At 36.9% G+C, this 135,000-nt stretch overlaps 8 protein-coding genes across 11 annotated transcripts in view; 1 reads left to right on the top strand and 7 right to left on the bottom strand.

Moving 5' to 3' along the window:
• Nucleotides 1-8,761, bottom strand: part of LOC130246496 (acyl-protein thioesterase 2-like) — a 14,477-nt gene extending 5,716 nt beyond the window's left edge. Inside the window, exons 1-8 of one of the 2 annotated variants that reach the window (XM_056479478.1) lie at nucleotides 8,714-8,761; nucleotides 6,107-6,200; nucleotides 4,174-4,205; nucleotides 4,019-4,084; nucleotides 3,870-3,917; nucleotides 2,506-2,576; nucleotides 1,098-1,171; nucleotides 910-1,011 (exon numbers count right to left, since the gene is read on the bottom strand). In XM_056479478.1, coding sequence (XP_056335453.1) covers nucleotides 910-1,011; nucleotides 1,098-1,171; nucleotides 2,506-2,576; nucleotides 3,870-3,917; nucleotides 4,019-4,084; nucleotides 4,174-4,205; nucleotides 6,107-6,184 — 471 coding nt within the window. In that variant the 5' untranslated portion in view covers nucleotides 6,185-6,200; nucleotides 8,714-8,761. Of the gene's footprint in view, nucleotides 1-909; nucleotides 1,012-1,097; nucleotides 1,172-2,505; nucleotides 2,577-3,869; nucleotides 3,918-4,018; nucleotides 4,085-4,173; nucleotides 4,206-6,106; nucleotides 6,201-6,313; nucleotides 6,550-8,713 lie in introns of those variants that run through there. The other variant, XM_056479477.1, reaches the window with a different exon arrangement.
• Nucleotides 8,762-11,592: 2,831 nt separating this feature from the next.
• Nucleotides 11,593-19,065, bottom strand: pithd1 (PITH (C-terminal proteasome-interacting domain of thioredoxin-like) domain containing 1). Its single transcript, XM_056479488.1, has 6 exons — nucleotides 18,716-19,065; nucleotides 16,991-17,034; nucleotides 16,751-16,828; nucleotides 14,576-14,680; nucleotides 14,383-14,491; nucleotides 11,593-11,896 (listed from the first exon to the last, which is right to left on the bottom strand). The coding sequence occupies exons 1-6, from the start codon at nucleotides 18,908-18,910 to the stop codon at nucleotides 11,795-11,797; spliced, it is 633 nt and encodes a 210-aa protein (XP_056335463.1). The 5' UTR covers nucleotides 18,911-19,065; the 3' UTR covers nucleotides 11,593-11,794.
• Nucleotides 19,066-23,859: 4,794 nt separating this feature from the next.
• Nucleotides 23,860-45,218, bottom strand: eloa (elongin A). Its single transcript, XM_056479440.1, has 12 exons — nucleotides 45,064-45,218; nucleotides 39,634-39,690; nucleotides 39,400-39,515; nucleotides 37,212-37,669; nucleotides 35,314-35,597; nucleotides 35,110-35,221; nucleotides 32,892-33,044; nucleotides 31,350-31,447; nucleotides 29,887-30,067; nucleotides 29,305-29,431; nucleotides 28,002-28,153; nucleotides 23,860-24,452 (listed from the first exon to the last, which is right to left on the bottom strand). Exons 1-12 carry the CDS (start codon nucleotides 45,133-45,135, stop codon nucleotides 24,391-24,393), a joined length of 1,872 nt encoding a protein of 623 aa, XP_056335415.1. The 5' UTR covers nucleotides 45,136-45,218; the 3' UTR covers nucleotides 23,860-24,390.
• Nucleotides 45,219-45,951: 733 nt separating this feature from the next.
• On the top strand, nucleotides 45,952-75,375 carry klhl43 (kelch-like family member 43). Of its 3 annotated transcripts, none has more exons than XM_056479434.1 (7): nucleotides 45,952-46,097; nucleotides 60,055-60,184; nucleotides 62,061-62,488; nucleotides 67,021-67,367; nucleotides 69,662-69,961; nucleotides 72,066-72,241; nucleotides 74,148-75,375. In XM_056479434.1, the coding sequence occupies exons 3-7, from the start codon at nucleotides 62,074-62,076 to the stop codon at nucleotides 74,905-74,907; spliced, it is 1,998 nt and encodes a 665-aa protein (XP_056335409.1). In that variant the 5' UTR covers nucleotides 45,952-46,097; nucleotides 60,055-60,184; nucleotides 62,061-62,073; the 3' UTR covers nucleotides 74,908-75,375. The 3 variants fall into 3 exon arrangements, with proteins under 3 accessions (XP_056335409.1, XP_056335411.1, XP_056335412.1); XM_056479436.1 differs by having other exon boundaries at nucleotides 62,058-62,488; XM_056479437.1 differs by having other exon boundaries at nucleotides 60,055-60,197.
• Nucleotides 75,376-79,357: 3,982 nt separating this feature from the next.
• On the bottom strand, nucleotides 79,358-85,439 carry rpl11 (ribosomal protein L11). The gene is made up of 6 exons (XM_056479493.1): nucleotides 85,363-85,439; nucleotides 83,889-84,039; nucleotides 83,131-83,237; nucleotides 81,078-81,209; nucleotides 79,957-80,067; nucleotides 79,358-79,443 (listed from the first exon to the last, which is right to left on the bottom strand). The coding sequence occupies exons 1-6, from the start codon at nucleotides 85,366-85,368 to the stop codon at nucleotides 79,414-79,416; spliced, it is 537 nt and encodes a 178-aa protein (XP_056335468.1). The 5' UTR covers nucleotides 85,369-85,439; the 3' UTR covers nucleotides 79,358-79,413.
• A 4,776-nt stretch (nucleotides 85,440-90,215) lies between these two features.
• On the bottom strand, nucleotides 90,216-100,874 carry LOC130246478 (cyclic GMP-AMP synthase). Its single transcript, XM_056479454.1, has 7 exons — nucleotides 100,520-100,874; nucleotides 99,127-99,208; nucleotides 96,898-97,127; nucleotides 96,060-96,288; nucleotides 93,747-94,010; nucleotides 93,556-93,655; nucleotides 90,216-90,821 (listed from the first exon to the last, which is right to left on the bottom strand). Exons 2-7 carry the CDS (start codon nucleotides 99,146-99,148, stop codon nucleotides 90,293-90,295), a joined length of 1,374 nt encoding a protein of 457 aa, XP_056335429.1. The 5' UTR covers nucleotides 99,149-99,208; nucleotides 100,520-100,874; the 3' UTR covers nucleotides 90,216-90,292.
• A 2,451-nt stretch (nucleotides 100,875-103,325) lies between these two features.
• On the bottom strand, nucleotides 103,326-113,896 carry LOC130246477 (elongation factor 1-alpha-like). The gene is made up of 8 exons (XM_056479453.1): nucleotides 113,792-113,896; nucleotides 112,948-113,103; nucleotides 109,960-110,139; nucleotides 109,589-109,885; nucleotides 108,180-108,330; nucleotides 105,497-105,753; nucleotides 104,048-104,282; nucleotides 103,326-103,645 (listed from the first exon to the last, which is right to left on the bottom strand). Exons 2-8 carry the CDS (start codon nucleotides 113,089-113,091, stop codon nucleotides 103,521-103,523), a joined length of 1,389 nt encoding a protein of 462 aa, XP_056335428.1. The 5' UTR covers nucleotides 113,092-113,103; nucleotides 113,792-113,896; the 3' UTR covers nucleotides 103,326-103,520.
• A 228-nt stretch (nucleotides 113,897-114,124) lies between these two features.
• Nucleotides 114,125-117,446, bottom strand: LOC130246475 (elongation factor 1-alpha). Its single transcript, XM_056479452.1, has 8 exons — nucleotides 117,338-117,446; nucleotides 116,550-116,706; nucleotides 116,078-116,257; nucleotides 115,693-115,989; nucleotides 115,456-115,606; nucleotides 114,930-115,186; nucleotides 114,617-114,851; nucleotides 114,125-114,540 (listed from the first exon to the last, which is right to left on the bottom strand). Exons 2-8 carry the CDS (start codon nucleotides 116,691-116,693, stop codon nucleotides 114,416-114,418), a joined length of 1,389 nt encoding a protein of 462 aa, XP_056335427.1. The 5' UTR covers nucleotides 116,694-116,706; nucleotides 117,338-117,446; the 3' UTR covers nucleotides 114,125-114,415.
• Between the last annotated feature and the right edge of the window lie 17,554 nt (nucleotides 117,447-135,000).

Below are 135,000 nucleotides of genomic sequence, written 5' to 3'. Positions count from 1 at the left end.
TTCAGGATACTAGTATTCAGCTTAAAGTGACATTTAAAGGTTTAACCAGGCAAGTTAGGTTAACCATCCACAAATGTGAATGAACTGAATGAGCAAAACTGGATTATCGCATTAAAGACGTGCGAAGAAAGCAGCGTTTCCATCCAACGAGTCAAAGCAAACAAAATAGTCACTTCCTGATTAACTGGCACCAAATATCAATAGTAAAAAGTGAATTTACTGCGGTAGGAGAAGCTGCGTTAATCTTTTCTTCATGTAATAAATGACTTGCGCCTCAGAAGGCAATCCTGACACGCAGTGAACCCGCGGTGGCGTTTGAAGGTGTCAGACGCGGAGCACAGACACTCTTGATTCTGGTGGTCATTAATATAATAACACTAATAATTAAACAGTAAGGCGTTTTAGAATGACCAAAACAACAGTTCAGATGTTTTACAGTGTGCTCAGCCTGCTGGTTTCTCCATTTACGTACATTTTCATCATCACATGATGTCTTATAATGAAATCACATGACCTTTTTTAATGCACATACTGAAATTTGTGCAGTAAAAGTGTTTCCGTGTAGTTTATGCGCATCTTTTCTTATGGAATAAAAAGTATCCATATCCAAAATGCGCATTAAAAAGGCGGATGGAAACACAGCTACTGTATAACGGTGGTTTGTTCTGTCGACAATCAAAAATGAATATTACTTGAGGGGGCTAATAATAACATTGATCAAAACTGCTTTTATTCTAGCCGAAATAAAACAAATCAGACTTTCTCCAGAAGAAAAAATATCAGAAATACTGTGAAAATTTCCTTGCTCTGTTAAACATCATTTGGGAAATATTTAAAGCAGAAACTAAAAATCCCAAGAGGTGAATAATTCTGACTTCAACTGTGTGTGTACCGCTGGCAGTCTTGTACCTGTGGGAAAGTCTTATGAAGTGGAAGCCAACAGCTGAGTCCGACGACGCCGGCAAGCTGCTGCTGGGAGGTCAGAGCGGTGTAGATAGACAGAGCTCCACCCTGAAGAGCACAGGACAACACAGCACATCTGTAGCATCAGCACTTTCACTAAAAATACAGGCAGGCGTTCAGGGTCCATCGCTCACCTGAGAGAAGCCACCGAGGACAATACGATTGGATGGTATACCGTTCTTTACCTCGTGATCGATGATGGCTTTTACTGTTGAAGAGAAGGAGAGTAGTGTAGATTTGGTCCCGCTTTATGTTAAGTGGCCTTAACTAACATATACTGACACAGATATGAATAATTTGTTACAGTGTACTTATGGTGTAAATGCATGTTTTTACATTGTACTTATGACTGATTAAATACATGCATGAAAATACATCTGTATGGAAATACATGCATGGAAATACACTGTTGACCATTCCTTACACCTTAACTCACCCTTAAACCTACCCATACCACCCAACCTGACCCTAACCCGACCCGTATCCCACTAAAGAGCACCACAAGTGTTCTTCAATACACTATGAACACATTAAATACATTGTATTTATATTTTGATGCAAGTACATAGTGGTTAAGGCCAGCTAATATAAAGTGGGACCCTATATTTAGTTGCACATAATCAGATTTGAGGATATGATAATATATTCTTGCATGAAGTGTGTGTGTGTGTGTGTGTGTGTGTGTGTACGTGTTTTTGTGGCATATCAGGATACGAATCTGTATAATGACATAGGTATGACACAGGTATTACAAAAAGGAGGTGAAATATGAGGACATTGGTGACGTCCCTATTTCTCAAAAGGCTTATAAATCCCACAGGATGAGTTTAATCAGAGAGTAAAGCTGCACACTGTCTCCTGTGATGGTTGGGTTTAGGGGTAGGGTGGGGTTAGGGCAATACAATATATGGTTTGGACAGTATAAAATGAATGGAAACCTATGTAATGTACCCACTTTTCACAAAAACAAACATGTGTGTGTGTGTGTGTGTGCGCGTGTGTGTGTGTGTGTTTGTGTGTGTGTGTAATTTAAATTATTTTAAAAATATTTCCCAAGTGTTGCTTAATGGACTAAAGATTTTTTCAAACACATTAATAAAGATAATAGTTAATAAATAGTTAATTTCTAACAACTAATTACTTTGTCTTTGCCATGATGACAGCACATATTATTTTACTACATATTTTTCAAGACTGTTTTATTCATCTTAGTGACATTTAAAGGCTTAACTAGGTTAATTAAGAAAGTTAGGGTAATTGGCCAGGTTAATGGACAACAGTGTTTTGTTCTGTGGACAATATTGATGTTAAAATGTTTTGTTTAACACTTTTATAGCTGCGTTTATTCCAGCCAAACTAAATTAATTAACACTTTCTCTGGCAGAAAAATGAGGAAATACTTTGAAAACGTCCCTGGTCAATTGAACTTGGGAAATATTTGAAAAACACTTCAATATTTGACTTCAACTGTATATTACAGTGTTCAGTTGTGGGTCAGTTCTTGTTGTTTGTTGTGCAAAAATCTTTTTTTTTTTTGCTCACTGTTCTCTGCTGCTCTCTTAATCCCTGCTTCATCCTCCGGTGATTCGGGGCTTAAGCCCATCAGATCAAACCTGAAGAGGAGAAAAAAATACATTAAACAATAATAAAAAGGGTAATCCAGGACCTCAAAATTCAACTAGTGAAATAATTTAATTTAAAAATAAAATATACATTATATCTTATAACATTATATTTTATTAACTTAACATTTTGAAAACATGTCGTCTAAGCAATTAACACATGACTACTATATTATTAGTTTTTGTTATATAATTATATTATAAGGTCAGAAGTTTGGTTTTGTAGTTTTTTTTTAAAGTTACAAAACACTAATATTATAAAAAATATTACAATTTCAAGAGTTCACACTTAGATATTGCTTGATATTAATAGCAGGTTTGTCTGGGGAGAGAATCCTGAGCTCAGAGATAATTGAGGCCGGGGCTCCTGCCAGGTCAATGAGTATGTAAGGAGGTACGAGATCAGGTAGTTCTCGGGAGCTACCCCTGGTAAAGGAGGAGGGGGGGGGGGTTCTTCAAAAACGAAGATAAGGGAGTAAGGAGCGATATGGGTTATTTATTATGAGTTTGGAATAATCAGATTGGTTTACTAAGGATTGTGGATGAGAGAACAGCCGCGATCAATCATATCACATGCTCCTCTCGAAATTAGTTTGTGAAACTTCACTTAAAATGGTTGTGTTGTGTTTGAAAACAATTTAAATATTTGTTAATTTCTTTGACGCAAAGCTGAATTAATGTCACATGATCCATCAGAAATCATTCTAATATCACGAGTCATTTTCATATCAATGATGAAAATCGTGCTGCTTCATTGTATTGTTGACATGCTTCTTCAAGATACTTTGATGAACAGAAAAAAGTCCCCCAACATTTTAAGATATATATTATATATATATATATATATATATATTTTTTTTTTTTTTACTTTTAATTAAAATGATGCTTCCATGCTGAGAAGCATAGTCATTTCTCAATTTTACTGCCTTGAATACAGTATCTTGAATACTGTAATATTAAATAACATTTTGAACGACATGACAAAATTTTCATTGCACTTTTTACATTTCTTTATTCTTTACTTAGTTTGCTGCTCTTTTGCTTCAATGAAAAGTAAAATATCTAAGCCACATGACCGATATCACATATGTAGATTAGCTGACCATTAAAAGAGTAAAACATGAATCATTTTACATGAGCCGACATTTTCTTTTTTAGTAAATTCCTCAACTTAAATTTCTTTTTTATTCAATTTCTTTTCTCAATTCCAGGTTTACATGACACATTCATAATCTCCATTGTATTTTTACAAATGCAATATTATCTGCAGCAAAATCTTCTTACCATGACGGCATGGTCATCTTCAAGTTGAGCGTTACAGGGATTCTGGGCCTAAAGTTAAAAATGGCATTAAATTGCAAACTAACAATATTTCTGCAGTGCTTAATAATCAACAATCTAAAATGTTGATGAGTTCACAGGCTGTCACTTACGCATGTGGGCAGATGTATTTGATGTACGGCAGTCGAATCGATGTCATGGCATCAGCCCAGCCGTGTCTATAATAAGCACCATGACAGAGTTATTTCCACAGCAGGTCGGGGGCATTAAAAGATCCCGCAACCTGCAGGTAATGAACAGAGCTTACCCTGTATCGCCCAAGCCATGAAGGAAGATAACCTGCAACAGAAACAAGAAACATGATGTGAAACCAATATCATCACAAAGCCTAAAAGAGGCCCAATTTCCTGTGTCTCATGCTGACTCTGGGTTATATTATATGAGGATAGCATCTCAATAGCGCACATGAGCTTTCGGTTCAGTCTGTACTATCAAAGTCTAAGTTTATATATAACCGCTCATGTCCTTAAAAAAAACCCTAAAATAATATTAATGAGAATCTAAATTATGCAACATAATTAGTGGTAAAAACAGGGAAAATTTTAGATATAAAAACAGAAGTTATAGCTACAGTAAATAAGAACAAATATTTGATATTTTATACACATACACACTTTTTATATATATATATATATATATATATATATATATATATATATATATATATATATATATATATATATATATATATATATATATATATATATAAATAAAACTGTTCTGCCTAGTTCTTGAATCTGAATGGCTGATGTTCAGCACATCATATCCAAACCCATACAGCCTCTTCATCACCCTTGTGTATTACTCCACCCACATGCAGCGACAAACAGAGGACACTACAGTTTGACAAATATTGCTGCTGTTGGACAACATAATGTATATATTAGGCTTTTTTAGTTGAGAATGTAGTTGTTTAGATTGCAACTATGCAGTTTATTTTCAAGGACAGTGCCTATTTTAAAATATTTGTAATTCCAGAGATTCAGTGCCAAAGAAAGTGATGGTTGACGATCCGCCACAAGATGGTGACAGAGACCGCATAATAAGTCATTAGAAGAAGAAAAACCTAGTGTTTTCTCAACGCTAGTTTCAAACTACAGCTGAATAAATCATTACAAATCAGGTAAGGGGCACTCCAAGTCGATCTCTCTCTTTTGTAGTGCTGTATGTATACAGCTGTTCTGACGTCAGCTGCAGATTTGAATGAATGGCGGAAGAAAGTAGTTCCTAATACAAAAGGAGTTTGAGACTCTCCGTGTTTGATTGTCTTTTTTTTTATACACGATTATGGCATCGAACTGTAGTGTAAGCGCAATATCCCACGAGTAGCAGTGAGATATGGCTGTATATCGTCACTGAAGGGGACACTAAGGCACTCGGCCTGCGGCCTTGAGCTAGCGCATGCCTCCAACCAGTGCCGATATACAGCCATATTGAACAGTTACGCGTGTGATATTGCTTACATATATATTATATATAATAATTATATTTTTATCTATTTTCTATAGATATATTCTCCATATTTAAAGTTTTTTATATTATAAAAATCCAAAATAAAAGTTTATTTTGACATAATATGCGTGTGTGTTATATATACTTATTATGTATATGTGATACATACAAATACATAGAAACAAAACAATTTTGTTCAATAGATATGTATATATACACATCAACATTTTCTCAAATATATGCATGCCAGTGTGTATTTATATATACATAAATAATATACACAGCACACACACTGTCAAAGCAAACTTTTATTTTGGATGCGATTCATTTTTCCCCAGCACTAATAAACAAACTAGGCAAACATACACACAGTGTGTGTTTAAAATAAATAAATACATTTTATTTATGCGTGTTTGGGTATAAGTGTTAAGCATCAAAACAATTACAGCGTCATTTTTCTCCCATTAAAATGTCAGTGTAACAATATATTGAACATTTATTTGATAGACTACTAAATAGTCAATTTCAAGAATGAACGAATGGCATGAAGTAAACGTTATGACCTTGGACCTTTCAATAGTGTAAACCTGGACTTTCAAAAAGGGTCCAGAAGTCTTATTGGTTTGAAATGACACAAATTGTGGGTGAACAAGTCCTGGCCTTGTGTAAAGCTAATGAATCACTTGGACGTCTTCGGATTTGAGTTAATGATTGGAAGGTTTTCTCACCACAGCCGTCTCCTTCTCCGTCCCAGGCACCGTCACGGCTTCAGCGAGCAGGGGTACAGACATGTTGTTGCCACACATACAATGTGAGGAGATGCTTTTAGGAAAATACACACACAAAAGAAGAAGCAACTACTTTCAATTATTACAACACGTTTTAACAAATTACAAAGGCCCAGGCAAGAAGAATTGGATGTTAAAGATACGAACCAGCGATTTTAGAAAGAAACTGTCAGCAGGCTGCAGAATGATTAACAAAAGTTGGTTTAATTTCCACTCATTTCAACTAAGCAATCCATGCCCAACTAAACCTAAAAGTGCACCGGCAGAGCATCTAGATGTGGAAAAGCAATGTAGAAAGGTACAATTAAAGGGATAGTTCACTTAAAAATGAAAAATTCTGTCATTGTTTACTCCCGCTTCACTTGTGTCCAACCATTATGAGTTCTTTCTTCTATTAAACACAAAAGTAGATATTTTGAAGAATGTTGAAACCTGTAACCATCGACTTTCATACTATATCTTATTTTGTGTTGACAAGAATAAAGAAACTCAGAAACTACTTGAGGGAGAGTAAACAGTGAGTAAATTTGTATTTTTGTGTGAACTAACCCTTTAATGACAGGCTGGTTTAGCCTACTGGATAAGCGCTGATGCTTATGGTAATCATACGGTGCGAGCTTCATTTTCCTCTCATGGCTTTGGGGATCACAAGTTTGTACTCGCAGACGTCTGCTTGAGACCAATTCCCAGAAAACCGTTTCTAATGAAGCCTAAATGAAAACCACGGGTCCCTGTTTTCCAGGAACCACATGACAGCACTGAGAAATCAAATCTTGACAGCTGTGGGAGGCAAAACACTCCACTTTAATGGCTTCATCCGTGCCTGAGTGGCCTGAGCGACCATGTCACAAGGGGTAGTTCACTCAAAAATGAAATTTTACACTATATTTATTCACCCTAGTAGAGTAGCCGAGTAGACATAAACCTTTATGAGATATGAGACACAAGAAAGTATTCTGAAAAAACTGAAAGCCTCTAACCATTGACTTCTATAGTAGGAAAAACAAATACAATGGAAGTCAATGGTTACAGATTTCCAGCGCTCATCAAAATATCTACGTTTGCGTTTAGCAGAAGAAAGAAACTCAAACAGTTTTGAAATAAGTCATAACTTAAAAATTATTAGTGAAAAATTCATTCATTTTCTTTTCGACTTAGTCCCTTTATTAATTGCCACAGCGGAGTGAACCGCCAACTATTCCAGCATATGTTTTATGCAGCGGATGTCCTTCGAGCCACAACTCAACACCGGGAAACATTAGTAAAATAATTAAAATAAAACTTTAAATGATTACTGAAAAAAGCTGAAAACCTGTAACCATTGACTTCTATAGAAGTCAAATACAATGACAAATACAATGAAAGTCAATGGTTACAGATTTCCAGCGTTCATCAACATATCTACTTTTGTGTTTAGCAGAGGAAAGAAACTCAAACATATCTAGAATAATTAAATTATTACTAAAATTATTAAATTAAAACTTTAAATTATTACTGAAGAAAAAAAGCTGAAAACCTGTAACCATTGACTTCTATAGTAGGAAAAACAAATACAATGGAAGTCAATGGTTACAGATTTCCAGCGTTCATCAACATATATACGTTTGTGTTTAGCAGAGGAAAGAAACTCAAACAGATTTAGAATAATTAAATTATTACTGAAATTATTAAATTAAAACTAAATTATTACTGAAAAAAACAGAAAACCTGTAACCATTGACTTCTAATGTAGCGAACACAAATACTATGGAAATCAATGGTTACAGGTTTCTATCATTCGTCAAAACATCTACATTTGTGTTCAGCAGAAGAAACTCAAATAAAGGTTTGGAATAAGTAAAGGGAGAATAAATGATGCGAGAATTTTCATATTTGAGTGAACTAACCCTTTAAACAAAACTTCAATACACTCCATCTCTCATGTCTATGAATTGTGTTAGTTTACCTGCTATAACATTATTAAACATCACCAAATGCTACTGACATCTACACGAAATAACAGAAAAATCACCTTTTTTTCTCCATTTAATGCACCATTAGGAGTAGTTTTGATGAAACAGTGAATTACTGATGCATGCTAACAAGTGACTACTAATAATCTCTAATGCGTCAGTAAAATAATCCTTCACATGAGCCCTCGATCATACATTCATACAGAAAAGGAAGGAAGGGACAGGCTGAGAAAACAATAGATTAACGGCCGAAGCTTTGCTCAATATTTCCCCTCATTCAGTCATAATCAAGGACAGAATAGGTGTATAATAAATCCTCTAGGTCGTTTCATTAATACTCGAGCGACATGTTAGGCAGCTTAATCCCGTTTCGCCTGTATTATTGTCACAATGAATACACAGCCTCATAGATGGAGCCATCAGAATCTCTCTACCCCCGCGTTTAATCCCACTACTGCGCTGCTCGAAGACAAGCTTTCGCCTGTAGAGGCATCGATATAGCCATGGTCAGGGGGTAAACTAAAAATTTAGGGTTCAAGCATTTACAATAAGCAGAATTAAACAGCGGCCCACTGCTGCAAATTTATCGACTCACCGCTTGCTATCCCAGGTCACAACGGAACTTCCGCTCCTTCAGCAGGAGGCGGAGACTTGCGTCGTGAGGTCATCGCGATCGTTCAACCGCGTGAGCTTGAATGTTGAAAACGCATTGAAAGTAACTGCTTTAGATGTTTTAGGTAGAAATGTGTACTTGTTTTTAAAGAGCAAGGCTTTAAATGCTGTAAATGCTAAATAAATGCTTTCTGAATGGCAAGCGGAAGTAACACGATATATTCCTGTAAACGGTAAGCTCAGTTATTTTTAGTAATAATTCTTCATATGTTCAATACTGAAATATTTTGGACACCGTGATACATTTCACTTCCCATGACTGATGGATAGAATGTTTAAAATAACAACAAATACAAAACACTGAAGAAAGTTAGTATTATTTAAGGTTTATTTATGGTATTATTATTATTTTGTACTGTTTTGTTTATGATATGCTGCTTGAATATAATGTTCTACATGTTGAACAACAGAAGATGAAAATGCTTGTTTGTTATTTGAAGGTTAAATATAAATCTGCTTCCGTAATGAATTAAAAATGTATATGTTCAAATTAAAAGCATTAATTTCAAATTAAAATTATTAGTTATAATTATATTACATAATTGCTGTTTTTCAATGTGTGATCAAAAAAGAAAAAAGAAATTTCTGCTTTTTTTAAATAGTTGTAATAAAGACATTAACTGATACTGTAGCTTTAAATGTGTACCATATTCTTCCAAACATCAGAACAGATAGTTATTATAAAGTAAGTTATTATAAGGATTTGTGAGATTGAGAACATTTTTTGGGTTGTTTTTGTACAAACTGTGTAAATCCATCAATATTATACTCATTAAAATGAATAGTTCACCCAGAACAGGACATTCTGTCTTCATTTATCACCCTTCACTCATCACAAACCTGTAGAAGTTTATTTTTCTGTTGAAAACAAATTAAGTTATTTAGAAAATTCGAAAACCTGTAACCATTGACTTCCACAGGATTTGTTTTTTTCCAGTTTTATTATTACTTTAATAATAAAAACAAAATACTATGGAAGTCAAATTGTTACTGATTTCTAACATTCTTCAAAAAATGTTTGTGTTCATTTATTTTCCTTCAGCTTAGTCCCTTTATTCATCAGGGGTCACCACAGCGGAATGAACCACCAACTTATCCAGCATATGTTTTACACAGTGGATGCCCTTCCAGCTGCGACCTAGTACTGGGAAACACCCATACACACTCATACACTACGGCAAATTTAGTTTATTCAATTCCCCTACAGCGCATGTGATTGGACTGTGGGGGAAACGGGAGCACCCGGAGGAAACCCACGCCAACACGGGGAGAACATGCAAACTCCACACAGAAATGCCAAATGACCCAGCCGGAACTCAAACTAGTGACCTTCTTGCTGTGAGGCGACAGTGCTAACCACTGAGCCACCGTGTCACCCTGTCTGTGTTCAACTGAAAATAAAAGGACACACTAGTGGATGAGTAAATTAGGAGTAAATTCGCAATGACTCAAAGCAGTGCCGTAAGAATTTAAATTGATGGCTACGATTCATTTATATGACAGATATAATAAAAATCGAAACTTTTCGTTTGCATTTTTTTTACGTTTTGCATTCATATGCTGCGTCCCAAATCGCATATTCATTCAGTTTGTTTTCAGCCTAGTCCCTTTATTAATCTGGGGTCGCCACAGCGGAATGAACCGCCAACTTATCCGACATATGCTTTACGCAGCGGATGCCCTTCCAGCTGCAACCCATCACTGGGAAACCTCCATACACACTCATTCACACTCATACACTACGGACAATTTTAGCTTACCCAATTCACCTGTACCACATATCTTTGGACTTGTGGGGGAAACCGGAGCACCCGGAGGAACCCACACGAACACGGGGAGAACACAATTCGCGTACTATCCATCCTAAATAGTGTTCGAAAAAAGAATTAGTATGTCCCAAACCATAGTATGCTGAAGAGTATGCCAAAGGTTCACGGATGGTTTACTAGTTCCGGTAAAAACTCCAAGTGTAGAAGCATCCATACTCCAACCGCTAATATTGTCTACAATGCATTGCCCATTGGACGTAAATGTGATTAAAACTACAAACTCAGGTAAAAAAAAAAAAAAGTGTAAACAAACTACAAACATGCTGGACAAACAAGACCAACCGTCAAGTAGAGAGGCTTAGATTTCATCTGCATCAAAAATGTGAACTTATATCAAGATATGTTTGGGCATTAAATTCTGAACGCATGATTATCCGAAGTCCTTAGGAGATTTCTCTGCATGAAAAAAAAAACCTCACAAATTATGAGAAAAACTTCGCAGATTATCCTGCTGCTGCTTCTCTAATAAGGTAGTAGGGAAATAAATATGAAAGAAATGTGGATGATGTGTCGAGATGATTGACAGGGGACGCAACTAAGCAACATAACGATCTGTTAAAGAGGAAGTAGTAGGTCCCAAAGAGTGCATACTCTTCTGTTACACACTCAAATGTATACTTTTCCTTTACAAAAAAGTACATACTTTTAGGGCTTAGCATAGGTATGTGAATTGGGACGCAGCAATAGGCTCCTGCATTCGGCCATTGTTGTTTTGTCACGTCTACAGCCTGAACACATAATATGTATGAACATCACCTTTAAAAAAAATCATGCTTTTGTAGTGCATCTTTTTGACAATAAATATTGTTCTAAACCTGCATTTTGAATCCTGTTTTCAAGTTTTCAAGCCCCAAATTGCATTGCTATGTCATCAAATGTCATTTAAACACTCCCGAAGACGAAACTTTTCAGAAGAATAACAATATTTCCATCAGATTTAGAGATATTCATATACAGACTTCTTGCACATCTATTATTAGCTGAAGAATAGTTTATTTGATGAGAAGCATACATGAAGTAACGATGCTTCATGTTAATTGGCACTTTAGCAGGATTGCAGATAAACAAACCCTCGTAATTCAATCCACATCAGTCCATCATCTCACTGTTATCAAAACCCAAGCACACCTTTACAGCTTCACACAGCACGCACGGGCCTCTGCCTCCTCCTTCTGTCATGATATAAATTGTGTCTGAGGTGTAATGCTCTCCACTTTGTGATCTGCTGGGTTTGCTGCTGCTTCATAGTTGCAGATTGTCACCTCGTGCCTGTGAGCCTGAAGAAGAGATGAAGAGTGAATGATTATTTGATCCTACTTTCCTTTCAAAGTTTAAATCTTTCTAGAAACAGGAACGTGAGTATTAGAGCTGTGGTAACAAGACATTCTGGAAATCGATTTAAGATCTCTTTGCTCTCTTAAACGGATTCTGAGCTTGGTTTTAAACAACAGACAGCGCTCTAGGCTAGTTTTTAATCAGCAGATGGCGCTCTAGGCTACTTTTTACCAGCAGATGGTGCTCTAGGCTAGTTTTTAATCAGCAGATGGCGCTCTAGGCTACTTTTTACCAGCAGATGGTGCTCTAGGCTAGTGTTTATCAGCAGACGGTGCTCTAGACTAGTTTTGGCCAGCAGATGGTGCTCTAGACTAGTTTTTACCAGCAGATGGCGCTCTAGGCTAGTTTTGAACAGCAGAAGCCTCTCTAGGCTAGTTTTTACCAGCAGATGTGCGCTCTAGGCTAGTGTTTATCAGCAGACGGTGCTCTAGACTAGTTTTGGCCAGCAGATGGTGCTCTAGACTAGTTTTTACCAGCAGATGGCGCTCTAGGCTAGTTTTGAACAGCAGATGGCGCTCTAGGCTAGTTTTGAACTGCAGAAGCCTCTCTAGGCTAGTTTTGAAGAGCAGACGGCGCTCTAGGCTAGTTTTGAACAGCAGAAGCCTCTCTAGGCTAGTTTTGAAGAGCAGACGGCGCTCTAGGCTAGTTTTGAACAGCAGAAGCCTCTCTAGGCTAGTTTTGAAGAGCAGACGGTGCTCTAGGCTAGTTTTGAACAGCAGAAGCCTCTCTAGGCTAGTTTTGAACAGCAGATGTATCTAGGCTAGTTTTGAACAGCAGATGTATCTAGGCTAGTTTTGAACAGCAGATGCCAATCTAGGCTAGTTTTGAACAGCAGACGGCGCTCTAGGCTAGTTTTGAACAGCAGAAGCCTCTCTAGGCTAGTTTTGAACAGCAGATGCCTCTAGGCTAGTTTTGAACAGCAGACGCCTCTCTAGGCTAGTTTTGAACAGCAGATGCATCTAGGCTAGTTTTGAACAGCAGATGCATCTAGGCTAGTTTTGAACAGCAGAAGCCCCTCTAGGCTAGTTTTGACCAGCAGACGCCAATCTAGGCTAGTTTTGAACAGCAGACGGCGCTCTAGGCTAGTTTTGAACAGCAGAAGCCTCTCTAGGCTAGTTTTGAACAGCAGAAGCCTCTCTAGGCTAGTTTTGAACAGCAGAAGCCTCTCTAGGCTAGTTTTGAACAGCAGACGCCTCTCTAGGCTAGTTTTGAACAGCAGACGCCTCTCTAGGCTAGTTTTGAACAGCAGACGCCTCTAGGCTAGTTTTGACCAGCAGATGGTGCTCTAGGCTAGTTTTGACCAGCAGATGGTGCTCTAGGCTATTTTTGACCAGCAGATGGTGCTCTAGGCTAGTTTTGACCAGCAGATGGTGCTCTAGGCTAGTTTTGACCAGCAGATGGTGATCTAGGCTAGTTTTGAACAGCAGACGGCGCTCTAGGCTAGTTTTGAACAGCAGACGGCGCTCTAGGCTAGTTTTGAACAGCAGACGGCGCTCTAGGCTAGTTTTGAACAGCAGACGGCGCTCTAGGCTAGTTTTGAACAGCAGACGGCGCTCTAGGCTAGTTTTGAACAGCAGACGGCGCTCTAGGCTAGTTTTGAACAGCAGACGGCGCTCTAGGCTAGTTTTGAACAGCAGACGGCGCTCTAGGCTAGTTTTGAACAGCAGACGGCGCTCTAGGCTAGTTTTGAACAGCAGATGCATCTAGGCTAGTTTTGAACAGCAGACGCCTCACTAGGCTAGTTTTGAACAGCAGATGCATCTAGGCTAGTTTTGAACAGCAGATGCCTCTCTAGGCTAGTTTTGAACAGCAGATGCCTCTCTAGCCTAGTTTTGAACAGCAGATGCCTCTCTAGGCTAGTTTTGAACAGCAGATGCCTCTCTAGGCTAGTTTTGAACAGCAGATGCCTCTCTGGGCTAGTTTTGAACAGCAGATGCCTCTTTGGGCTAGTTTTGAACAGCAGATGCCTCTCTAGGCTAGTTTTGAACAGCAGATGCCTCTCTAGGCTAGTTTTGAACAGCAGATGCCTCTCTCGGCTAGTTTTGAACAGCAGATGCCTCTCTAGGCTAGTTTTGAACAGCAGATGCCTCTCTAGGCTAGTTTTGAACAGCAGATGCCTCTCTAGGCTAGTTTTGAACAGCAGATGGTGCTCTAGGCTAGTTTTGAACAGCAGATGGCACTCTAGGCTAGTTTTGAACAGCAGATGGCACTCTAGGCTACTGTTTAACTGTACACAAATACACAAGGCAGAGCACTTGGGATTATTTTTGTTATAAAATAAATGTGAACACAGCTCACTAGGAATCAATTTCTCAAACAATTTTTAACTACAGCTCTATTGAGCATAATCTTGTCAATATATGGTTCATTTCTATCAGTTAAGGAATAATGATTATAGAAGTGTTGCATTTTTAAATCCGGCACTGACCTGCGTGTACTCTCCTCGCAGGCCAATGTAATACACACGAGTAGATTCTGCTCCAAAATTTCGAGATATGTGAATCGATAAGTGCTCCACATTGGAGAATCTCGCAATCCTGTGCAAAATGTTAGAGGTGGTCAACACAGTGTGCAACAAATAGGATGTACATCCAGCACATCTTAATATTAAAACTGCTTACTTGGTCGGATACTCAAGCTCAGCCCGCGGATCCCTGTTTAGACGAAATGCTTGTTCTGGCTCTCTGCTTGTATCGTCAAACGACATTTGGGGTATGTTCTTAAACCTGCTCAAAAAGCACTCAGTACCAACAACCATTCGTGTAAACTGTAATCGCATATTTAAATGCATTTTTAAATTGTATATTAAATAATTAATTTTTTTTTTTTTTTTCAGTGAAAGCAAACTGGAGTCTTCCAAATAATAATTAAATACATCAAAGTATGTATTTTATATGCTTTTTACATTTTACCTTAATAATAAAAATTGTCCTTCTATTATCGATAAATGTCTATGAAAATAAAAGTCAGAATCCTGAGTTTATATCTTGCATATTTCCAATGCATTTAACATATCAGTTCATATACAGTGGTCGAGAGAGCTTAACGGTCCACATAACACAACGGAAATGTTTCAAGGGGACCCAAAACTATGACGGACCCTGCTGAGATATGGATGTGTTGTTATGTCGTGTAATCAGGATATTAAAGTAAACGAAAAACAACTCACCTTTCAAAGACCACCAATCACTTCACTGAGCATAAGAACACATCCATATCTCAGCATGGTTCGTCATGTTTTTGAGTCTCCTTGAAACATTTCCGTTGTGTTACGTGGATATTTGCAAGTGTTGTGACCAATTCTCAGCACGTTTCTTCAGTTGTTTGTTAGTTGTGGGCAAAGCGAGGCTTCATGAAACACTGAAACAGTCGAAGCAAATGTGTCGAAGCTTCGAAATGTTCCGAAACCTCACTCTACAGTGACACCTAGTGGTCATTTTTTATGTATTGCACTGGAACAGCTTCAGCAAAGAACAATTGAGCAAATTGAGGTATTAAACTCCACTTTGTAGAATGGAACCTTGAAATGATTTAGTGGAGCGGTGAGGGTTCCTGACTACCATGCAGGCATAATGGGTTCGAATCCAGGCTGATACAGCTATTTTGAAATGCTTAATATCAGTTTGAAATGCTCTGCTCTTGTATCGTTTTGTTGGTCATTGGTCTGACATCCGAATAAACACTTTGTGAATAAATATGTCTTGTTTTGGTCATAAAACAGGGCTGTTGATAGATCATATACAGTTGTGGCCAGAAGCTAACAAGAATTATTTATATTATTTATTAAATTTGCCATTGTATTTTATTAACGTCTACCCAAAACCTAAACCTAACCATCACAGTACTGTAAAAATATTAATTATTGTTTTACAATGTTACAAAAATGATGCTAAATTGATGGCGTATCCGGAACTGTATCCTATCTAGAGTACACCATAATACAGTAACATGATTAAAATACATAAAATCATGATTTCGGAGTATTTGTATTCGAACCCAAAATCCATTTGGAGTACAGTAACAACGTGTACACACACGGTCCACAAGGCAATATGAAACGCAAGTTTCTTTTGACCCTGTCAGTGAAATGCAGATTCGCCAGATCTCGAAACGCTTCTGAGCTGACCGATGCTTTGAATCGCTTTAGTCACGTGACCAGGTGTTTCGAAACACTTTAGTCATGTGACCTGGGTGTTTCGGCTGATACTTTGGTGCAGTATTTCGAAACACTTGCGCTTCGGGATCTCGACACAGTGTCGAAACATCAGTTTCACGTTAGCCATCCCTACTGTTTGTTTTGTGACCAATTTACAGCGCGTTTCTTCAGTTGTTTGTGTTGTGTTGTGAGAATTTGCAACACGTGTGCTGTCAAATTGATGAAGATTGTTTCTTTATTTGCTGGTGTTTTTTGTAATTGCATGTGCTTTCTTAATTTTCAGCGCGTTAAGCTCTCTCGGCCACCGTATTTATAGGAATTTTTACATTTTTATGCGCTTGTAACAATTACTAGCTTAACATTTTTAAATTCTTACTTTTTTTTGGGAGTATAAATATTTTTCTATTTTATTTTATTATTCATATAAATATTATCATTATTTTTGGTTATATAAATAAGTTTATAGGCAATAACAAATAACTCTAACATGTGAAAGTAAGACAAACTGCTTCAGTTGAATACTCAAGTCTCTGCAAACACAACACGTATCCACTTGCAGCACTCATTCATGTAAACTGTACTTGCATTATCCAAACGAGAGTCTGCAAAAGGTCTCATTTTACAGTGCGAGCAAACTCACAGTCTGATTTCAGCTGGATGAGACTCATCATCTTCCCCAGAAATGATGATCCCTTTCAGCTTCACGCTACCTGTAAACCTGCAGATACAAGCAGACGCATCTATCAAACATCTAATTCTGTTAGCGAAGCATTTTATATTTGATTTATTATTAACTTACATCGAATATAATTAAAAAACCAACAGCAGTAAAAACATTTCCAACAGAATGAATGAATGCTATTCGATACATAAATCTTACGGTATATTGAACAGAAGCTCCTCGTCAGCATCGCTTTCAACAAACTGAAAATAAAACCGGAGACATGAGTTGGAACAAATCAATCATTGCATGTAATTAAGGGTCTCTGATAGTCTTTTTAAAGACCCTTTGAGGATCTAGTAAAGAAAATATTTATTATTATTTGAAGGGAACAACTCTTAAAATCAAGAAGCATTTCTTAGACAAGCAAAAAATTTTGTGCAATGCTAATAATCTTCTGATGTAGATTAGGTAGTCTTGCCTTAAAATGAGCTAAATAATCTTATGCCAAAATGAACGATTATATTGCTTATCCCAAGCAATATAATCTTGATTTTCATTTTGGCATAAGATTATTTTGCTTATTTTAAGGAAAAACTACCTACTTTTGGCATATTATTTCTTAAAACACGAAAACATCTTTTGCTTGTCTAGAAAATGCTTCTTGTATTAAGATTTTTTATTTATATTTGGACTAAAAACAAGACAAAAAAGGTAAGTAAGAAAAGCATTTTTGCAGTGTACATTGGTAGTGGCTAATGGGGATCTAAGTTAATTGGGCGTTAATGTAAATTGTCTTTATTTGGTTTTGGTATAATTTCTATTTGAGTTTACTGTAAATTGGTTTTCTTATTGATGATTTATTGTAAATTTGTCGTTTTATTAGTTGGACCCCAGGAAGAATAGCCATCGGTAGTGCCTAATGGGGTCTATGGATTAGAGTAAATTGTTATTTTATTTGATTTCGCTATCGTTTCTATTGGTTTAATTTATTTTGTTTGCTTGTTTGTTTAAGGATGATGATTTAATGTAAATGTGTCTCTTTTTTTTGGTGGACCCCAGAAAGCATAATGTTACGTTGGTAGTGGCTAATACTCTTATGTCTTGTTTCTCGTCCAAATATCCAACAATTATTATATCAAGAAGCATTTTCCAGACAACCAATTGTTTTGGTATTGTTTAAGCTTAATGTATTCATTTTGATTATGATTTATTGTAAATTTGTCATTTTATTTGTTGGACCCCAGGAAGAATGGCCACTACTACATTGGTAGCAGCTAATGGGGATCTATGGTTAAGTGTAAATAGCTTTTTTCTTGTTGTTTTTTGGTATAGTTTCAGTTTAATGTAATTGTGTTGGTATTTGTTTTGATGATGCTTTTATGTAAATCTGTCATTTTATTAGTTGGACCCCAGGAAGAATAGCCACTACTACATTGGTAGTGCCTAATGGGGATCTATGGATTATAGTAAATTGTCCTTTTATTTGGTTTTTTTACGGTTTCTATTGTTTTAATGTAATTTTTTTTGGTATTGGTTTTGATAAAGATGATGATTTAATGCAAACTTGTCATTTTATTTGTTGGATCCCAGAAAGAGTAGCCTATACGTTGGTAGTGGGTAAGTTAATACCATTTGTCGTGTTTCTAGTCCAAATATCTAAAAAAATTAATTAATTAAAAAAATAATAATAAATATACATACATACACACACACACACACACACACACACACACACACACACATTATATATATATAAGCATTTTCTATACAAGTAATTGGCTTTGATATTGTTTTAGTTTAATGTCAGTTGTTTTAGTATCGATGATTTAGTGTAAATGTGTCATTTCATTTGTTGGACCCCATAAAGAATAGCTACTACGTTGGTAGTGGCTAATGGGGATCTAAATAAACAATATCTAAGCCAGGTTAGTTAACTAGTACCTTATTCCTGTCGGTGCGTTGATCCCAGGGCTTGAACACCAGTTTACCGTCTCCATCTCTGCTCTCGTTCAGACACTGAAGCTTCTCGATGTCAATGCGTCTGTAAAGCTCATATTCCACTCCTCGCTCCGCGGGCTCGTGCTCGCACTCGCAGCAGCCCTGCCCGTGACCATGCCCGTGACCATGTCCAGACATAGCGTGAACTAGCACTTTCAAAACCGACAAAAAAGTCAGTACACTCGCAACTTTCCTCAACAGAGATTTGTGTTGAACAGCTCCTGCTGCCTCTGCGACATATGCTAAAATCGTACAGGTGCTGGAAGAAGTACACAACACGCGAATACGAAACGTGAAATGTGATTGGACTATAAAGAATCAACGGAACCAATGAGAAGACGTGCTCGGAGTCGCGTTCTTGTGACGCATTCACGCTTCATTGGTAGCTCCCCTAGATATTTAACGTTATTGTTTACTTTATTGTATACATCTATGGGTAGCTCCGTGTTCATGACATTGTTCGGAAAAAATTGGCTCTCCCTAAATAACTCCTTAATTACAAATAAGATAAAATAATTTTCATTTATAATTATTCATCGTACATAACCAGTGAATAGTCTCTTAGTAAACTGTTCTTATTAACTCTTCTATATATAAGCAACACCCAGAGTCTCTAGTTCACTTATTTTGGCGATGCGGTTACTCTGCTTTGCTTTGGAAAGTTTTTTTCCCTCTTTGTTATTGAGAATGTTGATAAAGACTTTTCCTTACTATGGGAAAATGTTTTGATTAGCCTGTTTATTAATCAGGGGTCGCCACAGCGGAATGAACCGCCAACTTATCCAGCATATGTTGCCGCAACCCAACACTGGAACACCCGTACACTCTTGCATTCACACACATACACTACAGCCAATTTAGTTAAATTCACCTATAGCGCATGTGTTTGGACTGTGGGGGAACTCCACACAGAAATGCCAACTGACCCAGATGGGACTCGAACCAGCGACCTTCTTGCTGTGAGGCGACCGTGCTACCCACTGCGCCATGCATAAAATAAAATATATTTCCTAAATCGTCTTATCTTATTAACAAAATTTTATATAAGCCTACATAAATTTACAAACCAAAAACCTTTTTTATATTTTGCTTACTGAAATGCACTATTATTTTGAAACTATTTCTAAACTAAGTCTTACCAAAAAGGCTTTAAAAACAACTGAAATTTCTTTAATGTGTGCTGTGTGTGCATGTAATATATATATATGGTGAATCAGTGGCGCAGTAGGTAGTGCTGTCGCCTCACAGCAAGAAGGTCAGTTGGCGTTTCTGTGTGGAGTTTGCATGTTCTCCCTGCATTCACGTGGGTTTCCTCCGGGTGCTCCGGTTTCCCCCACTGTCCAAAGACATGTGGTACAGGTTAATTGGGTACGCTAAATTGTCCGTAGTTTATGTGTTTGTGAATAAGTGTGAATGTGTTTCCCAGTGATGGGTTGCAGCTGGAAGGGCATCCGCTGCATAAAACAAATGTTGGATGAGTTGGCGGTTCATTCCGCTGTGGCGACCTCAGATTAATAAAGGGACTAAGCTAAAAATGAATATATATATATATATATATATATATATATATATATATATATATATATATATATATATATATATATATATATATATATATATATATAAACCAAGCACACCATTGTTTTTCTTGTGAAATTCCCAGTAAGTTTGATGTGTCACATGACGCTCTTCCTATCCTTCAAAATGGCCATCATGGTCACCACCCATCTCGAATAATTTGCGTCCTCACATGCTAATGTGCCACAAACAGGACGTTAATATCACCAAACCATTCCCATTTTATTAAGGTGTCTCCATATAAATGGGCCACCCTGTATATTTGTGTGTTGTATATATATATATATATATGTGTGTGTGTGTGTGTGTGTGTGTGTGTGTGTATATATAATTCTTTTTTTCATTTTCTTTGTAAGGTACTGTGATCATAAATTCTCACTTTTTTCATAATAAAAAAGTCCTCTTTATTATGTTGTAAACATGTAAACAACAGGATGAAAGCTGTTCTTAACTAGTTGTGTAAAAGTTGCCCTATGTAATTAAATTAGTCCAGTTTTACACTGCAACTGTGGTATTTAAGAGTTCATACCTTACAGACTTGGCATTAGAGGTGGCATAAACAGTTTTAGTCAAAGCCATCCTGCAAAATTTTAATTATTTGTAAAATATTTACTATAGGCGACACAGTGGCGCAGTGGTTAGCACTGTCACCTCACAGCAAGAAGGTCGCTGGTTCGAGCCTCGGCTGGGCCAGTTGGCATTTCCGTGTGGAGTATGCATATTCTCCCCGTGTTGGCGTGGGTTTCCTCTGGGTGCTCCGGTTTTCCCCACAAGTCCAAAGACATGCATTATAGGTGAAATAGGTAAGCTAAATTGTCCGTAGTGTATGTGTGTGAATGAGTGTGTATGGATGTTTCCAGTGATGGGTTGCGGCTGGAAGGACATCCGCTGCGTAAAACATGTGATGGATTAGTTGGCGGTTCATTCCGCTGTGGTGACCCCAGAATAATGAAGGGACTGAGCCGAAAAGAAAATGAATGTATATTTAATATTTAATATAAGTGCCGTTTAATGTAAAGGAGATTGTTTTGGCTTATTTTTAACAACAGTTTTAATAACTAATTTATCTCGTTATTTTACCATGATGACAGTACATAACGTGTCTAGTTATTTTGCAAGATACTAGTGATCAGCTTAACGTTTCATTTAAATAATTTTTTCTTTATTTTATTAGGTAATTAGAAATGAAGCCACATTTTATTAGCCACATTATACAAAAAGCTGGGATGTGGCATAAATGCATTCATGCAGCGATTACAACTGTATACTTTCTGCGGTGCTGCGGTGCATCAGAGTAGGCATAATGCAGTCTGCCTTTTATGCAACATTGCATCTAGTTTTAATTTGAAGCAGGCACAGAGCCACCTTAAACAATGCAAAGGTGGCTGCAAAAGTGACACTGAAGTGTTTTTACACAGACTTTTTGAAGACAAGACACACATAGCAACAGAATATTACAAGTAAATGCTATGATAATGATGAGATTGCAATCTTAAACGGGATTTTGAGCAGGCGAATAGCAGCCGTTTCAATTCAGATGGATTTACATTGCAAAGGTGAGGAAGAAGTGATTCTGAAATTGCATTTAGATATCTTTATGCAGATGGTTTACTGCTCAGAGAGGGTATAAATCTACATACACTGCAGTCATAAACTTCAGCAGGCATAACTTAATCTGGCTTTTGTGGGGTTTTCTACATACACAAATTTGAGTAGCCTTAACTCTGCTGTGTAAATGTATCTTTACATTGCCATTATTCACCTCTAATGCGGTTATAAACCTGTTTGACTTGTTACAATATAATTTATGAGCAAATATAATAGCCTTGGTCATCTTTTACTTACCTTTATGATATGGAATAAAAATATATCATGAAAGTGAAGTGTTTTGTGTTTGACTGATGAACGACATACAGGTTTGGACAACATCATAGATATAAACATTAGATGTCGCCTACCCTCTTGTTGTCTAGTCGAAGGAATGCGTCAATAGAGCCGCCATTTTAGTACAGGGTAGCGCTCCTTTGAAACGAATGCGGGAATCAGCTGCAGTGGAAGACTGTGGCCATCCAGAGCCAGAGATATACACATATATCTATGATCGGAAGTTTTCCCGGAGGTCATTATGCGATTTTTTTTTAATACGAAAATTACAATTTTACCTAACTTTTCTACATTGATGAATAAGTGATCGCACAGGCATTCCTGACAAAAAGCTTGTGTTTGTGTGTATGGAGATGTACTATCCACCCTCCGTTAAATTTGATCTAATCCGTGTCCTGAAACACACCCCCTCTCCTGCTTTCACTTATACTGACGGAGGGAGCGATTCGTTTGTGAATGAATCTCCGTTATGAACGACTCGTTCACTGCCCTGCTGATAAAAAAAAACAGCATAGGCTGGTAAGGTAAGTTTTGATGCTGGTATGCTGGTCTCAATGCTGGTTTTGCTGGTCTCAGTGCTGCTCCTGACCCAGCATTGAGACCAGCAAGACCAACATTTAGACCAGCAAACCAGCATTGAGACCAGCAGGACCAGCAAAACCAGCACTGAGACCAGCATTGGGACCAGCAAAACCAGCATTGAAACCAGCAAAACCAGCATTGAAACCAGCATTGGGACCAGCAAAACCAGCATTGAAACCAGCAAAACCATCATTGGGACCAGCAAAACCAGCATTGAAACAAGCAAGACCAGCATACCAGCATCAAAACATACCTTCCCTGCATATGCTGTTTTTTTCAGCAGGATGAGCAGACAATAATACAAGTTTCTGGCAGCGCAGCATCTCGTTGTCGTATTTCTTTTGCAGTGTTTGCTTATTTTATTTAACAAAACAAGCATAAGCCGAGTATTAAGTGCGAGTTGGTGCTACTTTGCCTTATGGTGAATGCAGTAAGTGACTGTATTGTTACCCTGATGAAAAATCCAGCTAAAACCAGCCTAGGCTGGTTTTAGCTGGTTGACTAGCCTGGTTTTAGAGGGGTTTTAGTTTTAGTTGGATTTAGCTGCTCCTTTTCCAGCCTGACCAGCTAGGACCAGGCTGGAAATGGCTGGAAACCAGCCTGGAAATGGCCAAAACCCCTCTAAAACCAGGCAACCAGCCTAGGCTGGTTTAAGCTGGTTTTTGCAGTAGGGCATGTTACCCGTTTAGCACAAAAGTTCATAACAAAAAAACGTTAAAAAAAAAACTTAAATCTTACATATGAAATGTTCTACCTTTGTACTTTGTTTGCTAGTTACTACACCCGTAGACATCGCTATAGTCCAGCATCTTCACGTAGTAACACTGTCTTGAGTGCGGTTGAATGATGTTTGTCCTGGGAGCACTGTACAAATATGGCTGCACTATTGACACATGCTCAGGGTCTGTATGCGATATCTAGTGTATATATCTATGGGACGACATGAGCTTGGGCAAATAATAATGTCATTTTCATTAAAGGTGAATTAGACTGAATCATAATATTCAACAATCAGGCATAAATGAGAATCAATAACGACACTGTGAGAGCAACACATGGATTTTATTAAAAATGTCCATAGAACACTTCATAAAATCTATTAAAATGACTTGATCTTTCATCATTCAAGGCAAGGTCCAGGGATGCCAGGTCCGAGATTTTGAAATAAATATCGATGGTGCGGGAAGTGTACAGTCCTTGAACTTTTTACATCTCATCTCATTCTCCCTCTCACTGTACCATTAAAATCATACACTCAGTCCAATGACGATGGACAGCGATTACAGTAACCAATTAAATAAACATGTAACAGTGAATCAGGTGGTAATCTGTAGTGTACCGCTAGCTTTCGGCGCCTGTAAGAAGCTTATGACATGCTACGGTGTAACTGATGGATTGCTGAAGCAGATAATCTCATGTGATTTGCGTCCAGTGAGCTGTACTTGAATTAAAAAGCATTAAAACATGACAGGTGAGAGGGAATTGCACATTTCCTATGAAGCATTACAGCAAGAAAGGTTTTCCTCCTCCAGTCCTATCACACACAGATAAAATGTTTAAAAAAAAAATTCCCTTTACCGCCGAGAAAATCTGTTCTTGAATGCTTTGATAGTCTTAGCCATCATCGGGGCAATTTCTGAAAAAGAAAGAGCATAAAAGATCAACATACAAAGACATCCCATTCACCTCCAATGGTTCAACCGTTCAACGTAAGGTTACGCAGAGTATAGACTACACTATATTTTGGTTTTGTTTTGTTATAATAATAAAATTAATTATTCTTTACATTTATATAGCACTTTTCTGGACACTCAAAGCGTTTTAACATACTTCCGGGGGGGAATCTCCTCATCCACCACCAGTGTGCAGCATCCACCTGGATGACGTGACGGCAGCCATGTTGCGCCACACACCAGCTGATTGGTGGAGAGGAGACAGAGCGATGAAGTCAATTATGATATGGTGATATCCCGATGTAGAGAGGTAAGTGGGTAAATTCGGCCAGGACGCTGGGGTTATGCCTTCTCTTTCAAAGGACATCCTGGGATTTTTAACGACCACAGCGTCAGTGTGAACAATTGTTTCAGATGGTCCGGGCTTGGGCTTACGCAGTAAATGAACAGTCATGTGATGCATTTCGATTAGCGTGAGAAAGTAATCAAATCGTTTGTTACATTAACATCCATCCCAGCAAAAGTGAAACAAATGATGATGAAGCGAATTTTGACTGCGGTCAGGCTATCCGCCAGTTAATAAAGAACTGTCATTCTTGCCTCCAAGGTATTTCTGCGGTCGGTCATACACTGCAAATTACGGTAGAGTGCTAAACAGCAATGTACAGCAAGCTGACACTCGCTACATTGAAACCGCTGTCATGGAAAATGAAATGGATGTTCTTGGCTGGTGGAAGATGAACAAACAATACTACCCAAAACATGCTAAATTAGTCAGAACAGTATGCATCCCGGCCTGTAACAGCAGCAGTGAAAGGGTGTTCACTTCAGTGCTGCTCAGCGAGAGCAGGACCGTGCTAAAGCCATTTACAGTGGATTCAATAATGTTCCTCCACAAAAACACAGTCTAATCTTGGTGGGTAACTAAATTATAACTAAATAATAATCAAAACATAAAATCATAATGTAGTCAGAGTATATAGGCTAATGTTGGCATTATTCTTTTATTATTCAGCTTCACTGTCGACTTAATACCAGAATGTGAAGAGAAGTTGCGAAACAAATCCCACAGAGCCTTTATCTTAATTTCGTTATTGCGAAATATCCGTCATAATTTAGAATTTAATTTAATTTGTTAGGAAAGACTTATTTTTATTGGTGTGTTGGCCAATTTAAAGGCTAAGTGTATGTACTTAGGCCTACTTGGAGTGCTGAGATGTTACAGAGGACTTATTTTATTTCTTTGTTCCAACTTCCAAGTGGCCTATAGCCTACGTTTGTTACTGTGCATACACACCGAAAGCGGCGAGAGCGTCCAAGGTCGCTCTGACTGCCCTGGCAACAACGCTGTCTGCCTTCAGCTCCGGCGGCGAGAGCGTCAAAATTCGCTACATTGATCTCGTATTTAAAGGGGCCGTTGCTGCATATCAGTTACATTCCTGCATAAAATGTTTTCCTGCTTGAAAATTTTGCACATTTCTTATCAAATTCATTTAACAATGGAAGATCAAGTTGCATGTGGTGTGTCTTTGCTCCACTTAATTTACATTCACATTTAGTCATTTAGCAGACGCTTTTATCCAAAGCGACTTACAAATGAGGACAAGGAAGCAATTTACACAACTATAAGAGCAGCAGTGAATAAGTGCTGTAGGCAAGACTTTCAGGTATGTAAAGTCTAAGAAGCAAAGCATTAGAAATGTTTTATTTTTTTTTGATAGAGTACAGTTAGTGGTATAGCCAGAGAGGCAGTTAAGATTAGGAAGAAAAGTGGAGACATAATTATCTGAAATATTCTGAAGCAGCAATAGTGTTTTGTACTGTCTCATGATATTCCTGCTTTTTTAAAGATAAATATATAACATTACAACATTAAAGCACATAAGTGACTTGATTTCAACTCTCCTTGATGCTCACACTGGCGAAGACACGCCGCGCTGCTCCTCGCCGCCGGCTTTCATTGAAAATGAATGACTTCCGGCTACTTTGATGCTCTCGCCGCTTTCAGTGTGAACGTACGGTTATAAATAAATTATGTTAAAACATACATGAATGACTCATTCATGAAAAAAAGGGCAAAGAGTTGTGTGCATGTGCACATTTGAATAACGGCTTTTAACGGGCTAGGACTTTTAAAAAGCTGTCAATCAACCTATTTGTCGGGCTTGGGCCTAACTTTTATGGCCCGATTACAGCTCTACATTAAGACCCACAGAGACCTCAGGTTGTGCGCCCTCTGCTGGCCTCACTAACACCACTTCCGGCAGAAACCTAGCTTTCCCATGTAGTCTCCCATCCAGGTATTGCTTGGTTTCAGTGGGTGACCATGTGAGAGTTGCGGAGAGCTAGCTGACTGCAAATGTTGCATGTGCGCTGTCCTTTTGTTAGGACAGATAAAGTTCAGGAGGCAATGTGTAGTGATTCTTGAAGTGTGTGATGTCATTAAGAAGGCTGTTATGTCCCTATGACATCGTACAGTTTGGGGACTGTTGTTTCTGTTTTTGCTGGATACGCGGGTTGGCTGTGTTGGATGTCAATCTTTCGCAACATGGATTGACATTCAATCGTTACGTTGCAGGATGGTGGGGTATTATAAGTGTTGTCACGATACTGGAATTCGATACAAAAATTTTAAAAACGTCCATTTCCCGCTAACATTTGAATGCTGTTGAGCGCGTTCTTAAACAGCGCTGATTTGCCGTTGTGTTCATGTGCTCAACAGAAATGACTGTGATTGGCTGTGAAGGTCATCAGTTCACTGAACTCACCGCTCTTTACTGATACAGATACAGGGACACTGGAGCGTTTTAAAGCTGCGATTCATTAGCAGATCGCTTGTGTCAGCTTATAGACATACCAGCTGATCGACGTGACTTTAAAACGCTCCAGTGTCCAGTAGAATCGTCAGCTGAAAATTATAAGGCAAAGATGTAATTTTCTTTTTTCTGCCAAAAGAAAATTAAATGTGGTTTTATTAGTTCTATTTAATATTTTAAGTTAAGTGATTTCGTAAGACTTTTTTAAATTTTTATTATTTATTCATTCATTTTCCTTCGGCTTAGTCTCTATTTCAAAGGTTGCCACAGCGGAATGAACCGGCAACTATTCCAGCATATGCTTTTTTACACAGCAGATGCCCTTCCAGCTGCAACCCAGTACTGGGAAACACCCACACACATTCATTCACACACACTTATACACCACAGCCAATTTAGTTTATTCAATTCCAATATAGCGCATGTGTTTGGACTGTGGGAGAAACCGGAGCTGGGACTCGAAGCAGCGACCTTCTTGTTTTGAGACCACAGTGTTAACCACTAAGCCACCGTGGCGGCCAACTTTTATATTATAATATATATAATATTATAAATATATATAACATATAATAATATTAAAAATTATATTCTGTCTTTAGCGAAGTGCATCAGGATTGTCGCTTTCACCCGAGAATTCAAACTTGGGTGCATCCCTAATATCAGCACCGGCAGAGCACTACGGTTCTCTCGACTCACTTTTGACTTGTGGTTTGTCTCTGGCGCTGTGTCCTGCAGCACTGCTGGGAGCAGAGGAGCGCGAGGATGACTCTGGGGCAGGACTGCTAAACGAAGACTGACCTCCATCACTGGGTTTGCTCAGAATGCTGTAGTTTGTTGCCGGTCTGATCCTGCAGAAGAAGAATCAACATTTACTCATTTAGCAGACGCTTTTCAAAATCAACAACAAGCTTCATTTTTAAATGCAACCACAAAATTTTAATTGGTAACACTTTACAATAAGGTTGTATTAGTTAATGCATTTACTAACATGAACTAACAATGAACAACACATTTACTACAGTATTTGTTCATGTTAGTTAATGAAAATACGATTGTTCATTGTTAGTACATGTTGACTCACGGTGGATTATCTGTTAAAGGGCCATAAACCCCCCCCCAGGTCAGTATTTAACGTCAATATGACATTAGTGTAAGATCTTGGCTCGATGTTGGATTTTGGTCAATTTCTAACACAACCTAAAATCAACCAAATATCAATGTCATTTCACATCGTTACTGGACATCAAAATAACATTGTCCTTAGACGCTGGCTAGACATTGAATTTTGGTCACCTGACATCACAACCTAAATCTAACCTAATAATAACATCTTATGACATTGTGTGCCTGCTGAGCAATAACTAAATGCACTACAGAATGTTACGTTTACACACATCCACAAATGACATGTAAATGCATCAGCCTTTGACAGTGTAATACTCACTACTCTTGAGTACTTTTGAAAGGGCTACTTTTTACTCATACTTTGAGTAATATTTACAACAGATACTTTTACCCTACTTGCACTACATTTTTAGCCAAGTAATGGTACTTTTACTGAAGTATGATTTTTCAGTACTCTTTCCTCCACTGAATGTGTGCCATGTATTCTATCATTAATAATTTCCTTTTTACCACAATATTACTGTTTCAATATAACCGATATTCACAATATAACTGTTTCAACTCTGTTTATTTACAACTAAATTCCTCTAATTGAACATAGTAATTTTGGGAATGTGTTGTGGGTGCGTTTGCGTTTTTATTGTATTTATTTGTTTTTCAAGATTAATTCTTGCCATTTTTGCCTTTATTTGACTGGACAGTAGGATGACAGGAAATTAAGTAGAAGAGAGAGTGGAAACAGGATTGAGAAAGGTCCACAAGCTGAGATTTGAACTCGGGACACCCTATGTTGGCACACTAGCCATGGTGTTGGTAAATTTTTACATCCCAATGTTGACAAGCATGGCAGAAAATTCATGCTGATTTCACTCACTTTGCAGATGGAGGAGCAGCGCTTGTGCTGAAAGAACCGTCTTTAGTGCCAAACTTCTCCTGTCTGCGGCGCACATCTCGCGGAGGCTTAACGGCAGAGTTGACATACGCCATTTTAACCTGCCGCCCTGGTAAAAGTGAAAAATATCAAACATTTGCACTTGTGAACGGATTAAGGAAAAATTGAATAAGTTATTTCATTTTCCTTCTGCTTAGTTCCTTATTTATTAGGGATCACCACAGTGGAATGAACCACCAACTATTCGGGAATATGTTTTACGCAGTGGATGCCCTTCCAGCTGCAACCCAGTACTGAGAAACACCCAATCACTCATATTCACACACACACTCATACACTACGGCCAATTTAATTCATCCTATTCACCTATAGCGCATGTGTTTGGGGAAATCGGAGACAGTCAACATGGGGAGAACATGCATACTCTACACAGAAATGCCAACTGGCCCAGGTGGGACTCGAACCAGCCACCTTCTTGCTGTGAGGTGACAATGCTAACAACTGAGCCACCGTGCCACCCATGAGTGAAAATTGAATAGATTAATGAGTGCCATCTGCGAGTACCTTTAGGTTTGTTTGCATGGGCAGAGCTGATGTTCATGGTGAGCTTGCGCAGACGTTCCTCCCGCTCTTCATGGAGCCGGAGATACAGCTCCCTCCAGGATTCATACTCTTGTGGAGCTTCATGCTTAAAATCCCGCTGACAGTGTTTCATCCAAAGATCATCCGACTCTTCTGTGAAAGACTGAAGAGAGACGCTTTCAGATGGCAGATTTGTCTAAAACAAGTTCTAAAATGTCCATGCAAAGTTATACATGGAAAAATGTAACAAGTAGCATTTTTCTTTATTATTCCACATTTCAGTGACTTTAGAATTACAAAACTGGTCAAAATCATTGATTTTTTCTTCTTTTTTTGCCAAAAATAACTTGAATATTAAGTGTAAATCATGTTTCCTGAAGATATTCAGTACTTTTTCTACTGTAAATATATCAAAAATGTATTTTTGATTAGTAATATCCATTGCTAAGTGCTTTATTTACTAACTAAAAGGGGACCTATTATGCCAAAAACACTTTTATAAGGGGTTTAAACACAGATGTGTGGCAACAGTGTGAATATAACCAGCTTCTAATGATAAAAATGTATTAATTTAATTTCTTATAATCACACTTGATAAAAACAGTCTGCAGAAACACTTTGATTGACATTCTCCCTTAGTACGTGTCATCAGAGTGGGAAAGCCCCGCCCAGTAGCATTATTTCATAAGCATGGGACGTTACAGGACCCGCCCTCTTTTGAAAATAAGCACAATCAGAAAGTAAACGGATTTTACACTTATGACTGGTTTTGTGGTCCAGGGTAACATGTGGATTTGATGTTCAAGCATTCTTAGCTTTATCAGTGTTAAAACCAGTGTTCCTTAATGTTGTATTTGTTTTGTTCAGGAATCTCTCAGAACAACTACATTTATGTTATTCATTTATTCATTTTTCTTCGACTTAGTCCCTTTTTTATCAGGGGTCGCCACAGTGGAATGAACCGCCAACTATTGCAGCATATGTTTTACACAGCGGATGGCCTTCCAGCTGCAACCCATTACTGGGAAACACCCATACACTATCATTCTCACACACACACTACGGCCAATTTAGTCTATCCTATGCACCTATAGAGCATGTGTTTGGACTGTGGGGGAAACCGGAGCACCCGGAGGAAACCCACCCCAACACGGGGAGAACATGCAAACTCCACATAGAAATGCCAACTGGTCCAACTGGGAATCGAACCAGTGGCCTTCTTGGTGTGAGACGACAGTGCTAACCACTAAGCCACTGTGTCACCCACATTTATGTTAGTTATGATCCATTATATGTATCCTTGCTGAGTAACACTATTAACTCATTTTTTTAAATAAATTAAAAATCTGTCTGAATAGAATACATGAAGAAACATGAGGTTCAGTACAGAGATGAGATTACAGCCATGACGCTTATAATCCGCACATGATTGAGTTGACACACACCTGATTACACTGCTCAATCCGGTAAAGCTGCTCAGGAGTGCATCTCTCCAGAACCGGCATCAGAATTTCATACGGGACTCCGCCCACTTCATCAATCGCTAAGAAAAATAAAATAAAAATCACGCATCATTTTAGCAAAAAAACGGACGATCAATTATGAAAACGCAATCACATCTTGGATTTGATCCATTAAAAACGCATGACAAGTCTTTATGAAATAAAATTCAAGTATAAATAATGCTTTCAAATGCTGTGAAGTTAAAACACTCAATGAAATATATGATAGTAATTCATAGTAAATGCCAGCTATAGTGTTTCTGAACCCAGGAGCAAACTCAGTGATTTGGGGGCCCTAAGCAATTCCAGGGATGGGACCCTAGCATTTTTGAAAAATAAACTGCATGTAAAAAATTCTAATAATAATAATAATAATAATAATAATAATATATATATATATATATATATATATATATATATATATATATATATATATATATATATATATATATATATATATATATATATATATGTATGTATATGTATGTATGCATGTATGTGTATATATATATATATATATATATATATATATATATATATATATATATATATATATATATATATATATATATATATATATATATATAATTATTATTTGAATTTTTTACATGCACTTTATTATATATATCTATATCTGGGCACCCCGATGTACAGTTAATTAGCCATTTTTGTGATTAGATCCGATATGAACAGAATTTCACCAGATGAATTGTATAGATGCATTAGGAAAAATTTCATTGATTCACATAGATTGGTCAGATCAAATCTTTTTCATGCGTTTGCACAAATCATAATAAATTACAAACTTATTTTTATTTTATTTATCATTTTTTTCTTATATTTGTAGTTCTTATATTTTTGTTTTTCTTATATTTGTATATTATATGTGTAATTGTATTTATTGTCATTTCTTTTAAAAATTCTACTTTTTTGAATTAATATTATATGTAAGACACCTAAGGTCTGAGATTAACGCAACTTCGATTCTCTGTATGACCTGTACATGTGGTTGACAATAAAGCTGACTTTCACTTTGATTTATAAATACAACAGAGCAAAAATAAAAGTGAAATAAACAGAGCTTTATGGTTTTGTGGAGTCTAACAGTATTCAGGTACAGAAATTAAACAAACAAAATAACAAGGTCGTCATAGTTTAAATTTAAAAATAATAATATTATATGTGACTATATGTGACTTTGCAATATTGATGCCCTACTACAGTGTATATTATACTATAATACATCAGAGTTTACTGTAGTGAAAACTATTTACCCTATTAACCCTATACAATGCTTGCATAATGTGGCATTCATTAACAACATTATAATATATACACAGTATAATACGCTTTGATTTATAGCATAGTTCAAAAACACAATAAATTACAATAGTATTTTTTTCATGGGGGCAGATAAAGTACAGAACCTTTGAAAAAAATCTTTAGTGTTATCATAAACGAATGAGAAAGAATGAGAAAACTCACAGTCGATGTTGTTCTGCAGGACTCTGATGCACTGCTCATACAGAGACATCATTTTGGGCAAATATGCAGTCTTGGACCCAGAGTACACCACCATTTTAGAGTTCAGCCGTCGCCCTGCGTAGCCACCATCTTCTTCATCATTTGACACTGGAACTGGAGGAGAAAACAAAGTCGATTTTGTACGTGCTGACAGAATAACTGGGATTTATACACTTAAATTTAAAGTTAGGTTTTATTTTGTCCGAATTACGTGTAGTTTTGTTCTTTTGGTCCTGAAAAGAAATTTGGACATTATGTCTTGGTTTGCCTAGAGTTTACAGAGTTTTTTTTAACCTAAAAACACTAAACAAATAAACGCCTGTCTGATATAATGTGATACAGAGCTACACATCCAAAACAATTGCTCAAAAAACACTGTATTAGAGGAATTTTCCAATTTAAAAGAAAAACTTGCATCCTAAATGTATGACTCTGAAACATGTGCTCAGAGTAGTTCACCATTTTAGCATGAAAACTAGCTCCTGAATCAGTGAAACATTAGGAGTGAAGAAGAGGACTCATAAGTCACTAAAAACAAACCACACACTGTCCATACCTGTCAACATTGGGATGTGAAAATAAGGGATATGCCCACCATAACAAGGGATTTTTCCCCCCGAGCACACATCTAACGTTATAATGAAAGCTTTCTATTGCTTTCCTAATTTTTTAATGCTCATTTAGGACGAAATTAGTTGTGTTTGGAAAAAACCCACCAAGATCGACCACTTTAGATATGATTATTATTATTAATGTGTATATGTCTGTTCAAACACGCACTTAAACCCAGACTTTCGCTCCTCTTCAAATCGCATGTACAGAATCCTTTTGGGAAACAGCGTCTATTTATCACTATTGAGTGCGCCAGCTGACTCACCACTATATGACTATCGTGCACCACTATATGACTCTTTTGAGGATTGCATATGAAGTGGAGATGGCACCTATAATGAAAAGGGAATCCCGCTGTTTTTATTTTTATTTTAAAGTGTTTTTATGCCTAAACAAAGCGAAAGCACAGAACAGACTCACATTTAAGAGCAAGGGGCGGCCCCTGGTGGTTCGGCGGTATGGGTTGCGTATAGGGAGGCTCGGCTCTTTAATCTTTATTTGCCACCCTTCAGAGAAAGACTGAAAATACGGGAGAAATACAGGAAAATACTTTTACGGGATGATAGCTGGATAGAACTGTAAAATAAGGGAGAATCCCGGGAAAAACGGGAGGGTTGACAGGTATGACTGTCCTAAAATGGCTGTTTTTAGCAATCTGCCTTGGGAATAAATTATTTTAAAAACATTTGACCACAAAGATTTATTTTTGCCATTTTTGCCTTTATTTGACAGGACATGAAGTTGAAGAAAGAAATGGGTAGGATTGGGAAAGATCCATGAGCCAGGATTCGAACTCGGGACACCCGGATAGCTTCTACACCATTTGTCAGTGCGCTAGCCACTGGGCTATTGCGCGGACAACCACAATGCTAAGGCATTCCTTCATATATAGATGGATGGATGGATGAATAGATGGGTGGGTGGGTGGGTAGATGAATAGATGGGTGGGTGGGCGGGCGAGCGGGTGGGCGGGCAGATAGATAGATAGATAGATAGATAGATAGATAGATAGATAGATAGATAGATAGATAGATAGATAGATAGATAGATAGATAGATATCTAAGCAATATCACACGAGTAGCAGTGCGATATGGCTGTATAATCGGCACTGGTGAGGGGCGTGTGTTGGCACAAGGCCGCAGGCGATATTGCAGAATATTGCACGACTATCATCCAATCAGATTCGAGAACCAGACATAACTGTTGCATATATATATATATATATATATATATATATATATATATATATATATATATGCATAAATATTTAAATTTATATATAATTTGTATCATATAGGTATATATATTTTATATCCAACTAGAAATCACCATTTTCTCAAATATGTGCAGGGATTTGTTTATTTATATATTCATAATAAATATACACAGGACACACGCATATATTGTCAACACAACATTTATTTTGGATGTAACTAATCGATTAATCTTTGCCCAGCACTAGTAATTAGTAATCAATTATTTTTATGAAGTAACTTACCCAACATAGATTAAAAGCTCATTTTATGTAAATACATTCTTAAAATGTGCTAGAACACAAACGCGTACCTTTGCGTCTCTGGGGAGAGAGTGGCGTCAGGTCAATGGAGGGCAGTGGTCTGTAGAAGGGCTGAATGGCTGGCAAAGGGATATCAGGAAGTGTGGGAACCACATCCACAACCTGAGGAAAGATTTTGTAGAAATCAATCCTTCAGCACACTGCATAAAAGCTGGTTCCCCATCACCCGGCCAGACAAACAAGTTGAGCCGTACCTTCTTGCGTTTCTCTGGAACAGCAGGTGTGGTCACTGAGGAAGAGGATGAAGATGGCTTTGAGCGTTTACTGCTGGTCCCGTTGGCTTTGCTGGACTTAGAGGAGGAAGCAGAAGGAAGTGGGGCAGCAGGGGGCTGAGGGGGTCGTTGTGGCTGCTTTTTCTTTTTGGTTGGGGTGGGAGCGTCGTATGTGAGAAAGGATTCGAAAGACATGGTCGGAGCCTCATACGGCTCTTCATCCTCATCCACCGGCTCTGGAACTTCCCTCCTCTCTCTTGATTTTCCTTTAAGGCAAAAGCAAATGCAAATTTAATTTTAATTTTAGGTGGAAAAAAACAACACTTAATTCACGTTTCTATCGATTTTAAAAATATATTTTATATAAATGTTTTTTTTAAACTTTAAAAAAATTTATACATATAAATTATTTCTATTTTTGCATATTCAAGCTTTTTAATGTAATGTTTCTTAAGTATCAAATCCACATATTAAAATGATTTCTGAAGGATCACAAAAATTTATTTATATATATATATATATATATATATATATGCTCATTGAACTGTTCACAATTATTAAGATTTCTTTTAACACAATTCAATTTAACAAAAGTTGAATTCATGCATCACCCATCATGCTGTACAAATAAAATTCAACCAATGAAAGAGTTTCAGTAATCAAAGTGCACAAAATGTGTACAAAATATTTAAATCATAGCTCATTAGTCTGATTCATGGCTTCTAACACTTTTTTAATGCTATGAGAAAAATAAATAGAGCAGTAATGCACTGTACTGAGGAAAAAAAAAGGTTCAAATATTAGAATATTAGTTCAAATATTAGTTCAAATTAATATTAGAGTATTCTAACAAGTGTAGCTTTGGTCAAAATTGCCTTTATTACATATTACATCAACCTAAACAACAAAAAAAGCTAGACAGAACATTATAAAAGATATAAGATGTTAAAAAAGGACCTTGTTAATTTTTTTTCCTAAACAAAAAAAAAGTAAATCTACTCTGTGCCATGATATAAAGAAACACTCTCACTAAAATAGCGTAACAATCCTGTCAAGAATATTTACAACAAGAATGATTTAATGGCACTGTACTGCAAAAACAAAAAAGTTTCAAAAAGTGTAGCTGTGGTCAATATTGCTTTTATCTGAAAAAAAAGAGAAATGCATTAAAGCCACTTACTTTTGTCTTTAATACGCAAACGTCATGTCAACCACAACAACAAAAAAGCTAGAGAGAACATGATATAAGATGGTAAATAAAAGTGTTTATGTAATAGGTTGTGATGAGGAATTTTTAAATAGATTTTTACTAAACAATAAAAAATTTTTAATCTAACTTCTGCCATGATTAAAAAAAAAAAAAAAAACTCCCACAAAAAAAAAGCAAATCCAATTGAGTCAAGCATATTTAGAACAAGAAACACTTAATGTCACTGTACTACAAAAAATATAATTACAGTATATTTAAGCATATTTTTGGCCATAATTAAAGTGTTTATAATATGCAACAAAAAAGCTAGACAGAACACAATAAAAGATTTAAGATGCTAAATAAAAGTGCTTATGCAATAGGTCATAATAAATATTTTATACATTTTTTCCTAAAAAAAAAAAAATAAATAAAAAAAAAAGTAAACTCTCATTTCTGCCATGATTTAAAGAAAAACTCCCACTAAAATATTTTAAATGTTAATGGCACTGTAAATTGTTATAAAAAAAATTATAGTATATTTTATAAGTGTATTTTTTATAAGTGTATTTTTGTTCAAAATTGCTTTTATCTGAAAAAAAAAAAAACGCAACTTCCTTGTGTCTTCAATACACAAATCTCATGTCAACCACAACAACAACAACAAAAAAAATTATCAAAGCATTCTCACCATCACTTCCCCCTTTCTTCTCCCTCTTGCCCTCATGTGAGCTTAAATGCCGATCGTGTTTAGATCTGTGACTTGTCCCACCCTGTTGTTCCCTGTCCGCTCGGTTAGTCCTCTCTTCGCCCCCAGGCCTCTGTTTCCGTCTCTCCTGATCCCGCAGGTCCTGGGAATTGTGCTCTCTGACTGCCTCTTTGTGTGGCTTGCTGTGCCGAATGTCATTTGGTGGAGGACTGGGCTCCGGCTCGTCCTCTGGAGGGCTTTCGTATTCATCAGACTGATACTGCGGAGCGCTGCTGTGTCTGTACTGCGGAGGAGACGGCGAGTAGCCATGCTGGTAGCCTATTTCTTCATGTTGTTCCTCCTCAATAAGCGGAGGTTCCACTGGAGAGCGTTCCCGGACCCGTCTGTGGCCTGCAGACTCACTGATGCGCGAGTGGGAACGTCCATCTTTTACACTTGGTCTTTTGGTGAACATGAAACATATAAGTTTATTCAATCGCTTATGTCAGAGGATAATACAACAAACTGAACATCACACTAGAACTTACAGTTGAAGTCAGAATTATTAGCCCTCCTGAATTATTAGCCCGTGTATATATTTGTCCCCAATTTCAGTTTAACTGAAAGAAGATTTTTTTCCCAACACATTTCTACACATAAGTTTTAATAATTCATTTCTAATGACTAGATATTTTTCAAGACACTAAACTACCTGACAAAAGTCTTGTCGTCAATCCCAGTTGTAAGAGCAACAAATGTTAACTTGACTTCTAGTTGATCATTTGGAAAATTGGCAGAAGGTGGATTTTTCAGATGAATCATCTGTTGAACTACATCCCAATCATCACAAATACTGAAGAAGACCTACTAGAACCCGCATGGAAACCACGCATTTCTCATAGAAATCAGTCAAGTTTGGTGAAGTTAAAATCATGGTTTGGGGTTACATTCAGTATGGGGGCGTGCGAGAGATCTGCAGAGTGGATGGCAACATCAACAGCCTGAGGTATCAAGACATTTGTGCTGCCCATTACATTACAAACCACAGGAGAGGGCAAATTCTTCAGCAGGATAGCGCTCCTTCTCATACTTCAGCCTCCACATCAAAGTTCCTGAAAGCAGAGAAGGTCAAGGTGCTCCAGGATTGGCCAGCCCAGTCACCAGAAATGAACATTATAGTGCATGTCTGGGGTACGATGAAGGAGGAGGCATTGAAGAGGAATCCAAAGAATCTTGATGAACTCTGAGAGTCCTGCATGAACACTTTCTTTGCCATTCCAGATGACTTTATTAATAAGTGATTTGAGTCATTGCAGAGATGTATGGATGCAGTCCTCCAAGCTCATGATGGAGTCAGACACAATATTCATTCTGTTTCCACTGCAGCATGACTTTATATTCTATACTGGACATTATTTCTGTTAAGTGAGAAGACTTTAGTCTAAGCAAAGTCAGACTTGACTGTCCTAATTAAATGATTAAAAATCAAGGCATGATCAGATTTTATTTTGGTAAAATAAGTGTAATCTAGAGGCCTTTGCCTTTCATATAAGCCAGTTCTGATAATAAATGATCAACTAGAAATCAAGTTATTATTTGTTGTTCCTAAAACTTGCATAAGGCGACAAGACTTTTGACAGGTAGTGTAGTTTTCAGCTCAAATTGCAATTAAAAAAATAATATTGACCTTAAAATGTTTGTTTTTTTTTTATTAAAAATATCTTTTATTGTAGCTAAAATAAAACAAACAAGACTTTCTCCAGACGTTTCTTATCTCTGGGCCCCCCGCAACCCGTCAGGATGATAGTTCTGACAACCCCAAGTTCTATAGCACTTTATATAATGTAGATTGTGTCAAAGCTGCTTAACATAGATCAAAAAACGAAAATAAAAATTCATAAAAACATTTCAGATTGTGAAACATTTCAGCAAGTAAAGCAGGCAGGAGAGTAGTGTAAAATACGCTGGTGTACTTCTACGTAAATGAACACAGATTCAGTTTGGTTTAGTATAAATAACACTGTTGAAGTTCAGTTCAGACGTTTCAGTTTTCAAATTTTGCTTTGCCAAAAAATATATGTGAATTTAAGCATCTATTTTACACCCATGTAAAAAAATTCACACTATTCCTATTATCTAAAAATGTAAATTGCAATGGAATGAACTCAAAGTATCACTCTAGAAGGCTAACCTGTCTGCAGATTTCTCTGGCACCAGCTTTTTCCACTTTGCCACAAGGTTCTTCGCTGCCTCACCAGCATATTCATGCTTGCGCAGAGAATTCACAGTCTTACCAATGCCTGTTTCCTGCAAGAATCCAAGAAAAAACAAACATATTCAAAGATGGAGAAGCAGCTGCACTTAACACCCGTTAGACAAAACCCAAGAATAATGGTTTTAAACTTAAGCAATGTTTTGGTCTTACCACCAGAATGTCTACTGTCATAGGAAGCTCCCCCAGCCTCTTCAGAGTTTTCAGAAGCTAGACAGAACAAGATGAAAGGTAGATGATGTTTAATAATAAATATACGTGTAACATACAGTGTAATAGAGGAATTAATTAGAATTTTTTTCATAATAATAAGAATTGAAATCAAAATTCGGCAATGATTTTAAGAACCCTTCAACTAAAATGTAGAGTAACAATCCTGTTAAGCATATTTAGAATAATTAATGGAATTAAAAGATGACCTTTAAAAAAGATCACAGTGCAGCCCCAAATAAGCGGTTATCATTTTTAATATTTATACTTTGCCAAGATACAACATCACCCATTTGTCAGCAAAAAGTTTTAAGTCAAGTAAAATGTAGTCAAATCTTGCACAGGACCACTGACTTTTTAAAATGTATTTATCCTTACAAAGTACAGGTCAGTATGCTGTTTAATGTTCACATAAATCTGCATTATTTCACCAATGTATTCAAAACATTGAAGCTGACATATGCATTTAATATACTTTCTATGTATATAAATGGATATAGTTTCATTGACAATAAGTGGTGGGACATTTTCTCACAACACCCATGTCTAAAGTCAAAATATTTGCGCTTAAAGGCAAGCCTCTGTCTGCATGATTTTTGGCAAATTACAACTCTTATTACCCAAATTGATTATTTACAATGTATTAAACACACATAATGATAAATAATACCAACCAAATCAATGTTTAAAACTGATACAAGGAAAAAGACGATGATACATTAACAAAAGACAACCATACAAACATAATACACAAATTAAGCATAAAAAGTGACTCAATTATCGATTTAAAAGAAAACTGGCATCTAATTATGCAGGATGATATTTACTCATTTCAATGAATGCCATGGTAAACGTCCAAAAACATGGTGTTTTGTTGTACACAAATGCAACAATAGTCCTAAAGTTATTATCTGTAAACGGTCCTATACTCACTTTTAAATGGCAGAATTACCAAAACAGATATCTAAGGCCCCGTTTACACTAACATGTTTTAAAACTGCTTTTTAGAATGAAAATGATCCGCGTCCACACTAGCGTTTCTGAACAACTCTGCTTCTACATTAAAACGGTGAAAACGCACATTACATGACCACACAATGCAGTGTGCTTTGAGCACATAGTCATATGACAGCTGTGCGCGTCGGACTGTTCATCAAGGATCCACTGCTGGATCTAATCTCACTATATTTGTTAAACGTGATATTTAATTCATCTTGTTGTCTATATCTAACGACATATTCCTCGACTTTGGTCTTTTGAATCTATTACTTGTTCTCAGATAACATGTTTTGGCTGAGCACAAAGTTAGGTTGGTATATTCATGAAAGTAACCATGGACATTGCACATCTGACTGACTGCTTGCCTTTATGTATGAACTTATTGTACGTTATACTTTTATAATGGCCATTATTGATTATTAAAACTGGTATTCAATGAAAGAGATGGTATGTTTCGTATTTTCAATGAAAACAAAAGGAGGCAGTAATGTTGTCGGCTCCGTTTTGTTATAAATTTGCATGAAGAATACAGTCATATTATGCAGCTACACGACGCCTCAACATTTTGGGTGTCTATTAAGTTGCTAATATCAAAATGAAAATAGCAGTTCCTTATATCATGTTTTTGTTTTAATGTTAAGATAGTGAAACAGCATGGCCAGAGTGATGTAAATGAGGTTATAAAGTACACTGGTCCCTTTGAAGATTTACCGATGATTCCTCAGGTGTTTGTTTGCCATATCATACTTGCGAAGTCTGAACTTACAAGGAGGGGATGCAGGACTGAACTGTGTGTAGGCTACTTAATATTGAGGAAAAGGCCCCAATCAGACCCGCCTCCATTTTCAGATGTCTCCGTTTTCCCAATCCACACTGAGACACGCCTCTCCAGCGTTTCCAAAATGCTCCGTTTTTGGGGCTCGAAAACTCTGGCGTATTGCGGACGGATGGCGTAACTGTAGCAAAACTTGTGCGTTTTAAAACTAAAACGTTGTAGTGTAAACGAGGCCTAAGTGCAGCTTAAAAACTGTCGACGACACATAAAAAGATGATACATAAACATAACACAGCCATATAAACACAACACACAAATGAAGCATTCAAAAAGTCACTCAATTATAAATAAATTTTAAAAAACTGGCATCTGATTATCCAGGACGATATTTACTCATTTCAATGAATGCCATGGTAAATGTCCAAAAACATGAGGTGCGTCTCAAATCCTATACTTATGCTCTATTTTACGCCATTTTGTGGTATAAATAGTGCAAGTAGTGCGTTCACACTGAAAACTATGATAATAATAAGTGCAATTTAATAGGGTATATGCCGAAGCATGCTAATAGGACTTTGAATTCGCCAGTAATCTGGGTTAAGCGCTTCTGGTCAACTGCATGCCAATGTAAAAATAGGCGCATTTAAGGTCAGTTTTCTTTAAAAATCAGCGATCTCCACTAGCTGAGTGATATCTGATATAAAGTGGGTCTTAGATTGTACAAGAAGCACTGCATTAAGTTACATTTCCCCCACCATGTCTTTATAATATGAGCATTTATTTTACACCATTATATTCAATGGAGCTTCTGCGCTAGCCTGCCAATTCTGACGGGCGCGTGCGAGTAAACGGCTTTTTGTCTCGTTTTACGCTTAAACAACTAAATGAATGCCAAAGTTTATTAAACTGAGTGTATTTTAATTACTTTACAACATCGATGCTGTGAAAGCAACCGTATAAAATGGAAAATATTCACAATAACAGGTCACCGGAAGTTTATCAGTATGGGAAAACACTAGCTCGGCATATACCCTATTACCCGTATGATGCACTCATTCAACCGGTAAAATGTAGTGTGGAATGATGGACACTTCACGCACTCAACAGTCGCAGCTTTGCTCACGTAGCGCAAGGGGCGGAGCTTTCGGGCACTCATCTTGGATTACTTTATGAATTTTGGATTGTGAAAGTAAAATTCTCTTATGAGAGTGATCATACCGCCTCCTGATGATGAATGCGGTTATACTCATGGCAGGAATTATTTGGTAGTTTGGTCATTTGTTTCGCTGATTTGGCAATCGTCAAACGTCATCAGGGAAACGGTTTGAATTTCCATAAAAAACGCATTAGTGTTTCATTTGGGACGACACTACATACACTAAATACATAAACTATGCTGTTGAGTGTGTAAGTGCATAAGTTCATAGTGCCCCATTTGGGACGCAGCTATGGTATTTTGTTGTACACAAATACAACAATAGTGCTAAAAGTTATTAGCTAGCTGTAAACTGTCCAATACATGGTCCAATACTGCCAATTTCTCAAAAAAGAGACACAAATGAGGCATACAAAAAGTCACTCAACTATAAAAAATAATAACAAAAACTGCTATCTGATTATCCAGGACGATATTTACTCATTTCATGGTACAAGTACAGAAACATGGTATTTCAAGAGTTCCCACTTAGAAATGCTTAGCATTTAAAGCAGGTTTGGCATGCTGTCCCGGGAGAGAACCCTGAGCTCAGAGATATTTGAGCCCAGGGCTCCCGCCCGGTCAATAAGCATATCAGGAGATCCGAGATCAGGCAGGTCTCGAGAGCTCCCCCTATAGAAAAGGGAGGAAAAGGAGGAGATGGGGTGGAAGGGGGGATTCTTCCAAAACGAAGATAGAGCAGTAGGAAGAAAATGATCCATTTATAGTAAACTAAGATCACTCTGATTGGATTATTACTGATTACAGATGAGCGGGCAGTCATGCTCAACCATATCATGTGCTCCTCTCGAAATTAGTTTATGAAACTTCACTTTGTTGTAGACAAATATATACACAACAATAGTCTTCAAGTTATTAGCTAACTGTAAACCATCCAAGACTCACTTTTGATGGCAGGATTACTAAAACAAACATTTAAGTGCACTTTAAAAGTGTCGACGATACATAAAAAGATGATGCATAAACAAAACAGCCATATAAACACGACACACAAACGAAGCATACAAAAAGTCTCTCAACTATCGATTAAAAAAATACTGGCATCTGATTATCCAGGACGATATTTACTCATTTCAATGAATGCCATGGTGCATGACATGTTTAAAGTGGCCGTGCCCAACTGCGTCTGGTTTCTCTCAAGGTTTTTTTTTCTTCACTTTCGCCAATTAGTGAAGTTTTTTTTCCCTCTCCGCTGTCGCCACTGGCTTGCATGGTTCGGGATCTGTAGAGCTGCGCATCAATGGATTTGCTCTTCAGTGTTTGGACTCTCAGTAGTGATTATTAAACCACACTGAACTGAGCTGAACTGAACTGAACTTTAACACTAAAAACTGAACTACACTGTTCCAATTTACTATGACCTTTTATGTGAAGCTGCTTTGACACAATCTACATTGTAAGAGTGCTATACAAATAAAGGTGAATTGAATTGAATGTTCAAAACATGGTATTTTGTTGTGCACAAACACAACAATAGTCCTCAAGTTATTAGCTAGCTGTAAACCCTCCAAGACTCACTTTTAATTGCAGGATTAACAAAACAAACATTTAAGTGCACTTTAAGTGCCAGCGATACATAAACAAAACAGCCATTTAAACACAACACACAAATGAAGCATACAAAAAGTCACTCAATTATAAATAAAAACACTGGTATCTGATTATCCAGGACGATATTTACCCATTTAAATGAATGCCATAGTAAATGTCCAAAAACATGGTATTTTATTGTACAAAAACCACAATAATCCTAAAGTTTTAGCTAGCTGTAGACTGTCCAAGACTCACTTTCAATGGCAGAATTACCAAAACAAACACTTAAGAAGTGTCGTCGTGGCCTACAGAGAAACAAGGGGGTGCATCGACCAGAAAGTGTGGGCAGTTTTCAACAACCAGTTGAGCTGCCTATCTAGACAACATTCTGAGGCGTATGGGGGCAGTCAAAAGCTCAATAATGCCCTTTACTTAGCCAGCTCACAAGATTTTGAAACAACCTATTTACTACAAAAAAGAAATCGCATTTTATAGAGTATCATGCACTCACGGCCTGTCTACATCTGTCACTGATATCCCATTAATCGCCGTGTTGTCATTTCTAATAACTGAACACTAGCTTCTCAGAAAGTGCCTGATTTCGCTGGATTCATTGACTGATTTGAGGAGTATTGGATGAAAACTGTACGTTTTAGATTGAGCTAACCAACCGATCAACCATTTCACGGTCTGCTGCGGTTGTAATTGTTATCCGTGGGATTTCTGGAGAGCAAACGGAACACGATTTTCATGCTAACGCTAGACACTAGCATGCGTATAAGACAGCCATCCGTGGCGCGCGGGGCTTGACGCTAATCGCTAGCTTCGTCTAAAAGACTGGATTTGTTACCTTGCGAGGCTCTTGATTGTCTCCGAGCCTTAACTGCAACTTCTCGACTGCTTCCAGTATCTCCTCCGCCATGTTTACAGCTGGTACATGTTGCCCGGAAGCCGCAGCAGCAGCGGTGGGGGCCTGCTGTTGTTTCAGACTACTGCGAACTTCCGTCTCTCCAAATGGAGACTCCGGAAGAACGTCATGTCACTATCATAGTCATCCTGATGAGGCCAACATGATAAATATTGTGTCACTAATAAAGTCAGTGAAATCTACTTCAAAATTATACATAAAACATATCCAACCATCTTAAGAGAAGTGGATCTTTCTGAATCTTGTGTTTTTTTGTGGAATGGACATTGAGACTGTTATGCATTTGTTATTTGATTGTATGTATGTTAAATATTTCTGTTTCAATGTTGAATGTGTATTTAATATACTGAGTGGTCATAAAATTTATATAAAAAAAGAGATGCCATATTTTACATAGATAAAAACGATATAGATAAATATCTATAAGATATATTGTAATTTTGTACAAAAACGGTCACCGATAATTATGAAACCAGTCACAAATCATTTTGAAAATACACACTGAACTTACCCTTATATTCTGAAACAGTGAAGCTAAAATAGTATTTTTTATTATGAGTTTTTTTAACAATATACATAAGAACCACTATTGGAAAACCCATACAGATCTAAATAAGCAAAGCAATGCTTAAACTGGGTGTAATAACTCAGCCTCTTTGTCCAATCAGATTGGAGTGAGGAGGACAGGCTGGATATGGCCAGTGTTTTGTGGGGAGGGCGGATGGCTGTATATGGTGAAGGATCTGTAGGTGGGGTTGGGGACTGCTGGGATTGTGTTGCAGGGCTGTGGTTGGTTTAACTTCTGTTTTAACTTCTGCTGCCAACAGAGCTCTGACAGACAGACAGACAGGGAGACACACGGACAGGTTACAAGTGAAGGAAAACAGAGCGGATCCAAGAACTTCAGAGAAAGCGAATGAGATATTCAGAAAGGACAAATAAGGAGAGCTGAAAAGGTAAAACTATCTGATATTCCCTTTAACGAATGCACAGGACATAATCATGCATCTACATTACATTACAAATGGACATGATTTTTAAATGCATGAATGAGCTTCTCAAACATATGAAATAAAGACAGAAAGAAGAGCTGAATATAAACTTGACTTGCTTAGAAATGCTTTAATCTTTGTGAGCTTTCTTGAAAACTAAACAAAACTAAAACTGAATCTACTTTAAAAGCCTGCATTGGCTTTACAAACACATCAAATATTTGTATTTTTTTAAAGAGCTGAGTTTATGAGCTTGACATGCCAGGATATGCTTTAATTTATGTGAGTTTTATTAAAATGTGACGCTGGAGCACAAAACCAGTCTTATATTGCGCTGATATATGTGGAAATAGCCAGAAATACATTGTACGAGTCAAATTATCCTTTTATTTCAAGCCAAAATCATTCGAGGATTATTTAAACATCATGTTTCACAGACATTTTTAAGCGTCCTTATATATCAAAATGTACTTTTAGATTGGTAATAATCCAACACACTGAAAAAAAATGATTCAAAGATGATTCCTTGGATTTACTCAATTTTTTTTACATTAAGTGGTTGTAAACAGTTTATTTGAGCTGAATTTAAACAAACAAATTAAGTTGAACATTGCTCAATTTAATTTGCTTGTTTAAATTCAACATAAATAAATGGTTTGCAACAGTTTTGCATGCAACACTTTTTTCCGTGCATATAATAAGATAAAAACTTAATTTGAACAACTTTATAGTTGATTTGTCTCAATATTTAGAATTTTCATGAACCCTCAGATTCCAGATCGTCGAATAGTTTTAACTCGGCTAAATATTGTCATATCTAAACAAACCATCCATAAAAAAAACTCATTATTTACTGAAAAAAATCACGTCTGCAAATTTGTTGCAAACAATTTATTTGTAACAAACAATTTAAATTGAGCAATGTTCAACTTAACTTGTTTGTTTAAATTCAGCTCAAATAAATTGTTAACAACCACTTAACTTTAAAAAATCTAGTAAATCCAAGGAATCCTCTTTGAATCATTTTTTTCGGTGTTGGTTTAATGGGTCAGGGTCACAAATATAAACAAAGCAAGATGCATCGACTTTAAATGCATGAATGATCTCAAATGAAGATCAAAAAGAGCTGAATATTAGCTAAGAAATGCTTCAATTTATGTAAGTTTTATTGAAATCTAAAAAAAACTCAGACTCTCAGTATCTCTTAATAAATAAATATAAAGTATTTTTTTAATTGACCCTTATTATTGGTTTTGTGGTCCAGGCTTACAAATAAAAACAACACTGGAATCATCTACTTTTAAATGCATGAATTAGCTTTACAAACATTAAATAATGATCAAAAAGAGCTGAGTATTAGCTAAGAAATGCTTCAATTTATAAGTGTTTTATTGAACGAACAAAACAGTCTTACAATCCCAGACTCTTAGTATCTCTTAAAAAATAAAATAAAATAATTTTAAAAATGTGTTAAAATTGTAAAGAAACTGACCTTTATTAATGGTTTTGTGATGCAGTGGCACAAATATAAACAAAGTAAGTTTTATCTACTTTAAATGCATGAATTAGCTTTGTTTTACACCTAAAATAAAGATAAAATAGCTGAACATGAGCTAAGAAATGCTTCAATGTATGCAAATTTCATTGAAAACTAAACAAAACAATCTCACAATCACAGACTCTCAGTATCTCTTAATAAATGAAAATCAAATAATCACGAAACATGTTAAAGATTTAACCTTAGTATGGGTTTTGTGATGCAGTGGCACAAATATACACAAAACACAAGATGCATCGACTTTAAATGCCTGAATAAGCTTTTTTTTTTAAACAAAGATAAAAAAGAGCTGAAAACTAGCTAAAAAATGCTTTAATTTTAATGTATTTTATTGAAAACTAAACTAAACAATCTCGCAAGACTCTCAGGATCTCTTAATAAATGAAAATCAAATATATATTTTTAAAATGTCAAAACAATGTGCCCTTATTATTGGTTTTGTGGTGCAGGGTCAGAAATATAAACAACACAAGATGCATCGACTTTAAATGCATGAATTAGCTCAAATAAAGATAAAAAAAGAGCTGAATATTAGCTAAGAAATGCTTCAATTTATATGTGTTTATTAAAAACTAAACTAAACAATCTCACAAATCACAGACTCTCAGTATCTCTTAATAAATAAAATCAAATAATCGCGAAACATGTTAAAGATTTAACGTTAGTATGGGTTTTGTGGTCCAGTGGCACAAATATACACAAAACACAAGATCAATCGACTTTAAATGCCTGAATTAGATCAAATAAAGATGAAAAAGGGTTGAAAATGAGCTACGAAAAGCTTCAATGTATGCAAATTTAATTAAAAACTAAACAAAACAATCTCACAATCACAGACTCTCAGTATCTCTTAATAAATAAAATCAAATAATCGCGAAACATGTTAAAGATTTAACGTTAGTATGGGTTTTGTGGTCCAGTGGCACAAATATACACAAAACACAAGTTGCATCGACTTTAAATGCATGAATTAGCTCAAATAAAGATCAAAAGAGCTGAATATTAGCTAAGAAATGCTTCAGTTTATATGTGTTTATTAAAAACTGAACAAAACAATCTCACAATCACAGACTCTCAGTATCTCTTAATAAATCAAATCATTGCAAAACAATGTGCCCTTATCATTGGTTTTGTGATGCAGTGGCACAAATATAAACAACACAAGATGCATCTACTTTAAATGCATGAATTAGCTTTGTTTTACACCTAAAATAAAGATAAAAAGGAGCTGAACATGAGCTATGAAATGCCTCAATGTATGCAAATTTCATTAAAAACTGAACAAAACAATCTCACAATCACAGACTCTCAGTATCTCTTAATAAATGAAAATCAAATAATCGCGAAACATGTTAAAAATGTACCCTTAGTGTTGGTTTTGTGGTCCAGGGTCACAAATATAACCAACACAAGTTGCATCGACTTTAAATGCATGAATTAGCTCAAATAAAGATCAAAAGAGCTGAATATTAGCTAAGAAATGCTTCAATTTATATGTGTTTATTCAAAACTAAACGAAACAATCTCACAGTCACAGACTCTCAGTATCTCTTAATAAATAAAATCATTGCAAAAAATGTGCCCTTATCATTGGTTTTGTGGTCCAGAGTCACAAATATAAACGACACGAGATGCATCTACTTTAAATGCATGAATTAGCTCAAATAAAGATCAAAAAGAGCTGAAAATTAGCTAAGAAAAGCTTCAATGTATGCAAATTTCATTAAAAACTGAACAAAACAATCTCACAATCACAGACTCTCAGTATCTCTTAATAAATAAATAAAATCAATGCAAAAAAATGTGCCCTTATTATTGTTTTGTGGTCCAGACAAATATAAACAACACAAGATCAATCGACTTTAAATGCATGAATTAGCTCAAATAAAGATAAAAAAGAGCTGAAAATCAGCTAAGAAATGTTTCAATGTATGCAAGTTTCATTGAAAACTAAACTAAACAATCTCACAATCACAGACTCTCAGTATCTCCTATCAAAGGCATCCCGTAGTGTGGTGGTCTAAATATAAACAGCCCCCTGTCAGAGTCAGAAACAGAGAATGACACGCGGGTTGCTTCTCACTCTATAAATAACCAGCAAAATGAGGAGCTTGGATGCAAATGCTTCAGTCGAACTTTGCACGACAGGGCAGCAGTGTTTTAGACTGAAGAAAGACAGACGCTCAGGCCTTCAGCTTTCAGCACTGACGTGCGTAACAGCTGCTTCTGTCCCGTCTCCTCTTACCCTCATCCTCTCACTTTAATCTTTCACTTACTTTAAGGAATAGAAGTTACAGGGACAGTTCACCCAAAATGAAAATTTGGTCATGATTTGCTCACAGTCCACTTGTTCAAAACCTTTCATCGCGGTTAGTGAAGAAACCTGGATGTTGAGTTGTATGTACAGATTGTTATAAATATACAGGTTATAAGGTGCTGTGTACAAGTGCGAATGTAGAAAGTATTGCACTGTACATTGATATAAGGTGCTGTGTACAAGTGCGTATGAGAAAGTATTGCACATATTTATTGCACAGTAGGGGGATATTTAACTGTTCATAAGGTAGACAGCCTGAGGAAAGAAACTTTTCCTGTGTCTGGCTGTTTTTGTGCTCGGTGCTCTGAAGCGCCGACCAGACGGTAGCAGTTCGAACAGGTAGTGTGCTGGGTGTGAGGGGTCCAGAGTGATTTTGCGAGCCCTTTTACTCACTCTGGAAGAGTACAGTTCTTGAAGTGTAGGAAGGGTTGTGCCAGTGATTCGTTCAGCAGTCCGGACTATTCACTGTAGTCTACGGAGGGCGGTTTTGGCAGCTGAGCCGAACCAGACGGTGATTGAAGTGCAGAGGATGGATTGGACGACAGCTGAGTAGAACTGTACGAGCAGCTCCTGTGGCAGGTTGAACTTGCTCAGCTGACGAAGGAAGTACAGTCTCTGCTGGGCTTTCTTCACAATAGAGTCTATGTGAATGTCCCACTTCAGATCCTGAGAGATGGTGGTGCCCACCTGAATGACTCTACTGCAGCCACAGTGCTGTTCAAGACAACATGTGCATAAACTACGATGGGAACACATTTACTGAATAAATTCCAGCATCAAAAAAGTCCTGTGATTTTGTTTTAACAGATCATGGGACGACAAAATAGGTTCAATGAGACGTCATTAATGAACAAACCAGCATTTTGAGCACATTGTAAAAAACATCTGAAATGTTTTGGACTTTCTAAAATCCCTCAGCTAAAGCCTGACATCACAGTGGTTCAGTATTATTATTATTAGCTCCAGAACTGTCTGTCCTCTCAAAGACCATCTCGCATCTCCAAAAGCCACCACACATTCATTGCCTTTCATCTTCTGAGGCGCAAGTAATTCATTATAGAAGAAAAAAAGCCCAAAGTGACTTCTCCTATCACAGAAAACTACATTCTTCTTCCTGATATTTGTCGCCAGTTGATCAGGAAGTGATAATTTGGTTCTCTTTAACTCATTGGATGGAGACGCTGCTTTATTCAGCAAAGTTTGATGTGATATTCCAACACAATCTCACGGCAATTCGTAACTTTTTGATTTAGTGGCTAATTCGTATGAATTCGTACGATCTAATTCGTACAATTTAGTACGATTTGCTCATCCCACAATGACGGTTGGGTTTAGGGGCGGGGTTAAGTGCCACGCCTCCTTTTTAAAATCGTACAGTTTCGTATGACAAACTCGTACGAATTAGCCACTAAACTGACAAAACGTAAAATACTTACGTTTTCTCGTGAGATCAGGCTGGATATTCCAATACAATCTCACGGCAATTTGTAACTTTTTGATTTAGTGGCTAATTCGTATGAATTCGTACAATCTAATTCGTACAATTTAGTACGATTTGCTCATCTGCCAATGACGGTTGGGTTTAGGGGTGGGGTTAGGTGCCACGCCTCCATTTTAAAATCGTACAATTTCGTACGACTGGACTCGTATGAAATCATACGAATTAGCCACTAAACTGTCAAAACGTAAAGTACTTACGTTTTCTCGTGAGATCAGGCTGGATATTCCAGTTTTGCGCATAAACCAAATTCACATCTTTGGATGGAAACATAAGCTAATGGCTGCTTTTGTCCAACATTCTTCACACTATCTTGTTTTGTGTTGAACAGAAGAAAGAAATTTTTATTTTTGAGTGAACTATCCCTTTAACTCTCAGCAGTGTTGGGCAAATACACTTATATGGAAATGCATCACCATCTTGCATTACTAAAAAAAAAATTTAATGTTTACTAAGTAACTTTTTAAGGAAAGAAATTTGTCCCATTACTTTTGCATATATTTTTTAATCTGGGCTTGCTTGTTTGCAATTACATAAAAAAAAAATAAACCTTAAATTTTTGACAAATGTAAAGTCCTTTTACACCAAAAGTAAAATGTGAAGTGAGTAAATGTAAGTTCATTTCGGTACAGTTAAACTCAAAACCTTTTCTGGATTTCTAAGAGACGTTCAACACAATTTGAATTTCAGTTTCACTTCTTTATAGGGAATCTGCTTTTGTGCATGCAAGATAAATACGTGCATTTTCTCATTTGAAGGCACAGTTGACCCAAAAATGAAAATGTACTCAACCTTAAGTGTTTATAAAGCCTTTAGTTTCTTTAGTCTGTTTAACACAATAGAAGATATTTTGAAGAATGCTGAAAACCACTGAAAAACTTTCTTAAAAGTATCTTCATTTGTGTTCAACAGAATAAAGAAACTCAAACCGGTTTGTGACATGTGGAGGTTGAGTAAATGATGAGAGAATTGACAGTTTTGGGTGAACTGCCCCTTTAAGTTAAAACCACGGTTCTTGTTTTTACACCTTGTACTTCTGATTTGGTACATGACAGATGACAGTGAATAATCGTGAAAACTATGGCATCACTTTTATAAAAAAGTAACTCAGATATTTTCTTATAATGAAAACGTAATGTGTTCCTTCACTAGTTACTTAAAAGTAATCCGATTACATTAATCGTGTTGCTTGTAATGCATTAACTCAACACGAACTCTCCCCTTTTCCTATTGAGTGTCTATTTGATCCCATGTTAACAGCATCTGATAACAGAGTATCAACATATCACTTTTCATAAACCTGACAGGATCTCTGGTTAGTTTCAAGACATTATCCGGGTCAGATCGTCAAATTAAAATTCACTGAAACTTGACATAATATTGGAAGTTGAGTTTACTCCGCTCTGTGCTGTAAATGTTTAGTGTTTTTGCGTGTATGTGAGTGTGTGTGCATGTCTGGCTCATGCAGGATCAGCAGCTGCTGTGATATAAGAGGCAACAAGAGTCATACTAGTGTTTTACGACTGACGTTATGTTGCAACACTCCTGTTAAAATCATTCAAACACCTGCAGAAAACTGATACATGGTGTCATAAAACCATGGCCAATATTAAATATACTCTAAAAATATGCCTAAATGAGCAGTTTTCTGTATTTTGTGATTCATGTTTGTTATTTATGCTTTTGGATGGCATTATGGGATCACTTTTAACCTTGAGAAGTTTTTAAAAAGAGACTTTTATTGACATTTTTAATAGTTTAAAGTGAAATCTTGTCGGTGTTATTGTTGTATATTACACGACGATATGCCAGTACATTTTCTGCTATTTTACAGACTTATTTGTCTATATATTACACGTCTTATGCATTATATTATTTCAAACGACTAAAATGTTAATAAAAGTCACTTTGTTAAACTGTAGAGTCAACTCAAAAGTCAACAGAGCTAAGTTCAACATCCTATAATGCAATTCATTCATTCATTTTCCTTCAGCTTAGTATCTATTCAGAGGTCGCTACAGCGGAATGAACTGCCAACTATTTCGGCATATGTTTTACGGAGCGGATGCCTACACACTACGGACAAATTAGTTCAGGGGCTTCCAAAATGTTCAGCCTGGGACCCCCAAAATAACACCAGTGACTCGCGACCCCCACATTCCTCGGACGTGGTTATAAATATATCAATGTTGCGTACACAACAATAGGCCCATATAAACAGGAGCATATTGACAACAAAAAAAAGTGCAACAGTCTTACAACCATATCATTTTTATAGTCAATTATTAACTTGTTTAATTTATTATTAACTGTCCTAAACTAATGAGACTGGTGGACACAATATTTTCAGCACAAGTCTTGGTTTAATTTTGGAGATCACACTCAGAGATCATTCTCAATATTCAGTTGTGGCCTGTATTTATTTTTATCGTGTTTAATTGCCATAAAGGTGCCAGAAAGTTTAACCTGGTGCTAGAAAATCAATCTGCTGAAGCTGACGCTATTGCGGTGTTGTTAATCTAATGTAAACACACCAATCCTATGAATGAAAAAATTGAAAGGCTGATGGCTTTTCATTTGCATGTTGTTGCTTTTTTATGCAACTATTAACTAATGTTTTTATCTTCTGTGGGTAAAATATGGTAATTCTAATAGTTTAATAACATTTATTTGACTTTTGGAAATCACCAAGTTACCCACTTTGGGAGCCACTGATTTAGCTTACCCAATTCACCTATAGCGCATGTGTTTAGACTGTGGGGGAAACCGGAGCACCCGGAGGAAACCTACGAACATGCAAACTCCACATAGAAACGCCAACTGACCCAGCCAGGACTCGAACCAGCGACCTTCCTGTTGTGAGGTGACAGTGCTAACCACTAAGCCACCGTGTCGCCCTTAAACAAAATACGGAAACTGTTAATTAACAGATACTCCTAGATAAAACCCAAGCAATATATAACTATAATATTAAAAATATACTGCATATATATAAAATATAATGCATCATTTTAAGATATTGTTAATACCTAATAAAATACACTTTTGAGGATTTCAAATGTTTTCCAATTAGTGCTTAGCGCAGTAAAAAATACGGCTTTATTGATGAATAATAGACCATTTAGAGGGATGTAAACAAAAACAATGGTATTTCCTGATATTTCCCGTTTTACATTTTTAATTTCTATAGCGTCTGAGAATCCAAAAAGAGCCACATATTGATAAATAATGTTATGAGAGCTGTTTTAACATGAAGCTATGATTGAATTGCCTCTTGTTACAGTTATAAAATAGTTTGATATACAGCAGGAAATGTTCATGGGCCAATGACCTGACCACATTGAAATGTTCTATACAGTGACAGGATAAAACGCAGATGTAATGATGAAACTAAGCCCTTTTTTATTAGCATATTAAGCTTATTCCTGAAATGATGATAATTACAGGGCAGCATGGTGGCGCAGTGGGTAGAACACAATCGCCTCACCCCAAGAAGGTCGCTGGTTCGAGCCCAGGTTGGATCAGTTGACATTTCTGTGTGGAGTTTGCATGTTCTCCCCGTGTTCGTGTGGGTTTCCTCTGGGTGCTCCGGTTTCCCCCACAGTCCAAACACATGTGGTATAGATGAAGTGGGTAAGCTAAATTGCCCGTATTGTATGTGTGTGAATGAGTGTGTTTGGATGTGATGGGTTGCAGCTGGAAGGGCATCCGCTGCGTAAAACATATGCTGGATAAGTTGGCGGTTCATTCCACTGTGGCGACCCCAGATTAATAAAGGAACTAAGCCGAAAATAAAATAAATGAATGAATGATGATGATAATTACATTTTCATGAGTCAATTTCATTGGATAATGCTTTTTATTATGTTATGATGGAAACGACACTGTGGTTTATGCCTCCTATTTTGAACACCTGTTCATCTAGTGTGCATCTACAGTATATTTCCCTGGTGAACAAGGTTGTCATGGTAAATGGGTGGAGTTATAACCGTGCGTTTCTGCTTGAATGAAAACAACTGCATCTGATTTCGAAAACACTGATAAACCTTTGTGTCATGGCACAGATTAAGGCTTAATGGTGTGATGGGGGTGAGAGAGAGGCGACAGGAGGGGTCTGATGTCAGCGTGAGGGTAATTTAAGCAGCACAGGCTCTGCCATTCTCTCTATGTGGCTTCAGAATATTTTTAGAAGAAGCATAAGCACACCTGTCCATCACAGTCCAGGCATGCCTGTTTGTTTGTCTTTGAGGGGGATGTTTTGTTCTGGTTTTAATGGGATAATCTGAACTGTGAATCAAGGTTATTCCAGTACACGAAAACTAGAAGCCAAAAGAAACTTCATTAAGTGAAATAAAATGTAAACATTTACATTAGGTAAAACTAAATCAAACTAGTAAGTCACTATAAAAGTGACTGAAACAAAATTAAAGGTCACGCTTTACAATAAGATTAACCATTAGTTGATGTATTTACTAACATGATCTAATAATGAACAATACTTGTACAGCATTTATTAATCATAGTTCAGCATTTACATGCACATTAATGCTTGTTAACATTAATAAATGCACCGTGAGTTAACATGAACTAACAATGAACAACTGTATTTACATTAAGATGAACAAATACTGTAATATGTTTATATTCTGTTGTTTGTTCATGTAAGTAGATGCATAAACTAACAATAACTAATGCAACCTTATTGTAAAGTGCGACCATATTAAAAAAAATCACAATAAATCTATAAACTAAAACAAAAATGAAACTAATAAAAGTCACTGACAAACCAACTGAAATAAATAATAATGAACAAAAAATAATAATAATCATGAATTCATAAAGAGCGACACGGTGGCTCAGCGGTTAGCACTGTGGCCTCACAGCAAGAAGGTTGCTGGTTTGAGTTTGCATGTTCTCTCTGTGTTGGCGTGGGTTTCCTCCGGGTGCTCCGGTTTCCCCCACAGTCCATGTCCAAAGACATGTACAAAGTCCGAAAATATGCGCTATAGGTGAATTGGGTAAACAAAATTGGCCGTAGTGTATGAGTGTGTGTGTGTGTGAATGAGTGTGTATGGGCGTTTCCCAGGACTGGGTTGCGGTTGGAAGGGAATCCGCAGCGTAAAAAAAACATATGCTGGAATAATTGGGGGTTCATTCCGCTGCTGCGACCTCTGAAATAGAAACTAAGTCAAAGGAAAATGAATGAATGTAGGGAATGTAGACTAAATTATGTCATCAGTGGAAAGCAGAAGGACTTTTATCATCTTTGGGAACCATATATAAATATTATGTAAATTGAGTGTTTGTTAATATTTTTTATTATTTTACCAACGTTTATTATTTATGTATTTATATTTATATATATATATATAGCAGATTTCTAATCATAATAGTTTAATATCTCATTTCTAATAACTGATTTATTTTATCTTTGCCATGATGACAGTAAATAATATTTGACTAGATATTTTTCAAGACACTTCTACAGCTTAAAGTGACATTTAAAGGCTTAACTAGGTAAATTAGGTTAACTAGGCAGGTTAGGGTAATTAGGTAATTAAGTTATTGTATAACGATGGTTTGTTCTGTAGACTATCGAAAAAAAATTGCAATAATTTTGACCCTAAAATGGTTTTTAAAAAATTAAAAACTTAAAACTGCTTTCATTCTAGCCGAAATAAAACAAATCAGACTTTCTCCAGAAGAAAAAATATTATCAGACATACTGTGAAAATTTCCTTGCTCTGTTAAACATAATTTGGGAAATATTTAAAACAGAAAAAAATCAAAAGGGGGCTAATAATTCTGACCTGAACTAAATATATATATATATATATATATATATTCACATTTTTTATTTAATTTTTAAAAAAATAATTGTATCATTATTTTTTTTAGTGTTTCAATTTATTATTTCATTATCTATCCATCCATCCACCCATCCATCCATCCATCCACCCATCCATCCATCCATCCATCCATCCATCCATCCATTCATCGATCTATCTATGTATGTATTTTTATTTCATTAAAAATTTTTATGTCATTTGAATGTAAAAAATGGGGAAAAAATACAATAAATATGTTTATTTTTAAAACTCTGCTAAACAACAATTACTAAAACTGAAACTAAATATATAAAACTAAATAAGAATAGAAAATACTAACTAAATCAAAACCATCAAAACATCAATGAAACAAACTTCATTCATTCATTCATTCATTTATTTTCCTTCAGCTTAGTCCCTTATTTATCGGGGGTCATCACAGTGGAATGAACCGCCAACTATTCCAGCATAAGTATTACGCAGCGGATGCCCTTCCTGCTGCAACCCAGTACTGGTAAACACCCATACACTTTCACACTCACACACACTCATACACTATGGCCAATTTAGTTCATCTAATTCACCTATAGCGCATGTGTTTGGACAGTGGGGGAAACCGGAGCACCCAGAAGAAACCCTCGCCAACACAGGGAGAGCATGCAAACTCCACACAGAAATGCCAACTGGCCCAGCCTGGACTCAAACCAGCGACCTTCTTGCTGTGAGGTGACAAATTTTAAATAAACTGAAACTAGCAGCCAATTAAAAAATAGCATCAAAATAAACACTCATTTGAAAACTCTACACTGTAATAACCTTGTTCTGAATTGACACCAACGTGGACTGAGCTGATATTTAAACGTAAAAGGAAATAACAATCTTGCTCATGCATGTGCTGTGGTTTTTAACATGCCATGTGTCTGTGCATGTATATTTAACTTTAACGGGTGGGGATTAATGGTATAAGAATAACCACACACTCTCCACCACAGGACAAATTCTGTAATGAGAGTCGGATATCAAAGCTACTGTACATTAGAGCTATGATTATACTTAGTAACAAAAGTGCATACAGTGTCCGGTCACGCTTTACAATAAGGTTTCATTAGTTAATGTATTTACTAACAAGAACTAAGTATGAAGGGCGACTCAGTGGCAGTTGAGTGCTGTCACCTCACAGCAAGAAGGTTGCTGGTTCGAGCCTCGGCTGGGTCAGTTGAAATTTGTGTGTGGAGTTTGCATGTTGTCCAGCAACGGTTTCCTCCGGGTGCTCCGGTTTCCCCCACAGTCCAAAGACATGCGGTACAGGTGAATTGGGAAGGCTAAATTGTCCGTAGTGTATGAGTGTGAATGAGTGTGTATGGATGTTTCCCAGAGATGGGTTGCAGCTGGAAGGGCATCCGCTGCGTAAAACATATGCTGGATAAGTTGGCGGTTCATTCCACTGTGGCAACCCCAGATTAATAAAGGGACTAAGCCGAAAAGAAAATGAATGAACTAAGTATGAATACTACTTGTACAGCATTTATTAATCATAGTTCAACATTTACTAATGCCTAAATCCAGATTCATGCTTGTGAACATTGGTTAATGCACAGAGAGTTAACATACACTTACAATAACTAGCAATAAACAACTGTATTTTCATTAATGTTAACTATCATAAACAAATACTGTAGTAAATGTATTGTTCATTGTTGGTTGATGTTAGTAAATGCATTAACAACCTTGTTGTAAAGTGTTACCCAGTGTCCCTCTGTTTTCATACAGTAATTATAGCATTATCATACATATAAGCTGTTCATGCATGCATATGAACTGAGAAGCTACATGCAATATTTACATTTTGAAAAGTAGACTATTTAAATAAATAGAAATCTCTTAAAAGTAATGACGTCAAATTACAATGAGCACTCAAACTATAGTTATACATAATTGACTATTTATATATATATAACACAGAGAAGATTTCTTTCAACACATTTCTACAGCTTGAAGTGACATTTAAAGGCTTAACTAGGTATATTAGGTTAACTAGGCAGGTTAGGGTAATTAGGCAAGTTATTGTATAATGATGGTTTGTTCTGTAGACCGGTGTTTCCCAATCCTGTTCCTGAAGGCACACCAACAGTACACATTTTCAACCTCTCTCTAATCAAACACACCTGAATCAACTCATCAGAACATTAGAACAGACCCCGAAACCTGAAGTACTGTAAATGGGTCAGATAAGGGAGCTATCCAAAATATGTACTGTTGGTGTGCCTCCAGGAACAGGGTTGGGAAACACTGATGTAGACTATCGAAAAAATGCTTTAAGGGGCTAATAATATTGACCTTAAAATGGTGTTTAAAAATTAAAAACTGCTTTTATTCTGGCTGAAATAGAACAAACTAGACTTTCTTCAGAAGAAAAAATATTATCAGACATACTGTGAAAATTTCCTTCCTCTGTTAAACATTATTTGGGAAATATTTAAAAAAGAAGAAAAAAAATCAAAGGGGGGCTAATAATTCTGACTTCTGACTTCATTTTAAATGCTCATGTTATTTGTAAACTAATAATAAAGGATATCCTATTTGGGAACTCCCCTATGAGACCACATGCAGCTGTCAATCACCCGTAGCCCCTCCCACTGTGACAGAGTAACATGAGATCAAACCAAGCGCATGATGATTATTGTATGTACTTACTGTATATTTGTTGTGTTTCTTTACAGGCCATCTTTACACCGAAGTGGACCAGTCGACCTCCTGTGCTTTGTCAGATTGCAAGTGTAGTACGTCTGTCTGTCCATCTGATATCTCGGTCAATCAGTACTCTGGTGAATACAGCAAAAGAGCTTGAAAGTGAGTCTGTTAGGTAAAGTCTTTTGTTAACACTTCGGAGACCAATTCTCAGTATAAACTAGTGCATTGTTACCTGTCTATTATTAAGATTTTACACTACTTGATAAAAGTCTTGTCGTCGATCCCAGTTGTAAGAGCAACAAATAATAACTTGACTTCTAGTTTATCATTTAGAAAAGTGGCAGAAGGTCGATTTTTCTGATGAATCATCTGTTGATCTGCATCCCAATCATCACAAATACTGCAGAAGACCTACTGGTAGCCACATGGACCCAAAGATTTCCAGAGAAATCAGTCAAGTTTGGTGAAGGAAAAATCTTGGTTTGGGGTTACATTCAGTATGGGGGCGTGCGAGAGATCTGCAGTGGATGACAACATTAACAGCCTGAGGTATCAAGACATTTGTGCTGCCCATTACATTACAAACCACAACAACAGGATAGCGCTCCTTTTCATACTTCAGCCTCCACATCAAAGCTCCTGAAAGCAAAGAAGGTCAAGGTGCTCCAGGAATTGGCCAGCCCAGTCCCCAGAAATGAATATTATTGAGCATGTCTGGGGTAAGATGAAAATGAATCCAAATAATCTTGATGAACTCTGGGAGTCCTGCAAGAACGCTTTCTTTGCCATTCCAGATGACTTTATTAATAAGTGATTTGAGTCATTGCAGAGATGTATGGATGCAGTCCTCCAAGATCATGATGGAGTCAGACACAATATTCATTCTGTTTCCACTGCACCATGACTTTATATTCTATACAGGACATTATTTCTGTTAAGTGACAAGACTTTTGTCTAAGCAAAGTCAGACCTTACTGTCCTAATTAAACGATTAAAAATCAAGGCATGATCAGATTTTATTGTGGTAAAATAAGCGTAATCTAGAGTCCTTTGCCTTTCATATAAGCCACTTCTGATACCAAATGATCAACTAGAAGTCAAGTTATTATTTGTTGTTCCTAAAACTTGGATAGGCAACAAGACTTTTGTCAGGTAGTGTATAGTACATATTCTGCATTATATTGTTTTACATCTCTAATCATATACCTAAACTCAAATGCTACCTTCATAACTATTAAAAAACAACAAATCAGTGGTTTATTGAGCTAAAACTCTTAGTTAATTTTGTTAGGGAGAATTGTACCTTAAAGGGATAGTTCACCCAAAAGTCATCCTTTACTCACCCTTTAATTGTTTCAATCCTTTTTATTCGTCAGCTGAACACAAAATATATTTGGAAGAAAGCTGTAAACCTGCATCTTCTATAGTATTTGTTTTTCCTACTATGAAAGTCAATGGTTACAGGTTTTCAGCTTTCTTCAAAATATCTTCTTTACTGTTTATCAGAAGAGAGAAACTCAAAAAGGTTTGAAATAATCACTTCAGGATGAGTAAATAGTAAGAATATAAAAAATTTTGGGTGAACAAACCCTTTAACCCTTGTGTGCTGTTGGGGATGTTTTCATCCACCCTGGGGTGATTTTGAGTCTTAATTTGGCCACAACTTTCTCGATGTTTCAGCAAGTAGAATGATTTTTGCTGACAAATCTTATCCTAATCTTGTTTTTGCCTCATTGACTTCCATTATAATGACATTTTTTTAACTGCAAAGCCATGAACAAACTTCTAACTGTACCTCTTCCCAACAGGGAAAACCAGCAACGATCAAGAATGCATGATTATATTATGTCATGATTTTGCAATCAAAACATGTCATTATAATGAAAGTCAACGGGCAAAAACAGCCACCAACAATACACAAGGGTAAAATAATGTGTGACCAAACCTTTAAAAACCACAGTGAATCTGTCAGTTAAAAATGTTAACCTGACCTAATAAAAAGGCATCTAAGCACATGTTATACTCATCTAAGCAGGCTAAACATCACGATGGCTCCCAAAAAGAAGTCTGCACGCCCTAAGAAGTCTATTCCTGAGGTGACAACAGTTGAGGGTGGAGTGCTTGTCCGGGAGCCCAATGTAAAAAAGCTGGAGCTCCCTCTGAATGTGGAGCAGCTGAACCGTCTGAACGGGGTGCCGCTACCCCCACCGGTGATCCGGCCTGGGGAGAAGGGTTTCGGGCTGGGCAGCGAACTCACCAGGCCTCTGCATGGATCTGCTCTGCTGGAGGAGCTGAGCCGCATGAGACAGGAGCGCTTCCTCACTGACATGGAGCTGGCCTGTAAAACCAAAGCATTTGATGTTCACAAACTTGTCATTTCCTCAGTCAGTCAGTATCTCCGAGAAGTCCTGGCCAAAGACCCGGGACTCAAACGACTGGAACTTCCGACCCTCTCGCCTCTTGGTAAGACTTAAGAGATATACACAAAAAAAAGCTGAGTTGTCGTAAACCAATATTGGGGCAAACATAGACAAATCCAATTGTTGACAAATCCAACAAATCCAAATCGAACCAGCAACCCTCTTGCTGTAAGGTGATTGTGCTATCCACTGTGCCACCGTGCCACCCCAGAAACATAATAAATAACAGTATTGTTCATTCATTCATTCATTCATTTGCATCTGCATTCACCCAATATTGGGCTTGGTGATATTTGACCCAACATTGGGTTATGACAACCCAACATTTTTTATAGAGTTTATCCAACAAGCTATTTCTCACTAGGGACCAGTGTTAATTTCCTCAATGAACATAAGGGTGAAAAATGTTCGTTGCCTAAAGCTAGGGACTTAACTGTGGACATCCCGAATCCCAACTTGTGGACCTATCCCTGATCCCATCTTCTTCTTTCTCTAAAAAAATTGATATATATAAACATAAGTCATAAATGAGGCAAAATAACATGTATTTATTCGCGAAGTGTTCATTCAGATAAACTCCTAGTAAGAAAAGCAAATGTCCACTTCACTGTGGGTTCCTCCAAGTCTCCAGGCCAGGGATAGCCAAACATCCTGGTTTGTTTGATTAGGATTGGAGCTAAACTCTGCAGGACACCGGCCCTCCAGGACCAAGTTTGCCCATCCCTGCTCCAGACCCAATGCATTCTGTTTCCGTTTCCCCCATTGCACCTCTGCCTGCAACTCTCACCAAACACGCCTGAACCAACCATTCAGGAGCACCTGAGAATTACAGGTGGGATGCATCATGAAATTTTGCAGGACAAAGAGTCTTATAGTTTCAAACACAACTAAAAAAATGACTGCTCCCTTAAATAGTGCACGAGGGTGATTTTGAATACAGCCCTAGTAAGAGCTTGATTACTGTTCAGGTGTGTTTGATTAGGGTTGGAACCGAACCCTGCAGGACAATGGGAGTGCGCCGCTTGGTGCCCCCTACATTGGAGTGACTAAAGCAAGAGCAACATTTATTCATATAGCACATTTAAGCACAATAAAATTGATCCAAAGCTCTCTGCAAATGTACAAACAGATCTAGGCTATAAAATTACAACTATATCTACACACATGTAATAGCTAAAGAATAAAAAGTGTTTAAGTATAGAATTAAAAATGTCCAGAGAAGGAGCAGATCTCACATGATAGGGGAGACCATATCAGAGTTTGGGACCAACCACAGAAAAAGCCCAATCAGCCCAAAGTAGGTGACCTGAGCACCTAAATGCCCTAGCAGGACAGTATGGCACAAGAAGTTCAGAAATGTAACTTGGTACTGTCGGTTGCCAACCTTTTCATTAATCAACGACGGATCAGACGGGAGGTTTTGGATACCAGAATAGACTTCATTAACATAATAAAGCTGAAAACGTGCGGAGCAGACCTCAGAGCAATCTGAAGTCTCTCCTGGACAAAGTGTCTATATTCTTCACAATCTTTATACAGTTTGCTCTACCCCTAGGTGTCTCGTTTTAACTTCTGACCATCCTTGAATAAGTTTTTAATTTCAGGTGTTCTTGTTATTCTTGGCTCTCAGCCCGCTAGCTAAGGTCTACATAGGCAAATGCTTTCACACCACAGATGTCACTTCATAGAAGCATAGATGTTTACATACATTGTCATGATGGTACTGTAAGATTTGAGAAATCTCAGATATTTTATGCATCCACATGGACAAGGCAAACATCTACATTCACACCTCATGAGCCACAATATGGAAAAAGCCACATTCCCTTATCTTCTCCTACTCTTCCCCCTCACCCAACTCACAGGAAGGTCATATTAAAGTATAAATGTTCTTTATCAAGTGACTTTTTGCATCATGTTTGATATCATTTGAAATGTCTCAGTGCGACTGGTACAATGGTCCCATTCCCTCAGAAATAGACATAATCAAAATAATAGATATATAAGTTCAGGCAGGCCCGGATTAACAGTTCAGAGGCCCCTGGGCACAATGTCTTGTAGCCTCTCTACCTGGCCGCACCTCTATAGTTGAATTAAAGAATAAGATTAATATCATATTTTTTAATCAAATTAATCTACAATGTATTGCCCGCATATTAAAATAAATGATATACAGTACTTATATTTCTAGTCTACAAAGAGTTAACTTATTTAAGCATTTAAAGCACACTTTGAAAAAAAAATACAACTTATACAACTAGTGAAAATTAATGGATTTTAATTGACTTGTTCAGATTCACTGAAGCAGTACTAAAATTTATATTTAAGGGTGTTTTAATGTATAACTTCTACAAACTTATAATGAACATGATTGGGATATAACACCTCTCCAATCCAGTTCAGTTCTATGAATCTGAGTCTGCCATAATACACACACTTATTAATGACCCCTACTTGTCTTCCTCATGATGAAGAGTAGGCAAAATCTGATATGTACAGGGGGAAAAAAGAAAACGTGTTCATCAGACGCTGGATTCGAACCGGGTTCATGATCGATCTTGTCAAAACATGTTTACACACACTGCTGTTTGCCGCTCTCTTTTGCCGCTCTCTTTAGTTATGTTGTCTCTGTCAATCAAACGGTGATGGGAGGAATCACTCAACTATCTCATTCTAACGAGGTGTGCTATTTGCACTTAGCCTAATAAGACACTACAAAATCACCCCGCCCCTCGCAGGGGCCCCAAGTGCGCACGGGCCCCTGGGCCTGAGCTCATAATGCCCATTGGTTAATCTGGCCCTGACTTCAGGTATCTTTTGAATCACTGCTAAGGGTGTGCCTTTACCTACCGTAGGGGGCTCCTATTCAAATTACCATTTGTTCCCTATATACATAGGGGAAATATGCCCTTTGTTATTCAACACACACCTCTCCTTTGAAGGAGATTCCTGCATTGACTACTTAAGGGAAAGTTTCAAAATGTTCGGCACGATTCTGTAACCAGATCAGCCCGTAGTGTGGAGCTCTCAGGTATGCATCAGGCATGCATCTTTTGATCTTAGATCTATCTTTGTGAATTTGATGTCTTGTATTGATTATGAATTGACTGAATAATTAGCATAATACACATTTACCTGACTCTTAAATTGTTATGTTTGAACATATTTAGCTTACTCTGTAATTATTCATTCTAGTAGATTACGTTGTATCCGCACTTCCTATGTCAGGTCAGTAGACGGACTAAAATCCAGTTGAGATGGAGCATTGGGCACACTAATTGTATTTTAGGGATCTGACTGACTCTTTATATTGGTTCAAGTGTACTTAGGTGGAGAGGGGGTTAATTCCATCCAGGCGTTGCACGACTAACCTCGATAGGGTACCCGACCCTTGTTTGAAAGTAATATTATTCTAAATTTAGTGTACATGGGAAACCATGGTCTTGGCTAAACCAAAATGATTATAAAGTACAGTAGTCGGTTACATTTATAATAATGGCCTTGACCTCTGATTAGAAATTATATAGTCTTTACTCAAGGGTGTACATCTAAGGAGGACTAATCTAAAATACTTTAGAATGAGCAAACATAGAAGCGGCCATCTAAAAGTATTAGTCAATTACCTCTGTTCAACAATCAAGACTGACAAGAGTGTGACCGTGAGGGACGCCATCAGCCGCGGCGATTTCTCTGAGCGACATGAGCACCCGAATAAACAAATGTAATAGTTACGAGTGAAGACAAAAGGTTCAAACATTTATCTAAATTATATAATAATATAATCTTCTCAGTGTTTTATGATTGGAGTCAGCTAAAACGAAAGATAAATATATTCTAAACCACCTCATATTCAAATTGGAGTCAGATATGAGTTAAATTTGAAGTAAATCAACATTGTGCACTGGAAAGACTGAACAGGCGGTGAACCTTCATCCACCAGCAGACACCTTCATTGGGCCAACTGGGTGGACCTTACAGTACATTGATAATACGTTACTCTCCTGAATGCCTTTCACAGATATAGCTTCATATGAGTATTTAACATATATAATCAGTGCTTTTCAAACTCAGTTATTCTACATAATCAGTCATTCTTCAGAATAGCCTTCTCATAGTGTTGCTCCTGTGCAGGGTTACTCATCTTACACAAACCCAGTTTCAGCCTGGCTTACTGCATACTTTTAGAGAATACAGACTGCTTCACACTTAGAGAATAAAAAAATCAGATGATGCTTTATATACAAATAAAAGGATTTTAAAATCAATCCTAAATGCCACAGAAAGCCAATGGAGGGATCAATATGGACTCTCATAGTGACCAGTCAAAATTCCTGACGCAGCATTCTGAACAGATTGCAGTCATAACAATGAAGATTCAGAAAGACCAGAATAAAGAGAGTTAAAGTAATCCAGTTTAGATGTAATAAGTGCATGAATAACAACTTCCAGATGCTTTAACTTTCCAATAGATGTCAAATGTAAAAAGAAAAAGCTAGCTCTAATAACAGCACTAAGCAGCTATCATCCTGGAGCAACCTATAATAAAACATAATTGGTGTTATATTTGTCCCGCAGGACTTGCCAACGTGATTACCTTTGCGTACCTGGGCCGTGTGCACATGTCGCTGTACACCATTGGTTGCACTGTGTCTGCAGCAAGCACTCTGCAGATCCCGCATCTTCTTCAGATGTGCATGGACTTCCTGATGGCCGAGCTGAACACACACACCTGTGTGTACGTGTGGAACATCGGTGCTGCGTACGGCCTGATGCCTGTCCGAGATGCCGCCCGGCGTTACATCTTAGAGAATTTTGCCCAGTTTTCTGAAACAACCCAATTCAACCAACTTACCTTTGAGCAGATCACAGCTTTCCTGCAGGACGACAACCTTATTCTTCCCTCAGAGGTCTCCACCTTTCAGGTCAGCGTAAGGAGAGGTGGAAAACAGAGCACAAATGCTTAGGACAGGGGTTGTAGGCAGCTTTGGTCCTGTAGAGACACAGTTTTGATCCAAACTTAAAGAGACAGTTCACACAAAAATGAAACTTCTGTTATCATTTACTCATCCCATCCTCCAAAAAACAGTCCCACTTTTTATTAGGTGTCCTTAATTACTGTGTACTTGCATTAAAAAATGAACTTACTGTGATTATAATGTATTGCAGAACACTTGAGGTGGGATATGGGTCGGGTTAGGGACAGGCTTGGTTGTGTGGAGGGTTTTAAGGGTGGGTTAAAGTGTAAGGGACGGTCAACAGTGTAATTGAAGATGTAATTACAGAAATTAATTATAGATGTAATTACATGCAGGTATTTAATCAGTCATAAGTACAATGTAAAAACATGTGATTACACAGTAAGTACATTGCAACAAATTATTAATTTCAATGTAATACATATTAGTTAAGACCACTTAACATAAAGTGGGACCAAGTTTTTTTTTCCTGTTGAACACAAAGGATGATACACTGAAGAATAATGGAAAAAACAGCCATAGACTTGTATAGTAGAGGGTTCCCATGGGTCATGGAGTTTCTGGAATATCATAACATTTTAAAAGGTCCATTCAAGACATTGAAAATCAGGGAATTTTATATATATTTTTTGATCAGGTCATGGAATATATTACAAATATTTTTATTGTTTAATTATTCTCTTATTTTTTAAGCATAGCCTTAAACATATAAACTATATTACACTGAAAAAATGACTTTTGCTGTTTGTTCACATTTAATAATTAAAAATGAGTAAATCTTTATGTTCAGTCCACTTACATTTGTAAAAAAAATTAAGTAAACTTAAACAATTTGTCTTGGCACATGAAGGAATCCAGCATTTCTTACAGTGTAGGTGGCATAAATGATCCCAGACTGAATTGAAAATTAAGCTAATTGGGTTGTGAGCTTATTACAGTTAACCTTTTACTTTTTTGTGTGTTAAAAAAACTCATTTGAGTTAAGATTTAAAGTGAATTTAAACCATTTGGGCACAAAAAAAGGATAAAGTTTGCCACTTTATCAAAGATTAACTGTGCTTGATAATTTATATAATGCCAACTATAGAGTGTTATTTTTACATTAGATTGATGAAAGTCTGTACATCAAAACTTTTAGACTTCACAGTAAACCATGAAGCGCTGTTCATTTAAAATTTTTTAATCTTTGTTCTATTGTTTTCTGTTTTTGTTCTATTCACCTTAATTTGTCTCAAATAGACATCTTGTGACTCACAGGCCACTTTATTAGGTACACCTTACTAGTAGCGGGTTGTACCCCCTTTTGCCTTCAGAACTGCCTTAATCCTTCGTGGCATAAATTCAACACGGTACTGGAAGTATTCCTCGGAGATTTTGGTCCATATTGACATGATAGCATCACGCAGTTGCTGCAGATTTGTCGGCTGCACATCCATGATGCCAATCCACCACATCCCAAAGGTGCTCTATTGGGTTGAGCTCTGGTGACTGTGGAGGCCATTTGAGTACAGTGAACTTATTGTCATGGTCAAGAAACCAGTCTGAGATGATTCACGCTTTATGACATGGTGCAATATCCTGCTGGAAGTAGCCATCAGAAGATGGCACAAACAATCATGCCACGTTCAAAGTCACCTAAATCCCCTTTCTTTCCCATTCTGATGCTCAGTTTGAACTGCAGCAGATCATCTTGACCATGTATACATGCCTAAATGCATTGAGTTGCTGCCATGTGATTGGCTGATTAGAAATTTGCGTTAATGAGCAGTTGGACAGGTGTACCTAATAAAGACGCCAGTGAGTGTATGTGTATATGTATAAATATATATATATATTCAATAGGATGAATTATTTATTTAAATAAATAAACAAAACAAACTAAAACTAAAATAAAACCAATAAATATTGAAAAAAATATATCTCGCAGAAAAGCAAAATATCTAATATCTTTCTAATATGCCTTAGACGTTGCTTTCTTTATTCATATGATGTGCATCAAGACCAGTGTGAACTTCAGCATGCATGTGGCTCTCTAGGACCAAACTTGCCAACCCTTGCTTAGGAAAATCCTATTTATACAATGACCTAAAAGCTAAATATGTCAGCAAACACAGCACATACTGTAAAAAGAGGGCTGTTGGAATGGTACAGACATGTAGAGCGTGAACACTATTTATAAAAGTAGACTGAATACTGATGCTAAATGTGGATCGCTCACTTTAACTCTTCTTGGAACCTAGATTGCAATGAAGTGGTTAGACTTTGACCCTAAGAGGCAGGAGCACGCTGCAGAACTGCTGTCCCACGTGCGATTTGAGACCATCCCCGCTAGTGAGCTGGTTAGCGAGATCCAGCCAGTGCCACGTATGATGCTAGATCCCCAGTGTCACCGTCTTCTGGTGGATGCCATGAACTACCATTTGCTGCCGTACCAGCAGAACACACTGCAGTCACGCCGCACCAAAGTCCGCGGGAGCCAGAACGCTCTTCTAACCATTGGAGGACGCCCTTCACTCACTGAGCGTGCCCTAAGTCGAGAGGTACATACACTACCTGACAAAAGTCTTGTCGCCTATCCAAGTTTTAGGAACAACAAATAATATCTTGACTTCTAGTTGATCATTTGGTATCAGAAGTGGCTTATATGAATGGCAAAGGCCTCTAGATTACGCTTATTTTACCACAATAAAATATGATTATGCCTTGATCTGGAATGGCAAAGAAAGCGTTCTTGCAGGACTCCCAGAGTTCATCAAGATTCTTTAGATTCATCTTCAATGCCTTTCTCTTACCTCAGACATGCTCAATAATGTTCATTTCTGGTGAATGGGCTGGCCAATCCTGGAGCACCTTGACCTTCTTTGCTTTCAGGAGCTTTGATATGGAGGCTGAAGTATGAGGAGCGCTGTCCTGCTGAAGAATGTGCCCTCTCCTGTGGTTTGTAATGTAATGGGCAGCACAAATGTCTTGATACCTCAGGCTGTTGATGTTGCCATCCACTCTGCAGATCTCTCACAGGCCCCCATACTGAATGGAACCCCAAACCATGATTTCTCCTTCACCAAACTTGACTGATTTCTTGAGAATCTTGGGTCTATGAGGGTTCCAGTAGGTCTTCTGCCACTTTTCCAAACGATCAACTAGAAGTCAAGTTATTATTTGTTGCTCTTATTGATGGCATTTCAAACATTTTACAGATTCATGTCCATTCTACTCCTGGATGTGTTTACCTTCATAATGGTTCAATACTGCAGCCAAGATGTTTCTAGTATTCATGAACACCATGGCTAGGTGGTTTTAGTTTGATGAGAATTAGAGCTAAATTCTTCAAGAAGCTGGCTCTCCACACTGTAAAAAATATCTGTGTTTTGTGATTCACGATTGTTTTACGTTTATTTCTGTTTGTGAATATCATTATGGGATGTTGATCTCTGTTGAAAAATCAACTCTACAGTTTAACTAAGTGACTTTTATTGATATTTGAGTAGTTTGAAATAATATAATGTATTAGAAATAATATATAGAGATATAACAAAAAATGTACTGTCAGTTTATTACAAAATGTTTGTATCATAATATACAACACCAACCCATATGATATATCACTTTAAACTATTAAGAAAGGTTAATAAAAGCCCCTTTTTCCAATTTTTCAAGGTCAAAAGTTGTTGGAAGAAAGATCATGATTCTATAATCCAATTCAAAAGCATGAATAAACTGGTAAAATAAAACAAAAACATACAAAAACTGCTAATGTACGGATATTTTGTACAGTGCAGGAATAGGACAGAATTTCCTGCTTTACATTTAAAAGAACACTCCACCTTTACTCTAATATTTAACTCCCCTTACAGTTTTAGCATTTTTTTAATTAATTCTGCCAATATCTGGGTCTGGAGACAGCACTTTTAGCTTAGCATAGATCATTGAATCAGATTGGACCATTAGCATCTCCCTCGAAAATGACCAAAGAGTTTTAGATAATTTTGCTATTTAAAGCTCGACTCAGTAGTAGTTATTGTGTACTCAAACTGAAGGAAAATGAAAAGGTGCTACTTTCTAGGCTGATATGGAACTATACTCTGATTCCATCATAATAATCAATTAAGTTATTAATTAAATTAACAATTAGCTGTAGCATGGTATGATATACACGCAATGATATTATGCAGGGCCTTGAAATCTTACTACTGTAGAGATATTTGTGAGAGACCGTTCAGGACTATTTTTAGACGCTCCATAATATCACTTCACTTGCTTCAGCCATGGATGGCACAGCGGCAAAGTTAATTGATTAATACACCAGAATGAGAGTATAGTTCCTAGCCATATTGGTCTAGAGAATAAAAAATAATAATTTTTCGTGAGTCTTAGCACATGATGTAACTACAGAAGGGTCAAGCTTCAAATAGAAAAATTAAGATGCTAATGGTCTAATCCGATTCAATGATCTATGCTAAGCTAAGCTAAAATTGCTCCCGCCAGACCTGGAGATCAGCTGAATGGATTAAAAATTGTCAATATCTGTTTAACTCCAGGGAAGTTGTAAAATGAGCCTCTTTTTCAAAAAAGTGGAGTGTTCCTATAGGAAAATAAATATTTGATTTGCTTATGATTGCTAACTTGCCTGTTTTTTAATGGCAGGTTCTGTGGAGAGATCCTCGAGAAGGAACGGCTACATGGCGCCATCTTACTCAACTTCCAGCAAAGAGCTTCAACCAGTGTGTGGCCGTGATGGACGGATTCCTGTATGTAGCAGGAGGAGAAGATCAAAACGATGCTCGAAACCAGGCTAAACATGCTGTTGGTACCCTTAGCAGGTATCACAAATAACATCAACAACAGACAGTGTAAAACAGATAGTCCAGTCCTGTTTCTGCAGGGCCACACTTATCACAGCAAGGTTTTTTTTGTTTAATGGACCTTTATTAGACATCTTGGTTTGAACAAACTTGGCTGAATTTGAGCTGTGAGTGAACATCTAATAGAGATCTAACAATAATCCAAAAACAGACATCAAATAGAGAGGAATGAATGACTATAGTTGGCTATAGTTAAACATCTAATAGATTTTCACTTACTGCTTTTATTTAGCCAAGTTTTAGCCATGATGTCTAATAGATGTCTATTAGATGTCTGTCTTGTTATAACCAAGAAATCTAGGTTTAGACATCTATTAAACACAAAAATGTATTGTGGGCCGAAGAGCTTTCTCCCAAACCAGATTAAACACACTTAAGCCTGCAGGCAAATGTGAACGTGGACCACAAAACCAGTCATACATGTCAATATTTTAACTGATATGTATAAATCACCTGAAAGCTACGTCAATACGTTTTCCATTGATCTATTGTTTGTTAGCATTGGACAAAATTTGGTTGAGATAAACCCACCTGGCTATATTTGAGCTGAGTGAAAATCTAATAGAGATCTAACAATAATCCAAAAATAGGCCTAAAATTTTTCACTTCCTGCCTTAATTTAGCTTAGTTTTAGCCATGACGTCTAATAGATGTCTATTAGATGTCTATCTTGTTTTAACCAAGAAATCTAGATTTAGACATCTGTTAAACACAAAACTGGGCCGAAGAGCTTTCCCCAAACCAGATTAAATACACCTAACTTACTTACTTACCTTACTTACACTAGTGAATAAACCTCAACCACTGACTCTTCACAGTTCACAACTCATCTTTGGGTAGAGACTGTCAATATTATCCATCTGAGCACAGCGTGACTTCATTCGACCGGCGGCGTCTGTGTGTCTAGTGTTTTTTCTGTGTTAGTGGGCGGGGCCGCAGGTTTCAAATCTCCCTGGTTTGCGCGCGTAAACTACTGGCGAGGCTTGTGTTTCGTAGCTGCGTCATCGCGAAACACCTAATGACTCGTTATCAAGACGACTCGTTTGAAGCACTATGAGTCGACTCTTTTATAGATGAATCAATAATTTTAAACACTGTACACTTACAGATTTAAGCCTTAGCTGGATATTTCACTCCACTTCAAAAACCCATATTATGGGCTCTTTAAAGCAAAATATTTGTTGTCTTGACTTTGTCATTAATTTCTTTTATAGTGTGCAAATTAAGAAATTAAGGTTTTGTTGCCATATACAGTTAAAGTCGAAGTTATTAGCCCTCCTGTGAAATATTCTTTCAAATATTTCTCAGGTGATATTTAACAGAGCAAATTATGTATCACAGTATTTAAAAAAATATTTTTTCTTCTGGAGAAAGTCTTATTTGTTTTATTTCGGCTAGAATAAAAGCTTTTAATTTATTTAAACTATTTTAAGGTCAATATTATTAGCCCCTTTAAGCTATATTTGTTTTCTCGATTGACTACAGAACAAACCACTGTTATACAATGTCTTGCCTAATTACCCTAATTAACCTGGTTAACCCTTTAAATGTCACTTTAAGCTGAATGCTAGCACCTTAAACAATATCTAGTCAAATATAATGTGCTGTCATCATGGCACAGATAAAAGAAATCAGTTATTAGAAATGAGTTATTAAAACTATTATGTTTAGAAATGCATTTAGAAAAAATCTTCCTTCAGTTAAACAGAAATTGAGGGGAACAAATATACAGAAGGGCTAATAATTCTGACTTCAACTGTATGTTGGTGCACAAACTCAGAAAGGAAGAACCCTTCACATCCAATACAACACAACTATTATAGACTGTATAGAAATTTTAACAGCATTTCAATTCCTTCCTCAGATACGACCCTCGCTTCAACACATGGCTGCATCTGACCAGCATGCGCCAACGACGTACCCATTTCAGCTTGGTGGCCACAAATGGGCGTCTATACGCCATTGGCGGCCGCAACACCGACGGCCTCCTAGCCACCATAGAAAGCTACCAGCCTTCAACCAACACATGGCAGCTCCGCACCCCAATGGACATGCCCAGGTGCTGCCATTCCAGCGCGGTCCTCCCATCAGGAGATATATTAGTGACCGGCGGCTACGTCAACTGCGCCTACTCTCGCTCTGTCATCCAATACAGCATTGATAGAGATGCATGGAGCGAGAAAGGAGAGCTGGAAACACCACGCGGATGGCATTGCTCTGCATTACTCGCAGGAAAAGTGTATGTTGTTGGTGGAAGCCAATTGGGAGCGGGTGGAGTCCGTATTGATGTGATGACCATGGAGGTTTTTTCTCCGGAGAGCCAGGAGTGGAGTAGAGCTGCTAATCTGCCAATGGGAGTGAGCACGGCTGGAATGTCCCCAATTGGGAGTCATCTGTATATATTAGGTGGATGGAATGAAGCAGAAAAGCGTTATAAGTCAGCGGTGCAGAGGTATGATCCTGGCACCGACAGCTGGGCAGCAGTGGAGGATCTGCCTGAACCCATTGTTGGAGTGTCCTGCTGCGCTCTGGGTTTGCCTCCAAGACACACGTCCCGCAGACACCGAAACACCCCGTCCCATGAAGACCACAGCAGTCTGGCTCTGCAGAACAACACAGCATGAGAAGATATAAAAATATACAGAAGACAAAAAGAAGAAGAGAAACTGTGTAAAATATCTGTTAAATAACAGTGTTTTCTGTTTATTAATGGTTGTGACTTGCATTATGGGATGTAAAAATTAAACTCTACAGTTTAACAAAATGACTTTTAATGACATTTCAGTCCTTTGAAATAATATTACGAGTAAGAAATAACATATATAGAGAATTAAGTCTTTAAAATAACAGAAAACATACTGGGGGGTTATTACAAGGTGTTTGTAGCGTAATATACAACACCAACTCAGATGATATATCACTTTAAACTATTAAAAACGTTATTAAAAGTCATTTTTTCGAACTTCTGAAGGTTAAAGCTTGTTGGAAGAACGATTAAAGTCCCATAATGCAATTCAAAAGCATAAATAAATGGGGGGAAATAAAAGTATGAATCACAGAATAAAGAAAACTGCTCATTTATGGATATTTTACTACAGTGTAGAGTGGAAAGTGAGGGATTGATAAGAGTGCAGAATTGAGAGAACAAGAAAGAGAAATTTGGAATTGAAACTGAGAGTAGAAAGTAAAGAGTAACCAGTGTTGGGGAAAGTTACCTTTAAAAGTAATGCATTACGATTTTGGATTACTCCCCCAAAAAGTAACTAGTTGCGTTACTTTGTTACTTTTTATTGTAATTAATGCCAGGGGCGCCGCTACTGAGGGAAAGTTAGGATGATTCTAAGGCCGACCCCCCTGAGGAATGCGTTACATTACTTTTGAGTTATTTTTCTTAAGTAAAAGTAACTAGTTGAGTTACTTTTTATTGTGAATAATGAAGTTAGGATGATTCTAAGGGCCCATGCCGTTTTGGGCGCCCCAGAGATACTACACTGAAAAAACGGTTGCAAACAATTTATTTGTGTTGAGTTTAAACAAACAAATTAAATGTAATAATGTTCAACTTAATTTGTTTAAATTCAGCCCAAATAAATTGTTTACAACCACTTAACGTAAAAAAATTGAGTAAATCCAAGGAATCATCTGTGAATAATTTTTTTTCAGTGTATTAGGGGCCCACCATGAGTACCCACACAGCTCACGCTTCACTTTCATCCGGACACGCACGAAATGTTGTCATAGGGCCTGTACCGGCCAGCAGCGCCCCTGAATAATGCATTACGTTACTTTATTTGGTCACAGTTTATTTTAATGGTCTGTTTGTTGAATTTAAGTTACATTGCATCTACATGCCAACTAATTCTCATTAGATAAGTAGACTGTTAGGTTGGGGTTAGAGTGAGTTGACATGTACTTGCAAAGTTACTTATAGTCTGTTGAAGGAGCATATCAAGAGATATTAGGCAGACAGTCTACTAATACTCAAATGGACCATGCTACCCTTTATTTTAAGTAAAAGTAACTAGTTACTTTGTTACTTTTTATTGTAACAAAATGCCAGGGGCGCCACTTCGTCTGCGACACTCTCAAAATGTTGTCACAGGGCCTGTACCGGCCAGCGGTGCCCCTGAGTAATGCGTTGCGTTACTTTTGAGTTACTGTTTCTTAAGTAAAAGTAACCAGCTGCGTTACTTGCCATGCCGTTTTAGGGCCCCCAGAGATACTATAAGGAGCCCACCCGCTCTTCACTTTTGTCCGTGACTACACCCCCCCCCCCCTTTTTTTTTTTCCCCACTTTCGTCCGCGACACTCTCAAAATGTTGTCACAGGGACTATACCGGCCAGTGCGCCCCTGAGTAAAGTGTTGCGTTACTTGTTCTTAAGTAAAAGTAACTAGTTGCGTTACTTGCCATGCCGTTTTGGGGCCCCCAGTGATACTATAAGGGGCCCACCCGCTCTTCACTTTCGTCCGTGACTCCACCCCCCCCCCTTTTTTTCCCCCCACCTCCGTCCGCCCCACCCTAAAAATGTTGTCATTTTGTACCAGCCAGTGCCGTCCCTAAATAATGCGTTACGTTACTTTTGAGTTACTTTCTCTTTATTAAAAAGAACTAGTTGCATTGCTGTTACTTTTTATTGTGACTAATACCAGGGTCGCCACTAGGGGGAGAAAGTTAGGACGATTGGGCCCATGCCGTATTGGGGTCCCTAGATATACTATTAGGGGCCCACCTCCCCACCCGGTCACTATTCACTTTTGTCTGTGACTCCACCCATCCACTCCCATGCTTCACTTTCGTCTGCAAACCCATGTGCCAAACCTGCCCCCCCCCCTTCACTTTCGTATGCAGCAACTTCAACCCTCCTCCACTTTCGTCCACGACACCCACGAGATGTTTCCATAGGGCCCGTACCAGCCAGCAGCAGCCCTGAATAATGCATTACATTACTTTTGAGTTACTTTTTCTTACCGGGCTGAAGCTTGATCTCTTTCAGAACTTGGGAGGTGGTGTGTGTGTGTTTTTTTTAAGAGGAGCTCTGCACTGAACAACACACTGTATAAGCTACACCATTTACCTCTAAAACACACAAAAATTAATAATTTAAGATGCTATCCAACTGCATCTGTATCTAACTTCTTGACCCCAGAGCTATAAGCACTTTGAATTGACACTGTGTATGAAATGTGCTATATAAATAAACTTGCCTTGCCTATATATACCGTACATACAGAATGATTAAAGCAATGAGTTTGCTACTTTTGTCTTAGCTTTATTAGCTCAGTAAAATCACTGTCCATTGAGAAAATCCCATTTCCTTTTCGTCCATCCATTCAAAAAGAGAAAACTTCCATCGCAGAAAAGTAACTCGCATTACATTTTTAAAAAGTAGCTCAAATATTATTAATTTTTTTATTTAATAGTAATGTCTTACTTAGAAAATATTACGTAACTCGCATTACTTGTAAAGTTACCCCCAACACTGTGTAACACCATTAAGACACTTAAAAGGTGTAGTTCACCTAAATCTGAAAATTATGTAGTGATTTCCTCATCCCAAACCTTTGAGTTTCTGTCTTCTGTTGAACATTAATGATCTTTTGAAAAATCTAGATACCAGTAACCTTCATAGTATATGTTTTTCTTACTATGTAAGTCAAGGTTACATCTTCAAAATATCCTATTCTTCAACAGAAGAAACTCAAGGTTTGGAATCTCGTGTGGCTGAGTAAATAGTCATTTTAGGTTTTTGGGTGAACTAACCCTTCAAGTGTTTATGTTTTAGTCTTGTTCTTAAACTCCAGATATGCATTTAGAATAGATACACTGGAAGTTCAGAGAATAAGCACTACTTAGGGCCCTTGAATGAAGAATATGAAAGGTACATTTCACACACGCCTCTGCAGTGTGATGAATATAGTGAGGTCTCTGTGGAGGAGTTTTAGAAATTGAGCCGAAGTTCTATTGAATTACATTACATTTGAGTAACTTTTTCTTACAGGGGTGAAGCTTGATCTCTTTCAGAACCATTATATAAAATAATATATAAAAGAACAATTATATAAAAAAAATAATAAAATAATGCTTAATTCAGTAGTTCTAGTCTTCTATTTATTTTCATATTTATTTGTTTTTTATTCTGTTTTCTCTCTCAATATTCAAAGCCAATAACTGCAAACATCACTCAGGGGTACTTAAGATTTGCATTTATACACAAAGACAAGAAATTAGTTAGAAAAGGGTTTTAATGTTGCCAAATATTAAAATAGTGCATCCACAAATTTAAAATACACTCATTTGTTCACCCTAAAGACCTCCAGACCCTCAGGAGTTTCTTTATTCTGTTGACACACACTATCATTTTGAAGCAAGCTGAAAGCTGTAACCATTGACATCCATAGCAGGAAAAACTAATCCTACAGAAGGCAATGTTCACTGGTTTCTTCGAAATATCTTGTGGTTGAAAGGTAAAAATGAATTTTCAGGTTTGGATGAAAATAAACTGATCTCATGGTCTATAAACTGACTAAAGGTAAAAGTGTAAATTCCCATTTGAACGTATTGATGTTTTGATTTAAAGTGAGCATAATGTCTCAATAACAGGTCTTTACTTTGTACTTATGTAGTCATTACAATGACCACCTGTAACAGATAAAACATGATCTTCCAAAACAAAGATGTCAGCTCCTGAATGCACAGCCAAGAGGGAACGCAAGTATAAGAGAACAGCCTGGAGTGTATCTGCTACTAGATCTCTGGATTTAAATAAAGCTAAATTGATTAAACCCAAACATGCCTCTTTCTCCAAAGCTTTCCAATACAAAGCATTACAGCCACTCACCAACCAAGCTTTAACTTTGGAAAAGAATTGCAGTTTAATTTTACACACCATACACAAAAAAAGGACTGAACCAAGGATATCAAAACTATTAACTATAATTTGCACCCTTTAAAATGTCCAGCTGTATTCGGTTTTAAATTGGTTCACTGTGAAGTTTAACAGTGTCTCCACTGATCAGACAGCCGAAGAGAAGCGCAACACCAATACAATCAAATGAAGACACATGCACAGGAGTTTGGGGTTTTGTTCCTTTTTATTTTTTTGATACAAATTCAAAAAATGGTGGTCCTTTACTTGCCAGGGAGGATGATGCCGTCGTACTGAAAGACAAGAAAAAAAAGTGTTCAGGTAAATTCAGTTTAATGACTTGAAAAACAGCAAACACAAGAGATTGCACTAGAATTTGAACTTTAACATTTGAAAACTTCTGCCTAGCATTAACACTGGCAATCATGATGAAAAAAACAAATAAAAGTGGCTGTAGAGGGGTGGGAAGGTGCGGTGGGAATGACATTAGCAAGCAAAAAAAAGGTGGAAACGTCATATAAATGACCGGCAGCTCATTCTAAAACTCAGTCACATTCTGGTTTAAATTAGTATATAATTAGTGTAAACTTCATGATCTAAATGAATTAGCCTAAATATTAATGTTACAAGTTAAAGCAAGAGCAGGGAACTGAATCAAAAACTGTAGAGAGTATTTCATTTGTGGCATTTTTGCAGAATGTAATAAGACAATATTGGAGCAAAGTTGGAGGAGATTAACATGATTGGTAAAAGGTCCCGGGATGGCAGTGCACTTCTCACTGATGTGATCAGGCAATTCCACACACCTTCTGCTGGAACCAGCGCATGGCCTCCTCCTTGCGGATGCGGTGTTTAGCGCCGATGCGGCCCGTCTTCCTCTTTTTGTCAGCAATGCTGAACCCAGGTCTGCCAAGAACCTACAGTAAACAGATGAGGGGATAGTTTACAAGTGAAAAGTCTGATCTTCCCAAACTTCAAATGATCATACATTTTGTTCAGCAGAAGACGAGTGAAGAATGCTGATGACCAGATAACAGCACACACTAGTGATGAGCATTATATCCGCAGGGGCTGTAGATAATCTGCAGGTCAGCAAAACTACATTGTGTAAAATACGACTGCATTTTAAATGCATTTTTGATCCAGCAGACAGACAGTAATATTAGACTATACTATTAAAAAAAATGTCATTAAAAAATAATGTTGCCTCAGGGATGGACATTTTCCATTATTTAAGCAGAAATGGAAACAAAAATAAGTCAGGCTAGAAGAGTAGTTTGGGAGCATTAGCAAAGTGAATTAATTAGTTTATTGCTTGGGCTAAACATAATTTGTTAATGATGGCAACAAGAATGTTGCCATTAAATTCTGAATGGAGTAATAAACCGGGTGTTCATTTTACTGAAAAAAGGCTAATCCATGCAACCAAACTTGTGTAATTTATTTTCTTAAATTTACCATCAGTACATCATTCACACTGCACAGATTGGCGCTCTCTCTCTAGTAAACTCACTTTTCCCTGTTATGGTAACAACAAAAGAAACTCAAGCTTGAAACATCTATACATGTTTCACAAGTTGTTATTTTTGTGTAACCAAAATGTTCAATTAATAATATATACTACAAACAATATTAATACTCATAACTCCCACAATAACCTTGCACGTTAAATGTGGTGCAGAATGTAAACAGTCACATCCCTCAGAGAATACAAAACCTTTACACATTTAAATATTCAACAACCAGATTACTAAAATAAACACAAATTAGCACCACAAATCTAATTCTTTAGTTTTAAAGCGGAAGAAAAACTGAAAATGTAGAACAAAATATTAAAAATATCTTTTGGAAACAAAACCTTCTGCATCTGTAATGTAAATAAGACGTCACTTTTTGGGTCCATAAAATACATTTAAACATAACTTACCACGTAAAAGTCCAATCCGTAGATTCCAATGCTTGGGTCGTACTTGATGCCCAAATCAATGTGTTCCTGGATACCAAAGCCAAAGTTTCCGGTGTCTGAGAAGTTGTTCTTTCTCAACTCGTACTCGCGCACCTGGAGGAAAAAAACACATTAATAAAATATTACATTTAAAAAGTAAACTATAGATCATCCATAAGCAGGCTGTGAGGGATACGAATGGTCAAATAGCAAGACAAACTTCTGAACTGCGAAGTATAATTGCAAAAAAATTAATAAATAAATAAATAAACCTCTTGCAATATATTTTTTTCCCCCCTCAGAACCAAATGTGACAAAGAACTTCAGGTTTCTATATTATGAAGGGAAACAGTCAGCTGAGAAATGTGGGGGGAAAAAAAGAAAAGAAAGGTTCATGGGAGAAGTTTGGAATGATTTGCCCCTATTTAGTTTGGTCCAAGTGGACAGAATATGTAAAGCCATTATGGACGGATTTTTATTTGTGGAGGTATGATCTTTGTGAACAGACTCTCACCCAGTCTCTACCATAGACCGAGAACAAATGTAACATTTAATAAGGAATTTGATTACTAAGAAGAGATTTCAACTCCCTCAAACTGTTAAAAAGATAAACATTATTAATACTGAAGTACTAATTTGTTTTTAAATTTGTTTATATCGTTAAATGTGCAAAGAACAAAATCTAACAATATCAACATGCTCTAATTTGATTACATGTAACCTTTCTATCTCCTGACCATACTCAAGACATTATATCAGGTTTTAAAAAAAAGTCAGATAAAATTATCTACATTAGCCCTTTTTTTCAAAGAAATGCAAGATGCAAAGTCTCATATACTTAAGTAGGGCTGCACGATTAATCGAAACAAGATCACGATCTCGATTAGACCCTACACACAATCTTAATTCAGCTTTTCTGCGATTCAGCCAATTATATTTTCATGGTCAGGAGAGAAGGCAGTCGCAGAAGCCTTCCCAGCAACATTGACACCTTCAAATGGCGTTAAGTGTCACATACTGTATTTATAAGGTATAACACACCAAAAAAATGACATCTGTCTTCATGTAATGATGTATTCACAGTCGCGAAATCACACGTGAGCTGACCGCCAGCTGTTTATTGAAAAGCACGCATGCACGCAAATGATGCCTACTTTAGTAAACAGAACCTGCATAGGGTGTGAATAACAGGTAATAAAGTTGTAAATGTTCAGTTTGAGGGCCGTGCGGGAGGTTTGATTTGCATGTATGTGTTTTTTTTCTCTCACAGTGACCACAGCCATGAGCTACACTCGGAAGTGAAAGTGAAATCTGTGCGCTCATCATTTAAACGATCATATCGCATTTTAGAGTTATGATTATGACAAGCATTTGATATGTTTTTTTCTTTCATAGCGCGAACAGTGTTGTGCATGAAAATAAATGTTTACTGTGTCAGTATAAAAACCCTAGCCTATATATAATGGAAATATAATGGTCTCATAATGTTGTCAATGACAGATGACAAGCACGTCTTAAACATAATAAATCAACTTCAGAATTATGAATAGTTATATTCTGATGTCCTCATTTTACTGTGTATTATCAAACAGGACATATTGAAAGTCTGTTCAAGTCCACACTAATGACTATACAAAAATTTAGCATTTTAAGCAACAGTGGAGCTACACATAGGCCTAATATTATTAATGTTGTTTTACCATGTGTTTGAGAATTAACAATAGTAATAGGCTACTCATTTTAACCTTTTTTACATTTACAAAAACGTAAAAAAAATAATAAAAGCAAAAAAAAAATTATTATAATTACATTTTTTTGCCAGAACCGAGCAGCCCTACTTAAAGGATTTCTTGGTATTAGCATGTTTCTGCAGAATTTTAAGACGTCAAATTAAAACAGATTTCGAACAATTGAAAAACCCAAGCGTCACCATTCTGCGCGATATTTCAGAACTGCCACAAATGAAAAAATGTTTTCCCTTCATTTCAAGCATTCATTGTCCTGTTTATTATATCTCCAAACGTTTCCATCTCACCTTCAATCCCTTCTCCAGGATTTCCTCAGCCTTGGCTCCTCGAACAGTGCAGTGGACTGCAATCTTTTCATTTCTACGAATACCGAAGGATCGCACAGTGTAGCGGGCTGAAGGAAGAACATGCAAATAATGCGACATTAAATTTGCGAGAACAACAAGTCACTCCACATTCACAAGATAAAGCAGGGGCATGGGGATTTTTTTTTTGGAGTATATACACTTTAAAAATGTAAAAAAATAAATAAATTCTTTACATTGACTAACATCAAAAAACTGTATTTGTTCATGTTAGTTTGTCTCCTCTCCTCCATTCAGCTGGTGTGCGGTCTGCAGCAATATGGCTGCTGTCGCATCATACAGGTGGATGCTGCACACTGGTGGTGGATGAGGAGATTCTCTATACCCCCCGCAAAAAAAAACATCTAAAGCGCTTCGAGTGTCCAGAAAAGCGCTATATAAAAAGGAATTATTATTATAAAATTGCACATTTGTCCTCAAGCATGAACATGGATGTTAATAATACATCAGTACATGTTGAACTATGATTAATCAATGCTGTACAAACAGTTCAGGTTAGTAAGTATATTACCTAATAGAACATTATTGTAAAGCCTGACCGAGAATAGTCATATTGGCCAGCCCTTTTATTTATTTGACAAAATTACAAAGTTTATATCCCAAATGTGTTGGTTTCAAACAGCAAAAATGTATGATCAGGAACCACCACCACTTTAAATGTAGGAGAAAACGCCACTCACCCTTGGAGAAGACTGGAGTCTGTCCTGTTAGCTGCTCCAGCACTTTAGCAGCTCTGGTCAGTCTGTCACCGCTCTCACCCACACAGATGTTCAGGCACAGTTTGCGGATGCGCAGCTCCTTCATGGGGTTCTCCTTCTTCTCGCTCTGGTCCTGTGTAATTTAATAACAGAAATAAGGAGCTGTCAGGATAAAGAAGTGCTCACCAAACTTATCTAAAAGGCCGGGTGTCAAGAGTTTAGTTCCAATAATAAATCAAACACACTTAATCTAATCAAGGTCTTAGTAGGTAAACTTGACGCAAATTTGGTTTAATATTCACACTTTCTCCATATCATTTCAGAAAAGCATTCTTTGCATAGTCTAAATAGGGAAATCATATTAGCAGACAATGACTTTCAAAAGTACTACATTATTCATTCAATTAAATAGTGCTGTTATTTAAGTCATATTAAATGCTATTTCAGACAGAATATTCAAAGTAGCGTGGTAAACCAATATATGGACGTTGACACTGAACGAATGTGCAACCATAAATTAACTTTAACGTTGCCTCAATCGCATTAATAACACTCGTTAATAAAGTCAGCAAGTTAAACTCAGACTCATTATTCAAAGTAGGATGGTAAACCATGAAGTCAAGTCAGTTTCAGCCAAATATGTTGAACATTCTTGAAATAGAGCAAAGATGAAATAACAGTCCTCTGAGCCAACAGTGAAAACAAGCCATTTATAAATAACTATACAAGACAGCATATAAAACAAGTGACAATAGTGCCAAACGGGTATATATAAATATCACAAGTTGTCACTGTTCAGAAATGTACGAATGTGTTGAATATAAAACTTAATTTACTTTAAACTTTCCTTTCTTTTTACCCAATTCACGATCTGGTCCATTGTAACTAAATATAATCAAGTTAAATGAGCTGTCAGGAGAGTCCTTCACAAACCTGCATCAACTCTCGAATAAAGGCTGACAAGTACAACGATTAAAGACACTGCATCTCTTAGTACTTCCTAATGGTTTATGACCTTAAAACACGACAAACTTTAATTAACTAACAGCTATTATAATACTGACCCGAGTCTGAAATGAACATGCCCGGACATATCCAGTATTTGAACGTCGGCTAGCATAGCCAATAATCGATCATAAAAAACATTAACGATGACATAACTGTTACTTATTCGACTGTAATTTTAACAGTAAAAACATTGTACGTTGTATTTTAAGCATGTAAATTACTTTTCACGCGTCCATGACGTGCCGTTGCAGCTCTTCGGCACATTATGAACCTAGCGGTGATATTAGCCTCATCCGACTATTCTGGCCACTAATATGTCCGTTCTTCTGTTTGTCACGTCAGTAGCGACTGATAACGATGTACTTCGTGTGATTATTGCATAAATACAAGCAGATGTTTAGTGATTTTGATGATACCCCGGCTTGGTCACAATTTTTGCTGTACTCACCGCCATGTTTGATCACTTGAAGAGAACGATACACTTCCGGCGCAAAGGATTTATGCTGCGTTTTGCGTCCGCAGAACTACACTACCCATCATTCCTCAAACATAAATATTGTGCTTCCGGTACATTTCATGAGACTAAAAATAATCATTACACTTATTAGACACGCAGAGACACATTGTGTGTACTTTCGCCACGTATTAAAACTAAAGTGTAGCCAAGATTACAACTTTTTTTTTTTTATTTGCGTTGAATCCCGGCCGTGATGTACTTAAGATGTACAGCGAGAAATAATTGTGTTATTTTATTTATTCTGAAATTATTTAATAGTTCACATGACAAACACAAAAAATATTTAAAATAACTTATGTTATAATTCACTGCGTGCATTTATTTAGTTTAAGGATAACAAATGAAAGAACGTTGAAAATAAATCTATAAATATCTAAATACATCTAAATGCAGATTCAGATTCTGTGAGAAAAAAAGAGAATTATTCATTTTATTTGTGTAGCTTGGTAAACATGCGGAGACCATCATATTTTAGGTTTTACATTTGGTCCATAATGCTCAAAATAAACGTTTCTTAAAATGATGCAACATTGCAATGACAATTTGAACCTTTATTTGCAGTTTACACTGACTATGTTGCACTTTTGTGTAACTTGGTGAACACATATGTGACATACTTATGTGAACAATGGTTCCACTTCGAGCCTCGGCTGGGTCAGTTGGCATTTCTGTGTGGAGTTTGCATGTTCTCCCTGTGTTGGCAGTGGGTTTCCTCCGGGTGCTCCGGTTTCCTCCACAGTCCAAACACATGCGCTATAGGAGAATTGGGAAAGCTAAATTGGCCGTAGTGTATGAGTGTCTACGGGTGTTTCCCAGTACTGGGTTACAGCTGGAAGGGTGTCTGCTGCGTAAAACATATGTTAGATAAGTTGGCAGTTCATTCCGCTGTGGTGAGCGCTGATTAATAAGAGGGACTAAGCTGAAAATAAAATGAATGAATGAATGAATATATGAACAAAAGAAATAAGCACACAGTTTATACCGATTATCCTTCCTTTTTATTCCCCAGATTATGGATATGATGCTGTTCAAATTGATATGACATTAATATGATCATTTTAACAGTTATTTCCACAGTTTGGAAATAAAAAACGTTTACGGACGGACACACACACACACACACACACACACACACACGCACACACACACACAGTAATTTAAAATTATGATATAAATGTTTAATCTTTTGCATAAATCCAATTTAAATAATGTTTTAATTCAAGTTTTTTTTTATTGTTTTCTTCTGGTTCATGACAAAATAATACAAACACATATTACAAATGATCAACTAAATGTAAAGCCAGAATGTATACAGTGGTTACTATGGACAAAAGTACAATATTATTAAAAGAACCTGGTGAGTAGTTTTAAATTGTGTTAAAAGACATAGTTACATTAGACCAAAAGTGGGGGTACACACAGGGATACACACAGGGGCCTCTGCTTTGTCTTTACTATGTCATTTGTAAAGTAAACGTTCATACTAAGCTGTTTTAATCATTATATTGGCCCATTCTTTTAACTCTGGAATTTTGGGAGTTTTCCAGTGTTTTAAGATGACTCTAGCTGTCACTGAGATCCCCACCATGATGACTGTGAACTCTCCTTTTGTAATATTTGGCATCTGTTCCCCATCTCCCAGTAAGCATAACCTTGGTGACTGTGGTATTAATATTACAAGCCATGTACCTTAAAATATTTAGAGTTTGGTGCCAAAAAGGCTGAACTAGTGAACAGTCCCAAATACAATGAATAAATGTGCTTAAATAATGATTAAAAATGATCATTGCACAATATTTACTTTTCCAAATATGTGGAAGACTCTGTATAGATTATTTATAATCTAAATACAGTGCTCAGCATTGAGTATACACCCCAATTTGAACATTTTTATTTTTATCCTTTTCTCAGTGAATACAGACATTTTTTGCAATGGTTTCTATTTGATCTTCTATTTTCTGTTTAACAAAACAGATTTATTAAACAGTTATATTCATTAAAATATGAGTTTGGTCACCTGACAGCTTTTAATTCAAGAAAAGGATTACAAAAAAAAAGCCACACACATATATATATATATATATATATATATATATATATATATATATATATATATATATATATATAGCTGCAAGCAGCAATTAACGGGGTTCAAGCATCTTAGACGTTTAAGGTTTATTAGTTAGGAAGTCTGTAAGTAGTTTATTCAACAATAAACTATATAATTAGAGTTTTAGAGTTTGTAGATTGAGTTAAAGGGCCCATAGTTTACCTCTTTTTTATGATTTAATATTAATATTATGGTTCTTCTGAGTGTGCCAGTTTAGGTTCAGTTTAAAACACAATTCAGATTTGTTTATTATAATGTGTTAAAAAAGTGTCATGTTGGGGGCGTGTCCACAGCTCGCTGATTTAGGGGTGTGTTGCTTCACATGTAGACTAGTTTCGGCTTCCCGCCCAACGTAACAAGGGGGCGGGGCCATGAGCTCACCCGCTCTGTGTTTGCAACACAGACAGGCAGATTGAAAGGAGGAGGAGAGGATCAGCATTCAGTCGTACATGTACGACTCTGACACAGACCAAGCAGAGAGTACAAAATCATTTGTGTCTTTGTACAGTTTTACAGCCAACTGTGTGCTAGTTTCAAGTGCCGAGCTTGTACACAGAAACTAATAACCACACACACTGAATTAACTTTGACTGAGGGACCGGATGCACCGCTCGAAGCCACGACACGGCACACCAGACACTCTCTGTGGGGCGGCAGAGATATGAAGTATCCCGAATCATCGCGCCACGCATTTTTTAATTCTAAACATAGGTTTCTGCAGCGGTCCGCGGCGCCCAGCCGTCGACTTGAGTGTACCCTGATAGAAACCGATGTTTAGAATTCTAAAACGCATGCTAGTTAAGATCACAGGGAGCTTCTGGGATCGCGAGAAATGCAAACGGCTGAAGTATAAGGTAGACTCAATGAGAAGTACTCATGTTCGCAAACCTACCTAAAGATTCTGATTAGAGCGATAATGTGGAGAATATTGATCTTGTGTTGAGCCCAATGAGCCTTGCATCTAAAAATAGAGCTAGCGTGTTCCTTTAATGATATCGCTTCAACTCACGCTGAAAATGGCGGACGTGAATCAACAAACTGAGGATATGATGACGCGCCTGTCAATCGATATTGGTGGGCGGGGGGACCGCTCTCCTACGTAAAGTTGCGGTCGGTTTGAAAACCGCTCCAATTGGTCCACCGTTTTTATGTTGTTAAATTGAAAAAAAAGCACTGGGTGTGCTTATATCACCCCAATATGACGGTCTATACACCATACATGCACATATGTCTGTCCAAACAGCTTGAAAAGTAGATTTTTTACCATAGGAGCCCTTTAACAAATGTTTAATTGCACACTCCAATCGCCCCCTAGTGGAGGATTGCTTTCAAAATGTCTACAGACCTCTAGCACCGTGAGTCCAACATGCCCACCGAGTTACTCTGTTATTCTGATCAGCTGTCCTTAACTGTATTTAATGGGTGCTCAAATGTAATTGGCTAATGGCAGACATTTTTTTATTGTGTCATTCCACTTTGAGCAAATACACTGCATGCCAAACTTCAAGTTGATCCATCTAGTGGCTAAAATGGTCATTCAAACACTGTATTGAGCATCAACAGACTACAGACATTAAAACACTATGTTTTTGAGACCTTTTCTACTATAATAGCGCCACCTATTGCCCGATCTCCACAACATTTTTTCATGCTCATATGCCACATGTGCTCACTGAATTCTGTGATGTTTTGAGTTTTCCTTATGGGTTTACAGGCATGTAGGTTCATGTGGACATGCCCCTTTTGTAAATGAGCCTGTTACAGCCATTCAAAGTGGAAAGTTCAACTTTTTTTGATAATTATTGCGCTTTAACCCCTAAAAAAAACCTACAGAATGTCAACTTTTTTGTTTCTCTTGAATCTTCCTCTTTTAAAAATCTGTATTTAATATTTTTCACATATATATTTAGATTTTATATATATATATATATATATATATATATATATATATATATATATATATATATATATATATATATATATATATATATATATATATATATATAGGGTGCCATGGTGGCGCAGTGGGTAGCACGATCATTCGCCTCACAGCAAGATGGTCCCCGGTTCAAGCCTCGGCAGGGCTAGTTGGCATTTTTATATAGAGTTTGCATGTTTTCCCCGTGTTGGCGTGGGTTTCCTCCAGGTGCTCCGGTTTCCCCCACAGTCCAAACACATCCGCTATAGGTGAATCGAATAAGCTAAAGTGACCGTGGTGTATGAGTGTGAATGCAAGAGTGTATGCGTGTTTCCTAATAATGGGTTGGGGCTGCAAAAGCATCCAAAGCATATGCTGGATAAGTTGTTGGTTCATTCCGCTGTGGCAACCCCTTATTAATAAAGTGACTAAGGAAAATGAATATATATTTATATTTAGGACATATCAATTTGGGTGAACAAATCTTTATACCATTAATATAAATTATTTTGTTAGATAAGCTCCAGATTTGGTTTGAGATAAGCTCCAGATTTGGTTTCAGTACTGAATAATCTAATGTATATGCAAATGTAATATTGTCTAGCATCCTATAGAAAATATTAGTTTAAAAGAGAAATCTGTCCTCATTTATAATGAGCACTGAATACAGCATATTTTATATAAAATGAAATTATATAAATTATTTAAAAAATAATAATAGTAAATAAAAAAATAGGGACCCCCTCGAAAATGAGATGATTCGTTTGAAGGGGAAATGCCTCCCATTTAATACATTTAAATATGTAGATTCTAAAAACATGTTATCGTTATTATTATTTATGCAATACACATGCAATTCCTACACATACAAAAATGACCGCTATACTATACCACACATACGCATGCCTAAAAGAGGCAGAAATCCTGCAAGTGTCGCTGACAGGTGGATTTGGCTCAATTAGAGTTTCAATATCAGGAATCAGAGTTTCAGTATCAGGAACGACACCAGAAGAAGGACTGGGAACCTTTAAAACAGGGAACCCCAGATCTCTCTGCTCCCTCAAAGCATGGGTCAGAAATCCTAGAGCTCGCTTAGAAAATGCAGGAGGAGAGAAAAGATTGTGCTCACGAACAAAGAAATGCAGAAGTGAACCATTGAGTGCGCATCGCTCAAAGTATCCGAAGAGCTTAATAAAGGAGACGGAGAGCTGGCCTGGAGACCACAGGGAGTCATGCACTCTGTCTGAAAGCACGTGGAAGAAGGCTGTCTTTCCATGATACGAACACAGAGGCTCCAGCTGTTTGGGAAACTGCTGCTTCAGTCCTTCAATCAGACACTTGAGAAGACGCAAACAAACTTTCCTATAAGAGAGAAGGAGGAATATTGTAAAAATCCTGTGGTTGCCAGGTTTTCACTGTTAAAAATACGGTGCAAATGTAAATGTGCAGTTATAGTTTTTCCTGGCTAAAAAGCAGGCAGAGGTGGTTCTTGATCATATAATTTTTGCACATTTTGCATTTATTATTTATTTTATCAAGTAAAGTATCTTTTTTAGGGCTGGCCAATATGACAATTCTTGGACACACTTTAGAATAAGGTTCCATTAATGTTAATGTATTTACTAACCGGAACTAATTATGAACATTATTTGTATAGCATGTACTGTAAAAAATGCTGCGTTGCACAATTTATTCATGTTGTCCCAACACAAATCGATTGAGTTAATTTAACAAATTTAAGTGGATTGAACATAAAGCAATTAAGTTGTCCCAAAAAAATCTCTTAACAAAGTCTTAAAGTCTTAACACTCGTTGTGTTGTTTTTTAACTCATCCTGTAAGTAATTTGAACAAGCAGCAAAATTATTTTTTGAGTGAATATGATTTATATATATATATATATATATATTTCCTGGTATTCTCTTTTCATTTCATTAAAAAAAACTTTTATTCTGGCCCAAATCTGGCCCACACCAGACACTTAAATCTGGACCACATACTGAATGAAATGATGGCTCTAGGGCGGTCCACTCCTGTTTTTTTTCAGGTCTGGGCCACAAATTGAACCAACAAATTCAACCAAATGAACCAGAACTGACCTTATTCTGGGCCACAGTTTGCTTTTATTCTGGCCCAGATCTGGCCTACACCTTATACTTGCTGGCTATGGCAAAGTACAAAAATCCTAGCATGCATTGCAGTATCAATACATTCTGAATACAACCATAGCAGAAGTTGAACCATAGAATTTTTTTAGCTTATAAACCTTCATAATTCTGTGGCATGTGCAAGCATGTTATTACGTTACTTCTAATAATGGATTAAACACTGGTTAACATCAGTGAATTATATTATTTAATCACAGGTTGTGCCTCTCTTCATTTTATTGCTTTTTGTTGTTGTTGTTGTTGTTTTTGTTTTTTACTTGGCTTGTTTGCTGTAATGAATAAACTTTTCAAGCAAAGTTCTTAAAAGTTACAGCAGCCCAAAAGAAAGTTAAGAGGTTTTGGTTAGAATTATTATTAAGAGGTTCAGGGCTATGAGCCCAACTAAAGCAAACACTTTTCTCCATGACGGTGACTTTAGTCTATGTGGTCCACATATGTTTTAAGATAACTGGGCCGTTTTAGGCTCACAGCCACATTAGCCAGAGCTAACTGTGCCAAATATTCGCCAAAAGTGGGCCACATTTGTTTTAGGATAACTGGGCCTCATTTGCCAAATCTTCTCTGGGCCACTCTAGGCTCAAATACACATTACCATAGCTTACTGTGCCGAATATTCGCCAAAAGTGGCCCACATATGTTTTAAGATAACTGGGCCTCATTTTCCATATCTTCTCTGGGCCACTATAGGCTAATGGCCACAATAGCCACAGCTTACTGTGCTAAATATTTGCCAAAAGTGGCCCACACATGTCTTAAGATAACTGGGCCACACTTGCACTTACACATGTGAGCCACTTTAGGTTTAGACCCAGATTAACCTTAAATGACTATGCCACATTTTTGCCAACTGTGGCCCACATTTGTCCTCCATCATTTGGGCCAAATTTATCATTTTCCACATGGGTCACATTCAGATTACATTTTACCATAAGTGCCAAATCTTTGCCTTAAATGGCCCATATATGCATTTGAATCATTGACCCACATTTGCCATTGTACAGCTGGGCCACTTCAGGCTCACATCCATTTTGTCTGGGCCGAGCGAAGACAAAGTGGCCCACATTCGTATGCTATCTGGAATATAGTACTAAAAACTTCAAGAGGTAAACTTTTGTACTTTTAAAATTACACTGGGGGAAAAAAAACAATTAGCTACTTTCCTTTAAAAAAAGCAATGAACACATTACCTTAAAAACTGTGAGAGATCAGATCCTGATATGGAAAGGGTGCCAAAACTTTTTCACATGACTGCAAACTAATCATTAATTTTCACTTAATCAAAAGGTGTAATAGTCTAGTATAATTATGAGCCCTCTTATCTTGAATTTGTGTTGAATTTTGGTTAATTTATCTACAAGAGCTTGCTATAAAGACTGTAGAAACCCTCCTCTCTCCATATGCACAGACACTTTCTAAAGTCCATGTTACGAGGACAAGAAGGAAATGTTTTACTTGTGAATGCAACAAATCATATGGCACTACACAAAGCATACTCCACTACTTGTTTTGTTTTTTAACCATAAATACCTCTTTTTGCACAATATCTGGCACAGTATTGTACTGTACTACATAAAGTACCCATATACAGTTATATACATTTGAAGTGAATTAAAATAGTTTATGAAAACTGTCTAAAACTATTAAACAACACCTATTCTTGTCTTATATCAACTTTAAAACCTTTTTTGATCCACTTAAAATGTTGACTACTATAGTCTGTCTCAGGTTACCTGTATAGTCAGCTACTTATAGTACACGTAGAGCCTATTTACCTCTCCAGTATGTTCGGTGTATATAGGTTTGAAATAGTTCTGACGTTCAGTGTTCATATTTTTTATTATATTTATTAATAATCGACAGTTATGACTTTTAATTCCACTTTATGTTGTACAAATTGAGGATATTTACAAATTGACTTGAAAAACATACCGACAGCACTTATTGGAAGACGTTTCACAGCATGTCTTCTTATTGCCGTGATAGTGCATCATCTCCTTTTCAATGTGAGAGAAAGATATGCGCCAGCTCTCTGAAAAAGAGCAACTCAAATATATCAGTTATCTATGCTAAGGAAAATGAGGAATGATGGTCGTGCCTGAATTTGTGTAATCCCAGCACACCTTTAGCATCATCACTGAGGTTTCTTCCTTTCGGTCTCTTAGGGACGAAATACACAGCCTTACTGACAAACTGGCGGCGACATTTCTTTCCAAGCCATCGGTCTACGTTGGGACCGGCCCGCGCTGCTTGTGGCCAGCCTTGTGGCACCTCAAGAGTGGGCACAATATCCACAGACATCACTTCATCTTCTTTCTCTGTAGATGTAAACTCGAGGGTCACCGCTGGCGAATTGACCAGTTTTCGGCATATCGTCCAACCTTTAGCTGTGAACGAACAACAGAACTACAATCTCAGATTCAAGTGCTAATTGTGTTTAAACATAATTAAGAATTTGATTTATTTGAATGAAAATGCTTAGACCTGATCAAAAGTGGCACACATGTATAATGCTGCAGAAGATTTCTATTGTATTTAAACTATGGTCACAGTATTCAAATTTTATTTTAAGGTACATTCATTCATTTTCCTTAGTGGTTAGCACTGTCGCCTCACAGCAAGAAGGACGCTGGTTTGAGCCTCGGCTGGATCAGTTAGCATTTGAGTGGAGTTTGCATGTTCTTCTCGTGTTGGCGTGGGTTTCCTCGGGGTGCTCCGGTTTCCCCCACAGTCCAAACACACATGCTATAGGTGAATTTGATTAAACTAAATTAGCTGTAGTGTATTAGTGTGTGTGAGAATGTGAGAGTATATGGGTGTTTCCCAGTACTGGGTTGCAGCTGGAAGGGCATCCGCTGCGTTAAACATATGCTGGAATAGTTGACAGTTCATTCCGCTGCGTGGCGACCTCTGAAATAGAGACTAAGCCGAAGGAAAATTAATGAATGATCATTTCTTGTTTGGTGAATTGTATCAGTGTGTTTTTATATGGCATATTTTATATATTTATATGTTTCATTATTATGTATATTTTATTTACAGTGTTATTATTTGTCTGACCTAAGATGAACCCAACAAAGCAAAGAATTTAGAGTTAATGAACTCATAATTGGCTCCTAATTTAAATTTAATAGGTTTTGAGGTAGTAGTTGAGTGTAGTTAGCGATGTCGTATAAGATCATGCAGAATCTGTACTTTATATGTAATAAAAAACAGCCAATATCTTAATAATAGGCAGGTAATGAGCCAGAATATTTACTTAAATTAAAGTGCTGTCCCAAAAAATACTATTTTATTCTTTATATTCATTCTCCTTCAGATTAGTCCTTTATTTATCAGGTGTCACTACAATGGAATGAACCGCCAACTTATTCAGCATATGTTTTACACAGAGGATGCTCTGTCAGCCGCAACCCAGTACTGGGAAACATCCATACACACACTCATACACTATGGTCATTCATTCATTTTCTTTTTGGCTTAGTCCCTTTATTAATCTGGGGTCGCCACAGCGGAATGAACCGAAAACTTATCCAGCATATTTTTTACGCAGCGGATGCCCTTACAGTCGCAACCCATCACTGGGAAACATCCATACACACATTCACACACACTCATACACTATGGTCAATTTTTAGCATACCCAATTTACCCATACCACATGTCTTTGGACTGTTGGGGAAACCGGAGCACCCGGAGGAAACCCACGCGAACACGGGGAGAACATGCAAACTCCACACAGAAATGCCAACTGACCCAGCCGAGGCTTGAACCAGCAACCTTGTTGCTGTGAGGTGAACGTGTTACACACTCCGCCACCTCGTCACTCACTACAGCCAATTTAGTTTATTTAATTCACAAATAGCACATGTGTTTGGACTGCGGGGAAAATCGGAGCACCCGGAGGAAACCCACGCGAACATGGGGAGAACATGCAAACTCCACACAGAAATTTTAAAAAAATGTACAATCTGCAAAATATATATATATATAATATATTTTAGATTAAGTCATTAAGCTTATGCTTTGATCCAAAGCGAAATAAATACTGTACTGTAAACATCCAAGTATAATTCAGCCATTAATTTCGTCTTCAAGATTTATAACACTGATTAAAGATGATTTCTGAAGGATCATGCTGAAAATTACATCACTGAAATATAGTGGATATCAAATATATAATAACAATTGTACTATTTTTACAGTTTTTGTGACCATATAAGCGCAGGCTAGGTGAGCAGAAGTAAATGTAATATAACATATGTGGGCCAAAAACACATGTGGGCCAGTTTTGGCGAATATTCGGCACAGTAAGCTCTGGCTAATGTGGATTTGAGCCTATAGTGGCCTAGAGAAGAAATGTGGCCCAGTTATCTTAAAAGAAATGTGGGCAGAAGTAAATGTAATATAAATCCAAACAGGTCAATGAAACACACCTTGAAAATGGTTGCTGATGAATTTGCGAACCAAACGGTGCATCTCTGCTTTGACTTTGGTGGCTGAGACTGTTCGTCCATCTTCTAGAAGAAAGTGCTGGATCTCTTTGCGTGTGGATTTCATAAGCTTCACTGTGTAAAACAGGCCTTTATATTCTTCTAGTTCTGAAAAATCAATCCTCGGCACTTTGAGTTTCAGCATAATGTCAAACTCGTTGGGTTTATTGATCTGTTGGGGGAGGGGGGAAACATACTGTAAACATGTACAATTCAGTTATTGTCTTGCTTTTCAAGATGCGGATTGTTACACCACACACTGTAAAAACTTCTTCCTGCCTTAAAATTTTTAATTTTAAATGGTTTTTATATATATATATATATATACATATGTATGTATGTATGTATGTATGTATGTATGTATGTATGTATGTGTGTGTATGTATATGTATATATATATATATATATATAACATACATAATAAGTTCAATGGACTCATAAGGTTAATTTGATTCAGCTTAAAAATTTAAGGCAACCAGGATTTTTTTAACAGTGTACTATGTTATATATTTATATAATTTGTAAAATTAATTTCAAAAGGTAATTGTTTTGTTCCTAACAGGTACATATTAATATCTAAAAAGTATTTATGTGTACCTCAAAGTTCCTTAAAAGTGTAAAAGTAAACAGAAGTGTACGCCAAATGATTGAGGTAAAGTCAGTTTTATATTCACACATTAATTTCTTTTTAACAGATTTTGTACCTATATTTCTATGGTTCAAAAACATTGTAGTATTTACTTTGAATTAGGCTACTGTAGTATTTTTTCACGTGGGCTACCTTCACCATCTCGTAGTAGCTGCCGCTGGTGAGCACAGAGATGTCCCTGAAGAAGGGCTGGTCTTCATTATTCTTCAGGAACTCCAGCAGACTGTCGATCAGATGATTCACTGTCCTCACGGCTTTCTGCTGGTCCAGTTTGCGCAGGCGCAGATCTCGACCTCTCTGACGGATCAAGCGCTCCAGCTCGACTGAAATGCAAGCGTCGTCTCCAGGACTTCCAGCAGAAGCTGTCAAGATGAAATTACTGACATTATCATAACATACGCAAATACCTTTACCTCTGCAGGTTATTCTGAAAAATACATTACAATGTGGCCTCTTATGGAACCTATAGGCCTATAAACAATAACTCAAGAGAATGAGGTAAATTACTTTACGATTAAGTTATCACCACATTAATTTAAAAATACCACACTAATTTATAGTGTTTTTGAACTATGAAGAATTTTAATTAACCTGTTGTGGTTTTCCTATAGTTGCTATAATAATACAAGTCATATAAAAATATGATACAAAAAAAAAATGTTTTACAAATCTACCCTACTCTGTAAAAAAAATCTGGGTTCCACACAAATACGTGATGTTGTCCCAACACAAATCGATTAAGTTAACCTAATTGTTTTTTCAAACTTAAGAGGATTGGAACATAAAACAATTAAGTTGTCACAAAAAAAACTGAAGAATTGTGTTGATTAGGCTCAGTTTGAATAAGTAGTTTGAACAAGCATCAAAATATATATATATACTCACTGGCCACTTTTTTAGGTACACCTGTCCAACTGCTCGTTAACGCAAATTCCTAATCAGCCAATCACATGGCAGAAACTCAATACATTTAGATATTGCAGACATGGTCAGGACGATCTGCTGCAGTTCAAACCGAGCATCAGAAAGGCAATTTAAGTGACTTTGAACGTGGCATGGTTGTTGTTGCCAGACAGGCTGGTCTGAGTATTTCAGAAACTGCTGATCTACTGGGATTTTCAAGCACAACCACCTCTAGGGTTTACAGAAAATGGTCCGAAAAAGAGAAAATATCCAGTGAGCGGCAGTTCTGTGGGCGCAAATGTCTTGTTGATGCCAGAGGTCAGAGGAAAATGGCCAGACTGGATCCAGCTGATAGAAAGGCAACAGTAACTCAAATAACCACTCGTTACAACCGAGTTATGCAGAAGAGCATCTCTGAATGCACAACACGCCCAACCGTGAGGTTGATGGGCTACAGCAGCAGAAGACCACACCGGGTGCCACTCCTGTCAGCTAAGAACAGGAAACTGAGGCTACAATTCACACAGGATCACCAAAACTGGACAATAGAAGATTGGAAAAACATTGGCTGGTCTGATGAGTCTCGATTTCTGCTGCGACATTTGGATGGTAGGGTCAGAATTTGGCATCCACAACATAAAGCATCATGCCTTGTATTAATGGATCAGGCTGGTGTTGGTGTAATGGTGTAGGGCATATTTCTTAGAACACTTTGGGCCCATTAGTACCAGTTGAGCATCGTGTCAACACCACAGCATACTTGAGTATTGTTGCTGACCACGTCCATCCCTTTATGACCACAGTGTACTCATCTTCTGATGGCTACTTCCAGCAGGATAACACACCATGTCATAAAGCGCGAATCATCTCAGACTGGTTTCTTGATCATGACAACGAGTTCACTGTACTCAAATGGCCTCCACAGTCCCCAGACTCAATCCAATAGAGCACCTTGGGATGTGGTGGAACGGGAGATTTGCATCATAGATGTGCAGCCAACAAATCTGCAGCAACTGTGTGATGCTATCATGTCAATATGGAGCAAAATCTCTGAGGAATAGTTCCAGTACCTTGTTGAATCTATGCCATGAAGGATTAAGGCAGTCCTGAAGGCAAAAGCGGATCCAACCCGGTATTAGAAAGGTGTACCTAATAAAGTGGCCGGTAAGTGTATATAGTGTATATATATGGTGCTCAGCTATCCCATTGTTAAGAAATACAGTGTTAGATATTACATGCTTTTGACATTAACAAAAAAAGCACAGGTTTTGTATCATTTGAGTGAGAATGACAAATATTTAGATAAAAACAGCCCAATAACACTAGACTGATGTGAGAAAAATTGAAAAGCATTTTACATGATTATAAATGGTGTCAAACAAGCAAGACAACCCAAGATTTCAGTATGAAAAGTAGGAAAACCAGAAAGAACGACATAGTAAAGATTCTCCACATTACTTGTTCTTGTTTGACTTTCCATGACGGAGTTTCAAAAAAACCAAATGTCAGATGCAGATCCTTTCTTAAAGGTCAATCCAGCCTAAAAATGAAAATTACCATGAAAAAAAATTATGTCTGTGTCCAGTCTTAAACTCTGATTTATTTGTCTGTTAAATGATTTACTAACGAATCAAATAATATAGTGAGGAGTCAGGCGCACATGCTGAAATCATTATTGTTTTACAGACAATTGTGAAACACCAGAGCCTTACACCCTTTCTTTTTTTAGCTTTCATACATTCAAAGAATAAGAAAAGAGAAAGAAAGAAAGAAAGAAAGAAAGAAAGAAAGACAAAAGAAAGAGAGAAAAAAGAAAGAAAGAAAGAAAAAAAGAAAAGAAAGAAAAAGAAAGAAAGAAAGAAAAAAAGAAAGAAAGAAAAGAAAGAAAAAAAAGAAAGAAAGAAAGAAAAAAAAGAAAAGAAAGAAAGAAAGAAAAAAGAAAGAAAGAAAGAAAGAAAGAAAGAAAGAAAGAAAGAAAGAAAGAAAGAAAGAAAGAAAGAAATATAAAAAATATAATAAAGTCATAATTGACTAAAAATTAAGAGACTCCAGGACAGGCATCTGGGATATTTTGATTAATTAATATTAAAATAATCTCAATATCTTGCAAGAACAACAGTAAAATACATTACTAAATAAAGCTTATTGTTTTGGGGGTCTTCTGTCCATGATGACAGTAAATAATATTTGACTAGATATTTTTCTAGACACTTCTATACAGCTTAAAGTGACATTAGAAGGCTTAACTAGGTTAATTAGGTTAACTAGGCAGGTTAGGGTAATTAGGCAAGTTATTGTATAACGATGGTTTGTTCTGTAGACTATTGGAAAAAAATTTGCTTAAAGGGGCTTATAATTTTGACCTTAAAATGTTTTTCTTTTTATTAAAAACTGCTTTTATTCTAGCCGAAATAAAACAAATAAGACTTTCTCCAGAAGAAAAAATATTATCAGACATACTGTGAAACGTTCCTCGCTGTGGCGACCGCAGATTAATAAAGGCACTAAGCCGACAAGAAAATGAATGAATGTTTAGCTAGTTAACTTTGTGGCATACATGGTGAAACCAAACCTTATCAATGCAACTACTCAAATAATTCTCAATCGTATATTGTAATGAGAAAGAAAGAAAGTTATAATCTACTAAAAACTAAGACAGACGTACTCCAGTATAGGCACAATGATATACTGATGCATTAATATCTTATAAGAACAACAGTAAAATGCATTACTAAACAAAGCTTATTGTTTAGCTATAGTTAACTTAGCATAACCAAGTTTTATCAATTTAACTATTCAAACAATTCCTCAAGCGTAAATTATTGAATGAGTTTAATGAATGCAGACTTACCGACTTCCTGGTGTACCGAATGTGATTATAAACACAGAGATATACGACACGAGTGTTTAGAGACTCAGAATCTACTCCCAGACACACCAGATGATCTTTCGCTTTACTGTAAAAGGTTCAGGGTGTGACTGTTCTCCTGTCAGGGAAGAACGAAACTTTAAAGACATATTTGCCTAAGGCTTTACTGCTGACGAAACACTCCATGGACAAAGATATGAATGGATTGAGTAATGTGTACAGTTAACCTTCAGTGATTTGAAAGAAGTGTCTTTATGCATTAGAAGCACACAGTTTTATCACAGCGCAATGAACCATCAGCTATTTCAGTATATGTTTTATGCAGCGGATGCCCTTCCAGCTGCAACCCAGTACTGGGAAAGAACTTGATTTACATAACATGACATTGAAATCACTTGAATTTAGCTGAATCTTGACACTTTTGTTGTGCTGTTTTCATTATAGAAGCTGCATTTGACAATTGTCTTCAAATATTTTCGTTACTTTATGATTTAATATTTGTGAAGCTGCCGGGGCCGGATTGGGACTCCTTTTCAGGCCTGGAGTTTCAAGCCTTAGACCGGCCCACTTAAGTTCACGACTGACTATATTAAAATAACATCATTTCCAAGTCAGTACTTCACAGTGAAGCTGCAGGCTGGGATGAGAATCAGCACCTCCAAGTCCGAGGCCATGGTGCTCCACCGGAAAAAGGTGGTTTGCCATCTCCAGGTTGGAGGAAAGTCCTTAGCCCAGGTGGAGGAGTTCAAGTATCTCAGGGTCTTGTTCACGAGTGAGGGAAGGATGGAAGTGAGATTGACAGGTGGATTGGTGCAGCGGCAGCAGTAATGCAGTCAGTGTATCGGTCCGTTGTGGTAAAGGAGCTGAGCCAAAAGGCAAAGCTCTCGATTTACCGGTCAATCTACGTTCCTCACCTATGGTCATGAGCTTTGGGTCATGACCGAAAGAACAAGATCTCAGATACAAGCGGCCGAAATGAGTTTCCTTCACAGGGTGGCAGGGCGCACCATTATAGATAGGGTGAGGAGCTCTGACACCCAGGAGGAGCTCGGAGTATAACCGCTGCTCCTGCACATCGAGAGAAGTCAGCTGAGGTGGCTCGGGCATCTGTTTCGATGCCTACCTAAGGAGGTGTTCCAGGCATGTCCCACCAGGAGGAGGCCTCTGGGAAGACCCAGGACACGCTGGAGGGACTATGTATCTGGGAACGCCTCAGGATCCCCCTGGAGGAGCTGGAGGAAGTGTCTGGGAAGAGGAAAGTCTGGGCCCCGGAAAAAGCAGTATAATGTTGAATTTGAACAGTTAAAGCAATGTAATGTTTAACAGTATCAGAATCTATTTTCTGTATTAATTAGTGATTATAAATATACAAACCTTCAAATTAAAAATCTAATAAATACAAATATATACTAAGCTATACGTGTAAAATAAAGATGTATTGCATTTTCTAATGACACTATCATGTCTTTTTTAAAAAGACAGCTGCATTATAACTTCAGATATTTTTCATAAATATGAGAACATTAAAGGGTAGCTAAATCTCCAACTATGAATGAAGAAATAAATAAATGAATGAATAAATTAAGTCTGCATGTTCTCCCTGTGTTGGTGTAGGTTTCCTCCTGGTGGCCCAGTTTTCCCAACAGGCAAAACACGCAGTACAGGTGAATTGAATGATCTAAATTGGCCGTATTGAGTGTGTGTGTGTGTGTGTGTGTGTGTGTGAATGTAAGAGTGTATGGGTGTTTCCCAGTGCTGGGTTGCGGGTAGAAGGGCATCAGCTGCGTAAAACATATGCTGGATAAGTCGGCGGTTCATTCCACTCTTGCAACCCCTGATTAATAAAGGGACTAAGCCGAAAAGAAAATAAATGAATGAATGAATGAGTTTTCTCCTAACGTGTTACAAATGCTTTTTTTTAAGCTTAAATACATTTGTTTATTTCTAGTACTATGAAAACATTTTATTTCATTTATTTTCTTTTCAGCTTGGTCCCTTTATTAATCTGGGGTCGCCACAGCGGGATGAACCGCCAACTTATCCAGCATATGTTTTACGCAGAGGATGCCCTTCTAGCTGCGACCCAACACTGGGAAACATCCATACACACTGATTCACACACATACACTACGGACAATTTAGCTTACCCAATTATCCTATACCACATGTGTTTGGACTGTGGGGGAAACCGGAGCACCCAGTGGAAACACACGCCAACACGGGAAGAACATGCAAACTCCACACAGAAATGCCAACTGACCCAGCTGAGGCTCGAACCAGCGACCGTCTTGCTGTGAGGCGACAAAAATAATATTTGACTTATCTAATATGATGGGTTTTTTTTATTCTTAATAAATGCATGCACTAAAATTAAACCCATTCAAGGTGTTTTGATGCACAAATCAGAATAACAGCTCAATCAGCAATGGATGATCATAGTTTATTTGTAATAATAGTTTTTACGTGTTACGAATGCTTTTTATTTTTAGCTTAAATACATTCTTTTTATTTCTAGTACTATTAAAACAACTATTTCAGTATTTCAGTTTGGTTTTCTAATTTTCATTAAATGCTTTTGTTTTTAGTTTGTCATCTAATATTTAATTAATGTTAAATTTCAATGACATTTTCACATTACATTTAGATTGAAATATGATGAAAATCTAAACCAAAATAATATTAAAATGTCATTTAATTTGATGTTTTTTATTTTTAATTCATGCATGCGCTAAAATAAACCCACTCAGACCCATTTTGATGCACACATCAGAATAACAGCACAATCAGAAATGGATGATCATAGTTTATTTGTAATAATAGTTTTCTCCTAACGTGTTACAAATGCATGGTTTCCTCCTTTCCTCCTGAAGCTTTTGCGGTGGGTTTTTATCAGCATTAGCCAGTCCTTTAAAAGCGTGCTCAGCTTCTGAGCCATTGCAGTGTAGGATGTCAATGGGGCTTGCTGTGTGTCTGACGGGACGATTCATTTGGTTTTAGCGGCCTTCTGGGCAGACTTGGTGACCTTTCCACCGCTGGATGCTTTCTTGTCCACAGCCTTGATGACGCCGACAGCCACGGTCTGCCTCATGTCACGCACAGCAAAACGACCTGACAAGCAGAAGCATGATGGTAAATAAGTTCAATCATAACATCTAAAATTGCATATTAAACATTCATCTTAGCAAGAATCAGAAACTATTCAGTGTTAATTGTCTGTAATCTTTCAAATTAATACACAATATCTATGTGACCTCATTAAGTGAGTTTTAAGGCATGTGTAAAGTACATGAACAACCTTTTTTTTTATCTTAGGACTCACAAATTCCTGGAGAGACTATAGCTTACAATTGATCTAGGCTGTTATTTATAGTAAAAATATTTTCCTTTGCATTTTGAGTGTTTGCATTATTAAAATTAACAATTACTCAATTAGTTGCTTGTTAATTTAAGCAGAGATCAATTATGGTAATTTATGAGATCTCTAATTTCTACCTAAATGACTGTACTTACCCAGTGGTGGGTACTGGGAGAAGCTCTCCACACACATGGGTTTGCCAGGAATCATAAGAATAATGGCGGCGTCTCCGGATTTGAGAGCCTTGGGGTTGTCCTCAAGCTTCTTGCCAGAACGACGGTCGATCTTCTCCTTGAGCTCAGCAAACTTGCAGGCGATGTGAGCAGTGTGGCAGTCCAGCACTGGGGCGTAACCCTGAGAGATCTGACCAGGGTGGTTCAGGATGATAACCTGGGAGAAAACGATGATGAAATACTTGATATACAGTTACATTATATAATAAAATTAAAATAAATAAATAATTTAACAAATAATAATAATAAAAAGCATATATATATATATATATATTCATTCATTTATTCATTTTCTTTTCAGCTTAGTCCCTTTATTAATCCGGGGTCGCCACAGCAGAATGAACCACCAACTTATCCAGCACGTTTTTATGCAGCGGATGCCCTTCCAGCCGCAACCCATCTCTAGGAAACATCCACACACACTCATACACTACGGACAATTTAGCCTACCCAATTCACCTGTACCGCATGTCTTCAGACTGTGGGGGAAACCGGAGCACCCGGAGGAAACCCACGTGAACGCAGGGAGAACATGCAAACTACACAGAGAAATGCCAACTGACCCAGCCGAGGCTCGAACCAGGGACCTGTGAGGCGATAGCACTACCTACTGCACCACTGCGTCGCCCATATATATATATATATATATATAGTGTGTATGTATATACTGTATATACACTGTCTTTCCCACATTCGGGAGAGTTATGGTGTGGAGAAGCCCCAAAGAAGCACACCACTGTTGAGTGAAGCATAACTGCAATATCATGGCATTCCCTAAGCCCAATACTTGTGCTAGAAGGGCACGTTACAGCCAAGGTCTAATGAAACATTCTGGAGGACCATGTGCACCCAATGGGTCACACATTGTATCGTGAAGGTGGTGCCTTGTATTTGCACCTTTACATACAGCAAGACTGGTGACAGAGTGGTTTGATGAACATGAAAGTCAAGTTGAACATCCCCCATGGCCTGCACAGTACCCAGACCTAAATATTATTGAGCCCCTTTGTGTTTTGGAGTGAGTCTGGAAATATTTTCCTCCACCAGCATCACGTATTGACCTGATATTCCACTACTCTGGAAGAAGAATGGCTCAAATTCCCACTGCCCACTGCGCAGGACTTGTGTCTGTCATTTCCAAGATTAATTGAGGCTGTATTGGTTGCAAAGGAAGGCCCTTCATTATACTAATGAATCAAAATAAATAAATAAAACATAGACTTGTAGACTTAGTGTCTTAGACTGATCATACCACTTATATACTGTTACTTCTTTTACCCTCACTGGAAAGTCACTTTGGATAAAGGCATCTGCTACATGGGTAGATGTAAAGCATTATGAAGCTCATGCAGATAACATTAATCTTCAAACCTGAGATGTGAAGTTGGCAGCCTCAATGGGTGGGTCGTTCTTGCTGTCTCCAGCCACATTACCACGACGGATGTCCTTGACAGACACGTTTTTGACATTGAAGCCAACGTTGTCACCGGGAAGAGCCTCAGTAAGAGACTCATGGTGCATCTCAACAGACTTGACCTCAGTGGTTACATTAGCAGGGGCGAAGGTCACGATCATACCAGCCTTCAGAGTTCCAGTCTCAACACGTCCCACAGGCACAGTTCCAATACCTGGAAAACAGAGAACATTTGAAGGTCCATGTTGTATCATCTACACTATAATCCTGTTATCAGGTCTCATTCATTCATTCATTTTCTTCTGCTTATCCGTGGTAGGGGGCTGTGTCGTGGGGGCAGCAGTCTCAAGAGGGAATTCCAGATTTCTCTCAGACACTCCCTCCAGCTCCCCCAGGGGGATCCCAAGGTGTTCCCAGACAAGAAGAGAGACATAGTTTCTCCAGTGTGTCCTGGGTCTTCCCCGAGGCCTCCTCCCAGTGGGACAAGCCTGGAACACCTCCCACGGTAGGCATCCAGGAGGTATCCGAAACAGATGCCCTGGCCACCTCAGCTGGCTTCTCTGGATGTGGAGGAGCGGGCTCTACTTCGGGCTCCTCTCAGGTGACAGAGCTCCTTACCCTATCTATAAGAGTAAACCCATCCTACGAAGGAAACTCATTTCGGCTGCTTGTATCCGAAGTAGTCTTTTCGGTCATGACCCAAAGCTCATGACCATAGGTGAGAGTAGGAACATAGATTGACTGATAAATCGAGAGCTTTGCCTTTCGGCTCAGCTCCTTTACCACAATTGGCCAATAAATCGACCACATTGCTGCTGCACCGATCCGCCTGTCAATCTCACACTCCATCCTTCCCTCACTCGTGAACAAAACCCCGAGATACTTGAACTCCTCCACCTGGGGTAAGGACTTTCCTCCAACCTGGAGATGGCAAACAACCTTTTTTCAGTGGAGCACCATGGCCTCTGACTTGGAGGTGCTGATTCTCATCATAGTCGCATCACACTTGCCATCAAACCGATCCAGTGTATGCTGAAGGTCCACGCTGGATGAAGCCAACAGAACAACTTTATCTGCAAATAGCAGAGATGAAACCCTGTGGTCCCTGAACCAGACCCCCTCCGGCCCTAGGCTGTGCCTAGAAATTCCATCCAAAAAATTATGAACAAAACCACAAGTAGAATAGAGATCTGACTTATTGCCGGCAATGCGAACTGAGTTCCTGCTCTGGGACAGGACTGCCCTGTCCCTTGTGGCATATTCTGTGGGGGGTGCTCTGGAAGTATGGGGATGGAGGTGTTCTGTTAAGGGCTGTCCATTATCAGGTCTGACGACTGCATTTAAAAACAAATCTGGAAATGATCTTTTATTGTGTGTGACTCGCCCCTAAAATTGTGACACTTTGTTAACCAAATTCAGATGACCTGCACATTATTGGTTATCTACTACTTTTTTGACCAATATAATCAGTGGTGTGAAGTAACTAATTACAAATACTCAAATGACTGTAATTGAGTAGTTTTTCCTCAGGGATTGTAATTCACTGAGTAGTTTTAAAAATATGTACTTTTACTTACGCTTGAGTACATTTTACAGTATCGGTAATTTTACTCCACTAATTTCCTTCAACCTGCAGTCACTACTTAATTTTTTCCTGTCTATGTGGATTAGAAAAATCAGTCCTGTAATTCCTGTCCGATCATATCACACACATCATAATGAACTACCTCAAGACATGGGCGATTTATAATTGCTGCAAACTGTTTGGAAGCATTAAAAATGTCTAATGTCAACATGACGTCAGATTGGCGTTGTACCCTGATGTCATGGGGACGTTGCATTTTGTTTTGAAATAAAAATCGGGTTGACATCAGAACTCAACTTCAGGCCAATGTACATGCCCAATGTCCAACCTAAAACCAACCAAATTTCAATGTCTAATGATGTTACAGCTTGACGTTTATCAAGTGTTGGATTTTGTTTGCCAAATATAAGGTTGTCCTTAGACGCTGGCTAGATGTTGAATTTTGGTCACCTGACATCACAACCTAAATCTAACCTAACATTAAAGTCTTATGATGGGCAATAACGAAATGCACTGCAGAATGTTTCGTTTACACACATCCTCATACTTTATACTCATACTTTGAGTAATATTTACAACAGATACTTTTACTCTACTTGCACCACATTTTTAGGCAAGTAATTGTACTTGCACTTGAGTATGATTTTTCAGTACTCTTTCCTCCACTGAATATAATATTACAGAGCCTAAAGAATAATTCAGAGCCATCATCTTTTTTATGTTTGAAAGGCTGCTTTATTGAGCCCACTGGTTTTGCTATTCACACTTCATACAAGCCTACTTACTTATTTACTTACTCACTCACTCACTCACTCCCAGGGCCATTTAATATCGAAGTTGACATTTAGCCACACTATATTGGTGTTTCGTAACATCTAGATTTTTTATGAGGTAGTCTAGGCACTCCCTGTGATTTCTTGCCTCATGCATATATAAGAAAGAATATACTCCGATAACCCTTTGAATACAATATCATTTTACATCAACTTTGGCTGCCATAAAATACTATTAGACAGTGATAGAAGACAAATAAAGAAATATAATAACCAATTTACCTCCAATCTTGTACACATCCTGCAGTGGCAGACGGAGGGGCTTATCGGTGGGCCGGCTGGGTGGCAGGATGGAGTCCAGGGCCTCTAGAAGAGTAACACCATTGGCACCACCCTCCTTTCTCTCAATCTTCCAGCCCTTGAACCAACCCATCTGAAATACACACAAAGATTGTTTAAAAGGACAGTTCATCCAATAATGAAAAATCTGTCATCATTTACTCACCTCTCACTTGTTTCAAACCTTTATAAGATTCTTTCTTCTGTTAAGCACTAAAGAAGATAATTTGAAGAATGTTGGAAACCTGTAACCATTGACTTCCATAATATTTGTCTTTCCTACTATGTAAGTCAATGGATGAGGCTGAAATCTCCGACTGCTCGAGTAGGTACTACATTTGAAATTTATTACACACCCATGTGGAAAAAGGGATAAAAGGGATACAGCTGCGAATACATCAATATAGCATAAATTTTGTGACACTGTACAGCAATAATTAATATTTATGCTTTACTGTGATGGTTGGGTTGAATTGGGGTTGGCGTAAAGGTTAATAAAATACAATTTAATGGGTTATTTAATAAATAATATAAAAAATTCCCATTGTAGTTACTGTTTTTAGTTTACTGTGATGATTGGGTTGAGTTGGGGTTGGGGTAGACATTAATAAAACACAATTTAACGGGTAATTTGATAAATAATACAAATCTCATAATAATTGCTGCTTATTATTGTGATGGTTGGGGTGGGATCCTTTCAAACACCCTTAGAAAAGTACATATTATATAGTATGAATGGAATTCGGACGTACTACATCTGTCATTTGTCATTATAACATGGGGTCATCAGTTGCATGGCTTTACTCCCACTCATGAATTCTCTCGCACTGCATCATGGGATAGTGTAGTATCCATCGGATGCACACTACAAAATCTCGTCGGATATAGTCAGTCATCTGATTACTTTCTGCCTACTATTTTTTATAATAATGTTTAGGGGTTTTTCACCTTTATTATGATAGAACAGTAGAGATTTCAGACAGGAAAGCATTGGAAGCAGAAAGAGGGGAAGGATCGGCAAAGGACCTCAAGCCGGGAATCGAACTTGGGTCACTGTGAGCAGGCTATTGGCGCCGACATGCCTACTATTTCTTTAAACACTATGAATTCAAACATACTCGGCTCGCTTGTTTTTTCATGTACTATATTGGCATGTATGCAATTTTGGATGCAGCCAACAGTTTCAGGTTTTCAGCTTTCTTTAAAATATCTTCTTTTGTGAAATAAGCTCAAAAAGGTTTGAAACCACGTGAGTAAAAAGTGAGTATATTTTCATTTTTGGGTGAACTATCGCATTTAAGCATGAATGATTGCAGATGCATTTATATTTATATTATCTTCCAGATGTTTACATTTGAGCTGGGCTCCAGCATGTTGTCACCGTGCCATCCTGAAATTGGCACAAATGCAACGGTGGCAGGGTTGTAGCCGATCTTCTTGATGTATGCGCTGACTTCCTTGGTGATTTCCTCAAAACGAGCCTGGCTGTAAGGGGGCTCAGTGGAGTCCATCTTGTTGACTCCAACGATCAGCTGTTTCACTCCCAATGTGTAGGCCAGCAGGGCGTGCTCACGGGTCTGTCCGTTCTTGGAGATACCAGCCTCAAACTCACCGACCCCGGCAGCCACGATCAACACAGCACAGTCAGCCTGAGAGGAGGAATCAAATTAATTTGAAAAATCCTTGAAGATCTTAATTTCTGGAATCACAGTTGTAGACATACCTGAGAAGTACCAGTGATCATGTTCTTGATGAAGTCTCTGTGTCCAGGGGCATCAATGATGGTGACGTAGTATTTGCTGGTCTCGAATTTCCAAAGGGAAATGTCAATGGTAATACCACGCTCACGCTCAGCCTTCAGTTTGTCCAACACCCAGGCGTACTTGAAGGAGCCCTTGCCCATCTGTTTGACAGAAGCATAATAATTCAGAAGCTTATTAGAATGTTCGTGAGACTGAAGAGAGAAGATAATGGATAAAACAATAGATAGAACAAAAGATGGAAATAATAGAAAGATAGATAGAATGATAGAATATTAGTTAGAACAAAAGACTGATAGATAGAATGACGGGGATAGAAAGATAGAACAATAGATAGAATGATAGAAAAATTGATGGAATAATAGATAGAACAAAAGAACGGTATATAGAACGAGAGGATAGAAAGATAGAGCAAACAATAGAATGATAGAACAATAGAAATATAGATAATATGATACATATAACTATATAATGAACAACAGTCTGTATGACAGAGTGATAGAATGACAGGATAGAATGATAGACGAAATAGAGAGAATAATAGAATGACAGAACAACCCAACAGTAGATAGAACAAAAGATGGAAAGATAGAACAATAGATAGAAATGATAGAAGGATAGATAGAACAACAGAATATTGGACAGAACAAAAGAGCGATAGACAGAATGGCAGGATAGAAAAATAGAATGATTGATAGAAAGATAGAACAATATATATAATAATAAAAGGATAGATAGATAGAACAAAAGAACGATAGATAGAATGACAGGATAGAAAGATAGAACAATATATATAATAATAAAAGGATAGATAGATAGATAGATAGATAGAACAAAAGAACGATAGATAGAATGACAGGATAGAAAGATAGAACAATATATATAATAATAAAAGGATAGATAGATAGAACAAAAGAACGATAGATAGAATGACAGGATAGAACGATAGAACAATAGATGGAATGATAGATAGAATAATAGATAAAACAATAGTTAGAATGACAGGATAGACGAATAGATTGAACAATAAAAAGAAAAATAGAGTAATAGATAGAACAAAAAGAATGACAGGATAGAAAGATAAAATAATAGACAGAACAAAAGAATGATAGAATGACATGATAAAAAGATCCAACAATAGATAGAACGATAGAAAGATCGAATTATAGATAAAACGAGAACAATAGAATGACAGAATAGAAAGATAGAACAATAGCTAGAATGATAAAGAGATAGATTAATAGATAGAACAAAACAATGATAGATAGAATGACAGCATAGAAAGATAGAATGACAGAAAGATAGAGTAATAGATAAAACAAAAGAATGATGGATAGAATGACAGGATAGAACAATAGATAGAATGGAAAAGATAGATGGAATAATAGAACAAAAGAACACTAAGTAGAATGACAGCATGCATAGATAGATAGATAGATAGATAGATAGATAGATAGATAGATAGATAGATAGATAGATAGGTAGATAATGTAGGTAGGTAGGTAGGTAGGTAGGTAGATAGACAGACAGACAGACAGACAGACTAGGTAGGTAGGTAGGTAGGTAGACAGACAGACAGACAGACAGACAGACAGACAGACAGACAGACAGACAGACAGACAGACAGACAGACAGACAGACAGACAGACAGACAGACAGACAGACAGACAGACAGACAGACAGACAGACAGACAGACAGACAGACAGACAGACAGACAGATAGATAGATAGATAGATAGATAGATAGATAGATAGATAGATAGATAGATAGATAGATAGATAGATAGATATGGTATCAGAAGTGACTTATATGAAAGGCAAAGGCCTCTAGATTACCAAAATAAATTTAGTTAATTATTAACTATTTAATTAAGACAGTAAGTTCTGACTTTGCTTAGACAAAAGTCTTGTCACTTAACAGAAAGAATGTACTTTATAGAATATAAAGTCATGGAAGTGTTCTTGCAGGATTCCCAGAGTTCATCAATATTCTTTGGATTCATCCTTAATGCCTCCTCCATCTTACCCCAGACATGCTCAATAATGTTCATTTCTGGTGACTGGGCTGGCCAATCCTGGAGCACCTTGACCTTTTTTGCTTTCAGGAGCTTTGATGTGGAGGCTGAAGTATGAGGAGCGCTGTCCTGCTGAAGAATTTGCCCTCTCCTGTGGTTATGTAATGGGCAGCACAAATGTCTTGATACCTCAGGCTGTTGATGTTGCCATCCACTCTGCAGATCTCTCAAACACCCCCATACTAAATGTAAGCGTAAGCCCAAACCATGATTTTTTCTTCACCAAACTTGACTGATTTCCCTGAGAATCTTGGGTCCATGTGGGCTTCACTAGGTCTTCTGGCAGTATTTGTGATGATTGGGATGCAGATCAACAGATGATTCATCAGAAAAATCCACCTTCTGCCACTTCTCCAAATGATCAACTAGAAGTCAAGTTATTATTTGTTGCTCTTAAAACTGAGATTGACGACAAGACTTTTGTCAGGTAGTGCAGATAGATAGATGAACTGACCCTTTAATGGGACTATTTAATTAAGATCAGTTCTCTATATTATAACTTTATAATACTATAGTGCTTTTGATACATTATTTATTTATTTCACTTTTCATAAAGCTAAAAAGATATGGCTATGAAGTTTTTAAATGCCAATGTGTACACACCATTGTCTAAAACAACCTAATAAAAACATCCTAAATCCAGCATCAAAATGTGTGAAGCCGAATTTAGCTCATGAAAAATGTCAGACACAACTTTACAATTCCAAGGTTATGACCATAGACTGTAAAAAGGGTTATGACTTATATGTGTGTACTCAAATTGAACTCTAGGTGTCGCTCACAGCACATACAGAGGAAAAAGACCCGACCAGAATACACTCGTCATAAATATCCATTAGTCATCATCAGCTGTAGTGACGCATAGTAGTGACGTACCTCAGCGGCTTCTTTCTCAAACTTCTCGATGGTTCTCTTATCGATGCCTCCACATTTGTAGATCAGGTGTCCGGTGGTGGTGGACTTGCCAGAATCGACGTGGCCAATAACCACGATGTTGATATGAATCTTTTCCTTACCCATTCTGTAGATTTACTGTGGAAAAACATCTGCTTTAGTTTCACCAGCAAACACACGTACGGATGTTTAAAAACGTAATACATTGTTGCTAAGGAAACGGAAAAAATTTGTGGCGTGAGCTGTTAAAATCATATGAACTCGTGTACGTCTACGTGAACGCGCAGCATTGGTGTTGCCATATCCGAATAAAAATCAACATAGATTACATTAATATGGGATAAACGGAGGTTTATATTGGGTTATCCATAAAAATATCGCTACAGTTGGCAGATATTCTCCCGTTAAGGCTAATATCGTATACATAATACCCATGTATCTGTATAAAGTAACAACGCCGCATTTACGTAAACGGCTCGCTATATTGGCTTCAGCACAGGCTTAATTTTCGTGCTAGATCTGGCAACACCCACCCCTCCCTCTATTCACTGCGTCCTCCATGTTGAAGGACTGGAATGACAGCACCAGCCATATTCTTTTCAGATATGCCAATAAGTTTGCTCAGTATGTGTATGCCACTGAAATGGGGACAGCAGAGAAGAAACATGACCTTATATTATTAAATGGCAGACCAATAAGAAAATCCTGGTCTTAAAGAGTATTTCCTTATCTCCCCAGCCAAAACTAACAATTACATTCCAGATTTAAGGGCCCTCGCATTAAGAGTTGCACAACTGAATAAAAATGGAGGCATTAATATTCTTACCTGGCTAAAAAGCACTACAGACAGCCCCGAGCAGACTGGAGAAAAAGGAACGAGTCACGCAGACCATCTAAATTTATACCCGTTCAGACAGGGGTGGGATATGAAACACTCGGACCACATAGATACAGCAAGATGAGGGGGTATCATTGGTAGCTTTACCTCAGACTCGCTATTTGTGATTGGATAAAGACGCATCAGTAAATCAGGCTGTGTATAGGAGAAACCTAGCAGCAACACGTGTTAAACAGCTGCAAGGACTGAGAGAAATCACATTACAGTTTCTCATCCTGAATCCCACCCAGTTCCCCCTATTAAAAAAAGAGAAGGCATATCTTCAATTTTTAATACCTTTATTAGTTTTATTCATCAGCGTTTCCAAATTGTAGTGGCAACAGGTGCAGTTCTAAACCATCAAAACACAAATTTAATAACTGAAAGAGGCACTATCAGTCAATAAATGGAGCCACACTTAAATCCATGTTGTTTTCCTTTCCTGCGAAAATTTTTCCGATGGGTTTTAATCAGCATTATCCAGTCCTTAAGTAGAGTGCCCAGGTTTAGAGAAATTCCAAGAGGTTGGGAAGAACACGCCGCAACCTTTGGAACGGTGTGATTGAGGGAAATTCACTTGGTCTTGGCAGCTTTCTGTGCAGACTTTGTGACCTTGCCAGCACCACCGATTTTCTTCTCAACGCTCTTGATGACGCCGACAGCAACGGTCTGCCTCATGTCACGCACAGCAAAGCGACCTGCAGAGGGAGGATGATTAGTACTTCAGCACAAATGCAAGGCTATTTTTGACATTAGCTTGAAATGTTAGCTCACCAAGAGGAGGGTAGGTAGAGAAGCTCTCCACACACATGGGCTTGCCAGGGACCATCTCGACAATGGCGGCATCTCCAGATTTGAGAGCCTTGGGGTTGTCCTCAAGCTTCTTGCCAGAACGACGGTCGATCTTCTCCTTGAGCTCAGCAAACTTGCAGGCGATGTGAGCAGTGTGGCAGTCCAGCACTGGGGCGTAACCCTGAGAGATCTGACCAGGGTGGTTCAGGATGATGACCTACAATACAACTTAAGTTAGCAAAAAGAAACTCAAGACAACTATAAAAAGCACAAGAGAGCTGAATAAAGGCCTAACCTGAGCGTTGAAGTTGGCGGCCTCCATGGGTGGGTCGTTCTTGCTGTCTCCAGCAACATTACCACGACGGATGTCCTTAACAGACACGTTCTTAACGTTGAAGCCAACGTTGTCACCAGGAGTGGCCTCGGTCAGAGACTCATGGTGCATCTCAACAGACTTTACCTCAGTGGTTACATTGGCAGGGGCGAAGGTCACAACCATACCAGGCTTGAGGACACCAGTCTCCACACGACCCACAGGTACAGTTCCAATACCTGGAAAATGATTAGAATTGTTAAAAATGCAAGAGTTTAGATTAGAGGGACATTTAATCCCCATTTAAGTGAGGTAACTCAACATTTGCTTGATTTAATACATGAATCGGTAAAATATTCAATGTTGTAAACTTGTAACTATTGAATTAAATAGATTAATATGGTTCTCAGCTCCTTGAAATAGCTTTAAAAGCGTTAAACTCGAAACACTTGCGTAAACTCTAATTTCAGGCAACTATAGTACAATGTGCTACAATTAATATACAAACCTCCAATTTTGTACACATCCTGAAGTGGCAGACGGAGGGGCTTGTCGGTGGGACGGCTAGGGGGCAGAATGGCATCGAGGGCATCAAGAAGAGTAGTACCGCTAGCATTACCCTCCTTGCGCTCAATCTTCCATCCCTTGAACCAGCCCATCTATTGAAACAAAGCATGGTCAGTAAATAGTAACATTCATATTAAACGCTTATTAGAAAGCCACATCTGATGCATAGAAAACCTACGTTTGAGCTGGCCTCCAGCATGTTGTCACCGTGCCATCCTGAAATTGGGACGAAGGCAACACTGGCAGGGTTGTAGCCGATCTTCTTGATGTATGCGCTGACTTCCTTGGTGATTTCCTCAAAACGAGCCTGGCTGTAAGGGGGCTCAGTGGAGTCCATCTTGTTGACTCCAACGATCAGCTGTTTCACTCCCAGGGTGAAAGCCAGGAGGGCGTGCTCACGGGTCTGTCCGTTCTTGGAGATACCAGCCTCAAACTCACCGACACCACCAGCAACAATCAGCACAGCACAGTCAGCCTGGGTAAAAAAAAAGTAATGGTTTAAAAGTCTGGTTTATAGTCAAGTTAGACCAACTTTGTTTCTCAAATCACAGTTGTAGACATACCTGAGAAGTACCAGTGATCATGTTCTTGATGAAGTCTCTGTGTCCAGGGGCATCAATGATGGTGACGTAGTATTTGCTGGTCTCGAATTTCCAGAGAGCAATGTCAATGGTGATACCACGCTCACGCTCAGCCTTCAGTTTGTCCAACACCCAGGCGTACTTGAAGGATCCCTTGCCCATCTGTTTGACAAAAATAAAATGTTAAATCATTTTATTAAAAAAAGTGTCAAGTTAAAATCAGAACTATAGTGCTTGAAATGGATTAAGTACACATGTTGCAGCCTACTAGGCGCCATTACAGAAATTTCTACGTCATCTAGAGTGCCGCGTAAGGCCCGCCCACTCCACACCCAGCCGGCTTGAGCCGAGAAACGCGTGCTGCCGCCGCCATTTTGGCTCTCATTACAGAGAGATGTGCCGCATTTGAAGCGTATATATTGATAATAATAAGTCCAACTGGTTGAACACTCACCTCAGCGGCTTCCTTCTCGAACTTCTCGATGGTTCTCTTGTCGATTCCACCGCATTTGTAGATCAGATGGCCGGTGGTGGTGGACTTTCCGGAGTCGACGTGGCCAATAACCACGATGTTAATGTGGGTCTTTTCCTTTCCCATGATTGATAAGTTTCTGCGGCACAAGAGAAAATGATAAAGTTTAATAAAGGATTACGAAAATACATATTTTTCATAATTAAAACTTTTGAGCGGTGATTTCGTAACACAAGTGACAAGATGGCCCAGAGTTTGAACCGGCCTAGTTCGCCATAAGGGAACTGCGACACGTGTTTCTTTAGAGTAAGGCGGTGTTAAGTTACAGGATGATTAAAAAAAACAGAAATGTCTGAACGGAATCCAAACTGAGGCAGACATCTGGCTCTCCGGCCACTTGTAACAGTTGTTGGATGCGGGAATGTGTGATAGGCTTTTAACGGACCCGTGACTTCAAACCGCTTGTGCCTTTGTTCTCCTCCCGGTGCTCATTTCACACACACAAAATAGCCAAATCAGCATAAAAATAATAGGACACTGAAGTAATCTTTAAAAAAAAACACTAAAATTAAAATAAAACATTTGAAGAAAATATAAAGCCACATTGAAACCCGAACATAAAAATAACGGACAACAGCTCGCCGGATAACAACCCGCCGCGAAAAAATGTACTAAAAACATCCACCAACATGAAGAAACGCCTCAATTAACGCATTAAAGTTATCAATACAAGATATATAAAGCCAAGGCCTAGCCAACAGAGTACTCACCAAGATTGAGAGATCACTCCTCAGCTGCTGCTCCCCTTAGCCAGGTAACAGAAAGAGGAAGAAAAACGCTTTGGTTGGAGAATTTATACGCGGGAGGAGGACCGAGCGGCCGGCTGCAACCCCCCGCTTCCTGATCGACCCGCAAATCACACACAATTGACTGAAAATCTCCCCGCCTCGTCAGGCTGACGTCACCACTTTGTTTCGCCCATCATCTGGCTGACTGGATCATATAGTAGTTTTACTAATATTGCAGATGTTGTGAGAGATGAACAGGAGGAGGACTGATGGGATGGCTACCAAATCTGCAGGAGGGAGAAGATGACCATTTTAACGTGATATTACGTGATATTTAGCTGTATATTATTTGAGAGAATTTCTCGATTTACTCATAGGTTTCAATAAAGTATTTTAGTTAATCATATTTTGTTTAATTTTTGTTTCATGCTATAAAAGTCTGACAGCATTTCATCAGAATTTCTAATCAAAAATATTGTCATTTGAAGCATTTCTTTTTTACTTTATTCCTAGAAAATGACCATTCATCAGAAAAACAAATGCTTTATTTTGTTGTGAGCAGATTTATTTGATCAAATATTGGTTTAAAAATAAACAAACAAAGGTATTAGGCTGTCTAAAGATGAATAAAAACAAATGGTACATTTTTTTATTATTATTTTAATGCAGAAAAATGCTATTAATTACATTTATTTTACACTTGGAAGAAATGTCATCAGTATAACAGAATAAAACTAAAATTTAATTTACTCAAAACATAACTTCACTACCGGTCAAAAGCTTGGGGTCAGTTTTTATAAATTATTCTGTTCATCAAGGCGGCATTTATTAAATGTAAAAAATTGTTAAATACTTATTTATTAAATATTTAATTACTACTTATTGTATGTAGTTTTAAATGAAATTATTACTCAAGTCATTATTGCTTTTATTACTATTATCGTTAATAATAATAATAATAATAATTAAAAATAATAATAATAATAAATAATAATAATTAATATTAGAAATATTTCTGAAGTATCATGTGACTCTGAACACTGGAGTAATGAAGCTGAAAATTCATCTTTAAAATCAATGGAAGAAATTATTAAATTATAAACTACTATATTTTATAGTGCAAAAACATTTCACAATTTTATGACGTGTACTGTATTTTTGATGAAATAAATGCAGGCTTGGTGAGCAGAAGCTTATTTTGGTTTAGATATTTTTATTGATTTTCAATTTTCAAATGAGAAACAACAATACAAACCCCAGACCCATACCAACCCAACAGCGGGATAGCGCTCACTTTAGCCAAAAATAAACAAATATGCACTTGTAATGGTTGCAATTGTACATGTAGGTTTCGCAGAAGCTTATTTTAAAACATTTAAAAATCATACTGACTGATCATACTTTTATGGACATACTTTTGATCGGTACTACGTATAGAATTGTCAAATGTTTGCTCATATTTCATTTTCTTCATAAAATTAAGATTTGTTCAAATGTTTTTAAAGGATTTAATTGCATTTGCTTGTTCCCAAACACATCAAAGCAGTACTTTTTTTTTCATAAAATTAGTTTAAAGTGGCAGTAGAGACATTTGTTAGGAAAAAGTATTTCAAACTAATGCTGTCATTTTAGACGTTCACCCTAAAAAGTATGTACAGTACAATCAGTTGCAATTTTCTGTTTTAAATATTTCCCAAATGATGTTTAACAGAGCAAGGAATTTTTCACAGTATGTCTGATAATATTTTTTCTTCTGGAGAAAGTCTTATTTGTTTTGTTTCGGCTAAAATAAAAGCAGTTTTTAATTTTTTAAAACCATTTTAAGGTCAATATTATTAGCCCCTTTAAGCTATATATATTTTCACTAATCTACAGAACGAACCATCGTTATACAATGACACCAAACTACCCTAACCTTATAAACCTAAGCATTTAAATGTCACTTTAAGCTGTATAGAAGTGTCTTGAAAATATCTAGTCAAATATTATTTACTGTCATCATGGCAAAGAGAAAATAAATCAGTTATTAGAAATGAGTTATTAAAACTATTATGATTAGAAATGTGTTGAAAAAATCTCTCCGTTAAACAGAAATTGGGGGGAAAAAAATAAACGGGGGGCTAAAACTCTGACTTCAGCTGTACAGTATATCACAGAAAATTCTGTCTTGCTTGGTTTGAGACTTGTAGAGCTGCACATCGATGGATTTGCTCTTCAGTGTTTGGACTTTCAGCAGTGAATATTAAACCACACTGAACTGAACTTAAACTCTTACACTTACACTGTTTCATTGTTAAGCTGCTTTGACACAATCTACATTGTAAAAGAACTATAGAAATAAAGATGAACTGAGTTGAAAAAATCATAATAAAACCATTATTTATGCACAAGCCCTGATAACAATAGATTGTAATAGATCAGCAAATCTTAATGTTGTCAAACCTTTGACCAACAATGTACATCACACCTGATCTTAATATCCTTAAACTGCATTATGCATCTCTGATTTAATTTGCTTTAACTAAATCATTTTATCATATCGACATCTTAAACTAGTTCACATTTAATAGTTCATATTATTCTGTTTAAAGCTTCATGAAACGCAAGACGTCTGCTGTGTGTTAAATACATGCACAGCAAACAGTGACTTATTTTATACAATAATAATACACTCTCAAAATATCTGTTAATTAACAGTTTGTGATTCACAAGTGTTTTCCATTCATTTATGGTTGTGAATTGCATTATGGGATGTTGATCTCTGCTCTGTCGACTTTTGATGTTGAGAATTCGTCGTTTGATGTAATGTATGAAATAATATATGGAGAGAAATAAGTCTGTAGAGTAACAGAAAATGTACTAGCAGTTTATTACAAGCTGATTGTAGCATAATATACAACACCAACCTAGATAATATACCACTTTAAACCAGGGGTACCCACATTTTTTCGTATGAAGGGCCAAAAACCAAATATCATTGATAGCAGTGGGGCCGAAGACAAATATACCAAACTAGCCTATTTTATATTAAAGTTGCCATGGGTAATTTCCTAATTCCTTTCATTATATTATAAAATATCAATGGAGTGGCTTCACAACAACTCTGTGAATGTTCTTGAGTGGCCCAGCCAGAGCCCAGACCTAAATCCTATTGAACATCTCTGCAGAGATCTGAAAATGGCTGTACACCATCGCTTCCCATCCAACCTGATAGAGCTTGAGAGGTACTGCAAAGAGGAATGGGCAAAAATTCCAGGTGTGCCTAGCTTTAATAAATTTGCAACAATTAAAAAAAAATAACATTGTCATTATGAGGTATTGTGTGTAGAATTTTGAGGAAATAATTGAATTTAATCCATTTTGGAATAAGGCTGTGACATAAAAAATGTGGAAAAAGTGAAGCGCTATCAATACTTTCTGCACTACACTGTAATAAATAAAAAGTTGAGTTAACCTAACATTTTAAAGCCACCGGCTGCAAAGAAATTAAGTTTATTAAGCTTCAGTACACTGAAAAAAGTTTTTTACACTGCAAAACTGTTGCAAACAATTTATTTGTGTTGAATTTAAACAAACAAATTAAATTTAATAATGTTCAACTTAATTTGTTTGTTTAAATTCAGCCCAAATAAATAGTTTACAACCACTTAACGTAAAAAAATCCAAGCAATCATCTTTGAATAATTTTGTTCAGTGTGGTGGAAGATGTGCCCAAATTCTGTTTTTAAGTTGACAGAAAAGGCTGGCTTAAGTCAAGTATAGTTTACTGAATAATTTGCCACAACTTTAACCACTGAAGCCTAACAAACTTAAAATTCTTTTTACAGCCGGTTGATTTTAAAATTTTAAGTTAAGTCAACTTTTGATTTTTTACAGTGGCAAACGAGAAGAAATCTAAATTCAAAGTCTCCTCAGCTGAGTTTTTTACTTTCGTTGAACAAACAGTTCCAAAGTTAAATGGTTTTTATGAGTAAATTCAACTCTGAGCTCAAAAATAAGTCCACCTAACTTACAATTTTAAACTGAGTTAACCATTTGTAAGTTGGAATTTGTCCAGTGTATAGATATTACGATTATACTGATGACACATGAGTTTCAGAGAATGTAAATCAGTTTTATTTTTACATTTTAAAACATCCGGTTTGTCTGCTCTGGGGTCAGTGTGATCAGACCGGGCCTGTATGCAAATTAATCAGCAATTTACCACCGAGCACAGAGTTGATAAGAGTCTCAGGTTCATTGTTTGTCATGCGTCTCCACCCACGGGCTCTTCTATTCAGATTCAAACACACTCACAGGACTCTCTGCTGAACAGTGAGATCGAGACCGTCTTGTTTGAGATCATTTTAGTTTGTGTGTAGTTTCTGGAGTCAGAGCTCTGTGTGTTTGGTGCGCAGGGAACCCTCGGTTCTCTTCAATGAGTCTGTCATTCCTGATTTCAAAGTGTCGACATCTCTGAAACTCCATCAACTCCTGCTCTCTTCCTCTGAGTAACAGATGCACTGAGGACAGCTGCTGCTTTCAGTCAAGAGCAACACACACGCATACACACACACGCATACACACACAGACATACAAACACATACACAAAATCTCTCTCACACACACACGCATACACAAACACACACACACACGCGCGCGCATACACACACACACACGCATACACACACAGATATACAAACACATACACAAAATCTCTCTCACACACACACGCATGCATACACACACACACACACACACACACACACACACACGCATACACACACAGACATACAAACACATACACAAAATCTCTCTCTCACACACACACACATACACACACACACACACACACACACACAGACATACAAACACACACAAAATCTCTTTCTCACACACACACACACGCATACACACACACACACACACACACAAACACATACACACAAAACCTCTCTCACACAAACACACACAATCTCTCTCTCTCACACACACACACACTTTGTCATACACACACATGCAGACACATACACGTACATATGCACACTCACTCTCTCGGTCTCACACAAACACACACACACACAAACACACGTACATTTGCGCACTCACTCTCTCTCTCTCTCTCACACACACACACACACACACACACACGTACATTTGCGCACTCACTCTCTCTCTCTCTCACACACACACACACACACACACACACACACACACACACAATCAATTGAACATACATGATTAAAATTCAACACTCTTTGTCATACACACACATGCAGACAAACACACACACACACACACTCATGCAGACATGCAGTCACACACGCATATGGACACACTATCTCTCTCTCTCTTACACACATACACACATACACACACACACACACGGTTGCGTGACAGATACTGTGTGCTATATCAGAGTGACAGCAGTCTGGTCTAAAACTGACCTCATTTACAATCTGCATGAAACAGTTTCAGAGTTTAAAACAAAACAAAAGATGGAAGAAATATATTGACAGAGTGAATAACTTGAGCTGCTGGATGAGTTTGAGTCTCTGACACTCAGCTCAGAGGTCTACAAAAGATAAAAAAGTTGATAAAAGTCAAAATGGGTGGCTCTTCTATAATGTGTCTTGTCTTTACAGTAAAAGTGCATCATGTGCATTTATCTACAGTCATGTGCACGCCCACCTCACATTCTAGCTCAGCCCGAGATTACAGAGAGCACTGATAAGACTGTTAGAGTCAAATATAATCAGACATAATTACATTAAGTGTCGTCATCGTCCCTGAACTCTGTCCTGCAATGTTTGCACAGACATTAGGAAGCAAAAAAAAAAGAATTAATAATAATAATAATAACAATAACAATAATAATAACAGTGATAAATAATAATAATAATAATAATTTTACATAATAATAATAATAATAATAATTTTATATAATAATAATAATAGTGATAAATAATAATAGTAATAATAATAATAATAATTTTATATAATAATAATAATAATAATAACAGTGATAAATAATAATAATAATAATAATAACAGTGATAAATAATAATAGTAATAATAATAATAATAATTTTATATAATAATAATAATAATAATAATAATAATAATAATAACAGTGATAAATAATAATAATGATAATAATAATAATAACAGTGATAAATAATAATAATGATAATAATAATAATAACAGTGATAAATAATAATAATAATAATAATAATAATAAATAATAATAATGATAAATAATAATAATAATAATAATAATAATAATAGTGATAAATAATAATAATAATAATAATTTTATATAATAATAATAATAACAGTGATAAATAATAATAATAATAATAATAACAGTGATAAATAATAATAATAATAATAACAGTGATAAATAATAATAGTAATAATAATAATAATAATAACAGTGATAAATAATAATAATGATAATAATAATATTAACAGTGATAAATAATAATAATAATAATAATAATAATAAATAATAATAATAATGATAAATAATAATAATAATAATAGTGATAAATAATAATAATAATAATAATTTTATATAATAATAATAATAATAATAATAATAATAATAATAATAATAAATAATAATAGTGATAAATAATAATAATAATAATAAGGCTAATGCCCAATTTGCAGTCAGTTGTGTGAGAATTAAGTTGATTAAATGAAGAAGGAATTTTACTTACTTTAAGTTTACTTAATATCATATATGTCCAGAAAGGCCATCACAGAAGCGCAGTGTCTCACAACAAGAAGGTCTCTGGTTCGAGCCCCGACTGGGTCAGTTAGCATTTCTGTGTTGAGTTTGCATGTTCTCCCTGTGTTGGTGTGGGTTTCCTCCGGGTGCTTCGGTTTCCCCCACAGTTCAAACACATGCGCTATAGGCGAATTAAATAAATTAAATTGGCCATCGTGTATGGGTGTTTTCCAGTACTGGGTTGCAGCTGGAAGGACATCCGCTGTGTAAAAAATATGCTGGATAAGTTGGCGGTTTATTGAGCAGTAGTGTTCCCTGATTAATAAAGGGACTAAGCCGAAAAGAAAATGAATGAGGGAATGAATAAATGAATAAATAAATTAATTTATTTATTTATTAATAAATGAATGAATGAATAATTGAATGAATGACTGAATGGGTGAATGCACGAATGAATGAGTGAATTAATGAATGAATTAATAAATAAATTAATTAATTTATTAATGAATGAATGAATGAATGAATGAATGAATGAATGAATGAATGAATGAATGAATGAATGAATGAATGAATGAATGGTCAGATTTTTCCTTGCCCAGGCTTCACAATAATCACCATTAAATATTATCAAAAAACATTTTCCTTATTTCTCTCACTGTCTATATATATTTCTATTTATTTTATTTTTAACATCATGTCACTGTCCATGGCTAGAATAGAAGTTATTCATTCATTCATTCATTCATTAATTAATTTTCCTTTAGCTTAATCACTTATTTATCAGGAATACTTATTTATTAGAGGTATTTATTTACCACAGCTGAATGAACCGCTAACTACTCCAGCATATGTTTTACACAGCGAAAGCCCTTTCAGCTGCAACCCAGTGCTGGGAAACACCCACACACACTCATTCTCACTCACTCACACACACACACACACACTCAGTCCAATTTAGTTTATTTAATTCCCCTATGGCACATGTGTTTGGACTGTGGGGGAAACCGGAGCACCCGGAGGAAACCCACACCAACACGGGGAGAACATGCAAACTCCACACAGAAATGCCAACTGACCCAGCCGGGACTCGAACCAGTGACCTTCTTGCTGTGAGGCCACAGTGCTGACCACTGATCCACCATGTCACATAGACATTAGAAAATAAAAAAACTAATTAATAATGAAGCAAATGCCCAAACTGTGTGAGAATTAAGTTTAATTGCGGAGGAATTATATTTACTTTAAGTTTACTTCAAGTCAATGAAAAAGTCAAAATAATTCAGTCATTCATTCATTTTCTTTTCGGCTTAGTCCCTTTATTAAAAAGAGGGTCGCCACAGCGGAATGAATCGCCAACTTATCCAGCATATGTTTTCCGCAATGGATGGCAATTCATCACTGGGAAACACCCATACACACTCATTCACACACATGCACTACAGACAATTTAGCTTACCCAATTTGCCTATTCCACATGTGTTTGGACTGTGGGGGAAATCGGAGCAGGGAAACACGTGGAGAACATGCAAACTCCACACAGAAATGCCAGCCAGAACTTGAACCAGTGACCTTCTTGCTGTGAGGCAACAGTGCTAACCACTGAGCCACCATGTCGCCCTGATTGCATAGACATTAGAAAGCAAAATAAAAAGACAAATTATAATAATGAGGATTTGCAATCACACACACTTCTATAATTTGCAATCTATTGTGTGAAAATTAAGTTGATTGAGGAGGAATTATATTTACTTTATGTTTACTTAATAACATGCATGTTCGGAAAATGATGATGAAACAACAATATATGTCATAAATGAGGGTAAAAAACTGATATATTCAACGTGTATTACATATTTAGTATTTTGCTTCAAAACTGCCTACAGATTTCCTTTGATCTGCAATAATCTTCATTAAATGTTTAAAACTAAATGTATTACATTTTTTGACAGAATGTCACCTTCTATAGCTGTATTGATAGTTAGAATCGAAGTTCTTCATTCATTCATTCATTTTCCTTCAGTTTAGTCCCTTTATTAATCAGGGGTCGCCACAGCGGAATGAACCTCCAACTATTGCAGCATGTTTTACACAGCGAATGCCGTTCCAGCTGCAACCCAGTACTGGGAAACACCCATACACACTCATTCACACACAGTGACCAGTTTCATTTATCCAATTCACCTATACCACATGTCTTTGGACTGTGGAGCAAACCGGAGCACCTGGAGGAAACCCATTCCAACACGGGGAGAACATCTCACGCAGAAACGCCAGCTTGGACTCGAACCAGCTACTCCTTACAGTGAGGCGACAGCGCTAACCACTGAGCCACCGTGTCGCCCCGTTTGTATAGACATTAAAAAGTTTTTAAAAAACTAATTAATAATGAGGAAAATTTCCAATTTGCAATCTATTGTGTGAGAATTAAGTTGATTAAGGAGGAATTATATTTACTTTATGTTTACTTAATATCATGTATGTTCAGAAAATGTTAATGAAACAACAATATATTTCATAAATGAGAAGGAAAAACCGACATGTGTATTACATATTTAGTATTTTGCTTCAAAACTGCCTGCATGTGTCCTTTGATTTTGCAATAATCTTCATTAAATGTTTAAAACAAAATGTATTCAAATTTAGAATCGAGGTTAGAATCAAAGTTCTTCATTCATTCATTAATTTTCCTTCAGTTTAGTCCCTTTATTAATCAGGGGTCGCCACAGCGGAATGAACCGCCAACTATTGCAGCATGTTTTACACAGCGAATGCCGTTCCAGCTGCAACCCAGATACACCCAGACACACTCATTGACCAATTTAGTTTACCCAATTCACCTATAGCTTGTGTTTGGACAGTGGGGGAAACCGGAGTACCCGGAGGAAACCCACACCAACACGGGGAGAACATGCAAACTCCACAGAAATGCCAGCCGGGACTCGAACCTGCTGGAACCAGTGACCCTCTTGCTGTGAGGCGACAGTGCTAACCACTGAGCCACCGTGTCGACCCGTTTGCATAGACATTAAAAAGTAAAAAAAAAACAATAATAATTAATAAAATTAATAATAATGAGGAAAATTCCCAATTTGCAATCTATTGTGTGAGAATTAAGTTGATTAAGGAGGAATTATATTTACTTTGTGTTTACTTAATATCATGTATGTTCAGAAAAAGTTGATGAAACAACAATATATGTCATAAATGAGAAGGAAAAACCCCAGATGTGTTCAATGTGTATTACATATTTTGTATTTTGCTTCAAAACTGCCTACAGATGTCCTTTGATATTGCAATAATCTTCATTAAATGTTTAAAACTAAATGTTTTTCATTTCTTTTTAACAGCATGTCACCTTCTATAGCTGTATTGATGGTAAGAATCCAAGTTATTCAATAAAACAAAACAAAATTTGGTTTTAAAAAACTCAAAAGTAGGCAGTAAAGCTCTCCTGATATTGTCAAGTGACTTGCCTCACAGCTATTAACACTCCAGTTTGCTTGATGGACATGACTTTGACAAACACTTTGTGGACTAAAATGTGTGTAAAGCCATGAGTGTCTAAAGAAGTGAGAAACAATCAACCTAATGTTTGTGAAACAACTAATCTAAATAATAAAGACTGAACAGCTCTGATTAAGTCAAACCCAAACCGGGCAATCAATGAAACACGTCCCTTAACGTGTCTTCAGTCATAACGAAGGCCGTCTTTAACAGCAGGGCTAGAGAATCGAGCAATAATGTTATGCAGAGAGCAACAAGTCATATCAAATACTCAAACCACAGCAACTCAGGAGAGGAGTAGCCGCATGATTCCACTTTCTGAATTGTGGCATTTTACACCATCTTCATCCTTTCTACAAACACAATCTCGCACAAACACACACACAAATTAACTCATGCACAATACAATATATCACTTTAAACTATTAAAAATGTTAATAAAAGTCTCTTTTATCAAGTTTTCAAGGTTAAAAGAATCAAATAATAACGAAATCCAAAATAATAAATAAAAACATGAATCAGAAAAATATGGAAAACTGCGGATATATATATATATATATATATTTTTGAGGAACACACACGCACGCGCACACACACACACATACACACACACACACACACACACACACTGAAGACGATTACTATTCACAGCACAACTATCTGCAGTCCCTCCCATCATACACACACATTTCTCCTACCCAGTTTCAGAGCAATCAGCATGAGAGTGACTCTCGGTCTGGTCTGGCCTGTTTGCCTGGTTCAAGTAGCAGGGCAATGCTAGCAGGCGTAATATCTACACTGTAAAATGGCCGTGATTTCAACGGTAATTTTTTAAAAATGCTAAAGTAAAAGTCCGTAACCAGGTTAACGGTATGTTTCCTTAATATATACGGCGAATAACCGTAAATTGACTTTTTGAAGTCGTTTCCCCATCAGTTATGTACATTAAAGATTTATGTTACATCTAATGTTGATAAATAATGTTTATTTCATGACTTTAATTTTATGCGTGTTACCATACTGGTGTTCAGTAGCTCTGTGAATGACACTGAGCACCTTCTATACACTGATACTGGTTTCTTTTTCTTTTATTTTTTAATGTATATATCTTTTATTATTATTATTATTATTATTATTATTATTATTATTATTATTATTATTATTATTATTATTATTATTATTATTATTATAAGCTTTTAAACATTACATAAAATAATAGTTCAAAATTCAGATATATGCTATGTCAGGGGATCAGTACCAGAGAAAAATTCCTTCATGAAATCTAACATTAAATCTTGTGGGAAAAGTTGATTGTGATGAGCATTGGTTTATTATGTAACTTCCTCATCACCATTCGCATATAGCTGTGTTAACGTGTCTAACTGTATAACAAAAGATGTGTAGATGTTGGCAACTCAAAATAAATACTTTAAATTAATGAAATACGGTAGATTACCGTAAAATGAGAAATTACTTTTACGTTTGTACTGTATTTTTAACGGTAAAATACTGGCAACCACAGCTGCCGTTTCTTACCGTAAATTTTACAGATTTATTTTTTACAGTGTATTTATCCAGACAAACTGCCTTTCGGTTCTTATCTGAGGCACTCAACAAGTGTGTGTGTGTGTGTGTGTGTGTGTGTGTGTGTGTGTTTGGGGAGGGCAGGAGTGTGTGCCACCAATCAACGTCAGCGGCTGGCAAGAGATCAGTGTTGAGTCATGCAGGGCTGGGAGAAAAGCCTGAACAACTCCAGCAGGCCGCAAATACTGCTGATATTTGCATGACGTCTGCTTCAGTGAACGCATACGCTTGGGTTGATGTGGCTGCTCAATCAATAACTGCAAACGTAACGTGGATTAAAAATAGTTTCAGCCAGAAATATCTGAATGAAAATAATGATATGCACCTTCAGAAGTGCAACATCTGTTTGAGATGAGTTTTCAAATATCAAAACGGTAAAAGTGTAATGATACGCTAAATTATTTTAATTAGGGATTAGTTGTAGGGCAGCACGGTGGTGCAGTGGGTAGCACGATCGCCTCACAGCAAGAAGGTCGCTGGATAAAGCCGGCATTGGCATTTCTGTGTGGAGTTTGCATGCTCTCCCCGTGTTGGTGTGGGTTTCCTCCGGGTGGTCCGGTTTCCCTCACAGTCCAAACACATGCGCTATAGGAGAATTGGGTAGGATAAATTGTGTATGGGTGTTTCCCAGTGACGAATTGCAGCTGGAAGGGCATCCAGTGTGTAAAACATATGCTGGATAAGTTGGCGGTTCATTCCGCTGTGGCGACCCCTGATTAATAAAGGGACTAAGCTAATAGGAAAATGAATGAATGATTAGTTGTTGTTTTTCCTAAATTAATTATTTTACAAATATAAAATTACAAATTCTCTTTAACACTATCCTTAAAACCTGTGTTTTTCATTAAGATGTATTTAACAGTTGAAAATATGTTGACGGTACAACTCATTTCTAATTACTAGTTAACACTTTATAACAATTATACACTATAAGACATATATTAAGCATGACCAAATAGTGAATTCATTATTTGTTAAGCATCAACTCTACATTAATAAATGTTTATAACTGCAGCTACAAATGCTGCATTCTTGACTTATAACCACATTTATAATGTGCTTAATAATTGTACTCTCATACTTTGTTAATGATTTATTTTTCATTACTAAATTAAATATTGCATTATTTACAAACCAGCGATTTAAGCATAGTTGGTGTTTTTAAGATCATTCAGAATGAGTAAGTAAATGATTAATAAACTATTCAAATTTACGTTTATATATATTGTTATTCGGGCAAATACTAATACTTAATTTATAATTTAATAAATGCTTTATTAACTCAACTTCATCCAGTTTTGTGACCTAATTTGAAGTGAGGACTGTTCATGCTCTATAAATCCCTTATAAATGATAATTAAAGGCTCAGTTATAATCTAAACACACTGAAAAAAATTATTCAAAGATGATTCCTTGGATTTACTCATTTTTGTTTACGTTAAGTGGTTGTAAACAATTTATTTGGGTTGAATTTAAACAAACAAATTAAGTTGAACATTGCTCAATTTAATTTGTTTGTTTGAATTCAACACAAATAAATTGTTTGCAACAGTTTTGCATGCAACACTTTTTTCAGTGCAGGAAAAAAGAAAATAAAGGACTTTATTCATTTCTATTCGTTTGAAGATCCACAAATGAAACTGTATCAAATGAAAAATAAATCTTTGCAATCTAAATTAAAATAAAATGTAAACATTGCTAAATAACATTGAAATGTTGTATCATAATACATTGTTAAATTAATATATTGTTGTTTTATCCACTTTTATTTAATTGTATTTATTTCGAATTGTATTTTAACACTCCTGTTATTCGGCAATGTTTAAAGTTATTAAAATAAAATTACTGCACAGTTTAAACACTATATCCTATTATTTTGTTAAATTATTATAGTGTTGTTGTTGTTTTATCTAATTTTATGTCATATTTTAACACTCCTGTTATTCAGCAATGTTTAAACTTTACAGTCATTGCAAAGATTATTGTTCATTTGATACTGAGCCTTTATTTGTCATTTATAAGGGATTTATCAAGCATAAATAGTCCTCACTTTAGATTAAGTTCCAAAACTGGATGAAGTTGAGTTAATAAAGCATTTATTAACATACATAGTAACTATTACTATACGCCTGAATAATAAGATATATACATGTTAATTTCATAGGTTTGTTAATCATTTACTAACTCATTCTTAAATTATCTTAAAATCCTCCAACTACTCTTAAATACAAATGGTTTGTAAATAATGCAATACTTAATTTAGTAATGAAAATTTAACCAGTCACAAAGTATGCAATTATTAGGCTCATTATAAATGTGGTTATAAGTCAAGAATACAGCATATGTAGCTGCAGTTATAAACTGCTTACTAACATTTCTTAATGTAGAGTTAATGTTTAACACATAATGAGTTCACTAGATGCTAATGCTTAATAAATGATTCATAGTGTGTAGCTATTATAAAGTGTTACCCCCTTATTTCTTATATATTCTAACATGTTGAGGTACATGTTAAGTTGATAATTGATAAACTATTCATATGAAACTATTGACTTGCATTTAATACGCTTTCTCTGTATATTATTTATTTTATTTATCTGTAATATATGTTTTATGTAATTAAATGACTGTGCTCTAAGATTTTTAAATGTTTTAAGAACATTCAAGCCAAAAAACACTTATGCTGATGACTGCTCCATCTATAACACAGGCAGTGAACAGCAAGGCAAGGCTAGCACATTTCATACACAGTGGTAATTCAAAGTGCTTTACATAAACAGGAATAAAAGAAACAAGAAAATAAAAATTTAAAGAATTAAAAATGATGATTAAAACAGATTAAAATGTGTTAAAACAGGTTATAAAAGAATGAAAAAGGAAAAGAAAGACACAATAGTGTGATCTGTGGGACGTAGCACAGTGCTCATTCAGTAAAGGCACAGCTAAACAGATGTGTTTTCAGTCTTGATTTGAATGTGCCTAATGTTGGAGCACATCTGATCATTTCTGGAAGCTGACTCCAGCAGCAGGGGGCGCTGTTAGTAGCTGAAAGCCGATTCACCCTGCTTTGACTGAACTCTTGGAATTTCTAGTTTATTTCATCCTAAAGATCTGAGTGATCTATTAGGTTTGTATTCAGTGAGCATATCTGTAATGTATTGAGGTCCTAGGCCATTTAGTGATTTATAGACAAGTAATAAAATCTATTCTGAATGTAACTGGGAGCCAGTGTAAAGACCTGAGGACAGGTGGCATGTGCTCTGATTTTCTGGTTCCGGTCAGAATCCTGGATGAGCTAAAACTGATGTCTTTTGGGAAGGCCAGTGAGGAGCCTATTACAGTAATCCACCCTGCTGGTGATAAAAGCATGAACAAGTTTCTCCTAGTCCTCACTGGAAACAAAACATTTAATTCCTGCAATGTTTCTGAAAGAACTTCAGATTGCATTTCACTTGAAGATGCTTTGGTTAGTTTAAAATTAGTTTTAAATTCACAGAAAATAAAGTTTGTTTTTTTCAAAAGCTCAGGCTGATGGAAAAACAATCGAAAGAGTAACCTTTTACATGTACTTAGGTATGTGGATTGATGATAAGCTTTTATTTAATGTACACATTGCTAATTTGCCAAACTGTAGCTTGGCTTTTATTTTAGAAATAAATCTAATTTTGCTATTAATACTAAAAAGAAACTTGCAGAAGCTACTTTTTATCTGTGCTTGATTATGGTGATGTATTATACATGCATGCGGCATCTTCGATTCTAACAAGACTTGATTCGGTATATCATGCTTCACTACATTTTACTAAAAATGCAAAATCCTGTACTCATCATTGCGTTTTATATGAGATGGTGGGCTGGACATCACTAGCTGTACCAAAACACAGCACTGGCACATGTTTATCTGTTAAGCTATTTAAGGTAAACGTCAAGCTTATCTATGTACTCTTCTTTGTTTTAGGGAATTACCAGCTAAGCTCTCCCAAGTGTTTGCTTTTTAATATACCTCAAGTTTGTACAGAGCTGGGTAAAACTGCTTTTTTATTGTGCATTTTGGGCATGGAATAATTAGCAAAAAGACTTAAAACCAGATAAAATTGTGTCTTTCTGTGAGTTTAAAGGCTTAATAAAGAGAGCGGCATTGGAAGCATGCGATTATTTCTGTTGAGAGGACTGATGAAATGTGTTATGTGGAGTTCATGCATTTTACAATAGTTTTACTGTATGGCTGTTACCTTGGCCAGGTCTCTCCTGTAAAATAGATTTTAAATCTCAGTCACACTTCCTGGTTAAATAATGGAAAAAATAAAAGATTTTAAAGTTAAAAGCCAGTAAAGCATCACTTTAAATATTATAATAATACCTTAAAAATAAAATAAAAATACACTGTTTTAACCCAACACTGGGTCAAATATGGACAAACCCAATGTTAGGTAATTATTTTTAAATTAAAAAATTAACCCAACTGTTGCGTTAATAAAATGTCCTTTAAATTTGATTGAATATTTTTAATCTAACATTGGGTTTGTCTTTACTTGTCCCACATTTTTATTGCAACCCAGCACTTTTATAACAAAGAAAATCCTCATGTTTGTTAAATGTTTGTTCTCTAGACAATCTGAAAAACATTTCTTAAAGAGGCTAATAATATAGACCTTATAATTTATTAAATAAGATTAAAAAATACATTTATTCCAGCCAAACTAAAAGAAATAAGCCTTTCCACCGAAGAAAATAAACATTATAGGAATTACTCTGAAAATGTAATAATCAAAGTGAATCATCACTGAGGAAATATTTAAAAATAATCCAAATATCGCAAGATAATTCTGACTTCAGCTGTAAATAGCCTATATGGACAAAACCCAACAGTTGGGTTAACAAAATGTAATTTAAATTTAATAATGATACTAAACTATCCATATTACTAACCAATCGTCCATATCTGACCCACCCAACATTGGGTAAATGCAACCAACCCAGCATTAAGGAGTCCACCTCCCCCTCAAGGCATCAAACTCACACTTGCTAATCTCATTTAACTGCTCTGCATTTTTTAAGCTGTAATGCAAATTGTTGGGGGTCAGGAAACAAACATCTGCATGTGTGAAACCCCATGCCTTCGTCTCAGACATTTGGTGGGAATGTAAATGTCATCTATGAATGAAAGGAAGTCACGGCTATTCACTTTACAGCTGCTGAGAATGAAGTTTAATGGGGTACAGTATATTCACAGCTAGTGTTTTTCAGCCAATGATAAACTTCCGGTGAAAGGTTATTGTGACTATTTTTAATTTCATAAGGGTCGTTTTACAGCATCGATGCTGTAATGTAATTAAAATACAATCAGTTAAACAGACTTAAGCATTCATTTAGATCAGGGGTGCCCAAACGTTTTCTTATGAAGGGCCATAAACCAAACTTGATTGAGGGTGGAGGGCCGAAGGTAAATATACCAAAACATTACATTACAGTTTCCATGCCAATTCCCTAATTTATTAACATTTAAAAATAAATAGAAAAAATAATATTTAATTGTATTAATAATTATATATTATTTACATTTCATAATGTACTTCTTACGATAAAAACAAACAACGCCATTTATAACACAATGGTGTTCAATGCTGAATACAGGAGTCAATATGCACCTGCCTTTGCCTTGAGTTGCTCATGGATAATCCTTTGAGTGACAATATTTACATTTTTATAAATCTGATTCATTCAAAACATTTAATTGGCAGATATTTCATTTCAGTTGGCTTATTTGCCTAACAATTAAACAAACAAACTAATAAAGGTAATGGAAGATTAGAAATGACAATCTCTGTTAGAAGCATTCGC

Source organism: Danio aesculapii, chromosome 19 (genome assembly GCF_903798145.1).
Source record: "Danio aesculapii chromosome 19, fDanAes4.1, whole genome shotgun sequence".
NCBI lineage: Eukaryota > Metazoa > Chordata > Actinopteri > Cypriniformes > Danionidae > Danio > Danio aesculapii.
The sequence above is the reverse complement of the archived record's forward strand: the minus strand, read 5'-3'. Positions and strand labels throughout refer to the sequence as shown.

Excerpts from the sequence above, each read along its gene's own strand:
- pithd1 (XM_056479488.1), bottom strand. The coding sequence starts at position 18,910 with ATGTCTGGACATGGTCACGGGCATGGTCACGGGCAGGGCTGCTGCGAG. Across the intron at positions 14,681-16,750 it reads CATCCAGCTGAAATCAGACT|GTTTAAGAACATACCCCAAA; the intron begins GTGAGTTTGCTC and ends CTTTTTGAGCAG. Across the intron at positions 14,492-14,575 it reads GAGCTTGAGTATCCGACCAA|GATTGCGAGATTCTCCAATG; the intron begins GTAAGCAGTTTT and ends CATTTTGCACAG.
- eloa (XM_056479440.1), bottom strand. The coding sequence starts at position 45,135 with ATGGCGGAGGAGATACTGGAAGCAGTCGAGAAGTTGCAGTTAAGGCTC. Across the intron at positions 33,045-35,109 it reads CTCTCCCCAGAGACGCAAAG|TTCCAGTGTCAAATGATGAA; the intron begins GTACGCGTTTGT and ends TTTCTCCTCCAG. Across the intron at positions 30,068-31,349 it reads GGATTGAGCAGTGTAATCAG|TCTTTCACAGAAGAGTCGGA; the intron begins GTGTGTGTCAAC and ends GTCTCTCTTCAG.
- klhl43 (XM_056479434.1), top strand. The coding sequence starts at position 62,074 with ATGGCTCCCAAAAAGAAGTCTGCACGCCCTAAGAAGTCTATTCCTGAG. Across the intron at positions 62,489-67,020 it reads TCCGACCCTCTCGCCTCTTG|GACTTGCCAACGTGATTACC; the intron begins GTAAGACTTAAG and ends TTTGTCCCGCAG. Across the intron at positions 69,962-72,065 it reads AGCGTGCCCTAAGTCGAGAG|GTTCTGTGGAGAGATCCTCG; the intron begins GTACATACACTA and ends TTTTAATGGCAG.
- rpl11 (XM_056479493.1), bottom strand. Across the intron at positions 80,068-81,077 it reads ACGGATTGGACTTTTACGTG|GTTCTTGGCAGACCTGGGTT; the intron begins GTAAGTTATGTT and ends TGTTTACTGTAG. Across the intron at positions 79,444-79,956 it reads TGCGCTGGTTCCAGCAGAAG|TACGACGGCATCATCCTCCC; the intron begins GTGTGTGGAATT and ends CTTGTCTTTCAG.
- LOC130246478 (XM_056479454.1), bottom strand. The coding sequence starts at position 99,148 with ATGGAAAGTCAAACAAGAACAA. Across the intron at positions 97,128-99,126 it reads GGAAAGTCAAACAAGAACAA|CTTCTGCTGGAAGTCCTGGA; the intron begins GTAATGTGGAGA and ends TCATCTTGACAG. Across the intron at positions 96,289-96,897 it reads GCTACTACGAGATGGTGAAG|ATCAATAAACCCAACGAGTT; the intron begins GTAGCCCACGTG and ends CTCCCCCAACAG.
- LOC130246477 (XM_056479453.1), bottom strand. The coding sequence starts at position 113,091 with ATGGGTAAGGAAAAGATTCATATCAACATCGTGGTTATTGGCCACGTC. Across the intron at positions 109,886-109,959 it reads TGATCACTGGTACTTCTCAG|GCTGACTGTGCTGTGTTGAT; the intron begins GTATGTCTACAA and ends TCCTCCTCTCAG. Across the intron at positions 104,283-105,496 it reads CTGCCAACTTCACATCTCAG|GTTATCATCCTGAACCACCC; the intron begins GTTTGAAGATTA and ends GTTTTCTCCCAG.
- LOC130246475 (XM_056479452.1), bottom strand. The coding sequence starts at position 116,693 with ATGGGAAAGGAAAAGACCCACATTAACATCGTGGTTATTGGCCACGTC. Across the intron at positions 115,607-115,692 it reads TGCTGGAGGCCAGCTCAAAC|ATGGGCTGGTTCAAGGGATG; the intron begins GTAGGTTTTCTA and ends TTGTTTCAATAG. Across the intron at positions 114,852-114,929 it reads CCGCCAACTTCAACGCTCAG|GTCATCATCCTGAACCACCC; the intron begins GTTAGGCCTTTA and ends GTTGTATTGTAG.